This window comes from Loxodonta africana, chromosome 5 (assembly GCF_030014295.1).
Source record: "Loxodonta africana isolate mLoxAfr1 chromosome 5, mLoxAfr1.hap2, whole genome shotgun sequence".
Classification (NCBI taxonomy): Eukaryota; Metazoa; Chordata; class Mammalia; order Proboscidea; family Elephantidae; genus Loxodonta; species Loxodonta africana.
The window spans coordinates 78988647-79132825 of record NC_087346.1 but is presented as its reverse complement, the minus strand read 5'-3'; the positions used below and the strand labels follow the sequence as shown (position 1 = coordinate 79132825).

Here is a 144179-nt window from a genome sequence, read left to right as displayed (position 1 = left end):
TGACTCAGGGGGCAGGCCCGGTGCCCCCACCATGCCCCATGCTGCCTGACTCACGTTATCCTGACTCATAGCAGCCTTAACGGCAGCTTCCCTGGATTATTCACTGTGGCTCTATGAGGGAAGTACCTCTCCAAGGCAGCTTCAGCAGCTTCTGCCCAGAAACAGAGTCCAGTCTGATAGGACATAATGACGGCCGACCTTTGCTTCCCCAAGGCCTTGGAGCAAAACTGGCCCTTTATCCTCACAGATTACCACCTGTCTGTCAGTTTGTTGTATTGTGGGGGCTTGCATGTTGGTATGATTCTGGAAGCTATGTCTTAGTTATCTAGTGTTGCTATAACAGAAATACCACAAGTGGATGGCTTTAACAAAAAGAAATTTATTCTCTCACAGTTTAGGAAGCTAGAAGTCTGAATTCAGGGCATCAGCTTTAGGGGAAGGCTTTCTCTCTCTGTCGGTGCTGGGGGAAGGTCCTCGTCATCAATCTTCCCCTAGTCTGGGAGATTCTCAGTGCAGGGATCCCAGGTCCAAAGGACACGCTTGCTCCAGGCTCTTCTTTCTTGGTGGTATGAAGTCCCTCTCCTCTCTGCTGCTTCTTTCTTTTGTATCTCAAGAGATTGACTTAAAATACACCTGCTCCTGCAGATTGTGTCCTGCCTCATTAACATAATTGCCTTATCCTGCCTCATTAACATCATAGAGGTTAGGATTTACAACACATAGGATAATCACATCAGATCACAAAATGGCAGACAACCACACAATACTAAGAATCGTGGCCTAGCCAAGTTGACATATATTTTCGGGAGACACAATTCAATCCATAGCACTATGCCACCAGCATTTCAAATACCAGCAGAGCTACCCATGGTGGACAGATTTTAGTGGAGTTTCCAGACTATGAAAAATGAAGAAGAAAGGCCTGGATTCTACTTCCAAAAATTAGCCAATAAAAACCCCATGGATCACAACGGAATATTGCCCAATTTAGTGCTAGAAGATGCTTTCCTACGTTGGAAGGCACTCAAAAAACACAGTGGCCATGAGGATACCAACAATCGTGAAGATGGTGCAGGACCGAGGAACATTTCATCCTGTTGTATATGGGTCACCATGAATAGAAGCTGACTTGACAGCAACCGACAGCAACAATCCCAACAGGCAAGGCAAGGTGAAGCTTATCCACTCCTCAGGCAGACATTCTGGTGAGACCTTGAGGGTGTGAAAGGTGGTTCTACAGAATGACCCTAAAAGTGTTGTAAATAGCTACAACTCTCCAGTCTTTCTGAACACAGCTGGTCCAAAGCCAGTGGTGGCTGCTTTGTTATTGTTGTCATTTTCCCTGTATCAGGCTGCTAGCTTCCAGAAGGATGGTTTGTACCTTGATGACCTGCATATTATTTGGAGGTTAAATTATATTCCTTCAATTTCAACATCTAAAATAAATTACTTAACAAAAACTATTTTCATTATATTTGAACCCAGTATTTTCAGAATTTGAGTTTCCTGAAATCATAAAAACATCTTAAACTACCAAGAACAAGGAAAGAGAGACCAAGAGGAGGGAATGAAGCAGGGAGGGTCACTGTGAGGTACTCCTCAAAAGACAGAATATCCTGAGACCAGAGAAGGGGCGCTGTCCTCACTGGCATCATTCTGAAGTATATAAATTACTTCAATGCTTACAAATCAACCCAAAATTTCCAAAGTCATCCCACACATCTCTGGTCACGAAGCACTTGGCTATACCCTTCACTATCCATAAATACCCAGACTCTTATTTAAGAGTATTTATTATTGTTGTTGTTAATTACCATAAAGTCAGCTTGTATAACAGAATGAAACATAGCCAAGCCCTGTGCCATCTTCATGGTCATTGGTATGTTCAAGTCCATTGTTCTGGCTATTGTGTGAATCATTTCACCCAGGACTTCTCTCATTTTCACTAACCCTCTCCTCTACTTTACCAAACATGATGTCCTTTTCTAGGGATTGGTCTTTCTGATAATGTGCCCAAAGTAAGCAAGCCAAAGCCTCACCATCCTCACCACTAAGGAACATTCTGGTGGCATTTCGTCTAAGGCTGATTTGTTCATTCTTCTGGCAGTCCATTTGATGAGAGTGTCCTACCTGCCCTGACAGACTTGCTGGATAAAGAGGTGCATGAACATGCATGCACAGACAGGGACCCTCGTGAGCTCATGAGTGATGCTGTTTTTACATTCCCCTCTCCTCCTGCCCCTTCTCACTACTTCCTCCCCAGTCATTTGTTTATAAAATTATATATATAGAAAGAAAACTCTATGCAGCACAGCTCTACTCTGATACACACGGGGTCCCCATGAGTTGAAACTGATTAAAAAAAAAAAAAAGGTAACTTCAGGGGATTGAAAGATTTTCATCAAAGTACTACATCTGAAACAAACTTTCAGAAATATTTTTTCTTTTTTTTTTTTTGGTGAATAAGGGTTTTTGCATATGAACCTGATAACCTCACAGCTGCATCATTGATTTCATCATATATATATGTATATATATATATATATATATATATATACACACGCACATATTTGAAGGTTAAATTATATTCCTTCAATTTCAACATCTAAAATTATCAATGGCACTGGGTTGGGTTTCTTATATATATAACATACAAGTACATAAGATATGGCACTTACTTAGTTCCTCTATACACCAACAGTAAAGAACTAAGTTAGGACTTTCTGTCAAATAAGATTTTTTTTAATTTTATTTATTTTGTTGTCGTTGTTGACAATATACACACCAAAATACACACCAACTCAACAGTTTTTACATGTACTATTTAGTGCATTGATTTCATTCTTCGAGTTGTACAGTGATTCTCACCTTCCTTTTCTGAGTTGTTCCTCCCTGATTAACATAAATACACTGCCCCCTAAGGTTCCCATCTGATCTTTCAAGTTGCTTTTGTCAATTTGATCCCATATAGATAGTTCTTAAAAGACCAAAACCTTTAAGGCAGACATTTTTTACTAGTTAAACTAAACTATTGTTTGGTTTTAAGAAGTCTTCAGGGGATATTTTTGATTCAAAGTTCAAAGTCTATCTCAGGGCAATAGTTTCAGGAGTTCATCCACCCTCTATGGCTCCAGAAAGTCTAGAGTCCATGAGAATTTGAAATTCTATTCTGCATTTTCCCTCTTTTGATCAGGATTTTTCTATGGAATCATTGATCAAAATGTTCAGTAACAGTAGCACCATCCAGTTCTCTTGGTCTCATGGCCAAGGAGGCTGTTGTTCATGGAGGCAATTAGCCATACATTCCATCAACTAAAATCTTGATTAAATAATTTCTGATAAATTTATAAGATGGAATACTAGGCAGTAAAGCATTTGTGTGGATATAATTTTATTGGCATGACAATGTGTCTCCAATGCAGAGGACAAAGTAGCATATACCATGCACTGATGTAAAATTATAAATTATGTTTCTCTGCTTTGTGTTCCCATAGGCCCCACTACTTTCTCTCTCTTAACATGCAAAATTCTATATTATTATTCCTTCTTGTTGTTAACTGCTGTCCAGTCACCCCCAACTCATGGCAACCTCATGCACAATGGAAAGAAATGATGCTCAGTCCTGCACTATTCCCATAATTGTTTATGGGTCAGACCATTGTGATCCATAGGGGTTTCTCTGGTTGGTTTTCAGAAATAGATCACCAGGCCTTTCTTCCTAGTTTGTCTGGGTTTTCCTTGTCAGACAGTAAGCTCCACGAGCTATGTTTAACCCCACCACTTAGCCCAGTCCCTGGCACATGACCCACGGTCAATAGAGTTGTTGAATGAGTGGGTAGTGCCTGGATCTAAGGAAGTAAGCCCGTTCTGTATGCTCCCTGCTTCCTTTTCGAGCTGCTGAAAATTGTCTGTTTAATGACCTGTTCTAGAATTTTGCCTACGATTAACATTAAGCCTATAAGATTTACTATTTTCTAGTTTTTGAGTGTTTGTATTCTCTAAGTTATCTAGTGCTGCTATAACAGAAATACCAGAAGTGGGTGGCTTTAACAAACAAATTTATTTTCTCACAGTTTAGGAGGCCAGAAGTCTGAATTCAGGGTGCCAACTCTAGGCCAAGGCTTTCTCTCTGTGTTGGCTCTGGAGGAAGGCCCTTGTCTCTTTTGAGCTTCTGCCCCATCTCTGCTTCCTCTCTTGCTTGTTTAATCTCTTTTGTACCTCAGAAGAGATTCCCTTAAGATATGCCTTACTCTAATACAGTCTCTTTAACATAACAAAGAGAACCCATTCACAAATGGAATTATAAAGGCTACCCCACACATCTGTTGTCGGTATGTTGTACTGTGGTAGCTTGAGTGTTGCTGTGATGCTGGAAGCTTAGCGACTGGTATTTCAAATACCAGCAGGGTCAACCATGGTGAACAGGTTTCAGTGGAGCTTCCAGACTAAGACAGATGGGGAAGTAGGACCTGGCAGTCTACTTTTGAAAAATTAGCCAGTGAAAAACTTATGAATAGCAATGGAACATTGCCTGGTATAGTGTGGAAGATGAGCCCCTCAGGTTGAAAGACACTCAAAATATGACTGGGGAAGAGCTGCCTCCTGAAAGTAGAGTTGATCTTAATGTCATGGATGGAATAATGTTTTGGGGACCTTCATTTAGTGAGGTGGTATGACTCAAAATGAGAAGAAACAGCTGCAAAGATCCATTAATTATTGGAACATGGGATGGTTCATGGATTTGTTATTATTCTTTATCATTGCGTAGTATTCCATTGTGTGTTGCGTGCCATAATTTGTTTATCCATTCATCTGTTGATGGGCACCTAGGTTGTTTCCATCTTTTTGCTATTGTGAACAACACTGCAGTGAACATGGGTGTACATATGTCTATTCATGTGAGGGCTCTTATTTCTCTAGGATATATTCCTAGGAGTGGGATTGCTGGGTTGTATGGTGTTTATATGTCTAGCTGTATAAGGGAAGCACCAAATCGATTTCCAAAGTTGTTGTACCATTTTACATTCCCACCAGCAGTGCATAAATGTTCCAATCTCTCCACAACCTTGCCAACATTTCTTGTGTTTTTTGGATTAGTGCCAGCCTTGTTGGGGTGAGATGGTATCTCATTGTAGTTTTGATTTGCATTTCTCTAATGGCTAATGATTTTGAGGATTTCCTCATGTGTCTGTTAGCCACCTGAATGTCTTGTTTGGTGAAGTGTCTGTTCATAGACTTAATGGTCTAAGAGATACTGGAGGAACCTCTGAGACTATGTCCCCCAAATGCTCTGTTAACCCAGAATTGAAACCATTCCCAAAGCCCACTTTTCAGACAAAGATTAGACAGGACAATAAAATGAAAAATAATATACATGAGGAGTGTGATTCTTAGTTCAATCAGATACCTGAGACCAAATGGGCATGTCCTGTCTGGAGGCAGGATGAGAAGGCAGAAAGGGACGGTCAAATGGACACAGGGCAACTGGAATGGAAAGGAAGAGTGTAATGTCACATTCTGGGGATTGCAACTAATGTAGCAAAACAATATGTGTATAAATTTTTGTATGAGAAATTAACTTGAGCTATAAACTTTCACCTAAAGCACAATTAAAAAAAAATAAAACGGAATGCATAAAAATCGATACCCTAGGCATTAGTAAGCTGAAATAGACTGCTATTGGCCATTTTAAATCTGACAGTCATGTAGTCTACTATGCCAGAAATGGCAAACTGAAGAGAATAGCATCTCATTTGTAGTCAAAAAGATCATTTCCACATCTATCCTGAAGCATAACACCATCAGTGATAGGATAATATCCATGTGTCTACTAAGAAGTCCAGTTGATACGACTATTATTTGAATTCACATGCCAACTACTAACGCCAAAGATGAGGAAATTGAAGATTTTTACCAACTTCTGCAGTCTAAATTGATCAAACATGCAATCAAGGTGCATTAATAATTACTGGTGATTGGAATGTGAAAGCTGGAAACAAAGAGAAGGATCAGTAGTTGGAAATATGGCCTTGGTGACAGAAACGACACTGGAGATCGCATGATAGATTTTGCAAGACCAACGACTTCTTCATTGTAAATACCTTTTTTCAGGAACATGAACGGTGACTATACATGTGGACCTTGCCAGATGGAATATTCAGGAATCAAATAGACTACATTCGTGGAAAGAGACAACGGAAAAGCTCAATATTATCAGTCAGAAAAAGGCCAGGGGCTGACTGTGGAACAGAGCATCAATTGCTCATATGCAAGTTCAAGCTGAAGCTGAAGAAAATTAGAACAAGCCCACAAGAGCCAAAATATGACCTTGAGTGTATCCCACCTGAATTTAGAGACCATCTCAAGAACAGATTTGATGTATTGAATACTAATGACCAAAGACCAGAAGAATTATGGAATGACATCAAAGACATCATACATGAAGATAGCAAAAGGTCATTAAAAAGGCAAGAAAGACCAAAATGGATGTCAGAAGAGACTCTGAAACTTGCTCTTGGACGCAGAGTAGCTAAATCGAAAGGAGGAAATCATGAAGTAAAAGAGATGAACAGAAGATTTCAAAGGGCAGCTGGAGAAGACAATGTGTTAAAATGAAATGTACAAAAACATGGAGTTAGAAAACCAAAAGGGAAGGACACACTCGGTATTTCTCAAGCTGAAACAACTGGAGAAAAAATTCAAACCTCAAGTTGCAATATTGAAGGATTCTATAGGAAAAACATTGAATGACACAGGAAGCATCAAAAGAAATGGAAGAAATACACAGAGTCGCTGTACCAAAAAGAACTGATTGACATTCAATCTTTCAGGAGGTAGCATATGATCAAGAACCAACGGTAATGAAGAAGTTTAAGCTGCACTGAAGGAAACGGTGAAAAACATAGCTCCAAGAATTGACAGAATACCAATTGAGATGTTTTAACAAACAGATGCAGGCTGGAGGTACACACTTGTCTATGCCAAGAAATTTGGAAGAGAGCTTTCTGGCCCAACACTCAGAAGAGATCCATATTTGTGCCCATTCCAAAGAAAGGTGATCCAACAGAATGCAGAAAATATCGAACAGTATCAATAATATCACACACAAGTAATATTTTGCTGAAGATCATTCAAAAGCTGTTGCAGCGTATACCAACAGGTAACTGCCAGAAATTCAAGCCGGATTCAGAAGAAGACGCAGAACTTGAATCACTTCCTGATGAATAGCAAAGACAACTTTTAGTTTTCTTTATGTTGATTACACCTCAACATAAAGAAAACAAAAATCCTCACAATGAGACCAATAACCAACACCATGATAAATGGAGAAAATATTGAAGTTGTCAAGGATTTCAATTTATGTGTCTCTGCAATCAATGCCCATGGGAACAGTGGTCAGGAAATGAAATGAAGTGTTGCATTGGCAAATCTGCTGCAAAAGGCATCTTTCAAGTGTTGAAAAGCAAAGATGTCACTTTGAGGACCCGAGCCATGACATTTTCAATTGCCTCATATGCATGTGAAAGCTGAATAAGGAAGACAGCAGAATTGATGTCTTTGAATTATCGTGTTGGTGAAGAATATTGAATATACCATGGACTGCCAGAAGAATGAACAAATCTGTCTTAGAAGAAATACTGCCAGAACGCTCCGTCAAACCCACTGCCGTCTCGTTGATTACGACTCATAGAGACTCTGTAGGACAGAGTAGAACTGCCCCGTAGAGTTTCCAAGGAGCGCCTAGCGGATTCGAACTGCCGAACTCTTGGTTAACAGCCATAGCACTTAACCACTATGCCACCAGGGTTTTCTAGAATGCTCCTTAGAAGCAAGGATTTCAAAACTTTGTCTCACATGTTTTGGACATGTTATCAGGAAGGACCAATCCATGGAGAAGGATATCGTGCTTAGTAAAGTAGAGGGTCAGCAAAAAAGAGGAAGACCCTCAATGAGATGGATTGACACAGTGGCTCCAACAATAGGCTCAAGCATAACAAGCATTGTGAGGATGGTGCAGGACCAGGCAGCATTTCATACTGCTGTACACAGGGTCGCTGTAAGTGGGAACTGCCTCGACAGCACCTAACAATAATATAGAGGTTAGGATATATAGCACATATTTTGGGGGGATACATTCTGGTCCATAACAAATTCTTACTTATTTTGTTTCTCACTTTTCACAGTCTCCCTCATTAGATTACTAGCCCTTCAAAGCCATTCAGTTGTATTCTTTCTGCAAGGCCCAGGAAAATGCTCTGCTCAAAAGGGATGCCTTTTAAGTGACTGAATGATTTGACAAATACAACCTTCTGAAAGAACAAATTATGAGTTAGGGTTATGATAATTTAATAACAATCACAACCACCTTCTTTCACAAGTCAGGCACTGTGGTAGGACCTTTATGTCTATTCATCTCAACAGCCCTATGAGGGAGACGCTACAAGCCCTTTTTACAGATGTGGCCCTGAGGTGTCAGCAAGTCTCAGAGACTCATCCATAGTCACCCAGATTGTAAGGAAAGGAAGCAAGATTGGAGCCAGTTTTCTCCATCTCCAAGATCCGTGCTTTTAATCACTTTCGACCATCTCCTCTCGTTCCTCCAGCAGCTGCAGACAGAAGTCCTTCTCTCAGGAAGCAAAACGAGGCTCAGATGTATTATGTTCACATTATATGCAATTTGGTGAATCAGAAGGAGCTCAGAAGAACAACTCACTAAGTTGCTCCCCCAAGTTGTCTTGTTTGTTTAGACAGTGGTCATCATGGCTACTAGAGAAGATAGCTTTCTGAATCTGCTGCCCTGGCCTTCTGGACAAAAGCAAGAAAGAGAAGTCATAAATCCTGATAGAAGGTCCATGAACAATTCTTCAAACCACGTGGGGTTTTGCCTTTTTAAAATAAGTAAGCTACATAGCCACCACCTGTCTGCCAATTTGTCATACTGTGGTAACTTATGTACTGCTATGATGCAGGAAGCTACTATGCCACCAGTATTTCAAATACCAGCAGGGTCGCCCATGGTGGACAGGTCTCAGTGGAGCTTCCAGATTAAAACAGACTAGGAAGAAAGGCCTGGCAATCTACTTCCCAAAATTAGCCAAAGAAAAACTTACTGGATAGCAACAGAACAGTTTCTATCTCGCTTGCTTTGAACACATCATCAGGAGGGATCGATCGGTAGAATAGGGTAAAATAGAGGACCAACAAGGATAGGGGAGACCCTCAGTGAGATGGATTGGCATAGTAGTTACAGCAGTGGACTTGAACATACTGGCTCTATTATACATAAGTTTGCCTTGAGTCGGAGCCAACTCAACAGCATCTAACAACAGCAACAAACCACACAGAGAGAAGCAGCGTTGATTATTTCCTGAACAGATTCTTTCTCTTGCAGACTGAGATACCTACAGACAACTAAAGAGAAGGCATGAACATGGGAGAAGATTTGAGGGGATTAAAAGGATTGCCAGGGCATAGTCGTCCAAAACGTGACTCCACGCAAAGATGAATGATGTTTGGCTGTCATTACAAGAGGCTTCTGGTTGATAAATGCTGTCTGGTATTTCCTGGCTGATTTCTTACCCTCACACCACACGCCTGATCACTGTGGTCCACTCTGCAGAGGCAAATCACCTGAATCAGGCTGTAGGTGACTCACCACGCCTCTTTAAAGCTGCACTGGGTTCAGCCCAGCGACTACTGGGATAGAAGCCATGGCTCGCAGGCTCTGCTTCTCCTCCTGGTTTCTTGTCTGCTGCTTGGTCATAACTGTGGCAGAAGGTAAGGGTTTTGTTTTTATTGTATATGGGTTCACTAATAAGTCATGGAAAATGACAAAATGTCGCTCCATGATTATACATTCCTATAAATTGGGAATATTTACACCAGCTGCCATCAGCCTTCAGGGTAAAGAGAAAGAGGCTGAAGGCTTTGGTCACAGTCTCAGCTCTAGCTCCGTGACTTTAGACACGCTTGTCCTTTCTTGAGCATCCCTCTCCTCATGTGTGAAGTGACATTATTAACAACATTCGTTCAAATGGAGGTCTTGAGGACCAAATGAGTATCATACAAGAAAAAAACTTTTCAAACTTTATACAAATACTAGTGTTTATTGTTATACACTTAACAGTTTCTACCTTGAATTACACCAGTGTTCATCTCTTCCATCTCCCCAGCAGCATAGTAATAGGCACATGATAGGTGATTAGGCTGTGTTTGTTAATTACTCTAATCACACCCCGTCAGCTATATCTTCATACTACTGCAGTGAGCATAGGTTTCGGTTTCTCTCTTTAGGATTGTATTAGATTCAATTTCTCCACTGTTCCTCTTCTCTTTGCTTTTCCCAAACTACAAAATTTCCAGGTAGCCTTAGCCTTAGAATTGATTTGCAAATCACTGGGGAAAGGAAAAGTAAGGGAAGGAAAGGGGAGAGGAGAAAGAGAAAGGGCTAAAAAAAAAAAAAAAAAAGATCTTGCGGAACCTGGGTCTAACTTTTTCCCCAAAATTATATGCTATTCAAGGAGCAGAGACCCTGGAGTCAAACGGATCTCTTCCCTCTTCTCACATGCCCCTGGGGGGCTTTGCAGGGGTTCAGACACTACTCCTTCCAGGACAAGTTCTCTGCCCCCAGCCCCCAAAGCTCACTCCAGAATAGAGAGGTAGAGACATCATCATGTCCAGCCTCTGCACCAGCTCTGGCAATCACAGATCATAAATAACACTTCCCACCCAGCCCCAAGGCAAAGTCCCCAGTCATCACCTGCCAACATCGATGTTAAAAGTGCCTCATACAACAGAGTTAGTCGCCTTCTTCCCAGAAGGGGAACCACTCTTCGGGGGGGTTGTAAATATGTAGCCACACAAGTTATAATGAGATTGTTACTGTTGGGTGCTGTCAAGCCAATTCCAACTCATAGCAACCCTGTGTGACAAAGTAGGACTGCCCTATATGGTTTTCGTGGCTGTAATCTTTAAGGAAGCAGATCGCCAGAGCTTTTATCCTGCAGAGACAGAGTGGCTAGGTGGGTTTGAACTGCCAACCTTTGGGTTAGCAGCCAGAGCTCAACGTTTTGTGCCACCAGGGCTCCTTAGAAAGAGATTATATGTTTCTTTTATTCACATCTAAAGAAACACTTACTGAAACATGAGATTTGCTTCCTAAATTTGGCTCACTCTCTCCACTACCCCTCAAACTGGCCTCTAAGTTCTTCCAGTGTGGCTTCACTCTATCCAAGCAGCCCAGGTTCACTTTATTGCTCACTTACTCATACCCTGGGTTTGCCAGACAGGGTCTTTTGTGAGTCTCCAAACTCATCCTGTTTCCTTTCTTCTCCATGGCAGCAGCTGCTGCTGTTCCCTCTTGCTGCTTTCATCTCTGTTTATTGCAATTCTGCTTCAAGCAGAACATTGAAATACTACTACAGAATTGTCTTCACAAAGCCTTTGTTAACACACATCATTTTTAAATTGCAATCTCTCTCTCTGGCACCTCTGAATTCTTACAGCAATTTGTACATCACCCACAACACTTATGTGCCTTTGGCTCTGTATTAGAGGTTTGTATGTGTGTAGCATCTCCTCCCTCACAAGAACAGGCCCTGTGTCTTTATCATCTACATTTGCCAAAGCACCCGACACTGTAACAATGGCATTGTTTAAATGGCTTGCCTTATAGCACACCAAAACCAAAACCAAACCCAGTGCCATCGAGTGGATTCCGACTCACAGCGACCCTATAGGACAGAGTAGAACTGCTCTATAGAGTTTCCAAGGAGCACCTGGCGGATTTGAACTGCTGACCCTTTGGTTAGCAGAGGTAGCACTTAACCACTACACCAATAGGCTTTCCCCTTATAGCATAGAATGGAAAGAGTCCTCTGTGGCACTCCCTGGGTTCCAAATTCCTCATCTGCAAAATCAGAGATTTGACCAGGATACAAAATAAATTGTGCTGCATTTATTGTGAGTAAATTAATCACAGGATTTATATTTCTTTCTGGTTCCCCTCTGAAAGCACATGAGAATTTTGCAAAGACTCCATGTGTCATGTAAGGGAAGAAACGCATATTATATATCAACGATAAAGCTTACTTCTCTTAGAATCAGTACAGTTCACTACAGACCAGCAATTGTCTGCCCAAATAACCACAGAGTACAGGTAATTATAAAACAGATCTTCTCCTCATTACCTTTTTTAAAAAAAGAAGTACTACTTGTTGGTATGGTATGAATTTCATGTCTAGACTATAATAAACCCACTTGAAATTGATATCCAAATCCCAAGCAATATTTTGCCTTAACTTTTTTATTATACTGTAATTTTAAATGTAAAAAATTATTATTCCAAGTTTTCTGGGACTGGAATTAAATTCTCACTGAGCTCCACAAAAATACACAGAGAGGAGCATTCAATGTCTGCCTGACCATTCATTTAATTCATCAAATATTTACTAAGCCCCACTATATGCCAGGGGCTACTCCAGCTACAGGAGTCCCAGGGTGGCAAATACAAGCACTCAACTACTAACTGAGAGGCTGATGGTTTGAGTCTACCCAGTAATACCTCAAAAGAAAGACCTGGCTATCCACTTTCAAAAGATCACAGCCATTGAAAACCCTATGGAGCATAGTTCTACTATGACACACATGGGGATGCCATGAGGTGGAATTAACTCCATGGCAACTGGTTAGACTAGCTACTGGAGACATAGCAGTGACCAACAGTCAACAGTCTCAGTCCTCATGGAAGTCTTATTCTAATAATATCTGTACCTTTTAGTCTTATCCCTAGCACAAAGATTTTACATATAAAATATAATCGGATGGGCCTAAGAAAATGGGGTTATGCTAATGGACTCTTTCTATAACATTCAAGATTAATAATACCTAGATCTTACTAAATGTATACCATGTGTCAGGCAATGTTCTGAGAACTTTATACGTATTATTTCATATAATACTCACCAAAGCCCTATGAAATAGGTAGTACTATTTTCTCCATTTTACAAGTAAGCAAAATGAAACTTAGAAGTTAAGTAGCCTGTCTATGGTCACATGGTTATTAAGTGGCAGAGCTCAGGCAACCTAGCTCTAGAGTTTATGCTTTTAAACACTATGCTGTTCTGTCTCTCAAAATGTTTTAAATCTATATTTTAATATTTGACCTATTTTGGTCTTACTAAGCTTGCAGAAGAGCTCTTGTCTTTGACATTCAGTGACATTCAGTGGCATATTGATGTTACATAATGGGAAATGGTTACTATTAATCATCACATTATCCCTAAGAGGAAGGAACATGGTAACTTGCAACTATAGAAACTGAGATTTCCCTCAGTCAATTCAATTCTACTGCAGGCACTGTGCTAAGGAAGAGGAGACATGGGCCTACCAGATGATCATGTGGACATTTCAGTCAAGCAAGAATATAATCAGTGAATAGTAATTATATGGCTGATGAGAGTATGAAAATGGATTCCAAGAGTGCTATAGGAGCAAATTGCAAGGGGTCCTAACCCAGCCTCAGGGAACAGAAGGACTTCTGAGGAAATGAGATCTGAACATGGAATAGGAGTTAACCAGGCAAACAGGGCAGGAAAAGGTGCATTAGACAACTGGAACCAACTTTTTAATGCTCAGAGCCATTAATGACTTTTGCCAAAGTAGCTTTTGTGAAGTAGAGGAGGCAGAGTCAGATTCCATTGGATTAAATATGTGTGAAAAAATGGAGGCAGTAAGTTTGTAGACTTCTTGTTGAAGAGAGAGAATAGGAACCAGAGAATTTCAGGATGAATCACCTCAGGTTTCGCTCTGAAATACAGAGCTAAGTAATCTATACAGAAGGGTTAAGAATTCGGAAAGGGCATTGGGGAGGGTTGGAAAGGCTATAAGGAAGTGGGATGGGAACAGAATAAGGATAAACAAAAGAATCGACGAGCAGCATTAATTCAGCCAAAGTCAGAGACCGTGAATGGCATGAGCCTACTCAGATGAGTGGCCTTAAGTTTGCAAGATGTGACAAGTTCCCAAGTCAATTGCTATAGCTCTCACAGTTTGGAACACTTGGACTTGCCAACCAGAGACCTGAAAAAAATCACCGAGTATCTAGTCTGCTGGAAAAAATGTGGTTTTATGTGGTCCTGCCCACATTCTTGGGTAGGTAATTGGGGCAAGCTTGTACCTTGATCTCGATCTTGGAAATTTCCATAAAAGAGCACTGCACAGTATTGGACATCCCAGAGTCATCGAAAACCTGCCTGGCAGACTCTAACACCAAATTGTCAGCAAGAGGACACGGAGAATGGCCTGAGGTATCAAGAGATGAGATGAACACAAGGGTGGGAGGGTGGTTGGTTTGTTAACAGCCAGAGGACAGCTTACTGAATGGCATAGCTCTGCCTAGCTAAATCTAGGATGATAGCAAAATGTCAAGTTGGAGCTTAAGGATGAGGCTAGCTTCTCCCCAGAGACTGGATTCTGAGCAGAAAATTTTCATGTTACAAAAATTTAGGACTGATCTAGTTAAATAGGAAAAAAGAACAGGTAATTTGGGGTTTAATCATCTCCTGTAGTCTGAAATGTCTTAATCTAGTTACAGTCATAATATTTTACACTAAGACTTCTATTTCAATACCCAGTAGCCTGGGTGGATATTGGAGAAAGAGTTGGTATATTATTCATGGAACAAGCATCTGCTCAAGCCAGCTTTAAAAAAAAAAAAAAAAAAGAGTGCTCCTGGAAGTGGGGTGATTATTGTAATGACGTGATACATTCAAAGACCTTGAGTACAGCCAGCCCTCACTAAGACCAGTACTGGATAATCAAGGATAGAGGCTGCTCCCTCCATCTTTCTGGTACCGCATGGTCTCTTGCTTTTTCTCTGAGATGCCTTTCCCCATTCTACTGCTGCTCCATGCAGACTGGCAATCTCTGCTTACCGAACACTCAGCTGGACAAAATCTGACATTCTTGCCCGAATCCTACATCCACTAACATCTTCCACTAACTGTGTCTCATCCTTGAAATTTTCAAGAGAGGACCCAACTGGTTACTGACCAGCCAATGAATGGATTGAGTGTCTATCAGAGGTCCAATCAGCCATTGTCAGAAGGTGTGTACCATTGACAGAAGGTGTGTACCATTGACGGAAATTGTGTACCATAGACAGAAGGCATGTAAGGTTGCCCTTTCCAGGGGTTATGGGTGAAACAGAATTTCCAGAAGTGGCTGTGGCCACAATAAGCATATATTATCCAGTCAGGAAACCTAAATTCAACTTTCTAAAGAAGAAGGAACTCTTTAAGCGCCTCAGTACTCTCAGCTTCCTGTGGGAAGTTCATTTTCCCATGATTCATGCTCAGCAGCCATTTCCCAGCCTGTATTTGTAAATCTTTACAAGAGTGAAGTCCCTGATTGGCACCAACAGTTAATGCACTTAGCTGCCAACCAAAAGTTTGGAAGTTCCATCCAGAGGCACTTCAGAAGAAAGTCCTGGCAATCTGCTTCCCCCAAAAAATCAGTCATTAAAAACCTATTGAACTAAACCAAAAGCAAAGAAGTTTCCTGAATAAACCAAATGCTTCAAAGCCCTGAGTAGAAGGGATGGGGGTCTGGGGACCATGGTTTCAGGGAAAATCTAGGTCAATTGGCATAACAAAACGTATTAAGAAAATGTTCTCCATCCCACTTTGGTGAGGGACATCTGGGATCTTAAACACTAGCAAGCAGCCCTCTAAGATGAATCAACTGATCTCAACCCACCTGGAGCAAAGGAGAATGAAGAACACCAAAGACATAAGGTAAATATGAGCCCAAGAGACAGAAAGAGCCACATAAACGAGAGACTACACCAGTCTGAGACAGGAAGAACTAGATGGTGCCCGGCTACAGCCAATGACTGCCCTGACAAGGAACACAGAGAATACCTGATGGAGCAGGAGAACAGTGGGATGTAGGCCTCAAATTCTTGTAAGAAGACCAGGCTTAATGGTGGGACTGAGACTAGAGGAACCCTGTAAGTCATGGTCCCCAGACCTTCTGTTAGCCAAAAACTGGAACCATTTCTGAAGCTAACTCTTCAGACAGGGATTGGACTGGATTATAGGACAGAAAATGATACTGGTGAGGAGTGAGCTTTTTGGCTCAAATGGACACATGAGACTATGTGGGCAACTCCTGGCTGGAGGCGAGATGAGAAGACAGAGCGGGACAGGAACTAGTTGAATGGACACGGGGAATACAGGGAGGAAAGGAGGAGTACGCTGTCTCATTAAAGGGAAAGCAGCTAGGAGTACATAGCAAGGTGTATATAAGTTTTTGTACGAGAGACAGACTTGATTTTTAAACTTTCACTTAAAGCACAATAAATAAAAAAATTTAAAAACCCTACTGAGCACACTTCTACTATGACACACAGGGTGACCATGAGTCAGAATGGACTTAACCAGCAACTGGGTTTTTTTAAAAGTGAGGGAACAATTTTATAAAGGGAAGCTTACTTTTTCATAGCCAGTTCAATTGTATGAGACAGCTAGAGGGAATAACTTGACATTTGAGCTTGATGCAAATTTTTTCTCAGAAACTAATTGCATTCTGGTCATCAGTGCTCTTTCCTCTGCTGCATGCAAATGTCCCCTTCCTTTCTCTCTAGGGATGACGTCACTACAGGGGCAAGTGAGGCAGACCTTCGGGATCAATGGCCTTTGAAGGGCAATTATTTTTATTTTCTTAATGTTGGTTAAGCTCTTGTTTTCCACCGAATATTTTTTATCATACCCATTGCTACCAAGTCGATTCTGACTCATATCTACCCTATAGGTCAGAGTAGAAGTGCACCATAAAGTTTCCAAGGAGTGCCTGGTGGATTCAAACTGCTGACCTTTTGGTAAGCAGCCGTGGCTCTTAACCCCTATACCACCAAGGTTTCCAAGGTACAGTAAAATGCATCAGTCTTGAAGGTACAGCTTGATCACATTTTACAGCTACACACACATATGTATATATGTCTAAATATATACATATATGTGTCTGTGTGTATCCCCTATCCATGTAAACACCAACCAAATATAAAACATATTGAAACAGTCCCCCAGTGATTCTTTCCACTAAATAACACCCATTCCAATCCCAAGGTAAATATTTTTCTGACTTTTTTTTTTTTATACAGATTACTTTTGTTCTTGAACTTCCTATCAGTGGAATCTTATAGTGTGCACTCTTTTGTCTAACTTCTTTTGGTCAACGTAACAGCCACAGGATTTATCCGGTCATTATATTCTTAGTTCTTCATTTTCATTGCTGAGTGATATTTCATGGTATGAATGTACACAGCTTGTTTATCCATTCTCCTATTGCTGGACACTTGGAATTCTTCCAGATTTAGGCTTTTATGAGTAAGGCTACGAGAAACATTCTTGAATTAGTCTTTTTGGAAACATATGCACTCACTTCTCTCCAATAAACTTCCTGGAGTAGAAATGCTGGGTCATAATGTATGTCTAAGTATCATTTTACTAAACTTTGGCAGTTCTTCCAAACATGCTTTGAGATTCCTCTATTTCTCTCTTCCCATTTTTCTCCCTTGCTACCATTTTTTTTTTTTTTTTTTACCATACTAAATTATCTTCCTTCTGTTTCTTTTATCAGGCCTGATTTCTAACCTGATTTTCCTCCCCACAGGACAAGAAGGGGTAGTCACCCCTCCTGGAGGTTCACAAAACAATGTGAACCCTACAGACTGCCACATCTTTACACTCACCCCTCCTCCCACCACAAGGAATCCAGTGACTAGGTTCCAGCCCATCACAAGGACACCCAGGTGTCCCTTCCATTTTTTTCCACCAAGAAAGCCAAGAGTCTACTTTAGGTTCCCATACAGACCTTTCCTCCTTCCAAAGTGTAAACACCGTTTCCAGTACCGGCCAGTTTTTTGGCCCCTTGGTCGCCACACACCTCATTATAACTATTTCCCCAGAAGAAACCTCCAGAGAGGAAGTTCATCTGAGGAAAGCTGAAAGAAAAGAGAGGTCCCAAAATGAAACAAAAGAAGCCAATGCCACAGAAAAAGCAATAAAAAGACTCCTGTTATCTCTTTCCAAACTAAAACTACTGGATTAGAAGATTAAGTATTCTGAAATCCACTGACTCTAAGTTGTTCTCCTTGCCAGCAGTGAAGATATTAGTTTATAGGCTTTTCCTGTTTTGCAACATAGTGACAGTGACTACATTATCCTTATCTCCAACTTTTAATGATTACAGGATATTTATGCAAATGAAATCTTAAAATGAATGGTTCCAGTAATTAAGAGCATTTAAATAAAGAGCAATATAAATGAAATGAAGATAAAAATGACATGCTTTTCTACTCATTGGAAGACTTACAAAACAAGGTGCATTTACAAAGTGAACTTTAAAACAAACAATAAAAACTAAAAAGTAAAACAAAGTTGTGGGGAGTTTGACTGTAGATGATACTGTAAAGATACCGCAGACTGAATTGTTTGGTTGTTAGTTGCCATGGAGTCAATTGTGATTCATAGCGACACCATGTGTGCAGATTTTCAAGATTGTGAGCTTCCACAAGCAAACTGCCAGGCGTTCCTTTCGAGTCACCTCTGAGTGAGTTTGAACTGCCAATTTTTGATTAGCACTGCAGCACTTAACTATTTGTGCCACCAAAAGACTCCTATAGACTGAATTATCTAACCCAAATAACTCTTTTCATTAAGTGTAGTATCTAAATTTATTTTTAATGTCAACTTTTCAAGCAACCAATGCAAATTAGTTTCACAAGTTATCTCACTGTTTCTCCCATTATTGTCATATAGATACTAGCTAAAATTACATGCTTCCCCTAAAACATTCAACATAGTTCCAGTCTCAGTGACCTGATTAAAAGATAACATGGGTGTTCTTGTGACTCTGTAACTCCGCAGACATAGATTCACTCAGCTACGGGAACCTAGGAGCCCTGGTGGCACAATGGGTAAGAGCTCGGCTGCTAACCAAAAAGGTAGCAGTTCAAATCCTCCACCACCTCCTTGGAAACCCTATGGGACAGTTCCACTCTGTCCTATAGGGTCACTATGAGTCGGAATTGACTCAACGGCAACAAGCTTGATTTGGTCCAGTATAGGAGCCTTGCATTCCTGGCACGCAATATGAGAAATAAATCCCACAGATTGCATTCATTGGCTATTTGTTTGGCTGCTATGTAAAACAGGGCCTTCTGTTTGTCCCACTCATTTTGCCTATAACATAGGAACTTTGGTTTTGTATATGAGGTCAGTGGCTTGCAACTATTCCTCCTAAAATTTATAAAAGTTGATTCTGCTGTGGCTTCTACAAAAAAAAAAAACCTGTTGTCATCGAATTAGTGGCACAAATGATTTGCATTCAGCTGCTAACCAAAAGATTGGCAGTTTGAATCCACTTAGCAGTGCCGTGGAAGAAAGGTCTGGCAATCTACTTCTATAAGATTATAACCATTGGAAACCCTATAGAGTGCAGTTCTACTCTGACACATATGGAGGTCACTAATGAAAAATGAGGAGCAATATAGATGAGAATCTGGGGACAGTTGCCTGGAAAAAGGTGAGAGAGATATAAAATCACCATGCTGTGCTTCCTTGCTATATTAAAAAAGAAAAAGAAAAAATTTCCCTTTACTCACTTCATGTTGTTGTTGTCACATGCTGTTGAGTTGGTTCCTACTTATGGTGATCTTATGTACACAGAACAAAATGTTGCCTGGTTGTGCACCATCCTCACTATTGTTGCTATGTTTGAGCACATTGTTGCAGCCACTGTGTCAATCCATTTTGTTGAGGGTCTTCCTATCTTTTACTGACCCTCTACTTTAGCAAGCATGATGTCCTCCAGGGACTGGTCCCCCTGATACATGAGTCCAAAGTACATGAGAGTCCAAAGTACATGAGACGAAGTCTCAAACCATCCTCACTTTTATGGGGCATTCTGGCTGTAATTCTTCCAAGACAGATTTGTTCGTTCTTCTGGCAGTCCAGGTGTTGTTAGTTGCTTTTGAAGCAATGAGAGCCTGTTAGAAGACTGTGATGACTCTTAAATGCGTCTTCTGTTGTGTTGTTGTTGTTGTTTTTTGGTAGATATAGCCTGTGTAAATCTAATGCTCTAATTATACCAAAAGTACATACCCTGAATCTAATCATCAGATAAATCCAAACTGAGGAGCATTTACAAAACAACTGTATATTATTGGGATAACTGGCAACAATATTCTTGGCCAACACCATAACTCAAAGGCATCAATTCTTCTTTGGTCTTCCTTATTCATTGTCCAGCTTTCACATGCATATGAGGCCATTGAAAATACCACGGCTTGGGTCAGGCACACCTTAGTAGTCCTCAATCCTCAACATGACGTCTTCGAAAAAATTTTTTCCTTTACTCACTTCATGGCAAGTTTTTATTATAAGGACAGATATCTACTTCCAAATTACAGATTTAAGTAAAAATGTACTTGAAATCTTCATCAAGAAACTCTGTATTTTCTAATAAGCCTTGCTCTCTTTTTTGGCTAGTGGGTACATAATCATAAAATGGACCAAGTTGGGCAAACTTGAAGACAGAAAAAGATGTGTATTTGAATCTCACCTCCCTTTCTGGACCTTTTCCTTTACTCTGGCATGCTTACCTAGGCGCTCAGTGCTCTCACAGTGTCCCCCACTGCTCACAACCTACATGGTATTAGCTGGGCATTCTGTCCTCAAACACCACAACTTTTGCCAGCCAAAATTCAACTGTTTTGAAACCTAGTCCCTTAAATCCTTGCCAGGTGATATGTACATCTCAGATAAACTAAGACCAACTAAAGATGGATCAACAGCTTGAACATGTTAATTACTACATCCATTATAGAAAGAAAGCTGTTCTTGTCATGTTTCATAGTGGGTGCCTTTTTCAAAATAACTAGGCAAAATTTTGTCATTCCTCACTCTGGAGCATGCATAGGGTTGTCAATATGAGAAGCAGCTCACACCTGCAATTAATACCATACGCCTTCATGTAGAAACTGTAGATCTGGTGTATGTTTTGCCATATATATTCTCAACAACAACAAATTAAATAAAATTTAGGGAAAAAATATTATTTTGGCTATCTTAGGTTCTTTGCATTTTCATATTATAAAAAGAACATATCCCTTTGTGACTTAAAAAAAAATTGCATCATTCTTCTGGGTTAATAAATTAGTCTTTTAAAATACATTGCTCCCTAGCAAGTTTACTGACTCAGGCAAATAGTCAGTAATACCTCAAAGTGAATTAGTTTATCAAAAATGTTTCTCCTAACATGCAAGTGGGATTAGCTGCTTTTGAAGCAATGAGAGTCTGGTGGAAGGCCGTGATGACTCTTAAATGCATCTGCTGTTTTTTTGGTAGAAATAGCCTGTGTAAATCTAATGTCCTATTTATGCCAAAAGTGCATAACCTGAATCTAATCATCAGACAGACACAAACTGAGGAACATTTACAACACAACTGGCCTGTAGTCTTCAAAAGATGTAAATGTCATAAAAGAAAAAGATTAAAGAGATAAAGAAAAAAGACAATTAAATCCAACATGTGATCCTAGATTGGATCCAATGTGGGGAAGAGAGGGAGATGGCCATAAAGGGTATTATTGGATAACTGGTAAAATTTGAATCTGGACCACGTATTAGGTAACAGTATTATATCAGTGTTAAATTCTCTGAGCTTGATGATTATGTAAGTGAACATTCTTGTTCCTAAGAAATACATACTGAAAATTTTAAGGATAAAGGATATGATTTCTGCAACTAAATCTCAGATTATTCATGGAATAAATATATATACAGAGAGAGTGAGTAATAAATCAAATATAGCAAAATATGTCTACAATTGCTATATGCGGGTGAAGGTATATGGGAATTCTTGTACTATTCTTGCAACTCTTCCATAGTTTGAAATCATTTCAATTTGAAAAGTGAAAACCATTATAAACCAACCAAACCAAACCCAATGCCATCGAGTCAATTCCAACTGATAGCAATCCTATAGGACAGAGTAGAATTGCCCCATAGAGTTTCCAAGGAGCACCTGGCAGATTCAAACTGCCCACCCTTTGGTTAGCAGCCATAGCACTTAACCACTGTGCCACCAGGGTTTCCAAAAACCATTATACACAACGCGAAAATTTAATCTTGAAATTGTCCATGCCTCGAAGGTAAGTTAAAAATAAAATCTCAGTCCCACGGCCCACTCTACCATCAATTTTATAATGACTCACATGTTGATTATCAGCGTTATGGGACCCCTGGGCTGGCTGAGCTGGGACTCAGGCATTGCAATCACTAACATGTGGGGAGGGGTAGTTTTTAACTGGGGGAAGAGGGAAAAGTTGTTTGGAGCCAGGATCTCAAGGGGAGAAATAGAAGGTATGAGATGACATCTTCCCACAACCACTCCACCAACCAGCATCTTGGATTGAATTTGAGCCTCAGTAGACGGTGGTGAGCACCAGACGCTGATAAAAATATCTCAAAGAAAGACGCTGGGAGCCTCTGAACACAGCAGATTTGAGAAGGGGGCCGTTCTCTCCACGTCTTCACAGAGCCCACTCCTGCTCCAGAACCCCGAGCCAGCAGCAACTTTCAGAACATCAGGAAACAGCAGCACCCTTGTATGAGACAATGGCTTCATCAGGAAGGATGCTGCCAAGCTTAGCAAGGATGAAATGCCTCAAGGGCTTTGTGGGTAGCAGGTGTCAACAAGTGACAGCCAAACCAGGAAAGAAAGGATGTGTTGGATATATGGGGTCTGCTACTAAGTCATTGGCTTGTGGTACATTTAAGCCACAGTAGACACTAGGGATTGCTGAATTCCTGGTTGGAAATAAAAATTTAAGAAAAAGTCTATTTGTTTTCATAAATTTTACCTTATGTCATTCCATGAATTATTTGAGGAGGCATCCAATTTTGATAGCAATGCCTATAAACTTCCAGAACAGCTGCATAATCTAGAGAAAGAAAGCTGGCTGTGACTGTAAAGACAACAGGGGTTATAATGTGCCAGTACATTTATTACATAAGGAAAATTAAGGACAGCCACTATTTCCATTTTCAAGCACAGATCATATTTGATTAATTCTTATAATAACATATAAGTAGATACCAGGTTCTTATGGGAACCTTGGGGTTTGCTCTAAGCAGCAGGAAGACAAACAGACCAAGGATGGGCAATGCAAAAGAGGAGGACAATTAAAGCAGTCAATTTGTGTGGGGCAAGCACTTCTATACACCTCCCCAGCTACTAATGGCACCACCAAGTGAAACTACAGAATCATCATAAAAAATAACTCTTCATAGTAGAATGGATAAATTGCTACAGCTTCAAACACTAGAATATTACACAGCAACAACAAAAATGGATTGCTGCTACATACAACAACATGTGTGAATCTCACAGATTTAATGTTAAGTGAAAAAGCCAGACACAAAAGAATACATACAGTAGGATTACATTTATACGAAGTTCAAGAATATTCAAAACTAATCCACGGTGATAGAGGTCAGAATACTGACGAGTTTTGGTGAGGCCAAGGGAGTCTGCTGGGAGGTGGAAATATTCCACATCTTGACCTAGGGATGGTATACATTTGCAAGGTTTCATCAGGCTGTACATTTAAGAATTACATATTTTATTGTTGGAAGTTATGTATCAATTTAAAAGTTTTTGGAAAATGCTGTAGTTTAAGGGAAATCAGTAAATGCACACTAATTACAGTTGTAGTTCATCAAACAAATATTTTATTTTCTGATGGTTTATAGTTGTTGTTAGTTGCCATTGAGCCAGCTCCAACTCACGGGAAACTTATGTATAACAGAAGGAAATGCTGCCCGGTCCTATAGCACCTTTATGATTCTTGGTATGTTTGAGTCCGTTGTTGTGGCTATTGTGCCAATCCATCTTATTAAGTTGTTCTTCGTTTTTGCTGACCCTCTACTTTACCAAATGTGATGTCCTTTTCTAGCAATTGGTCTTTCTTGATGATGTGTCTAAAGTAAGCAAGCTGAAGTCTTGCCAACCTTACTTTTAAGGACAATTCTGGTTGTATTTCTTCTGAGATGGATTTCTTCGTTCTTCTGGAAGTTCGCAGTACATTCAACATTCTTCACCAACACCACAGTTCAAATGTACCAATTCTTTTTCAGTCTTGCTTTTTCATAGTCCAGCTTTCAAATGCATATGAGGTGTTGAAAATACCATAGCTTGGGTCAGGCATACCTTAGCCCTGAAGGTGACATCTTAGCTTTCAAAGCAGATTTGCCCAATGTAATACATGGTTTGATTTCTTGACTGCTGCTTCCATGGGGATTGATTGTGGATCCAAGTAAAATGAAATCCTTGACAACTTCAATATTTTCTCCATTTATCATGATGTTGCTTATTGGTCCAGTTGTGAGGATTTTTGTCTTCTTTATGTTAAGGTATAATCCGTACTGAAGGCTGCAGTCTTTGATCTTTATCAGTAAGTGCTTCAAGTCATCTTCAATTTCAGAAAGCAAGGTTGTGTCATCTCCATATTCCAAGTTATTAATGAGTCTTTCTCCAATCCTGATGCTATTTTCTTCTTCATATAGTTCAGCTTCTAGGATTATATATTCAGCATACAGATTGAATACCATACTTTTCCTTAGTAATGCACACCTTCTACGTTTGTTTGCCAACCGCTCCTTCCCTCTTACAATGTATTTTCATAAGCTCTGCTATGCCAATTTGTAAAAAAAAAAATTAGCATAACATGCTTATGTGAAAATACCTTGCAGGGGGTGGGGATGGTTGGCAAACAAATGTAGAAGGTGCAAGTTATTTGTGTAAAAATATGGTAAGATGAAAGGATACAACCCTGCTGCACTTCTTTTCCTATTTTGAATCGTGCAGTATCTCCTTGTTCTGTTCAAATGACTGCCTGTCGATCCATGCACAGGTTCTGCATGAGCACAATTAATTAAGTGTTCTGGAATTCCCATTTGTGGTAATGTTATCCACAATTTGTTATGATCCACAGAGTTGAATGCCTTCATACAGTTGATAAAACACAAGTACCAAGGTTCTATTAAGCAGATTTCACTGCAATATTACCTTATAGCAGTAAACAAAAGATTTCGTGTACTTTTTAGTATGTGCCAATAGGCATTTGCCCTTGCGAACGATGGAAAATTTTAACCAGAAAATTTCAAACTAGCATTAAATGTCACACAGTTGGCTAGTCAGGAAAACATAAAAATAAACATAAATTTTGTCTCAGTAAGGGTTCTCTAAAGAAACAGAACTAGTGAGACGTACACGTACAGACACAGAGATTTGTTTCAAGGGATTGGCTCATGCAATTGTGGGGGCTGGCAAGTTCAAAATGTGTAGGTCAGATGACCACAGGCTGGAAACTTCTGCAGGCTTCTGCCCCGAGATCCACTGGTCAGATGATGGGAAGAGTGCAGAGGAGAAAGAGAGAGGGCATGCATGTGAACTCTGCCGATATCTCTCTCCATAGTCTTGAGGCAGACCGCTTACAGAAACTCCCATTTCAACTGATGGATTGATTACAGTACATCGCATTTTGGAATATGATTACATTGCCTTCCATTACATTGCATGATGGAATAGCAACTAGTGTAGTGTTTGGCCAAAGCAGTGGATTATAGCCTAGCCAAGCTGACACATAAAATTAACCATCACACATTTCAAAAAGAAAATATCTCTCACAATTTCAACATTGGAAATTTATGATAAGAGTAAATTGTTGTTGTTGTTGTTGTTAGGTGCCGTCTGACTCATAGTGACCCTATAGGACAGAATAGAACTGCCCCATAGGTTTCCGAGGAGTGCTCTGGTGGATTCGAACTGCTGAACTTTTGGTTAGCAGCCATAGCTCTTAACCACTGTGCCACCAGGGCTCCAAGTGTAAATTAGACAGTAGCAATTCAATGATTTGTATAGGCGGGACCTTACAAACAAACGATTTCATCTGAAACCTCTTGGCACAGAAGTGCAGGGCATTATAGTGGCCCCCTGACCTGGCCTCCCACTCTTATCTGCACCCTTTCCCTCACTGACCTCATCCCATAATACTCTCTTTCTCACTCCACTTCAGACACTGGCCTCCTCACTGCTGCTCAAGCTGACCAGGCACGCTCCCTTCCCAGGGCCTGTGCCCTTGCTGTTACCTCTGTCTGAAATGCTCTTCCCCGGATATCCACACGGCTTCCTCCCTCACTCCCTTCACCACCATCACCACCACATGCTACTGAGTCAATTCCAACTCATGGTGATCCCAAGAGTGCCAGAGTGGAACTGTGCTCCATACGGTTTGCAATGGTTGGTTTTCCCAGAAGTACATCACCAGGCCTTTCTTTTGAGGCACCTCTGGTTACACTTGAACCACAAACCTTTCAGGTAGCAGCTGAGTGCTAAATCATTTGTGACCCTCAGGAACATCCAGTTCCTTGAAGATATTCATAAAATGCCACCTCTAGGGTCCCTGGCCGTCTTATCTAAACGTGCAGGCGTAAACCCACTTCCTAACCCTTTCTTGGCTTTATTTTAACCCTAGCATGATTAATTATGGTATTGGTGATGAATATTGAATGCACCATGAACTGCCAGAAAAAAGAACAAATGTTTCTTAGAAGAAATACAGCCAGAATGCTCCTTAGAAGCAAGGATGGCAAGACTATGCCTCACATACTTTGGACATGTTATCAGGAGGGATCAGTCCCTGGAGAAGGACATCATGATTGGTAAAGCAGAGGGTCAGCAAAAAGGAGGAAGACCCTCAACAAGATGGATTGACAGAGTCGCTGCAACAATGAACTCAAGCATAACGACTGTGAGGATGGTGCAGGGCTAGGCAGTGTTTCGTTCTGTTGTACATAGGGTCACTGTGAGTCGGAACCAAATAGACGGCACCTAACAACAAGAAGAAGAAGCATGAGTAACATTCAAATATTCTACATATATTCACAGTTTTCTTGTTTATTATTTGTGTTTTATACCAGAAAGTAAGCTCCTTGAAGGTGTAGATATTTTTGTCTATTTGTTCATCCCTTTATCCCCAGAACTTAGAATTATGCCTGCACTTAATAGGGACTCCATAAGTGTTTGTTAAATAAATGAAGTTTTAAACCTCCTAAGTGATACTTATACCCATTTCCTTCCAAATCAATTCATATATATCAGGGTCCCAAGATTTAAAAATCTTCACCCAGAAAAAAAGAACTATTAAGAAAGATAAGATACACACATTTCTCCCAGATAAAATCCCTCGCAGTTTATAGTTACTGGCCACTGGTTCATGCGCTCAATCTCCCTAAAGCAATTTTTTTAAATGAATCTTTCCCTGTTTCACTGCACATACAATCTCTTGGCAGTTTGTTGGAGGATAGATTAGAGTGGTAACTGGAGATAAAGAACCCTCCAATGTTATTGCCCACTTAATTTTGCAATTTTTTCAGGCTTTTATTAGCAGAATCAATAGTTTTTGTGGTGGTGGTTGTTTTAATCTGAGTCTAATCCTCTGTGTAAAATCCCTCCTCCAAGGTACTTGGTGCTTGGAACTCTCCACCCATAGCCCCCCTCCATGCCCATATTTGGAGGTCTTGATATTAAATCATCTTCCCTTTTTTTTTTTCAGTTGTCCATGTAGGGGGACCCCTAAAATGGAATCGGGTGAAATCAGGGGCTGGGAAATATTGTTCTTACTGGTGACAATCTGGGGTCGGTTGAAGGATGTGATCTCTTCAATCTGCACACGCTTCAAGGTATAGCTTCAGCCAGTTCAGTGGATGGAGCCACTACCTGCTGCGATTTCCAGAAAAATGTTGCTCAAAACAAGCTCATGGTTAGTAAGACAAAGAAGCGGGTGGGGGGGAGGGTGTTGATTGGGGTTTTCAGAGGTGGCTTTCATGGAGTCATAATAAAATTTTATTCAAAATGTGTTTTAAAGCACTTCTGTTTCTATATTGACCAAACATTTCTCCTTTTCTATAGTCCCTTTTCAGTTTTCTTTTGTGATATTTTAAAAGATCAACATGTTGAGAGGTATATTAAAGGTTTAAATTTGAGATACAAGAGATCACTTACTTCCCCTAAACAACAGTATGCCCTACATTTATTCAAATTTAGAATTTCAGTAGATTGATCACTGACTTAACACACATATTATTTGACTGATACCAAACTGGAAACATGTCTGGGACTGCCCTCGCTGCATTCCAAACATAATCAATAAAGAAAACCAGTGCCAGTGAGGAGTAACTTTCAAATTTCTATTCATTGGGAAGATGGGCTTACATTTTGCTGTTTATGTGGAAATTACACTTGAAAATCAAGTTTCTGATTAATTCCAAAGATGTCCAGAGCCTTTCTATTGCTCTGTCTTTTCCCATCAGCCCACATATCATCTTTGTGGGGAAAATTTACTTTTATAATTCTTAAAAAAAAAAAAAAATTTTCTTATTCAAGATACTCAGCAAAGTCCATCACTCCTCCTTACCACTCTCCATGCTTCCATCAGCCTAGCCCTCCTCCAGCCACTGGTTCTGTCTTGCTGACCTAGGAATCACCAGCTGACTTTAGGGGAGGGAGCCGTGGTACAACCACAAGACTGTGAAGAGGTCATATGCATTGGACTTCTGCTCTCAATATGCTTCATAACCCCCACTCCCCAAGGCTGGACTACCAGAGTGTGTAACTAGCAATGTCCACTAGGATACGCCACTTCACGGCTGGTACCCTCTGATGGAGAGTCTATTACAGTTCTCCCTTGCTACCTCCCTAATCCACTCCACGGCAGTGGGTTGGGTAGGTACCTCCCTAAGGCTCAGATGAACGAAGCACTCCTTGACACTGGGCATTCAAAAATGGAAAAAGATGTTCATTTATTGGGTACACGGGCAAAAAGGAACATATAACATCCCTCAATCGACTTGATGACAGTGGGTTTTTATGACATCCCTCAGGTAAAATTTGTCACAGGTTTTAGCATTTTTCCCCTTAGGATGCATATGGCTTACCCTGGGTGGGGCTTTACTGCCACCTCCTGGACCACAGCGTGGCAGCACTGGGCAGGCCTGATTAGAGCCAAAGAGGTCATCCTAGTGAAATGGATGTAAATCCAACTGCTGTAACCTCAGTGTTCAGACTTTTCATGAACTCTCCCCCAAATAATTCCTCTCTGACAAAGTAGCACTGACTTCTTCATCCCACTACACTAGAAGACAAGTATTTATCTGTCATTGGCTTATTATCTCCCAAGTCCCAAGCAGAAGAAAGGGGGCTTGGTCACCTAACTCAAGAAGACAAGTGTAATTTGTCCATTCTTCTGGCTAAGTTGCATTTCTCCATACAAAATAATTTGTGATTCACGTTATATTTTGAGTCAAACAACAATATATCGACCTGCTATTTGCTACCATTTTCAGGGGTAGGAAAAACATCTGCAGAGGAAAATCCCCAATACACAAATTAAAATCTACTTTGCTTTTCTTTTTTAAGACCTTTACTATCCTTTGCCACCACTTGTTTGTTAGTTTGTCCTACTGCGATGGCTTGCATGTTGTTGTGATGCTAGAAGCTATGCCACTGGTGTTTCAAGTAGCAGCAGGGTCACCCATGGTGGACAGGTTTCAGTGGAGCTTCTAGACTAAGACAGATAAGGAAGAAAAGCCTGGTGAGCCACTTCTGAAAATTAGCCAGTGAAAATCTTGCAGAGCGCCACAGAATATTTTCTGATATAGTGCTACAAGATTAACCCCTAGTTTGGAAGGCACAATATGACAGCCACAACAATGGCCTCAAACATACCAATGATCATGAAGACAGTGCAGGACTAAGCAACGGTTTGTTCTGTTAATATATAAGGTCACCATGAGTCAGAGCTGACTCAATGGCAACTAACAAGAAATATCTTGTTAGGGAAAAATATGAAATGATGTGCAATCCCGGTAGTAATCAGGAACACGTAAGCTAAAAGAAGATTATTTACACCATCGGATGGGTCAAAATGGAAATGATTGATAATATCTAATGTGTTGGGGGTGAGGGGAAATAGATCTTCTCATACAGTCAGTGGGGACGTACACTGGTACAGTATTTTTGAGGGGCGATCTGCAGAATCAATCAAAATGTAAAATGAAGCATACCTCTTACCCATTTTAAATGTCCATCTGTAGTGAGCATTGTAATTGCTTCCTCAACATCCATATACCTCCCCTTTATGGAAGCCATGTGGCTCCACTGATAGGCTGCCATTGGCCATTTCCTTTTGCCTCTACTATTAATTCAGGCAAGGGAATTTAACACAGACCTAGGCCAACCAGTTTCATGGCTACAGTAATTCAGGGAAAACCAAAACCCAAACCAAACCCACTGCCGTCGAGTTGATTCCGACTCATAGCGACCCTATAGGACAGAGTGGAACTGCCCCATAGAGTTTCCAAGGAGCACCTGGTGGATGCAAACTGCCATCCCTTCAGTTAGCAGCTGTAGCACTTAACCACTACGCTACCAGGGAATTCAGGGATAAGCAGTATCCAAATTTGGTTCAACTAAAGTGAAGTGGAGGCACTCATGGTTCAGTGGTAGAATTCTCATCTTCCATGCAGAAGACCTGGGTTTGATTCCTCACCAAGGCATCTAACGTGCAGCTACCACCCACCTGTCCATGAAGGCTTGAGTGTTGCTGTGATGCTGAACAGGTTTCAGGAGAGCTTCTGGACACTAATGGGCTAGGATAAAAGGCCTGGCAACATACTTTCAAAAAACAGTCACTGAAAATCCTATGGACTCCAAAGGTTGGAGCCACTACCGATGGTGGAGATGGCACAGGACTGGGCAATGTTTTGTTCCATTGCACACAGTGTCGCCATGAGTCCAGGGCCATCTCGATGGCAGCTAACAACAAGAGTGAAGTAAAGTTTTGTTTGGTGACTGGGGGAAACTTGCTTCACCCTCTGTAAGTTAATGAAGAGGAATGAAGCTCTAGAAGTCTAGGATCCCAAAGCTTATATTATCTAAACAAACAACAAAACTGATTCCAGGTTTAAGAAATCATGACCATATATTTAGTTCAACAAAAACTCATGGTTCTCTTATTTATTAAATGATACTGAGTGAATTCCTTAAACTTTCTAATCGCGTTGCCTTGCCTATAAAATAAGAATAGCATTTCTACCTCATAGGCTTATTATTACTATTGCCACATAAAAATCACTACGCTAGACAGCGTGGAACAGACATAGATAAATAAGGTGCGGCTCCCAATCTTCAGAGATTCTTAAAACTTAGTTCGGCAGTGACACTGGGTACACGTATGAACAAAAGAAGCGATGATCCAAGGAAGAGGGCTAAAGACAGATTGAAGAGGGAAGTAACCAATTGGAACCCTGTTGTCATGGGGTGGAGGGACAGTTTAAAATTCCATTATAGCAGCAAGGTCAATGGAGAAAGCTTTCCAGGTCTTGGAGCAGTGGGTTAGCTGAATGGAGCTAACATAATTAATGGAGAACATAAAAGCCTGTTCTCTTGATTGATAGGGGATCCTACCCTGATCTAGAGACAAGGAAACATGCTGAATTCAGATATTGTTTTCATTTCCTTGATTCATTCTTATATTAATTCATGTTAACGGATAATACATCTTCCAAAATTCTACTGGAACCTTCTTCACTTCTACAGGAGATGACGTGTTTGCCAAAGTCAAATATGAATAAATAAACTATGCACTGGGGTAAAACTTTCACTAAGAGCAAACCAAAAAACTGACATTTTACAGATTGGCTTTGAGTTTTATTTGCTTTAAATTTCTCAGTATATGTTGTTGTTGTTAGGTGCCATTGAGTCGGTTCCAACTCATAGCGACCCTATGCACAACAGAACGAAACATTGCTCGGTCCTGCGCCATCCTTACAATCGTTGTTATGCTTCAGCTCATTGTTGCAGCCACTGTGTCAACCCACCTCGTTGAGAGTCTTCCTCTTTTCCACTGACCCTGTACTCTGCCAAGTATGATGTCCTTCTCCAGGGACTGATCCCTCCTGACAACATGTCCAAAGTATGTAAGACGCAGTCTCGCCATCCTTGCTTCCAAGGAGCATTCTGGTTGTACCTCTTCTAAGATAGATTTGTTTGTTCTGTGGTATACTCAATATTCTTCGCCAACACCACAATTCAAAGGCGTCAACTCTTCTTCAGTCTTCCTTATTCATTGTCCAGCTTTCACATGCACACGACGCTATTGAAAATACCGTGGCTTGGGTCAGGTGCACCTTAGTCTTCAAGGTGACATCTTTGCTCTTCAACACTTTGAAGAGGTCCTTTGTAGCAGATGTGCCCAATGCAATGTGTCTTTTGATTTCTTGGCTGCTGCTTCCATGGCTGTTGATTGTGGGTCCAAGTTAAATGAAATCCTTGACAACCTCAATCTTTTTTCTTCATTTATCATGATGTTGCTTATTGGTCCAGTTGTGAGGATTTTTGTTTTTTTTATGTTGAGGTGTAATCCATACTGAAGGCTGTGGTCTTTGATCTTCATTAGTAAGTGCTTCAAGTCCTCTTCACTTTCAGCAAGAATTTCAGTATATAGCACATTCAATATCAGATATCCAAACACATCTACAAACACGAAGCTCTAAAATCACAGGTTACTTGTAAGTGATGACATCAAGATTTGTGGTTAAGGTGCTTCTCAGAAAGGCATGTTAAGAGACAGACAAGCTGTATGTTAACTACATTTTCAAGTTATTTCATGTCTGAAGCTATCTAGAGAAAAAACAAGACTCTTTAGAAATACTGTGAGAAAGTGATTTTTCATTCACATGGAAGAGTATTAAGGGCCCCACTTCTAATGTAAAAAGCTTAACACAAAGCAATAGAGAAAAATCCATTTGGTCCAACTCACTAGGACTGGCCTTAAAGTCTTAAAGCTCTGGTGTTCTCTGATTCCCTGCCAGGGGGTTATTACATAGAGGAGGGCCTAGGAATCAAGTCAGTCACATTCTTCAGTCTATCTGGCTCACAGTTTAGTACAGATCCAGTCTTATATTGTTGGACAGCTAAAATAAAGGAACCAGTAATGTGAGAGCCACATCAGAGAACGCATCTTCTGTGTTCTCATTTCACCAGAACGTCAGATATTCTAACAAGCAAGGGATTCTCAATCAGGAGAACTGGATTCTAAGCCTGGATATGTCACAATTTTTACCAGGTAACATTTGCAAAATTTGTTGTTTTATAACCATGCTGCTTGTGTTATCAGCTGTAAAAGAAAACTAACTCACCACCAACTACCCTTTACTATTGAGTTGATTCAGACTTATGGTGACCCCATGTGTGTCAGAGCAGAAATTACATCAAAGAGTTTTCAATAGTTGGTTTTTTGGAAGTAGATTGCTGGGCCTTTCTTCTGAGGCACCTCTGAGTGGACTCAAACCCCCAACATTTCAGTTAGCAGCTGAGTATGTTTACCATTTGTACCATGTCATGGATTGAATTGTGTCCCCCCAAAAATACATGTCAAATTGGGTATGCCATGATTCTCAGTATTGTGTAGCTGTCTTTCATTTTGTGACCTGATGTAATTATCCTCCATTTTGTGGTGTGTTGTGAATCCTAACCTCTATATGTTAATGAGGCAGGGTCAGTGTGGGGTGTATCTTGAGTCACAGCCTTACAAGAGGGTAAGACTCAAGTCACACCCTTGTTTGAGTCACACATTTTATCTTATAAGAGATAAAAGGAAAGAGAAGTGAACAGAGAGGGGAGGAACCTCACTATCACCCAGAAAGAAAAGCCAGGAGCAGAGTGTGTCTTTTGGACCCAAGGTCTCTGCACTGAGAATCTCCTAGACCCAGGGTGAGACTGTGCCAAGACACATGGAAAGTTCCATGGAATGCCAGGCCCACAGATGTTGAAAAGAGACAAGGACCTTCCCCCAGAGCCAAAAGAGAGAAAAAGCCTTCCCCTAGAGCCAGCACCCTGAATTCAGATATCTAGCCTCCTCAACTGTGAGAGAATACATTTCTCTTTGTTAAAGCCATCTACTTGTGGTATTTCTGTTATAGCAGCACTAGATAACTAAGACACGCCACCTAGGTGCTCAGTTGCAGGTGCAAGTCCACCCAGAGGTGCCTTGGAAGAACGGCCTGGTTATCTATTTCTGAAAAATCAGCCATTGAAAACCTTATGAACCACACAGTTCTACCCTGACACACATGGGGTCACCACGAGTCAGAGTTAACTCCACAGCAGCTGGTTTAACTTGCCACACCTATATCCAAAGTTTTCAAAACAAAGAATTTACAGGTTATTTCAAATTTATTTGATAAATACTATACGGTGGTATATACATTATTTAGTCTCTTTAATTAAATAAATTCAAATAAAAGCCATCTATGAAGTGCAGTAAGATATATTTATTAATTTTAATACAAACATACACACAGCAAGCCCGTTTTCCACCATCAGTACATATATATATGTATCCTACTGTTTTGGTTAAATATCTATAGCCCCAATCTGCAAAATCTTCTTTTCCTAGTAGTGCTGCCAAAGTTCTAACCAGGTATGATCCTCAAGTCTCAACTTGGACTTATGGCAAATAATTTTTAGTTCCTTAATTCTAAAGTTCATAAAGTATTTTAATAGGCAAAATATACCAAAAACAAGCATAGGAAATGACAGGGTAACTATCAGACACTGAGCTGATATCTTCGCACTGATCAAACTGATCTTCACCTAAAAAGAACATTTAAATAAGCTGGAGTGCCATTTGTCTTTAAGTAGTTTCTGCTGTCTATGCGGTACAGTCTATTGGCAATATTTTTCAAAATAAAATACAATAACAATAATATTTTAATGTGAAGTCTATCAGTGCCTACACACTAATTTTTTTCAGCATGTTAGCCATATCAGTGTAGTAAAACACCTGGTCAGAGGTTAAAAGTAGAGGTTTAAAATCAAGACCAAATTTTAATTTAACGACCTGTAGACTTGTATACAGTGAATAAGGAAGACAGAAGAATTGACGCATTTGAATTATGGTGTTGGCGAAGAATACTGAATACACCATGGGCTGCCACAAGAAAAAACTAAAACAAACCCGCTGCAGTCAAGTTGATTCCAACTCATAGCGACCCAATAGGACAGGGTAGTACTGCCTCACAGGGTTTCCAACAAGTGCCTGGTGGATTCAAACTGCCGACCTTTTGGTTTAGCAACCGAACTCTTAACCACTACGCCACCAAGGTTTCCAAGAACTGCCAAAAGAATGAACAAATCTGTCTTGGAAAATGTGCAGCCAGAGTGCTCCTTAGAAGGGAAGATGGCAAAACTTGTCTCACATACTTTGGACGTGTTATCAGGAGAGACCAGTCTCTGGAGAAGGACATCACACTTGGTAAAGTAGAGGGTCAGCAAAAAAGAGGAAGACCCTCAACGAGATGGATCGATACAGTGGCTGCAACAATGGGCTTAAACACAGCAATGACCATGAGGATGGCACAGGACCAGGCAATGTTTTGTTCTGTTGTACGTAGGATCGCTATGAGCCAGAACCAACTCAACAGCACCTAATAACAACGGCAGACTTGTACAAGGATCTCTGATGGCACAACAGTTAAGCACTCAGCTGTTAACCAAAAGGTTGGTGGTTCAAACCCACCCAGTGGCTCTGTGGGAGAAAAGATCTGGCAATCTCTTCCCGGAAAGATTTCTGCCTAGGAAGCCCTATGGGGCAGTTCTTCTCTGTCCTGTAGGGCCTCTGTGAGTCACAATTGACTTGATGACACACAACAACAATAACATAGAATTGTACATTGGAACCAACCCTATATTGCCTCCCCCTGAATATCCTAGTCTTTTGAGGCCCAAGTGTCTAAGGTTAGAATTTCAATATTAAGCAAGCACTCTGGAGTAATAAAGAAAGTATTAGTTAAATGCTTAAGCTAAGTTCTAGTCAGTAGCTTTAGAAAAAACAAGATGCTGTTAATTGGTTAAGGCAGAAAACCCACACAAATTCTTGTCCCCTTAACAGCCATTCCCTAAAATGATAAATGCAGAGCATAGTTAGAATCCCAGAAACCAAGAAGCTGGAGTCAAATTGGTTTAACCCTCCCACCCAATAAACTGTGGACCAGTGCATTAGAAAAGATATGTGAACTGCAAGTAAGTGATTTTGCACCTTGCTGAAAAGCTTTTGGGGAGGCCCCAGTAGTTGAGGAAACCATGATACAAAAATATCTCTAGGTTCTAATATCAGCAGACAGGAGTGGTGTCCATAGAAATGGACCTTCTGTTCCAAAAGCTTCTTCAGCTAGGTAGTTCAACAGCAACTGGCCCAGAGAAGAATAATCAGTCCTGATCAATAGGTAATCCCACTTTGCACCTCCTACTTTATGTATGTATATGAAACCCAGTGCCATCGAGTCGATTCCGACTCATATATATATCTTTTTAAATGAGATACACAGTACTCAACTCCCAGGTGTGTGTGACAAACTCCCAGGTATACATACAAAATTCTCCTCTGCAGACTTGTCCTAACCATGTTCCTTCATAAAGGAATATTAGCACCAGAACCTTACAATATAGAGGACTATCCAATGCCAGAGTTGCACTAGGTCATTAGAAACAGAAGGTTTCTTTGCTAGATTTATATTAGTGTTCTTAGAAGATCAGCAGAGAGACCAGACTCCCATAATACACTGATCAAATATCCACAACAATCCCACAAACCAAAGATACACATCTATCCATGGAGAGAAGTTACATATTCTCTTAATGCCTACAAACAAATAAGATTTTAAAGTATTTTTATGGTTTTTTTTTTATAGTTAACTTAAAGAAAACATTTTCTCTTACTGATTCTAATTACCTGCTCCCACCAACCACTCCTAAATAAATATACACATTTATACAAATAACACACAAAGCATTAATAACAAGACCTTTTATAATACTTTTCTCTCTTTTTACTCACTTTTAATCTTTGGTAACTTTCAACACACAATCTGATAACAATAAACACACATTCATATAACAAGAACCATATCACTATTCTTTCATTGGGTATATCTTGAAATAGCATCAGTGGACTTGAAAGGTGATGGGATAATGTTTGGGAGGTATTAGTTGAGTCTTCTTTTAAAACATTTGGAGGTCTTTGCCTTTCCTTCTTCAGCAAGGTCTTACAAAATACAGGAAGTTCAAAAGGAAGCAATCAAAACCATGAATCTTTCCTCCTGTAATATCAGCACTCTCGTTGCAAGAGGATGTCATCTCAAGTGCTAGAGCAGCATCTAAAAGCATGGGGTATATACCACCAAATATTTTACATAAAATTTCCCTAGAAATGGAATTCAGTATCACATTGTATATATTGTTTAATCACATTGTATATATTGATAACATTGGTAGATACCATATAGTCTAAAAAAACCTTAGATCATATTTATCAAAAACAAGATTTTAAAGATAATCTTTAGAATAATTACCAATCAAAACTATCAAGTATAACACACCATCATTATTTTATTTAAATAATGACTACTTTTGACAAAACAGATCCAAGTTTTGTGGGCCTGCAGTTTTTGCAGTTTGTAGGAATTACCTTACATCTTGGTTAATTTGTTAATTTGTAGGAACTAATTTTTTTTTTAATCACATAGCTCCCACTAGAGGACTCCAAAGAATATGTTACTTTTGGAAATTTTACAAACATATGGTCATGTGACTCAGTCGACTTGACGGCACTGGGTTTTTTATGATCACGTGAATGCACTGCGGAGGCCTGTTCCGAGGCCTTGGAAGTGAGGGGTTAGTCTAACCTGAAACTTGAGCTTTGTTCACCTCATAATAAATTGACCCTTGATATCACAGACACAGAAAATACTTTGTGGAGGTTAACAGATTAATTCCTACATACATTTATAAGAGGGATTTTATTATCATCATATTTCAAATAGTTAATGAGAAATTAAACATTGAATGACTTGCCTGAGGTCACATAGCAAACCATCACTCAAAAAGGTCTCATTATTTTAATACTAAAAAGTTATATTTAAAAGGAGTGCAATCATTTGGTATAGCACCAGTCCCTCTTTATTGGGAAAAAGATTGCCAAACACTCATTTACTCCATCTTGATTTACAAGCCCATAAGTCAAATGACTGCTAAGGGAAATAAGTACATATCCTTTTGGAACATTTGTTAATCTAAATTCACATTACTGTATTCAATAAAATCCAGGAGATTAGCTTATGAGAAAAAGACATAAACTCTACGAAAAGGGATTTCACCCCAGACACGAATGCTACTTTGGGTTTTTAAGTAGCACAACTCTGTCAGAAATTCTCATGGAATCAATCACCAGAGAAGGCTTCAGCTAAAGAATTTGGTCTTCAGCAAGCTATAAAGTATTTCCTATGAAAGGTTATACAGCTTTAAGTGTGAAAAATCAGACCTACCCGGTTCAGGATCAAAATAATCCTCAGTGCTGGTATTCCATTCAAGGGAAGTCAGCCTCTGAAGCATCTGGCAGGGAAGACCCTGATACCTATAAGTTAAGAATTGAGCACCATAAGTTCTCACTACACAAATAATTCAATTCTGGTGGCTCAAATATCAGATGTTTGGAATTAACTATTTATAGCTCAAGTTACTTGCATGGAAAAGGATGAAAGAAGGGACATTATTGATTGACTTATTAGTTTATATGCATATTAAAAGTTTTTTTTTTGATCTGTTATGGCAGGGTAGCTTACTGTAGTTCATCATCTTTCCACAAAACAAACCCTCTCTCTATGTAAGGGTAAGTTTCCCATTTTGTTTTTCACTCCTGCAGCTTTGCCCAAAGGACAGACTTTAGTCACAGAGTTGTGAGGAAGTACAAGAGGCTAAAACTCTGAAAGAAACTCCATCTTTCCAGCAGACTCAAAAGTGTAAGAGGAATCCTGGAGGAAAGAGAAACAGCAAAGGAGATCCTACAAAAGTCTGGGTCTAATTCCTGAACTATGCATACCTGGGACAGATCCAAACCAGTATAGCAAAGGCTTAGAGAACTGAGATTTGAACCACCTGTCACAGATAGTAAGGCAGAACTCACAGTGTGAACAAAACTCAGGTGGTTGCCTGTTAAAACAAAAATATCAACATTCTCCAGAGAATTATAATAGAACCCAGAGTCTACACAATGAAACATTCACAATGTCTAGGATATAATCTAAAATTACCAGATGTAAAAAGATCTAGGAAAGTGTGACCAAGTCTCACAGGAAAAGATAATCAATAGATATCAATCCCAAGATGGCCCAGACATCAGAACCATCATACAAAGACTTTAAAGTAGTTATTTAAAGTTACATGAAGTAAAGAAAAACATACTTGTAATGAATGAAGGAAGATGGATTCTTAGCAGAGAAATAGAAACAAAAAAAAAAAAAGGAAATTTTAGAACTAAAAAATACAGTATCTGCAATTTAAAAAATTTTAAAACTCAGCAGATGGGCTTAACAACAGAATATAGATGATAAAGAATCAGAGAGCTTGAAAATAGATAAATAGAAATTACACAATCTGAAGACTAGAGAGAAAAAAGTTTGCAAAAAAATGAACAGAGCATTAGAAACCAGTAGAAAACTACTAGACAGTCTAATATATGTACCACTGATTTTTCAGAAGAGACAAAAAAGAGATTTCAGAAGAAAAAACATTTGAAAAAATAATGACCAAAAATTTCCCAAATTTGGTAAAAGACATAAATCATAATTCAAGAAGCTCAACTCTAAAGACAAATTCAAAGAAAACTATGCCTAGTCACATCATACTCAAACTAATGAAAATAGAAAGATAAAAGACTAAGTCTTGAAAGCAGCTAGGCAAAATGAAACATTACATATAGGGAATAACAATTCAAATGCCTGAGAATTTCCCATCAGCAATCATAGACATGAGAAGACACAGGGACAACGCCTTATAGTGCTGGAAAACAAACAAACTGCTAGCCCAAATTCAAAGTCAAGCAAAATAAAGTCATTCTCAAATGAAGTAAAACTAAGAGAATTTGTCACCATCAGACCTGCTGTGTAAGAAATGCTAAAGGGAGTTTTTCAGGTTAAAGGAAAATGGTAGCAGAGGAAAACTGGAATCATGAGGGAAGAAGGAAGAACAACAGAAATGGTAAATAGCTAGGCAAATATAAAAGCCTAGGTTTTTTTTTCATAAATTATTTAAAATATTTTGGACTGTTCAGAGCAAAATGTATGACATACTTGGTGGAAGATTCAATGTATGTAGATGCAGTGCATAATGATAACTCTAACAAAAAGGTCATGTTGGGGGAAAGGGAAGTATGCTCGCAAGGTTTCTATATTTAATATTAAATGGTACAATATTAATTCTAAGTACACTGTGAAAGATTAGGTATGTATATTGTAATCTATAGAGCAATCACCAAAAAAAAAAAAAAAAATACCAAGAGATATCTTCAAAACGCCAGTGCTAAAAATATTCAAATATGAAAGAAGATAGGAAAGGGGAAACAGAGGAACAAACAGAAAACACATAATAAAAAGATAGGCATAGATCCAAAATTATCAATAATCACATTAAATTTTAATGATCTAAACATTCTGTGGTAAACAGAATTCTACAGACATCTCCCCAAAATTCCCGTCCCAAATTATTCAATCAACACTACTCTAAGTACTGCTGTGAAGGGGCTTTGTAGATGGAATTAAGGTTACTAGTCAGCTGACACTAAAATAGACACTCCTGAATTAACATTGGAGGCTCAATGTAATCACGTGGTCCCTTAAAAACAGAAGAACCAGTCAGAAAGATGAGGAAGAACATGAACATGGAGAAGAGATGAAGTCAAAAAGGGAAGTCAGAGAGATTCAAACTGTGAGATGGATTCAGGCACTGTTGCTGGCTTTAAAGGTGGAGGAAGTGGGCCATGAGCCAAGAAATGTGGGTGGTCTCTGGAAGCTGAGAACAACCCATGGCTGTGAGCCAACAAGGAAATGAGGATCTCAGTCCTACAACCACAAGGAGTTAAATTCTGTCAACAACCTGAATGAGCCTGGCAATAGATTCTCCCATAGAGCCTTCACAAAGAAATGCAGCCCTGTCAACACTGTGACCTTCGACCTGTGAGACTCTGAGCAGAGAACTAGCTGGGTCCATGCTTCTGAACCACAGAAACTATGAGATAATAAATGGAGGTTGTTTTAAGTTTGTAGTAATGTGTTAGAAGAAATAGAAAGCAAACACACATTCCAATTAAAAGACAGAGATTGACAGAATGGACACAAAGGTATGACCCTACCTATATGCTGTCTGCAGAAGAAACACTTTAAATATTAAAAAAAAAAAAGCAAACAGGTATGTTAAAAGTAAATGAAAGTAAAAAGATATACCACACAAACAAATAAGCACAAGGAGGGTGAAGTGGCTATTTTAATCTTAGGCAAAACAGACTTCAAGGCACAACGCACAACCAGACATAAAGACAAAAGGGACAATTTATCAGGAAGACAAAACAATTATAAACAAGTATGTACGTAATATTGGAGATTTAAAATACATGAAGCAAAAAGATTTAACATACATGAAGGAAAAATTAACAAGTACAAGGGAAACAGACAATTCCACAATCATAGCAAAAGATTTTAACAGCACTCTTTCAGGAGTTGATAGAACTAAACAAACAAAAATTATTAAAGAGATAGAAGATCCGGATAACACCATCAACCACCTTAATCCAATTTCACATTTATAGAACACTACCCAACAATCCGCACGCTTCTGTCAGTTTGTTGTACTATGGGGGCTCTCATGTTGCTGTGATGCTGAAAGCTCTGCTGCTGGTATTCAAATACCAGCAGGGTCACTTATGGCAGACTGATTTCAGCTGAGCTTCCAGACTAAGATAGACTAGAAAGAAGGACCTGGCAGTCTACTTCTGAGAAAAATTAGCCAGTGAAACCCTTATGAATTGCTGCAGAACACTGCCTGAAATAGTGCCAAAAGTTGAGCCCCTCAGGTTGGAAGGCACTCAAAATAAAACTGGGGAAGAGCTTCCTCCTCAAAGTAGAGTTGAACTTAATGACACGGAAAGAGTCCAAGTTTCGGGACCTTCGTTTGTTGATGTGGCGTGACTCAAAATGAGAAGAAACTGCTGCAAACATCCATTACTAATAAGAACATGGAAAGTATGAAGTACACATCTAGGAAAACTGGAAATCATCGGAAATGAAATGGAACACATAAACATCGATATCCTAGGCATTACAGAGCTGAAATGGACTGGTATTGGTCATTTTAAATCAGACAATCGTATGGTCTACTATGCAAAGAATGACAAAATGAAGAGGAATGGTATCATATTCATGGTTAAAAAGAACATTTCAAGATCTATCCTGAAGTATTCAATGTTGTCAGTAATAGGATAATATCTATACACCTTTAAGGAAGACCAGTTAACATAACTATTATTCAAGTTTATGCATGAACCACTAAGGCCAAGGATGAAGACACTGAAGATTTTTACCAACTTCTGCAGTCTGAAATTGATCAAACATGTAATCAGGTTGCATTGATAATTATTGGTGATTGGAATGCAAAAGTTGGAAACAAAGAAGAAAGGTCGGTAGTTGGAAAATATGGCCTTGGTGTTAGAAACGCTGCTGGAGATCACATGATAGAATTTTGCAAGACTAACAACTTCCTCATTACAAATACCTTTTTCAACAACATAAATGGCGACTATACACATGGATCTAGAAGGATGGAATACACAGGAGTCAAATCAGCCACATCTGTGGGAAGAGATGATGGAAAAGTTCAGTATCATCAACCAGAACAAGGCTGGGGCCAACTGTGGAACAAACCATCAGTTGCTCATATACAAGTTCAAGTTGAAGTTGAAGAAAATTAGAACAAGTCCAAGAGAGCCAAAGTACGACCTCGAGTATATCCCATCTGAATTTAGAGACCATCTCAAGAATAGATTTGTGCCTATTCCAAAGAACGGTGGTTCAACTCAATGTGGAAATAATTGAACAATATCATTAATATCACACACAACTAAAATTTTGCTGAAGATCATTCAAAAGTAGCTGCAGCAGTACATCAACAGGGAACTGCCAGAAATTCAGTCCAGATTCAGAAGAGGACACAGAACCAGGGATATCATTGCTGATGTCAGATGGATCCTTGCTGAAAGCAGAGAATACCAGAAAGATGTTTACCTGTTTTATTGACTATGCAATGGCTTTTGACTGTGGATCATAACAAATTATAGATAACATTGTGAAGAACAGGAATTCCAGAACACTTAATTGTGCTCATGAGGAACCTGTACCTAGATTAAGAGGCAGTCATTCAAACAGGACAAGGGGATACTGCATGGTTTAAAGTCAGGAAAGGTGTGTATCAGAGTTATATCTTTTCACCATACTTAGTCTGCATGCTGAGCAAATAATTTGAGAAGCTGGACTAGGTAAAGAAGAACGTGGCATTAGGATTGGAGGAAGACTTATTAACAATCTGCATTATGCAGAAGACACAACCTTGTTTGCTAAAAGTGAAGAGGACTTGAAGCACTTACTGATGAAGATCAAAGACCACAGCCTTCAGTATGGGTTATACCTCAACGTAAAGGAAACAAAAATCCTCACAAACGGACTGATAAGCAACATCATGATAAAGAAAAGATTGAAGTTGTCAAGAATTTTATTTTACTTGGATCCACAACGAACATTCATGGAAGAAGCAGTAAAGAAATCAGAGGACACCTTATATTGGACACATCTGCTGCAAAAGACCTCTTTAAAGTGTTAAAAAGCAAAGACGTCCCTTTAAGGGTTAAGGTGGACCTGACCCAAGCCATGGTGTTTTCAATCGCTTCATATGCATGGGAAAGCTGGACAATGAATAAGAAAGACCCAAGAAGAATTGACACCTTTGATTATGGTGTCATGAAGAATATTGAATATACCATGGACAGCCAAAAGAACAAACAAATCTGTCTTGGAAGAAGTACAGCCAGAACGCTCCTTAGAAGCAAGGATGACGAGACCACATCTCACACACTTAGAACAGTTATCAGGAGGGATTAGTCCCCGGAGAAGAACATCATGTTTGGTAAAGTAGAGGGACAGTGAAAAAGAGGAAGACCCTCAACAAGATGGACTGACACAGTGGCTGCAACAATGGGCTCAAGCATAACTATGATTGTGAAAATGGTACAGGACTGGGCAGTGTTTTGTTCTGTTGTACACAGGGTCACTGTGAGTCAGAACTGACTCGATGGCACCTGACAACAACAACACAGGCATTAAAAGGATAATAAGAAAATACTATGAACAATTTTATGCCAGCAAATTAAAAAACTTAGATGAAATGGGCAAATTTCTTGAAAAATACAACCTACCAAAAGGGTCATAAGAAGAAATAGAAAATCTGAATAGTGCTATGTCTATTAAAGAAATTAAATTTGTTATCTGAAACTATCTCCAAAATAAAACTCCTGAAAGACATGGCTTCACTAGAGATTTCTATCAGACATTCAGGAATGTTCATTCTGTGTCATTTGCTACACCTACTTTCTCTTTTAATGTATTTTAAACACAGCTGGAAATTGAACAAGTAAATCAAGAGTGAAAATGCAGAACTAGTTTACAAGAATAAAATGATTACTTTCGAACAGCAAATAAAATACTGGAGAAGTGTGAAGGCAGCCAAAACCTTTCTTTCTTCCATCACATGAAACTGGACTTTTTCATTTCTACCCTGAAAAGTGTTTTGAATAATAATACCCAGTGCCTGCAAGTGAAAAATTCTATGCCTTTAAAATCCATATTAAATTTAAGTTTAGAGGTATACGAGGAATTTATCAAGAGTCTAGTTCCTAAATGTCAAATCTGTCACCGTGATTAATCTTCCCACAACAGGAGTTTGTTCAGTTTTGATTAAGTGTTGCTACAGAAATTGTTGGCAAGAGACAAGGCAAAGCAACAGCAGTCAATAAACCCTTTCTTCCACATCTCTGGTTAACTGCCTCTGTAATTTGTTATCTTCAACAATACTATGCCCCTTGTTTGTAGAACTCTACAGAACTGTGAGACAGTAACAGGAGAAAAAGCATCCACATGGATAAGGGGGCAACAGATACTCTCTATGAAATGGAAATGTTATAACAACGAGGATGGAAAACTAAATTCTAAAACAAAAGTTGCTTAGCTTCAAGCAAAGGTGAGAAATCTGTTTGGAGAAGTAAAGGGGAAGTACAGTGCTTCATACCCAAAGTTTGTAGCTAGTTATGGAAGGCTCAGGAGATTTTTTAAATCTACCAAGTTTCTTAATGTAAAAGTTAGTGATATGGCTGTTGAAATAAAAGTAGCAGAAATACACACATTCTGAAGAGTAAAGAGAAATTACAGAAAAAGATGATTACATGGAATAACAAATGTTTAACATGGATGAAATGGATTGTCTTGGAAAAAATGCCAAATAGACTATACACGTTTTAAAAGAATAAACTGAAAATAGGTCAAAGCTTTAGGGCTAATGCTGCTATCACTAAGCCCATAGTAATATAAAGACTTAACAAGGCTGAATACACACACATGCAAATGTACATATGCACGTACACACTCTTTTAAACCTACAAAAAATTGGTTTCTGTAAGTTGGGAAGTGTTTATATAAATATACATATATATATGTATGTAACAAAGATACTAAGTGCAATGAATAATAAAGCAAAACTTTATAGATCTCACCAATAAACCACCCAACCCTTAAGGGCAAACTCTCCCTAAAATACTTTTACAGGAAGTATGAGAGAGATCAGAGTTCCACCCAACCTACAAAGAGTATTTCTGTACCTGATGTAATGCAACAGTGGGGGCGTGGAGGTCAATAGCTGCCAGAGACGGAATTTGAGATTCTGAAAGAATTTTGTTCTCTTTCCTTACTAGCCTCGAATTTTGAGCTAGATAAAAATGACCACAGACACAGAGAAAAAATCAGACATTTTTGTTAATTTTTCAAAACCATATCCATTTCTCAGTATGTACTTATACACATACGTACATATTTATATACTTAACTAAAGTTACTATTATTTTTAATACTCTGTTAGCTTACTTGGTAGAAATTTAAATAATATAAACAAAAGGGCTGAAAAAAGTAAAAGCATCATAAACATACCTATGTCTTCCAAGGCTCTTAGTTCGGGGAGATGCTTATAATTTAGTTCAGGTAAACGGACATCTGTCTTTGTCCCTTCTTTTTCCCTTCTTTTCTTATTTGCCTGAAGGAGGCGCTTTTCACCAGCGACCTGATATCAGGAGAATAGTTAACACAAATGAATTAGCTTCAAGGTGAGCTAGGCTTTCCCCCTTTTGTAACTACTATGTTCACATCCTAAAATCTATGGAACTTAAGGGCTAGAATAATATAAAATGTTATTATATATAATTATGTAACAATATAATGAAGAACATTATAAATGCATAAAACTATTCCATCCAATTATTTAAAACCTCTTCCTCATTAAATTTATTAAAATTGCTAACAAGTAGATAACTTGGTTGCTAAGAGTTTCTCCTGCTGCTCGGCCAACCTTCAGTCTAAGCCTCAGCAAGCAGTAAAAGGTCAAAAGATGAGCATCTGGGTCCTGATCCTTCAGGCCAGTAAGGTCAGGCCTTACAACACTTGCTGGGTTTTCAGCATATGGTTGCTGTTATCTACTTTAATTTTGAACAGTTCATCTTGACTTGTCTCTCACATCTCCTCCTATCTTGTTTTTCACTTCCCCACTATAACTTCATTACTCTTTTTCTATGTTTGTCCTTGTTTTGTCCTTCAGGGTTAACATGTGATACTGTTTTCCTGGCTATGAAACTTAGCTCCTTCTCAAAAGCCATTCTAGTTCACCACTTCATTTTAATCCTGCCTCTGACTGCCTCCCACAACTCTCCTTTATCTCGCAGAACCCTCCTAATCTGGGTAGACTCCCACCTAACTCCTCTTGGCCTGCACGCACAAACAAGCGAAAAGAAAACACAAGCCAGAACGAAAAGCCTTCCGAATCTCTTCAAACCCTGTGTAAAGACTGATCATAATAAAATAATGATAAGAAAGGGAATAGGGCCCCTATCTTTTAGTGATACATACTCTGTTATTTATATCTGAAATGATACGATGTTTAGGTTTTGCTTTAAAACACCCAGGTGGGGGCAGATGCCTTAGCAAATGTGAGTATAGCTGGAACAAAGCTGACCATAAGTTGATAATGGTTAAAACTGGATGATAGAATAAATAGAGGTTCATTATACTCTCATCTTTACTTTCATATATATTTTATGCATATTTTTCTATAATAAAAAGGTTTTTAAAAGAAAAAACAGAGAAAAAAAAGAAAACCTGTCCATAGTAAGAGGTCTTGTATTATGCCACTCTGCCTCCCAGACAGACTTCAGGAGTTGGCATTATCTTTTGAGTTTCTGTTTTTTAGATGTCTCTGCTTGTTCTTTTAATAGAACAAACACTAAGGTTCTTGGTTCAAAAATGGCAACAAAATGAAATAATTTGTTTTAAAAAACTATCTCCAAATTAAAAAGTAATAATAATAAAATAATTAATTCAACCACCAGATCATCCAAAGAGTAACAAATAAAACACATAGATGTTTATGACAATGAATTTATTCATGTCTCAGAGTTAGGGCCTAAAGCACAGAAAAGGGTGTTGACACAGAAGTTGAAGAAAGTCTAGACTTTGCATTGCCTGCATTCATTTTCATTAAGGAAAGACTCAAGTGGGTCTTCTCCCCAACCCCTTTCTTGTTTGCCTCCTCTAAGGAAGGATAAACAGAAATAGGATCTAGAATTATCACCCAGCCTTGATTATGCAATGCCTGAAAGTAAGATGACATCAATTCCAGCAAAATGGTATTTAGCCAGCTACTTTGAAAAGCCTGTTGTTCAAATAATCTTCCAAAGCAGACCAGGATTATAAAACACAAATATTCACCAATAAATAAATAAATAACCAGGGAGTATTTAAAAGGAAAATACTGTGGGCACAAAAATTGTAGACCAAGAATAATTAAAAGAGAAACAAATGCACCCCACTACCACCAAAGACCACACTGACAGAGAACACAACAGAGTCCCAGATAGAGCAAGAGAAGTGCAGAGCAAAACTCAAACTTACGTAAAAAGACCTGACCTAATGGTCTCACAGAGACTGGAGGAACCACCAAAACTATGACACCCCAGACACTCTGTTAACCCAGAACTAAAACTATTCTTGAAGCCTGCTCTTCAGACGAAGATTAGACAGGACTATAAAACAAAAAATAATACACATGAGGAGTGTGCTTCTTCGTTCAATCAGATACACAAAACCAAATGGGCGGCTCCTGTCTGGAGGCAGGATGAGAAGGCAGGAAGGGATAGGATCTGGATGAATGGACATAAAGAACCTGGCATGGAACGGGGGAGTGTGCTGTCACATTGTGGAGACTGCAGCTAATGTCACAAAACAATATGTGTATAAATGACAAAAAAAGAAAAACAAATTAAATGTCCAAATTATGAGAGATATGAAAAGAAGGCTACATTTTTTAGCTTTGAGGATAATGTGAGAGGTAAAGGGAATTTTTTGAGAAAAAATACTCCTCTGAGAAAGCTTCCAGACCTCCCTCTATTCACCAGAAGAATTCACTCCTTACACATTCCTTAAGCATCTTCAATGTGTTAGACACTGTTCTAGGTGCGAGGGTAGAGAAGTGAAGAAAGCAAACTAAGCACAATTCCCTTCTTTCAGGCAAATTCTTTGGGTTATCTGAAAGAAGAGCATTCTAAGCAGAGGAAATAGCAAGAGCAAAAGCTGAAAGGTAGAAACATAACTGGCCGTATTCCAGGAATAACAAGGAAATCAATGTGGTTGGAACACACTGAGCAAGGGAGAGAGTAGTAGGACGGGGTAAAGGGATGGAGGAAGTAAATCGAGCAGAGACTTACAGGCCACTGAAAGGACTTTGGCCTCTCCTCTGAGAGAAGAAGCCAGTGGAGGATTTTGAGGAGAAGAGTGATGATGATTTGACTTAACTTTAAAAAGAAGCATCCTGGTGGCTATTTTGAGAATAACAATGTTCCTTCTTGTGCTACCTTTGAATCTTGTACATGCTTCTACTGTTACAATCAGACATTATGTTTTAATTTGTTGATCACCCTACTATTCTAAACCAGGAGAGCTCCTTGAAGGGAAAAATTGACTTATTCATCTCCAGTGTCTTACACATAATAGATGATCAATAAATATTTGTTAAATGAATAAACAGAATATTTTCACTGAAAATTTGGTGTAAGATAGTCTTCTCATCTACTTTAAAAAAAGAAAAAAAATAATAATGATCACTGAGCATTTAAAAAAAGAAAAGAAAAAAAAAAAAAACCAAACCCATTGCCATTGAGTTGATCCTGACTCATAGCGACCATATAGGACAGAGCAGACCTGCCCACTGGGTTTCTAAGGAGCGCCTGGTAGATTTGAACTGCCGACCTTTTGGTTAGCAGCCTAACTGTTAACCACTACACCACCAGGGTTTCCTCACTAAGCATTAAGTTAAGTAAATTTACTATGTTACTCAAAAAAATCAAACAGATATCATTGTAAAAATATATTTTAACTCTCAGACTTATAAAACTTTATAAAACATTTCAACTTTTAGACTTCAGTATTTATGACTATGACAGGCTATTTGAAGACATATCATAAAGTTAAAAGTTCGCTTTGATATGTCTCCAAATAAAATTCTCAGTTCTTAATATTTAATATTAATAAAAGTCTAGAACAGGCTAATGCGTGTTCTCCTACCACTGAGAACAATTCACTTACTGATGTGGTCAGGTTAATATTAAAAATGCCTGATGGAGAATGTTTACTTGGCTTAACAAATGGGATATAATACTTCTTGGTTTTCTCATCCACTCTGTAAAAAACAATACAAAAAAAAAAAAAAACTAAGAACCAGCAATAATTATTTTTTCAAGCACAAAATCAAAAGACACATCACTGTGGCATGAAGTGAATTAAAACTTAATGCCTATTCTCAAACATACAATGCACACAGACAGGTCTGGTGAAACATTCTGCCTTTACCACTTCCCTCATGCCTCCCACCCAGCCCCTGACTCTTACCAAATCAAACCAGCTGCCATTGAGTTGATTCCAGCTTATGGTGACCCCATGTATGTCAGAGTAGACTGCACTCCAGAGGGTTTCAATTGCTGCTTTTTTGAAAGTAGATCAACAGGGCTTTCTTCCCAGACACCTGTGAGTGAACTCAAACCTCCAACCTCTCAATTAGCAGCCAAGCACGTCTACTATTTGCACCACCTAGGGACTATGGTTTAAGTGCTTGGCTGCCAACTGAAAGGTTGGCAGTTTGGACCTACCAGCTGATCCTGTGGACAAAAATGTGGCAATCTGCTTCCTTAAAGATTTACAGCCTTGGAAACCCTATGGGGCAGTTCTACTCTGTCCTGTAAGTCGCTATGAGTTGGAATCGACTTGATGGCAACGGGTTTGGTTTGGGAGGGATCCTCTAACCAAACAACTTACCTCTATTTCAGCAAAATGCCCAAAAGGAACTTCTTTGTACCACTAAATGCCCACAGCCACACTATGCAGCAGCAGAACCTCAAAAACAATTACTTTTTTTTTTTAATGATAATCTTCATATTATTGGGCAAAATAGCTGTAGATTCTGTTACTTTAAACAATATGGCCCTTGTTTCTTGGGAGGCTTAGGTGAATCTGGTTTTTTAATGTTAATAATTTTCATCACATAGGCCAGAAAATCTTTTGAAACAGCAATGTGAAATGAATGAAAATCTTCCAGAAGGCTGAGAGTAAGGCAATACTGCTGAATTGACAGACATTTTCAATTTGCAAATACACTTTAAGCAGGTTTTTTTTGGTCTTACTTTCTTAATTCATACCTGTAACTCTGAACTCCTGGGATAGTTCCCAGTCCAGAATTAATACGGGAAGCCACAGCAGAAAGGTTGTGTGTAAGTGGGGGAATGGCCACGCCTGAATTCCTTGTGTGATCCACACTGCCATTGCTGCAGTCTCTGAGGCTTGTTGAAGGCACTATTTTGATGTGACTTGTCCCACTGTCATGGAGATAGCTGACATTTGAAGCTTGAATACCTTCTTCAACTTTTTCTCCATCAATTTTTGATGCTTTTATTTTAAATACTTTAGAATCCTTAATTTTGGGATTAGCATTGGTATCCTGACCATTAATAAAAATGTTAATAAGGTTAATGATCCAAGAAGAATGAAAAATCACCTTTTCTTATAAAGCACTTGTCAACAAAAGCAGAATTCCATAGACAACATCTTTTTGTACCCCTGTTTTCTTGAGTCTATTTATTGAATTTAAATCAATCCTGGAATTCTCGTGCAGACATTTATTGTGAAAATACAAAAAAGAATGGAAATACAATTCATACTAACTCTGATATTTTATATACATTTTTTTCTCTCCCAGGGAGGGGGGACATAAAAGAGTAATCAAGAACGCCCACTTCTGAATTCACTAACTAGATCGTAAACAAGAATTATCTTAGGTGAAGGGAAGGATAACACACAATACAGGGAACATCAGCATAACTGGACTAAGCTCAAAGCTAAGAAGTTTCCTGAACACAACCAACCACTTCGAGGGACAGAGTAGCATGGGTGAAGGTCTGAGGACCATGGTTTCAGGGGACATCTAGGTCAACTGGCTTAACAAAGTTTATTAAGAAATTGTTCTGCACCCCACTTTGGTGAGTGGTGTCTGGGGTCTTAAAAGCTTGTAAGCAGCCATCTAAGATGCATCAACTGGACCCAACTCGCCTGGAGCAAAAGAGAATGAAGAACATCAAAGACACAAGGAAAATATTAGCCCAAGAGACAAATGGGCCACATAAACCAGAGACTCCATCAGTCTGAGACCAGAAAAACTAGATGGTACCCGGCTACCACCAATGCCCACCCTGACATGGAACACAACAGAGAGTCCCTGACAGAGCAGGAGGAAAGTGTGGTACAGAACTCAAATTCACATAAAAAGACCAGACTTAATGGTCTGACGGAATCTGGAGGAACCACAGAAGACTTGGCCCCCAGTCTCTCTGTTAACCCAGAACTGAGACCATTCCCGAAGCCCACTCTTCAGTCAAAGGTTAGATTGGACTATAAAACATAAAATAATACTTGTGCAGAGTGTGCTTCTTAGTTCAAGTAGATACACAAGACTAAATGGGTGGCTCCTGTCCAGAGGCAGGATGGGAGGGCAGAAAGGGACAGCAGCTGGTTGAATAGGCACGGGAAACCCGGGGTGGAAAGGGGGAGTGTGCTGTCACACTATGGGAATTGCAACTAGGGTCACATAACAATGTGTGCATAAATTTTTGTATGAGAAATTAACTTGAGCTGTAAACTTACAGCTAAAGCACAATTGAAAAAAAAAAGAATGCCCACTTTTGTTCTTATACATTTTGTCAGGGAACACAAAATTGAGAACCTTTTTCTTCCTTTGGTTCATTTGAGAAACTGGAAGGGGGTGAGTGCTAGATTTGAATCTCAAGATTTCATCTCAAGAACAGATCCTATAAAACTTGGTAGGAAAAGTAAATTTAAAATAAATTAAATATCCAAATCTCCATTTTAAAATGTTCCATATAAAATTCTAAAAATGATATTTTTCTCTCATATTAAAAAAAAAATATATATATTATTTCAGGAAAAAAATGGTGTGTGTATACTTGTTTGTGTCCGTGTGTGCATGTGTGCATGCATGTGCACATATATAGTTATCCTTAGACAAGTGTGATTTCCTGACAAGTCCTATTGTAGAGAGTCTGGTACATAGTAGACACTCAATATATTTTATATCAAGATAAAATACATGCAATTTCCAGCAAAGGTACTTTTTTTTACAACTAAGTTAAAGATTAACAACTCGCTTAACTTAAAAAAAAATTTTTTTTCCTCAAAAAACTAAAGAATAATTACATATATTAAATTAAAATATAATACTCATTTAATACACGGACATTTACCTGCACCATAAGTGTTTTTCTTTCTCCACCTAAGGAGTCATCTTTTTCCTTTTCCTTCTTCCTGTTTTGGAATTTTTTAGATAAAGAAATATTTCTCGTATCTTTCTGTATTTTTAACTTTAGTTCCTGAGAAAACCTACATAAAAACATACTCATCATTACAATTAAATTACAGGAGACAGACAAATCTAGAAAATTTTTATTTTCAAGGTATTAATTTTTTAAATCTGGGCCATGATTTTTCTCATTTTAAATAATATAATCTAGTTTAACAAACTCTAGATTATATTATTTAAAATGAGAAAAATCATGGCCCAGATCAGCAGTTCTCAAAGGATGGTCCCTGAGAAACTTTCAGGGGGTTTACAAGGTCAAAGCTACTCTTATCTTACTGTGAAGATACTGTTTGTCTTTTTCACCATGTTAACACTTGCACTGACAGTATGAAAAAAATGGTGGGTAAAATTGCTGGCACATTACTATGAATCAAAGCAATGGTATAACTATACTAGTGGTCATTCTTCATAGCCACACACTCTTAGGTAAAAAAAAAAAAAAAAAATCCAGTTTCACCTAACAGTGTCCCTGATCCTGATGAGCAGTAAAAAAGTATTAATTTTATTAACTCTAACCCCTTAAACCCGTGTCCTTTTCATATTCTGTGTGACAAAATGGGAAATACGCATAAAGCTCTTCTACATACCAAAGTACAATGTTTGCCTTGACAAAAGCACTCGTGTGATTGTTGGAGATACAAACAGAACTAGCCACTTTCATGCAACAACATTTTTACTTGAGAGAAAAACTGGTAGACAAATCATGGTTATTCAGACTTGGGATATTTGGCAAACATTTTCTTTAAAAAAGTGAACAAGGTGAAACTAATACTTTAGGGAAAACAACTGACAATATTTGTGTCAATAATTAAATTCAAATTTAATACAAAAATTAAAATTCTGTTAAACTTGTATCAGTCACTGTGAGCTTCATAGCTTCCCCATACTTACTTTTCTAATGAGATAGAATATGACTTTTTATATGTATAATGAAATATGTCAGCCTTTTCAACATTTTTAAGATCTGTATAACAATATTTTCCAAATGACTAATGTTACAAAGCCATGCATGATCTATTCAAAGTTCAAGAAAGACAAATGGATTTTAAGGTAACACAGTAAGAAAAGTTCATTGATATGATTTCAGATTCCACAATACAACCAATCATTTAGAAACTACCACTTGCAGAGTTTTGTTAGAGTATCAAAGAATAATACGAAAAATTATCTGAAAATGTTATTAAACTACTCTTTTATTTTCCAACTACATATTTGTGTAAGGCCAGACTTTCTTCATATACTGCAACCAAAACATCATATTACAATTGTTTGAATGTAGAATCAGATATGAGAATCTAAGCATCTTTTACTAAATGAGATATTAAAGAAATTTCCAAAAATATAAAGCAATGCCACTGCTACTCTTTTGACTATTTTTTGTTTTGAAAAATATAATTATTTTTCATTTTAAAAAAGATTATTTATGTTAATATATGTGATAGCCTTGGAAGTGGGCCACTCAGATCTTCAAGAAAACCTTCTGGGGAGAGCATAGTTGACTGACAGCACAGCTGCCACCCCTCTGGGTCCACCTCCACATCAGACCTGAGGCCATGCTTCCCCCAGGCTGCTCGCAGGCAATGCCTGGGCAAGGTGAGAATACTAGTGTCGGGCACATTCCTGCCTGGTGTGAGACTCTTCCATTGTGACTCTTCCAATGAGCAACTTTTACTTAGGTGTTTCCCATCGACTGCCAACACTTTCTCAGAACTGCTCTGTAGTCTGAGACTCTGCCTATCCAATCCTTCCCTCTGGCCTCCCTTTCACAAGTATCAGAACTGCGTTGTGGTCTAAACACACTCTCTGCCTTCTTCTTTATCCTTCACAGGAGAAAAGATTGTACATCCAATCTCATCTTAGCATCTGCTTCTTGGAGAACCCAAACTAACATAACATGTAATGGGTTTATTATTTATTTATTTTAAATTTTATTTTGTCGTTGAGAATCTACACAGCAAAACATACACCAATTCAACCATTTCTACGTGTACAAATTAATGACAGTGATTACATTCTTTGAGTTGTGCAACCATTCTCACTGTCTTTTTGTGAGTTTTTCCTCCCTCATTAACATAAATTCACCGCCCCCCAGGGTTCCTATCTAATCTCTTGAGCTGCTATTGTCAGTTTGATCCCATATAGACAGTTCTTAAAAGAGCAGAATGCTCAAGGTAGACATTTTTGGCTAGTTGAGCTAAACTATTGTTAGGTTGGAAACCTTGGTGGCGTAGTGGTTAAGTTCTACAGCTGCTAACCAAGAGGTTGGCAGATCAAATCCGCCAGGTTTTAAGAAGACTTTAGGTACTATTTTTGGTTTAAGGTTTAAGATTATCTCAGGGCAACAGTTTAGGAGTTCATCCAGCCTCCGTAGCTCCACAAAGTCTGGAGTCCAGGAAAATTAAAAATTTTGCTTTGCATTTTCCCCCTTTTGATCAGGATTCCTCTATAGAATCCTTGATCATAAAGTTCAGCAATGGTAGACAGGCACCATCCAGTTCTTCTCGTCTCATGGCAAAGGTGGAAGTCATTCATGGAGGTAATTAGCCACAAATTCCATATCCTCCTCCTATTCCTTACTCTCCTTCTTCCTCTGCTGCTCCAGGTGAATAGAGATCAATGGTATTATTGCTAACTTCAAATGAATAATAAGGATTTTTTTTTAATTTCTCTTTTAATTTATAATATGGTAAATATTGATAAATATAATACTCATAAAGAAAAGCTCTTGGAGGTCCTCAATAATTTTTAAGAGTTCCCCAAAATAAAAAAGTAAGAACCACTGCCCTTGGTGTACACGATTATATTTAAAATCAAGGGACCAATTAAATTAAAAAGAGGGATTGATTCAGTGCTGTACCCAGCATATTATTGTTACTCCATGCATGTTACTAATAAAGACAATTGACAGTAATTTTGAATAAATTTAGTTGTTATTTTATCTAATATAATAACCTTTCTAATATTTAGTTATTCAGTTATACAGGAGATAATAGCTTCCTGATACAGTGACAGGGTAAATGTGATCTACATAATGGCATATTCAAGTCTACTATCACATAAAACATTCATCATTCCTTTTCCCATTCATAGTTATTTACATAATTACAAATTATTATAAAACTATAACACTTTTGAAACAAACAGTCCTAGTGCTAGGAGTCATATTTTCAATTAAACAATACCCTGTGCTATGCTTTTAAAGTGTGCTAAATACGATACAGTCACTGATTTTTTTTTTTTTTTTTTACTGATTTTGAGGAACTTATAACCTGATTGGGAAGACTATATGCATACATATAAATATTTAGCACAGTATATGATGATCCATGAAAGGTACCCATGAGTGGTAGTAATAATGAGTACTTCAGGAGTTAAGAGATAAATCTTTGTGGGCAGGAATGGCCATAGGAGGCTTCAAGAAGATGGAGACCCTAAGGGGAGACTTGATTCAAAAAAGGAGAGGACACAGGACACTCCATGAAGAAATGTTACATAACAAAACTGCCAAAGGTGGGGCTGTGGAAGTAGCGCCCTGGGATCAATGAACCTGGCAGATCAGAACCTGAGGTTTATGCCGAGAACAGCAAGAGCTAGGTTGAAGACCATTTTTGATCTTCAAGATCAGAAGTGGAGAATGTCAAGCTGAAGGGAAATCACTAAACTAGATAGTAGACAAGTGTTAACTTTGGTGAAGGGAAAGACAACACACAATATACTGGAAGTCAGCACAACTTGACCAAGGCAAAGTCATAGAAGCTTCCTAGACACATCCAAACACCTTGAGGGACTGACTGGGCTGAGGACTAGGGACCATGGTCTCAGGAGACATGTAGGTCAATTGGCATAACATAGTTCATAAAGAAAATGTTCTACATCCTACTTTAGTGAGGAACATCTGGAGTCCTAAAAGCTTTTGAGTGGCCATCCAAGATACATCTATTGGTCCCAACACATTAGGAGCAAAGGAGAATGAAGAAAACCAAAAGAAGAAAAAGACCAAAGACACAAGGAAAATACTAATACAAAGGACTAATGGACCACATGAACCACAGCCTCCACTAGCCAGAGCACAGAAGAACTGGATGGTACCCATCTTCTACCACCTACAGCTTTGCTAGGGATCACAATAGAGGGTCCTGGACAGAGCAGGAGAAAAATGTAGAACAAAATTCAAATTCACAAAAAAAGACCAGACTTACTGGTCTGACTGTGACTAGAAGAACCCCCGGACTGTGGCCTCCAGACACACTGCTAATTCAGAATCAAAGCCACTCCTGAAGTCCACCTTTCAGCCAAAGATTAAATAGGCCTATAAAACAAACAATAACACACATGAGGAACGTGCTTCTTACTTCAATCAAGTATACGAGGCCAAATGGACAAGCTTGCCCAAAAGCAAAGACAAGAAGGCAGGAAGGGACAGGAAAACTGGATAAATGGACACTGCATATTGCTAAGAGTGAATGTGGGTAGGATGGCAAATATTTGAAATATTTGAAATCCTGCAAAGGAAGAAGAGAACCGAAGTAAGAGAAATACTGTTGGTTACTGTCATGGTGACCTTGCTTCAGCCCTAGGTTGCTGTGGCCTGGAAAACATGGGTCAGTACTATACCTCTCAGCAAATCCATCCACGTGAAAGAAATCATGATGCAGGAGCTCAGCACAGAAGGGCCTTCTGTCTGGGTCAATATGTAAACATTTCTGAAAGACCAAGGAATACATACAGTTCATATCAAAGAAAAATTGCCTACAGTTTTTAGAAAATTCCACTTTAAATCTAATGGATTTTAAACTTCCATAGTCATTTATAAAGAATAAAGCACACACAATAAAATATTATGTAAAAAACGAAGAAAAAAAATAAAGCACAGATTCAGACAATGACTATAATGGCTACTAACATCACAAAAAGAAAGACCATCAGACATTCAGCACCTCTAGATGGAAATACATAAACCTCCTATGAAGTAGTCTTGCCAAAAAATCAAAGCTGATTCTGATGAGGCCCTGCCTAGCTCAATGATGAGTTTATAAGAAATGTAGGACACAGAGGAACATATTAAACTACACCATGTGGGAAATTCTTAGGGACAATCTAGTTTCTTCAACAAATAAATTGAAAGATTTAACTAAAAAAGAAAGCGATGAAGAGGAGACTGTAAATTAAAAGGGTCTTAAGGGACAAATCAACCAATTGCAATTATAGGCCTCATGTGGATCTCAATTCAAACTATAAAAAGAAATTGATGAGACAGTCAATGAAACTTTGAAAATTGATTAGATGTTTTATGCTATTAAGGGATTACTGTGAATTTTAAAAACCTAAAATCTTTGTAGAATGGAGACAAAAGGACCTACTCTGTGATTATCTGCCATGCTAGATGCTTTACATAGATTTATTTTAATGCAGGGTCTTGTTCTGATTCATTGAAAATTTTTTCAATACCAGTTAAAATAGAAGGGACTCAATAAATTTCTCTAAATGAACAAAAAACTTCTATGAATAACTGAAGCATTTTTAAGTGAAATGATACAAAGTCTGGGATTTGCTTCAAAATGCTCTTTCCCAAAGAGGGGAGGGTGGGAGGGGTGTGGTGAGAGGCGGGTGTGGACAGAGGAAGAAAGATTGGCAAAAGGTTGATAATTCTTCATTATGCTACTATTGTTTCTACTTTCTTTTCCATATTTCATATTTCCCATAATAAAATGCATAAGAAGCTGTATGATTGTACTCTAAGGGATACAAGTCAGACAACACTTTTACCATTATTCCCTTTACACCACTGTACAGACAGATCATAAAGCTTTAATCACAAGAAAAAATATTTGTATCTGCTATAAGATTATGTAGAAAAATAGGAATGTAGTATTTTAACAATTTGCTCTACACTGATATTTTCCTAACTACCCTTTGTTTTCTTTCTGGCTTTTCTTCTTCTTTCATTTACACATAGATTGTATTTTAAACGTTAACCATTAAAAATACATAGTTATGAGGATGTTTTCATGCTTAAACCATGCTAGATAACACTAAATGTTTTCTTAATGAGTTTTAAAACAAGTAAAAATTTCAGGTCCTTGTCTCTAAGCCCCACACCCCCCCCAAATTATTTAAACTCTTTCTTAATGTACAATAATTAAAATCTTCACAGAAAATTGTTGGCCTTAAAGATCATCGAAACAAGAAAAAAGAAGGGAAAACCAAATCTCCATAATGTAAGTCCCCTTTTAGAAAGTGAAAAGGAAAAGCATGATTACCTTTGCTAAATCTATCACTACTTCAGAGAGTTTGGGGTAGCGTCTTTCAAGAGGTTCAGTTTCCTTGATTTCAGGCAACCTTACTCCAGCAAATGCAGGATTTTTATAAAATAGCTCTTGATGTCTTGGAATTAAATTACCTGAAAGTGAAAACAGGGTACATCTCTGTCATTATAAAACAGGACAGAAAAGGTGAAGAAACAGGTGATGGGGAACTAAGGAAAGAGTGGAACAGTGTGTTTATGGCCTTTGGGGCTCTCTCGGCATGTAAAATCAACCAAAGATAGGGCTTTTATTATGAGGGGACATAGACATAGGTCAATTCAAAGAAACAAACATTCTTATCTCAACATGGAGCGCTGGTGGTGGGGCAGTGGTGTAGTGGTTAAGCCTTGGCTGCTAACCAAAAGGTCTGCAGTTTGAACCCACCAGCCGCTCCTTAGAAACCCTATGAGGCAGTTCTACTCTGTCCTATAGGGTCACTATGAGTCGGAATTAACTCAGTGCAACAGGTTTTTTGGTTATCTCAACATACTCACTTGGAAAAGTTCACCAAACCAAAAACTCACGCTATCGAGTCAATTCCAATTCATAGTGACCCTATAGGACAGAGTAGAACTGCCCCATAGGGTTTCCAAGGCTGTAATCTTTACAGAAGCAGACTGCCACATTTTTCTCCTGCGGAACAACTGGAGAGTTCGAACCCCTGACCTTTCAGTTAGCAGCCAAGCACTTAACCACTGTGCCACAAGGGCTCCTTTTGGCAAAGTTCACATGCCAGTATAAGAGAATTGAAGAAGTGAGAGAAGAATAGGAAAATGACAGATACAAGCATTGGGACTTCATTCCTAACAACAAAACAAAGTGCTGGCTTAAACAATGAAAATATTAATAGTCATATGGTCAGAGTCTAATCTAGATAAATCAATTGCATGTAGGAATTTAATTTTTGGTCAATTGACTTTGTACCTCTGTCTAAGGTCAGATTTGAACACTTTACCTTTTTTCTCCACTTTAATACCTAATTTGGTATAAAATATATATAAAAATTCTACTGTAAGAAACCATTGCATTGTTTACTGAATTCCTAATCTGGAAATTTAAAAGCAAACACTTATAATAATTACTTATTCTCAAATGTTTTCAGGTAATTTCCATTTTCCAAGATCTATCTTCCAATGTGAAGGTGATATTTGAACAAATGTAAAAAACTTTGATAGCCTAAGCTTTGAAATTTTGTCCAAAGCATTAAAAACAAAAGTCAAATGTGAGACACGATTAAACTACCTTGGAAGTCTCTATCTATCCTATGTCTTGACGATAAGGAGGAGGGCAATAGTCATATTACACCAAATGTTTGTTGACTCAAAGATAATAAATGATCATTTACATTATCTACTTATGATTTGGAAACCCTGTGGCATAGTGGTTAAGAGCTACAGCTGATAACCCAGAGGAATGCAGTTCGAATCCACCAGGCGCTCCTTGGAAACCCTATGGGGCAGTTCTACTCTGTCGTATAGGGTGGCTATGAGTCGGAATTGACTCGATGGCAGTGGGTTTGGTTTTTTATTTTTTTGGTTTTACCTATGATTTACTCATTGTTAAAGTGTGAATATATGTACAATCTCTACTCTTTTCTCTTCTCTTGGGGGCAGGGTGGGGGGAAGGTGGTTCAAGCATGATTAAGACAATGTGTCAGATAAATCAAAGTCAGACTGAGAAAATATATATATATACACTGGTGAGATTTTCCTATTTGCTCCTTACCTCTACTTAAAACATATATAATCTTTAATACAGCAACAGTTTTTAAAATCAACATACACATAAAACAAAATAACAAAAGCACAGGGAAAAAAACTTTAAAATTTAAAATGCAGGTGTATAATCTTACCCAAACATGTCATTATATGATATAGCTGATCAATATCAGAATCTCCAGGAAACAGGGGTTCCCCCATAAGCATTTCAGTTACCAGACAACCAATGGCCCACACATCAACAGCCCTGAAAGAAAAACAACATGGTGTAAAGTATCTTTGGCATCCTAATATGTATACGTAATGAAAATCACTGTGACTAAATCTGTTTTATGGGTAATTTAAGTAGTGTGTCTTAAATTACCCATAAAAATGCATTTCACTATAAATTAAGGGACTAACTCCCAATTTTACATAAGTCAAATTTCCAGAAACTTCAATCATGTGACACAAGGGGGAAAGACATTTGAATAACCAAAATAGTTATCATGTGTACTTTACTCTAGAAATAAGCCTCTTAGGCTTTCATTCAGAGCCTATTTATTCTGTGTTTTACACAGAATTCTAACAAGGTTAATCAGTCTAGCTCATGGTATGCTGAAAAAAGCAAACCAGAAAAAGGAGGTGGTAGTTGGTGATAAATATAATAACAAGGAGAGCTAAAAACTAATAGGAACACTACCTTAAAAATCAGTTACAAGAACTCAAAGAATATGCTAGAGTCATTTAGCATAGGGACAAAAACTTTGAAATTTCTTAATGGCATTCCTAAATTTTAAAATGTTACCAAAAGTACAGCATGGTAGTAAAATCAGAACTCAGAGTAATCAAGAAAATATTAAATAATGTTTAGTGTACTCTGAAAACAGAGAAATCATAAAAAAAATAATTTTGGAAAGATTGGCAGCAAAAGCAGTAAAAGCTTTTCTGAAGAATTCACTTACATAGATGTAACGGTTTTTAAAAACCATTATTAAAAAACAATTATCAAATTATTTAAAACAATTTATGTTTTAAAAACAACTTTTTACTCAATTATGTTTCTACCACCACCCTTGCCAGCTTCAACTCCCCTCATTCCAACAGTCTCAGACTTACTGAACCAGTGTTAACCTTTCTTTACAAGTAATCAATATGCATATATCTCCAACCCACTGGAAAAAGCAGATCACTTTGTTTTGTTTTTTTTTTCTTGATTTTCCCACCTTTAAAATAAGTATACCCACTCCAGTTTGTTTCACAAAAATGTTTAAAGGGGAAGCACTAAAATGATTAAATAGATATCACTTTATAAAGTACCCTTAACTCAGGCCTTCCTTTCAGTACTAGAGGGACCATTTACTATATTAGAAACATATTCCATTTTATCAAGAAAAGGGAGTTAACCCACTCCCCCATTACTGATCTCTTACTTGCCATACTTGACATCACCAACCAATAGTTCTGGAGCTCTGTACCATCGGGTTGCCACGTAATCAGTATAAACTTCCCCAGGAGCTGCCAATGTCCGGGCAAATCCAAAATCACATAACTTGACAACACCAGACTGGGAGACTAATATATTTTCTGGCTTTATATCTCTGTGTATGATCTAAGAGAAAAAACAGAGTCTGACATACATTGGCACATCAAATTAAGCAAAAATAATTATTTTTTGAGAGTCTGCCATGTGTAGAGCACTGTTTTTGTTCCTATAAAGAATACAAATAGAAAGTACATGAAGCATGAGACTTACCTGGTGAGAAAGAACAATTATGCTTGAAACTTTATTTAAACAATTGACAATATCCAGTGAAAGAGCATATATTATTAATTATCAGTTAATTGTTCAGATAATGACTGAGATCAAAGTTGAGGGAGAAAAGCTATCACTGAAGACTAGAAGTGGCCAAGGAAAATATTTATAAAAGGAGTGGGCTCTAAGAACAGTGGGACAACTAGGAGGTGATAAAGACCTAAAGTGGGGTGAGCCTCAGAAAAATGGAAAGGAAGAGATGCAGCCCAGAAATACGTTAAATCGAGAATCAACAGAATTTAGGAAACAACCTCAGGCATTTTATTTAAAAGGCCAAATAGTTAAGCACTCAGCTGCTAATCAAAAGAATGGAGGTTCAAACCCACCCAGCAGCTTCATGGAAGAAAGACGAAGCAATCAGCTTCCATAACGATTATAGCCAAGAAAACCCTATAGAGTAGTTCTACTCTGTCATATGGGGTCACTATGAGTTGGAATCAACTCAACAACACCTAACAACAACAATTTTATTTACACCTGAGAATCTAAAAGAATGATGCTTCCATTTTCAAAAACTGAAAAGTCTAGAAAAAGTTAGCTTTGATGAAAAAATTAGTTTAGTTTTAGCCGTAGGGGCTGCAGGGTAGACTGCAGAGCACCTAAGTGGAGGCATTTATCAGGCAACTAGAAATGTAAAAAGGGTAAAGCAAGGTCAGTGGTTAAGATTTCTAAAGACTATAGAAAAAGAAAACAGGGATAGAGATAGAATTAAAAATTCTATAGATAGGCAAGACAAAATATTAGGCCTAATTCTCTAATAGGAGCCCTGGTAGCACAGTGGTTTAGCATTCAGCTGCTAATGGTAAGGTCGAGGGTTCAAATCCACCAGATGCTCTTCGGGAGAAAGATGTGGCAGTCTGCTTCCGTAAAGATTTACGGCCTTGGAAATCTGATGGGGCAGTTCTAGTGTCCTATAGAGTGGCTATGAGTCGGAATGGACTCAAAGGCAGTGGGTTTTAATTCTCTAATATAAGTAATGTGAAAGCTGGACAATGAATAAAGAAGACTGAACAAGAATTGACGCCTTTGGATTGTGGTGTTGGAGAAGGCTATTGAATATATACCATGGACTGCCAGAAGAACAAATCTGTCTTGGCAGAAATACAACCAGAATGCTCCTTAGAAGCAAGGATGGTGAGACTATGTCTCACATACTTTGGACATGTTGTCAGGAGGGATCAGTCCCTGGAGTTGGAATTGACTCAATGGCAATAAGTACATATGTACGGGTATGTGTTTGTGTATACATATGTGTGTTTCTTTATTCCCTCCCACCCCCAAATTATGTAAGAATGTTGTTGTTGCTGGCTCCTCCCCCTCCCCCACAGAAGCAGAACTCCAGCACGGGCGGGCCGGTTTCCAGGGAGAGTTCTGCCAGAGGCACCTCCAGGCCCAGACTCTGCAGGGGCTGCAGCTCCTCCTGGGCAGGGCAGCACAGCGGAAGGTGCAGCGGCACCCTGGGAGGCGACCTGTGATTCAAGATGACCAAAGAAGAACCTCTTCACCAAAAAGTTCGACTAAGTGAAACTGACTTCAAAGTTATGGCGCAAGATGAGTTATAAGATGGAAGCCAGTATGAAGAATTTGTGCAAGGTCTGGAGGGCAAGTATACAGATCTTGGCTTCTAATGTAACTGGCTTAAGGGAGTCTGAAGAAAAACTAAAGCAACAACAGCAAGTCTGCACGGGCAGGGAAAAACATTGTAATGAGACTAGCAACCAAGGAGCAAGAGATAAAAGACTGTACTCCTCAAATCCAGTACCTCAAGCAAGTCCAGCAGCCTAGCATTGCCCAACTGAGATCAACAGTGGTAGACCCAGCAATCAGCTTGTTTTTTCTAAAAATGAAAGGTGAACTGGAACAGACTAAAGACAAACTGGAACAAGCCCAAATGAACTGAGTGCCTGGAAGTTTACTCTTGATAGAACTGAATGACTTTATCATTCAACTTGAAGAAGTGGAGGGTATGCAGAGTACCATTCCGGTTCTTCAACGACAGCTGAAGGAGGCACGCCAGCAACTGGCTCAGTACTAACAGCAGCAGTCTCAAGCTTCTGCCCCAAGTACCAGCAGGACTACTTCTGAGCTTGCAGCACAGGTAGAGGCCGCCAGAAACGACTGCAGTTGCCCCGCTAACGGACCAAGTAATGGCAGCTCCTCCCATCAGAAGACGTCTGGGTCTGGATTTCACAGGGAGGAGAACGCAACTGAAGATAACTTTCTTTGTTTTCCAGGGTATGGGAATAAGGTCTCCAACAGCTCTGAAGAGAGAACTTGCAGAGAAAGTAGTAGTTACGTAAACCAACTCAGTGCAGGGTATGAAAGTGTAGACTCTCCCACCGGCAGTGAAAACTCTCTCACAGACCACTCAAATGACACAGACGCCAATCCTGACCCTCAAGAGGAGAAAGCAGTGAGTGGGAAAGGTAACGTGACTGTGGGTTTCCACCACGTGCACGATGGCTTGGACTCAAGTGTGAATGTACAGGGTTCAGTTTTGTAGTATTTTCCCTGAAAATTTTTATACAGTGTCACTTAATTTGAGGAAAGATGCTGTCCAGAAAATTAATGCATACTTTTGTCACAATATGCCTTTTTTTGTCGGTGTGGGTTTTTCTTTTTGTTTCCTTTGTTTTGCTTCAATACCTCTGCCACTTTGGAAATTTTAACAATTACTTACTTAAATGTTGCTAAAAGGACATTTCATGTAGGGCTGTTATTTTTATGAGTTAATGTGAAGTTGTAAATGGAAATCTTAAAGTATAAAAATGATGTCTGTATAAATCTGTGTGTATCTAGAACCCGTGCTGTGTGAGGGCATTCTCACTCTTGCTGTTATTATACATACACAACTGTCAGACTTGTTATGCTTTATGACTTCCAAGTTTGCCCAGTACAGTATGTTTCATCACAAAAAGTTGGACTCGATGGAGTGCTGTAGTAGTTTCAGTGTTAGATACAGTTTTTTCCACCATACATCTGTGCATTTTTTCTTTAGGTGATTGAATGTTTAAGAAATTTGTGTGCAGAATTGCTCAGTTTTTATGAACTGTTGTATCCTCTTAATGCATATTGCTCTGTAACACTAATATATCTTACCTGTACTAACCAAAAAATTTTTTTAATTTTTATTGTGCTTTAATTGAAAGTTTACAAATCAAGTCAGTCTCTCATACAAAAATTTATATACACCTTCCTATATTTTTTTTCCTATATACTCCTACTCTCCCCCTAATGAGACAGCACATTCCTTCTCTCCACACTCTATTTTCATGTCCAGCTTCTGACCCCCTCTGCCCTCTCATCTCCCCTCCAGACACGAGCTGCCAACATAGCCTGATGTGTCTACTCCATCCAAGAGGCTCAAACCTCACCAGTATCATTTTCTCCAATTCCAGTCTGAAGAGTTGCCTTTGGGAATGGTTCCTGTCTTGGGCTAACAGAAGGTCTGGGAACCATGACCTCCAGGGTCCTTCTAGTCTCAGTCAGATCATTAAGTCTGGTCTTTTTATGAGAATTTGAGGTCTACATCCCACTGCTCTCCTGCTCCCTCAGGGGCTCTCTGCTGTGTTCCCTGTCAGGGCAGTTATTGGTTGTAGCCGGGCACCATCGAGCTCTTCTGGTCTCAGGCTGATGGAGTCTCTGGTTTATGTGGCCCTTTCCGTCTCTTGGGCTCATAATTACCTTGTGTCTTTGGTGTCCTTCATTCTCCTTTGCTCCAGGTGTGTTGAGACCAATTGATGCATCTTAGATGGCTGCTTGCTAGCGTTTAAGACCCCAGACGCCACTCTTCAAAGAGGGATGCAGAATGTTTTCTTAATAGATTTTATTATGCCAATTGACTTAGATGTCCCCTGAAACCATGGTCCCCAAACCCCTGCCCCTGCTACACTGGCCTTCAAAGCATTCAGTTTACTCAGGAAACTTCTTTGCTTTTGGTTTAGTACAGCTCTGCTGACCTCTCCTATATTGTGTGTTGTCTTTCCCTTCACCTAAAATAGTTCTTGTCTACTGTCTAATTAGGTGAAAGCCCCTTTCTCTCCTTCCCTCCCCCTTCTCGTAACCATAAAGAATATTTTCTTCTCTGTTTGAACTATTTCTCCAGTTCTTATAATAGCGGTCTCATAATATTTCTCCTTTTGCAACTGACTAATTTCACTCAGCATAATGCCTTCCAGATTCCTCCATGTTATGAAATGTTTCACAGATTCATCGCTGTTCTTTATTAATGCATAGTATTCCATTGTGCAAATATACCATTATTTATCCATTCATCCGTTGATAGGCACCTTGGTTGCTTCCATCTTTCTGCTATTGTAAACAGTGCTGCAATGAACATGGGTGTGCGTTATGTATGTTCGTGTAAAGGCTCTTATTTTTCTAGGGTATATTCCGAGGAGTGGGATTGCTGGATCATATGGTAGTTCTATTTCTAGCTTTTTAAGGAAGTGCCAAATCGATTTCCAAAGCAGCTGTACCATTTTACATTCTCATCAGCAGTGTATAAGTGTTCCAGTCTCTCCATAACCTCTCCAACATTTATTATTTTGTGTTTTTTGGATTAATGCCAGTCTTGTTGGAGTGAGATGGAATCTCATTGTAGTTTTGATTTGCATTTCTCTAATGGCTAATAATTGTGAGCATTTCCTCATGTATCTGTTAGCTACCTGAACATCTTCTTTAGTGAACTGCCTGTTCATATCCTTTGCCCATTTTGTAATTGGGTTATTTGTGTTTTTGTAGTTGAGTTTTTGCAGTATCATGTAAATTTTAGAGATCAGGTGCTGATTGGAAATGTCATAGCTAAAAACTTTTTCCCAGCCTGTAGGTAATCTTCTTACTTTTTTGGTGAAGTCTTTGGGTGAGCATAAGTGTTTAATTTTTAGGAGCTCCCAGTTTCTGGTTTCTCTTCTGGTGTTTGTGCATCATCAGTATAGTTTTATATACTGTTTATGCCATGTATTAAGGCTCCTAGCATTGTCCCTATTTTTTCTTCCATGATCTTTATCATTTTAGATTTTATATTTAGGTCTTTGATCCATTTTGAGTTCGTTTTTGTGCATGGTGTGAGGTATGGGTCTTGTTTTTTTGCAGATGGATATCCAGTTATGCCAGCACCATTTGTTAAAAACACTGTCTATTCCCCATTTAACAGATTTGGGCCTTTGTCAAATATCAGCTGCTCATATGTGGATGGATTTATGTCTGGATTCTCAATTCTGTTCCATTGGTCTATGTATCTGTTGTTGTGCCAGTACCAGGCTGTTTTGACTACTGTGGCAGTATAATAGGTTCTAAAATCAGGTAGAGTGAGGCCTCCCACTACGTTCTTCTTTTTCAGGAATGCTTTACTTATCCGGGGATTCTTTCCCAGCCATATTACGTTGGTGATTTGTTTCTCCATCTCATTAAAAATGTCACTGGAATTTGGATCAGAATTGCATTGTATCTATAAATCGCTTTTGTAAGAATAAACATTTTTACAATATTAAGTCTTCCTATTTATCCATGAGCAAGGAGTGTTTTTCCACCTATGTAGATCTTTTTTGGTTTCCTGCAGTAGTGTCTTGTAGTTTTGTTTGTATAGGTCTTTTACATCTCTGGTAAGATTTATTCCTAAGTATTTTATCTTCTTGGGGGCTACTGTAAATGGTATTGATTTGGTGATTTCCTGTTCGATGTTCTTTTTGTTGGTGCAGAGGACTCCAACTGATTTTTGTATGTTTATCTTGTATCCCAATACTCTGACGAACTCTTGTATTAGTTTCAGTAGTTTTTTTTGAGGATTCTTTAGGGTTTTCTGTGTATAAGATCACGTCATCTGCAAATATAGATAATTTTACTTCTTCCTTACCAATCTGGATGCGCTTTATTTCTTTATCTAGCCTGATTGCTCTGGCTTGGACCTCCAGCACAATGTTGAATAATAGTGCTGATAAAAGGCATCCTTGTCTGGTTTCTGATTTCAAGGGGAATGCTTTCAGACTCTCTCCATTTAGGTTGATGTTGGCTGTTGGCTTTGTATAAATGCCCTTTATTATGTTGAGGAATTTTCCTTCTATTCCTATTTTGCTGAGAGTTTTTATCATGAATGGGTGTTGAACTTTGTCAAATGCCTTTTCTGCGTCAATTGACAAGATCATGTAGTTCTTGCCTTTTGTTTTATTTATGTGGTGGATTGCATTAATTGTTTTTCTAATGTTGAACCATCCCTGCATACTTGGTATGAATCCTACTTTGTCATGGTGAATTATTTTTTTGATATGTTGTTGAATTCTACTGGCTAGAATTTTGTTGAGGATTTTTATATTTAAGTTCATGAGGGATATAAGTCTGTAATTTTCTTTTTTGTGGTATCTTTATCTGGTTTTAGTATCAGGGATATGCTGGCTTCATAGAATGAGTTTGGGATTATCCCATTCTCTTCTATGCTCTGAAATACCTTTAGTAGTAGTGGTGTTAACTCCTCTCTGAAAGTTTGGTAGAACTCTGCAGTGAAACCATCCGGGCCAGTGCTTTTTTGTTGGGAGTATTTTAATTACTTTTTAAATCACTTCTTTTGTTATGGATTTATTTAGTTGTTCTACTTCTGTTTATGTTAGTTTACTTAGGTAGTGTGTTTCTAGAAATTCATCCATTTCTTGTAGGTTTTCAAATTTGTTAGAGTACATTTTTTTGTAGTATTCTGATATGATGCTTTTAATTTCAATTTGGTCTGTTGTGATATCACCTATCTCATTTCTTATTCGGGCTAGCTGCTTCCACTCCTGTTTTTCTTTTGTCAGTTTGGCCAATGGTTTATCAATTTTGTTAATTTTTTCAGAGAACCAGCTTTTGGTCTTGTTAACTCCTGCAATTATTTTTCTGTTCTCTATTCATTTAATTCTTCTCTAATTTTTATTATTTCTTTTCTTCTGGTGCCTGAGGGTTTCTTTTGTTGCTCTCTTCCTATTTGTTCAAGTTGTAGGGATAATTCTTTGATTTTGGCCCTTCCTTCTTTTTGGATGTGTGCATTTATTGATATAAATTGACCTCTGAGCACTGCTTTAGCTGTGTCCTAAAGGTTCTTGATAGGAAGTGTTTTCATTCTCACTGGATTCTATGAATTTCTTTATTCCATCCTTGATGTCTTCTATAACCCAGTCATTTTAGAGCAGGGTATTGTTCAGTTTCCAAGTGTTTGATTTCTTTTCTCTGCTTTTTCTGTTATTGATTTCTACTTTTATGGCCTTATGGTCAGAGAAGATGCTTTGTAATATTTCGATGTTTTGGATTCTGCTAAGGCTTGCTTTATGACCTAATACGTGGTCTATTCTAGAGAATGTGTCCATGTGTGTTGGAAAAGAAAGTATACTTGGCTGCTGTTGGGTGGAGTGTTCTGTATATGTCCATGAGGTCAAGGTGGTTGATTGTGGCATTTAGATCTTCGTGTCTTTATGGAGCTTCTTTCTGGATGTTCTGTCCTTCACCAAAAGGGGTGTGTTGAAGTCTACTACTATAATTGTGGAGCGGTCTATCTCACTTTTCAATGCTGTTAAGAGTTTGTTTTATGTATCTTGCAGCCCTGTCATTGGGTGCATAAATATTTAATATGGTTATATCCTTCTGGTATATTTCCGCTTAATCATTATTTGGTGTCCTTCCTTATTCTTTGTGGTAGATTTAACTTTCAAGTCTATTTTGTCAGAAATTAATACTGCCACTCCTGCTTTTTTTTTGATTGTTGTTTGCTTATTTTTTTTCCATCCTTTGAGTTTTACTTGGTTTGTATCTCTAGGTCTAAGTTGTGTCTCTTGTAGGCAGCGTATAGACAGATTGTGTTTTTTAATCCATTCTGCCACTCTCTGTCTCTTTGTTGGTGCATTTAGTCCCTTTACATTCACCGTAATTATGGATAGGTATGCATTTAGTGCTGTCATTTTGATGTCTTTTTTTGTGTGTTGTTGACAGTTTGTTTTTCCCACTTAATGTTTTGTGCTGAGTACTTTATCTTTATATTGTCTTTTCTTCTTCTTTGTTGCTGTTGATTTTGTTTCTCCTGAGTCTCTGTTTTTTTCTTTTATTTTGATGAGTAGGATTGTTAGTCTCCTTTGTGGTTACCTTAATATTTACTCCTATTTTTCTAAGTTTAAACCTAACTTTTATTTCTTTACATTGCCTTTTCTTCTTTTCCATATGAAAGATTTATGACTACATTTCTTAGTTCCTCTTCGTTATAATGTTGTCTTCTTTTATATAATGACATCGCTGTTTCCCTGTTTTCAGCATTTTCTTATCTTGATCTATTTTTGTGATTTCCCTATCTGTGTGGAGATCTGGTTGCTCTGTCCTGTGTTCTTCTCTTGGATTGATATCTGATATTATTGATTTTCTAACCAGAGAACTCCCTTTAGTATTTCTTGTAGTTTTGGTTTGGTTTTTACAAATTCCCTAACCTTTTTATCTGGAAATGTCCTAATTTTGCCTTCATATTTGAGAGACAGCTTTGGTGGATATATGATTCTTGGTAATTTTTTTCCTTCAATGCTTTATATGTCATACCATTATCTTCTTGCCCGCATGGTTTCTGCCAAGTAGTCCGAGCTTATTCTTATTGACCTTCCTCTGTAGGTGACTTTTCATTTATTTCTTGCCGCTCTTAAAATTCTCTCTTTATCTTTGGTTTTGGCAAGTTTGATTATAATATGTCTTGGTGACATTCTTTTGAGATCTACCTCATGTGGAGTTTGATGAGCACCTTAGATAGATATCATCTCATCTTTCATGATATCAGAGAAGTTTTTTGCCAACTAATCTTCAATAATTCTCTCTGTATTTTCTTTTATCTCTGCCTGTTCTTGTACTGCAATCCAAAACAAAAAACCTGCTGCCGTCGAGTCAATTCTGACTCATAGCTACTCTATGGGGAAGAGTAGAACTGCCCCATAGAGTTTCCAAGGAGCGCCTGGTGGATTTGAACTGCTGACCTCTTGGTTAGCACCTGTAGCACTTAACCATTATGCTACCAGAGTAGTCCAATCGTTTGTAGGTTATTTCTCTTGATAGAGTCCCACATGATTCTTAGGGTTTCTTCATTTTTTTTTAATTCTTTAATCTGACTTTTCTTTGAATATATTGGTGCCAAGTGTTTTATGTTCAGTTTCCCTAATTCTGCCTTCCACTTCCACAATTCTACTCCTCTGACTTTCTATTGAGTTGTCTAACTGTGTAATTTTACTGTTAATCTTCTGAATTTCTGATTGCTCTCTATGGATTCTTGCAGCTTATTAGATTTTTCATTATGTTCTTGAATAACCTTTTTAACTCCTTCAACTGCTTTGTCTTTATGTTCCTTGGCTTGTTCTACAATTTGCTTGATCTCCTTCCTGATGTCTTGAAGGGTTCTGTATTTTAATCTTTTGTATTCTGCATCTGGTAATTCCAGGAATGCACCTTCATCCAGAAGATCCCTTGATGCTTTGTTTTGAGAGGTTGTTGAACCAATCATGGTCTGCTTCTTTATATGATTTGATATTGTATGTTGTCTCCGAGCCATCTGTAAGTTATTGTATTAGTTTATTTTGTTTGCTTACTGTATCCTAGCTTCTTGCTTTGTTTTGTTTTGATATGCCCACATAAGTTGTTGAGTGAGCTAGCTTGATTATTTTTGCCTTTGAAGCTCTAACATCCTGTCACCAGACAGCTAGATCAGGTTATATGTGCCTAGGAGTCCATTCACTTTTCTTGTATGGATTCAACTCAGGTATCCAGGTAGTTGGTCATCAGCTGTGTGGTACAGGCTCTGTCCTCCAGTCTTAGAGGGGTGGGGTGATTGGTGTAGATACAGGTATATGGCTGCAGCAGGGGTCACACTTTGAACAAGGCAGGGAGCTGACAACCATCCCCCGAGTGTCTGTGAGAAAAGTGCCTTTGTGTTCCCTAGAGCACATAGGTGGGTGGGTTCTGCAGACGGACCATAGGCATCCAGTGCTTTTGACTGTAAGGACTAGGAGGTACCAGTTGATACTTGGACCCCTGTTGTGGGTGGCTGGGTGACGTGAGTGGAGCTACCAGTCCTTAAGCCCCTTTTGTGGGTAGGTGAGGACCCTGTTTAATAGGCAAAGTGGTGTCAAACATCAAATACCCACCTCTCTACCACACAGCTGAAACAGTTGCAGTCTGGCAACAAGGGCCTATTCTCCTGAAATAGGCCCACACGGGTCCATGCAGGGGGGGAAAGGTATTCAAAGTCCATGGACTATTTATGCCTGGAGAGGAGCCACTTCTGTCCTGAGCTCCTCAGGCTAGTGGACCTTGCAGATTATCTTTTCCCCCAGTTGTGAATTTATTCCTTCTCCAAGGCTGGGAGAATGGCTCAGAATGCTCAGCAGGACCTATCTCAGGCCCAAGGAAATCAACAGCTATTGAAGCTGGCGGTAAAATATACACCAGTACTTAGGTTTTCCCAAGAGCATCATTCTTCTCTGGTTCCAGAGGTGTGAGTAGGCTGTGAGGCTGGCTGTTTCTCCCTGAGGAAACTGCAGCCAAATGCTACCACCAGCCTGCCGCAGTCGCTCCCGGGAATGGTGCTTGAGGGTTCCTGGCGATTCAGGTCCAGCAACTCCTCTCTGCTGCTGAACTGTCTCTCCTTCCCCATGCCACTCAGTCCATTTTCTAACTTTGCCTTTGATGTTCAGGACTCCTAGCTTGTCATAAATATAATGGTTTCACTTGTTTTTTCAGCTCTTTATTGTAAGAGGGATCACCAGAAGCGTGTGACTACTCTGCCATCTTGGCAATGCCAATCCCTAAAGATTTTTATTAAAACTTCTTAAAAAAAAAAAGAAGAAAGAAAGAATGTTGTTGCTGCGTGCCATCGAGTCAACTCTAACTCATAGCAACCCTACGTGAGGAAGTAGAACTGCCTCATAGAGTTTCCTCGGCTGTAATCTTTATGGAAACAGACAGCCAGGTCTTCCCAGTAAGTGGCTAGTGGGTTCAAACCACTGACTTTTTTTTTAGCAGCTGAGCACTTTAACCATTGCGCTATCAGGGCTCCTTATTTGAAGAATAAAAACATCAATTACCCAGAAAACAAGACCTTAGGGTATATTTTTAATAATAATGATTATGATAGCTAACACTTAAGTTCTTACTATGCGCTAAGCACTATTCTAATAATTTCATGTCTTAACTCATTTTATTCTCACAATATCCCTATAAGTTACGTACTACGATTATTTCATTTACACAGGTAGCTCAAAGTGAGGATTATTGATACTAGAGGCTTTAGGAGAGAGAAAATATAAAATCATAATCTAGAAGAGTTTAAGAGTAAATAGACTAGGAAAGAGCAGAATGGCTGCTGAGTAACACTAGAGCTCCCTTGAGTTAAGTGGTCATAAACTAGAAAACAATCAGTTCTCTCTCAATAAAAATTCACATTTTACACAGTTTAAAGGGATACATGGGCCTCTGAAGTTTATCAATGGAATCACTTAATATTAAAATCCCCTGCTTTAAAAAGACAGGATGGCACCCATCCAATATGCTTGACTCTAAACTGCCTGACTGTACTAATATACCTAAAGACAGAATGTGTTATTAAATGTGGATTGATTAGTCATGAAAGCACAAAAAAGTAGAGGAACACATAGGCAAATGTAGGCAGGGCCCATTCAAACACTGTTTAGAATTTTTTTTTTTTTTTGTATACTGGTTCCATTGGCAAGTCTACCTTTAGTGTGGAGATGGATGCAGGTGAGTTCACCTACCTAACTTCAAGTATTACAGGCCCATTGGCAAGATATCATCTTTGTCATGAGGAGGAAGAATCAGTCCCTCTTAGATTGATACCATTAAACATTTGATTCACTAATATCTCATATAGGTCTGATTCTCTGCCCATACAGCATTATTATTATCATACTTTCCCATATACTGCAGAGATTGCATGTGTTGATCCATGTGAACTTCCTGTATTCTATCTTTATAATAATTATCTCTCTTTCTAACTTACTAAATTGGTATTCAGTGTCCTGGGCTTGGTTAATGTCAGTCGGTCTTAAGAGACAGGTATGATCTTAAAATTAGGCTTGTCAAAAGCAATTTTCTGAGCCTGGATCATTCCAAAGTTGCCAGGGGGCCAACTTGGAGGCCTCTTAAGGAAGACAAAATAGTGCTTCCTCAGGCAAAAGTATATATTTGCCTCTACTGAGCAACTTTTCTTATATGTAATTTTATTATATATATACACATATAAAATAAATACATAATAAAGTGAAAAAACAGCAAATAGTAAAAAAAAAAAAAACTGAAAATAAATATATCAAACGGTGGTAGGCATGTGGATTTTTAATTTCTTTTTCATGGTTATCTGTTGTTGTTAGGTGCCATCAAGTCAGTTCCGGCTCACAGTGACTCTATGTACAACAAAATAAAATGCTGTCAGGTCCTGTGCCATACTCATAATCGTTATGTTTGAGGCCATTGTTGCAGCCAATGTGTCAACACGTCTCGCTGAGGGTCTTCCACTTTTTTGCTGGTCCTCTGCTTTACCAAGCATGATGTCCTTATCCAGGAACTGGTCCCTTCTGATAACATGTCCAAAGTACATGATTTTGGCCGTACTTCTTCTAACACAGATTTGTTCATTCTTCTGGCAGTCCATGGTATATTCAATATTCTTCTCCAGCACCATAATTCAAAAGCATCAACTCTTCTTTGGTCTTTCTTATTCATTGTCCAGCTTTCCCACCCATATGAGGTGATTGAAAACAGCAAGGCCGGGTCCAAGTGCACCTCAAGTCCTCAAAGTGACATCTTCGCTTTTCAACACTTGAAGGAGGTTTTTTTTTGCAGCAGATTTGCCCATTGCAATATATTATTTGATTTCTTGACTGCTGCTTCCATGGGCACTGATTGTGATACAAGTAAAATGAAATCCCTGACAATGTCAATATTTTCTCTATTTATCATAATGTTGCTTATTGGTCCAGTGTGAGGATTTTTTTTTCTTTATGTTGAGATGCAAACCATACTGAAGGCTGTAGCTTTGATCTTCATTAGTAAGTGCCTCAAGTCCTCTTCACTCTCAGCAAGCAAGATTGTATCACCTGCATATTGCAGGTGGTTAATGAATCTTCCTCCAAATCTGATGCTGCGTTCTTCTTCATATGGTCCAGCTTCTCAGATTATTTGCTTAGTGTACAGACTGAATAAATATGAATAATAACCATGCAGTATCCCCTTTTTCTGTTCCAATAACTGCCTCTTGATCTATGTACAGGTTCCTCATGAGTGCAATTAAGTGTTCCAGAATTCCCATTCTTTGCAATGTTATACATAATTTGTCATGATTCATACAGTCAAATGCCTTTGCAAAGTCAACAGTACACATGTAAACATCTTTCTAGCATTCTGTGCTTTCAGCCAAGATCCATCTGATATCAGCAATCATATCCCTTGTTTCATGTCCTCTTCTGAATGCAGCTTGAATTTTTGGCAGTTTCCTGTCAATGTACTGTTGCAACAGTACTGCAACTTTTTTTTTTTTTTAAGACCATATGCATTTATTATTGTTGTATTGTTAGGTGCCGTCTAGTCAGTTCCAATTCATAGGAACCCTATGTACAAGAGAACGAAACACTGCCCTGTCCTGCGCCATCCTCACAACCGTTGTTAAACGCTTGAGTCCATTGTTGCAGCCACTGTGGCAATCCATCTCATTGAGGGTCTACCTCTTTTTTGATGACCCTCTACTTTGCCAAGTAGGATGCCCTTCTTTAGGGACTGATCCCTCCTGATAACATGTCCAAAGTATGTGAGACAAAGTCTGACAATCCATGTTTCTAAGGAGCATTCTGGGTGTACTTCTTCCAAGACAGACTTGTTCATTCTTCTGGCAGTCCATGGTACAGACAATCTTCTTCATCAACACCATAATTCAAAGGCATCGATTCTTCTTCAGCCTTCGTTATTCATTGTCCAACTTTCACATGCATATGAGGTGATTGAAAACACCATGACTTGGGTCAGGGGCACCTTAGCCCTTAAAGTGACATCTTTGCTTTTTAACACTTTAAAGAGGTCCTTTGCAGCAGATTTCCTCAGTGGATTGTGTCTTTTGATTTCTTGACTGCTGCTTCCAGGGCATTGATTGTGGATCCAAGTAAAATGAAATACTTTATAATTTCAATATTTTCTCTGTTTATCATGATGTTGTTTATTGGTCCAGTTGTGAGGATTTTTGTTTTCTTTATGTTGAGGTGTATTCCATACTGAAGGTTGTAGTCTTTGATCTTCATCAGTAAGTGCAACGTTTTTGAATCATCTTCAGCAAAATTTTACTTGTGTGTGATATTAATGATAATGTTCGATAATTTCCGTATTCCGTTGGATAACCTTTCTTTGGAATAGGCACAAATATGGATCTCTTTGAATTGGTTACCGGATAAATGTCTTTCAAATTCATTGCCATAGACGAGCGAGTGCTTCCAGTGTTGCATCCGTTTGTTGAAACATCTCAATGGGCCAATTCCTGGAGCCTTGTCTTTCTCTGGAAACCCTGGTGGCATAGTGGTTAAGTGCTACAGCTGCTAACCAAAAGGTCATCAGTTCAAATCCATCAGGTGCTCCTTGGAAACTCTACAGGGCAGTTCTACTCTGTCCTATAGGGTCACTATGAGTCAGAATGTACACGACGGCAACAGGTTTGGTTTTGGTTTTTGGTTTGTTTTTCTCTAATGCCTTCAGTGCAGTTTGGACTTCTTCCTTCAATACCATTGGTTCCTGATCATATGCAACCTGCTGAAATGGTTGAATGTTGACCAATTCTTTTTGCTATAGTGACAGTGTATTCCTTCCATCTTCTTTTGATGCTTCCTATATCATTCAATTTTTTGCCCATAGAATCCTTCAATACTGCAACTAAAAGCTTGAATTTTTCTTCAGTTCTTTCAGCTTGAAAAATGCTAACGGCGTTCTTCCCTTTTGGTTTTCTAACTCCAGGTCTTCACACATTTCATTATAAACTTTACGTTGTCTTCTCAAGCTGTTCTTTGAAATCTTCTGTTCAGCTTTTTACATGATCATTTCTTCCATTCACTTTCACTACTCTACATTCAAGAGCAAGTTTCAGAGTCTTCTCTGACATCCATTTTGGTCTTTTCTTTCTTTCCTGTCTCTTAATGACCTTTTGTTTTCTTCATGTACGATGTCCTTGATGTCATCCCAGAACTCGTCTGGTCTTTGGTCATTAACATTCCATATGTCAAATCTATTCTTGAGATGGTCTCTAAATTCAGATGGGATATACTCAAGATCATATTTTGGCTCTCATGACTATCTATAGTTTCCAAATTTTCTACCATTGGCATATATTACGTTTATAATCACACACAAAAAAAGTTATTTAAAATATTTCATACAACTGGCAGAATTAATGTGTTAAGTCATTTGTGCTATACTTTGTAGGTGTCATTTTTCCTACAAGAACTTTTGTATGAAATTTAAAGGATATAAAATTGTTGTGATAGACTATGAGGTAGAGGCAGAGATTTTCATGCTTTTATACTTCACAACTAGGCTAGAGGACCTAAACTAACAAATACATTAGTTCAGGTATATGCCTTTGTCAAAGTGATGAGTTTTGACAAATCCATATGCCCATAACTCATCACTTAAAATTTGTGTATTTCTTGCCCTGAGATAACCTTTAAACCTTAAACAAAAATATCCCCTGAAGCATTATTAAAACCAAACAGTAGTTCGGTTTAACTAGTAAAGAATGTCTGCCTTGAGCGTTATGCTCTTTTAAGATCTATCTGTTTGGGATCAAACTGACAAGAGCAACTCACAAGATTAGATAGGAAACTTAGGGGGCAGTGAGTTTATGTTGATGGGAGAGAAACAACTCAGAAGAAGAGCATGAGAATGGTGCCCATCTCAAAGAATGTAATCAATGTTACTGAATTGTACACATAGAAATTGTTGAATTGGTGTATGTTTTCAATAACAACAAAAATAAAATAAATTATTAAAAATGTTACCTAAAAAAAAATACAGTATACAAATATTAATGGGTATATGGGTTCTCACTGTACCTTCTTTCAACTTTTCAGTATGTCTTAAAATTTTCATAATAAAATGTTGGGTTGCGGGGAGGAATACACATACTTTGACATGTGGAGATCGGCAATATTAAAGTAATAGTTTTAGCTTACTGTTCAAACTTTAAACAAGTGTCTCATTAAATTAATTGACTAGTATCTGGAGAGTCAATGATTGACAAAATAATTATTTAAACCAAATACTTACATTATGACTGTGACAAAATCCAATTCCATTAATAATCTGAAACAAATACTTTTGAACTATTTGGTAGTCTAGGCCATTTGGAAAGAGTTCCAAGTCATCAAGAATTGAGTGGTCAACAAATTCAAAGACTAGGTACCATCTTTTTTTTTTCTTACACACTTCCAACAGATTCACCAGATTTTCATGCCTCAGTTGCTGTTATAAAAAAAAAAAAAGAAAAATTGTTTTTACAAGATCATATTATTAGAAATTAGTCACAATTTAAAATAGATCTTAGTATAAGAAAAATAAAATGCATAACAGCATAAATTTTAAAAGCATATTATAGTTTCTGAACTATAATTGAGAAACCATACCGCTTTTTCTCCTTGCAGAAAACACAATCAAACCAAAAGAACAAGAAAAAGAAACGTAATTTCATATTTGAATGAAGTTAAGAGGGATCTATGATCCCTACCCACAATATATGAAGTGGGCTTCCAAATGTAGTCACGGTCAAGCAGGAATGCAGGAAGACACCAAGAGATCATCTTTGGCTACAAAGCTGGGAAAGCAGAGTCCTTTAAAGTTGGTGACAGACCCTGAGGGGGAAAAAAAAAGCCTTCTTTGATATAATGAGAACAGGGTCCATGAGCTATCAGTGAAAGCATTCCTAGAACTGAAGGGCACCTGGGAACAGCAGGGGAGGGAGGACTGAATAAGTAATCACACAGAAACACATTAGCTGGAAGTAATCTGTCAGTGAGGCAGAGTGGAAAGCAAAAAAAATTAATTATGAACAAATCTGCAACTACAAGTTTCAGAGAAATTAAGACTAACAGAACTCAATCCCACACTCAAGCCTGTGTTGTAAGGAACATCACAGTGAACCATGATGTATTCCTGCTAGCCTAGAACAAGATCCTGGTCTCTCTGCCAATTAACTTCCTATAAACTGTTCTGGGAAGGGCTCACTTTGTTACATGGTAAGAAACAATCAAAAAAGGAACCAATCCAGGATCTATACAAAGATATTATAAGAGGAAGAAAGTAACGGAAAACACAAACTGCAGATGAACACTTACCAGAAAAAAATGTTCCCACTTTTTTGGGGGGAGGGGACACTAGAATACAACACTCAAAATCCTCAAGGAAAGAAACTGTGGTCTAAAAACCCAACCAAATTTCATTCAAGTAATACACAACAGAGAACATTTTTTAGTATGAGCAGTGAACCCACTGAGTGCAGGACTGAGTCTTGTACAAATGTGATCATCATGGTTATGAAATAGAAAGTGAATACTTTAAACCCAACAATGCACAGATGATATTACTAACAAATGTAAGTAAAGGAAGAAAAGAGGCAAATAAGGTAAGAGTGCATGTATGCTGATTTCCTTGTCAAAGTTCAAATTATCAAGGTCTAATCATATTTACAGGTTTAATGGTAAACACTAAGATAAATATCTTTTAAAATCAGATTGTAGATGAGTGGGACAGAGGTGGAAAAAGAAGTATAATAATTACCAGTATAATAATTACAAAAGATTAAGTATATTTTATAATATAGTTATAAAGGTAACCAACAGTACAAAAATAAAACCTTTTAAAATTGCCAAAGGAAAAGCACCCAATATAAAAGAAGAAATAGAGACTATATAGAAAAATATTTTAAAGGAGTCATAAAATAAAAAATATATATATATTATAAATAATAATAGCTAATATTTACATAGTTCTTACTATGTTCCAGGTACTATTTTAAGCACATAAACCTTGTGAAGTAGGTACAGTATTATTCTGTTTTACAGATGGTGAAACTAAAGCACATAAAGGTTAAAGAACTTGTCCAAGGTCACACAGCAATAACTGGTAGAGTCAGGATTAGAACCCAGAAACTGTGGTCTCTGTTTTTTCCTGAAAACATTTCATTTGTGTTCAGCTACTTCTTTATGTCCAGAACATCTGCCCTATAAACATTCAGACCCACAGCTGATTTGCATGTAAGAAATTTAGATAACCACTAGGCTATCTGAGTTTAGAGGAAAAAAATTACAACAGAAAATAAGAACAAATGATCTGTTACATTATAACTATAAATGCATTAAATTTTTCCTTGGAATGAAAAGATCTCAGATATGATCACAAAGCACATTTCAAATATATTTCTGGTTAAATGAATTAAGGTATATTCATACAATGAAATAAAATGTAACACAAATAAATGAGGCAGCTTTATGTTACTGATATGCAATAATCACTAAGATATATTAAGTGGGAAAATACCAAGATGCAAGTGAATTGTAGAGTACACTACCATTTGAATACATGCACATAAAGTACCCCAAACACACCCATATGTTTGTATATGAATGTTGTTGTTGCTGTTATATATCGTCATGTCGGTTCTGACTCATAGCGGCCCTATGTACAACAGAATGAAACACTGCCCAGTCCTGCACCATCCTCACAATCGTTGCTATGTTTGAGCCCAATGTTGCAGCTACTGTGTCAACCCATCTCGTTGAGGGTCTTCCTCTTTTTCACTGGCCCTCTATTTTACCAAGCATGATGTCCTTCTCCAGGGACTGGTCCCTCCTGATAACACATCCAAAGTACAAGAGATGAAGTCTCACCATTCTTGCTTCTAAGGAGCATTCTGGCTGTACTTCTTCCAACCCAGATTTGTTCATTCTTCTGGCAGTCCACAGTACATTCAATATTCTTTACCAGTATCATAATTCAAATGCATCGATTCTTCTTCGGTCTTCCTTATTCATTGTTCAGCTTTCGCATGCATGTGAGGCAACTGAAACTACCATGGCTTGGGTCAGGAGCACCTTTGTCCTCAAGGTGACATCTTTGCTTTTTAACACTTTAAAAAGGTCTTTTGCAGCAGATTTGCCCAATCCCAGTGCAATACATTGTTTGATTTCTTGACTGCTGCTTCCATGGGCATTGTTTGGGAATACAAGTAAAATGAAATACTTGACAACTTCGGTCTTTTCTCCATTTATCATGACGTTGCTTATTGGTCCAGCTGTGAGGATTTTTGTTTTATGTTGAAGTGCAATCCATACTGAAGGCTGTAATCTTTGATTTTCATCAGTAATGCTTTAAGTCCTCTTCACTTTCAGCAAGCAAGGTTGTGTCATCTGCATATCGCAGGTTGTTAATGAGTCTTCCTCCAATCTTGATGGCCCATTCTTCTTCACAAGGCCCAGCTTCTCAAATTATTTGCTCAGCATACAGATTGAATAATTGTGAAAGGATACAACCCTGATGCACACCTTTCCTGATTCTGTTTCCTCTAGTTCTGTTTGAAGAACTGTGTCTTGGTCTATGTAGAGGTTCCTCATCAGCACAATTAAGTGTTCTGGAATTCTCATTCTTCGCAATGTTATCCGTAATTTGTTATGATCCACACAGTGCAATGCCTTTGCATAGTCAATAAAACACAGGTACAACATCTTCCTAGTATTCTCTGCTTTCAGCCAAGATGCATCTGACGTTGAAAATGATATCCCTCATTCCATGTCCTCTTTTGAATCCAGTTTAAATTTTTGGCAGTTCCTGCAACCATTTTTGAAAAATCTTCAGCATTTTTGAAAAATCTTCAGCAAAAAGATAATTTATGTATATGAATAGAATTCCTCTAATGGATGTGTTTAGAGTGACTGGCTGATGCCAGGGTGAGCAGTAGAGACCTTGTCCTCCACAAATTTGGAGTTGCATATTTGAGTTGATCTGGCATTGCCTGAGGGCTGGTACAGACAATTAGCATGGTTTCAGCCCTTTCACAGCAACAGCATGCCCCAGTAGCAGTAGCTTAAAGGGGCCAGTGTGCCTTTGTGTGTGTGTGTGTGTGTGTGTGAAATCTGTCAGGCTACTGGCCAACTATAGAGACAACAGAAAAGAAACTTCAATGACCACACACAATTGGAATATACACATTGCAAAAACAGTGTGGAAAAGTCACAAAAGTAGACAACTGGAGCCTTCATCAAGTAACAACAATTCCTGAGAAGTGGGAGAATCAGATTTCCAGAGCTAGCACATTATAATGCCCAGATGTACAGTTCTCAACAAAAAAATTCAAAACATACAATGAAATAAGAAAGTATGATGCATATACAAGAAAAAAGAATTGGACAGAAACCACCCCTGCAGAAGCTAAGAATTACTAATTAAAGACATTAAATCAACTGTATTAAATATGCTCAATGAGCTAAATAAAACCTGGGGAAAAAAAAAGAAATTAGGGAAATGAAGCATGAACAAAACGAGAATATCAATAAAGACTAAAAATTTTTAAAAATGAATCAAACAGAAATTCTGAAGCTGAAAATTATAGTAATTGAAGCGAAACCCCTTTAGGTTCAATAGCAGATTAGAGCAGGCAGAAGAAATATCAGTGAACTTGAAGATAAGACAATCAAAATGATCGAGTCTGAGGAGCAGGGAAAAGAAAATGAAGAAAAATGAACAGAGTCTGAGAGATTTGTAGTATGCCATCAAGCATACCAGCATATACATCATAGAAGTCCCAGGAGAAGAGAGAGAGAGAGGAACAGAAAAAACATTTGAAGAAAAAGTAGTCAAAAACTTCCTAAATCCAATGAAAAAAATGCAAGAAATTCAACAAACTCCAAGCAAAATACATTCAAAGAGATCCACACTGAAATATATTATAACCAAACTGTTGAAAACCAAAGACAAAGAGATAAGCAAATCATATCTTACAAGGGGTTCTCAGTAAAATTTACCACTGATTTCTCATCAGAAACCATTAGGTCAAAAAGACAGTGGGATGATATATTTGAAATGCTGAAAGAAAAAATCTGTCAACCAAGAACTCTATATCTGGCAAAACTATCCTTCAAGAATGAAGGGGAAATTAAGATAATCCCATATAAACAAAATCTAAGGGAGTTCATTACCAGTATATCTGCCAAAAAGAAATGCTAAAAGAAGTCCTTCAGGCTGAAATAAAAAGACTAGCTGCCATCAAGTCAGTTCTGACTCATGGTAACCCCGTATGTTCCAGATGGTTTTCAATGGCTGATTTTTCAGAAGCAGATCACCAGGTCATTCTTCCAAAGTACCTCTAGGTGGACTCAAGCCTCCAGCCTTTGAGAAAGCAGCAAAGTGTGTTAACCATTTGTACTACCCAGGGATTTCAAAATAAAAAGACACTAGATAGCAACTTAAAATCATAAGAAGAAATAAAGAACACTGGTAAAGGTAACTACATAGGTAAATACAAAAGCCAGTATTATTGTACTTTTAGTTTTTAACACTTTCTTATACATATATGATTTAAAAAACAAATATTATAAATCTATATTTACGGACTCACAATGTATAAAAATGTAATTTGTGACGATAACAATATAAAAAGGAGGAATGGAAATGTAAAGGGGCAGAGTATATATAATCCATTGCAACTAAATTGGTATTATTTAAACGAGGTTGTTATAAGTTTAAGATGTTAACTGTAATCCCCAAGGTAACTGCTAAGAAAATTAAAAAAAAAAAAAAAGGAAAGAAGTGAATCAAAAGCAGTATACCACAAAAATTAAACTAGGAACAAAAAACAGGCGAGACACACAGAAAACAAACAGCTAAATGGCAGAAGTAAATCCTTCCTTATCTGTAATTACTTTAAATGTAAATGAGTTGAACTTTCCTATTAGAAGGCAGAGATTGGCAGATTGCATTTTTTAAAAAATTCACCTATATGCTGCCTACAAAAGACTCACTTTAGATAGAAAGATACAAACAGGTTGAAAATAAAAGAATGGGAAAAGATATCCCACACAAATAACAACAGAAGGCAAATTGGGGTAGCTATACTATTATCAGAAAAAATAGCCTTTAAATGAAAAAAGATTACAAGATACAAAGAAAGACATTATATATTACAATAGAAGGCTATATCCAGCAAGAAGATACAATTATAAACATATATGCACCTAACAACAGACCCTCAAAATACATGAAACAAAAATCGACAGAATTGAAGGGAAAAATCGACAGTTCCACAATCATAGTTGAAGACGTAAATATCCCACTTTCAATAATGAATAGAAAAACCAGTAAGATCAATAAATAGATGAGTTGAACAACACTATAAACCAATTAGATTTAGCAGACACATAAAGAACACTCTACCTAATGACAGCAGAATATACACTCCTCTTAAGTGTACATGGAACATTCTCCAGGATAGACCACATACTAGGTCACAAAAAACTCATAATATATTAAAAAGACTGAAATAATACTTGACATCTTTTCTGATCACAATGGAATGAAACTAGAAATCAAAAAACAACAGGAAAATTCACAAATATGTGGGAACAACACATTCTTAAACAACCAACAAGTCAAAGAACAAACCAAAGGAAATAAGAAACTACCTTGAGATGAATGAAAATGAAAACACAACATACTAAAATTTATGGGATGCAATGAAAGCAGTAGTAGGAGGGAAATTTATAGCTGTCAATGCCTACGTAAAAGTAAGATCATAAATCAACAACCTAAGGCTACTGCTGAAGGTACAAGATAAAGAAGAACAAACTTAACCCAAAGCTAGCAGAAGAAAGGAAACAATAATGGTCAGAGTGAATTTTTTTTTTTTTTTTTTAAAGACAGAATAGAAAAACAACTGAGAAAGCCTACAAAATTTAAAGCCGGTTCTTTGAAATGATTAACAAAATTGACAAACCTTTCGCTAGACTGACTAAAAAAAGAGAGAAGACTTATTAAAATCAGAAATGAAAGTGGAGATATCACTACAAATTTTACAGAAATAAAAAGGATCATAAGAGAATTCTATGAACAATTGTATGCCAACAAACTGGACAAACTAAATGGAATGGACAAATTCTGAGACACATACAAACTACCAAAACTGACTCAAGAAGAAACAGAAAATTTGAATGGAACTGTAACAAGTAAAGAGATTGAATTAGTAGTGAAAACCCTCAAACAAAGAAAAGCCTGGTACCAGATGGCTTCACTGGTGAATTCTACCAAACATTTAAAGAGGATTAGCAGCAATCCTCTTAAAACTTTTCCAAAAAATCGAAGAGGGCGGAACATGCCTAACTCATTTTACAAGACCAGCACTACCTTGATACCAAAGCCAGATAAAGGCGTAACAAGAAAAGAAAATGACAAACCAATATCCCTTAAAAATATACATGCAAAAATCCTCAACAAAATGCTAGCAAACTGAATTACTAGCAAGCAGAATATTAAAAGGATTGTATACCATGACCAAGTGGGATTTACCCCAGGAATGAAAGGGTATGCAACATAAGAAAATCAATGTAATTCACCACATTAACAGAATGAAAGAAAAAAACACAGGATTATCTCAATTGATGCAAAACAAAAACAAAAACAAAAACCATGTGACAAAATCCAGCACACTTGCATAATAAAAAGTAGGAATAAAAGAAAACATCCTTAAAGTGGTAAGAGCCTACAGCTAACATAATACTCAATGGAGAAAAACAAAGATTTTCCGCTAAGATCAGAAACAAGACAAGGATGTTGTGAATATCTATGGCTGTGATCATGTTTGGAGATAGGGGTTTTTCTTTTGTTACATTAATGAGGTCATTCCAGAGTAGGGTGGGTCTTAATCATTTCTGAATTACAAAAAGAGCAAAACAGACACAGAGACACACAAAGGGGGAAGACAGATACCATGTGAGGACCATCTACAAGCACAGCAATGCCAAAGAATGCCAAGGAACTCCTAGGGCTACAGACAAAGTTGCAGAATAAAAGGCAGTGAGGTGTGGAACCTACCTTGCAAAAAGCAACTTGGCCTTTGTTCTCGATTCTTTTGAGCCAGGCCAACATTGAAGGGCAATGAATGGAGACAAACCAGATCAACAGGGTCCATCTGGGGCACCAATGGTGACTAAGCCCCAGGAGGCATGATGTAATCTATCATAACCATGTGGGGTGCCCAATAAAAGCCCTGACCCTGAGCCTCAGAGGAGAGTCACAGGAGAGGGTAGTGCGTCCCTCTTTGGAACATGGAAATTTTGCATTGTGATCCCTCCCAGATCTCACCCTATGTGTCTCTTCTGGTTTGTATCCTTTTTTGGTTGTAATAAAGTTGTAGCTGTAAGTACGGTATACTTTCCATGAGATTCTGTGAGTTGTGTCAGTGAATTTACAAACCCATGGGGGCAATAAGAGCCATCAGGGGCTAGCATATACTTATTTGGCAGTCTGAAAGAAGGTGTGCTTCTAATATGTGAGCTCTGATCAGCTCTGCATGATCCAAGAAATGCTGCATGGGCAGCTGGTCTGAAAGACGGTAACTGTCTAACTTGTTAGTTCTGACCCAGTTCTGGGTGGGTACGATCAGAGATAGAGAGTGCTGCATGAGTGGCTGGCAATGAGGATGGAAAAGAGGAAGGTGATGACTGTTTCTGTTTTCATACTTTGACAGTTGGATTCATGCCGAGCCTTACCATGCAGTTAGCAATGAAGGTGAGATTTGCCCACTGTGCCCCTGTTTAGCGCAAAGGTCAAAACACACACGGCAAAAAAAAAAAAGGTTGTACTTCTATACACCAGAAATGGGTAAACTGAAAAGAAATTTAAGTAAACAAGTCCATTTACAATAGCATCAAAAAGAATAAAATATTTAGGAATAAATTTAACTAAGGAGGTGAAAGACTTATATAGTGAAAACTATAAAACATTGCTGAAAGAAATATAAGATCTAAATAAATGGAACGACAATGCAATTCCTATCAAAATTCCAGTAGCATTTTTCACAAAAATAGAACAACACTCCTAAAATTCATACAGAATTTTAAGGGGCCCCAAATAGCCAAAAAAGTATTAAAAAAGAAGAACTAAGTTGTAGGACTCATATTTCCCGATTTCAAGACTTACTGCAAAGCCAAGTAATAAAAACAATGTTGTACTGACCAGACATAGGGATAGACATATGGACTAAAGGAATAGAATAGAGAGTCCAGAAATAAACCCTCACATACATGATCAACTGATTTTCAACAAAGGGGTCAAGACTATTCAATGAGGAATACAATGTGCTAGGAAAAGTGGATATCCACATGCAAACGAATGAAGTTGGATCTTTACCTTATACCATACAAAAAAAAAAAAAAATCAACTTGAAATTGATAAAAGACCTAAATCTAAGAGCTAAAATTATAAAACACTTATAAGAAAACATAGGAGAAAAGCTTCATGAGCTGGATGTCACAAAGGATTCTTAGGTATGACACCAAAAGGCAATAATAATAAAAATTAGACTCTATCAAAATTAGAAACTTTTATGTATCAAATGACACTATCAAGAAAGTGAAAAGACAACCAATAGGATGGTATTTGGAAATCATATATCTGATAAGGGATTAATATCCAGAATATAAAAAGGAATGGGTTGTTGGCAATATATTATTGCTTAAACTGGGTGTTGATTCCATGAATATTTGCTTTGCAATAATTCATTGAGCTAGAAATATTGTTTTGTGCCCTCCTGTATGTGGGTTGGAAACCGTGGTGGCGTAGTGGTTAAGAGTTCAGCTGCTAACCAAAAAGTTGTTAGTTCAAATGTACCAGATGCTCCTTGGAAACCCTATGAGGCAGTTCTACTCTGTCCTATAGGGTTGCTATGAATCAGAAGTGACTCAACAGCGAGTTCGTTTTGTTTTGTTTTTTTTTGTTATATGTGGGTTATGCTTCATAGTAAAGAAAATTTTTAAATACAGTACCCAAAATTAACAACTCAATGAAGGGGATTAATGAAATACTGAAGAGAGAGTTAACGGACAAAATTATGGATCAGGATAAACTATCTGGAAGAGGGCACAGAGAGACAAATAGATGAAAAGAAAAACATGTAAGAGACTATGACAATAGTTTCATGGATATTGTTAAGTGCTGTCAAGTCAGTTCTGACTCAGCAACACTATGTACAACAGAACGAAACACTGTCCAGTTGCACAACATGCTCACAATCGTTGCTATGTTTGAGCCCATTGTTGCAACCACTGTGTCAATCCATCTTGTTGAGTGTCTTCCTGTTTTTTACCAAGCATGATGTCCTTCTTCAGGGAGTGGTCCCTCCTGATAACATGTCCAAAATTCGTGAGGCGAAGTCTCACCATCCTCATTTCTAAGGAGCATTCTGGCTATACTTCTTCCAACACAGATTTGTTTGTTCTTCCTGCAGTCCATGGTATATTCAATATTTTTTACCAACACCTTAACACAAATACATCAATTCTTTGGTCTTCCTTATTCATTGTTCAGCTTTCGCATGCATATAAAGTGATTGAAAATACCATGGCTTGGGCCAGGCGCACCTTAATCCTCAAAGTGACATCTTTGTTTTTTAACACTACAAGAGATCTTTTGCAGTAGGTTTATTTGCCCAATGCAATGCGTCATTTGATTTCTTGACTGCTGCTTCCGTGGGCATTGATTGTGGATCCAGGTGAAATGAAATCCTTGACAACTTCAATCTTTTCTCCATTTATCATGATGTTTCTTATTGGTTCACTGTGAAGATTTTTGTTTTCTTTAAGTTGATGTGTAATCCATAATGAAGAATGTAGTCTTTGATCTTCATCAGTAAGTGCTTCAGGTCTGCTTCACCTTCAGCAAGCAAGACTGTGTCACCTGCTTGTTGCAGGTTGTTAATGAGTTTTCCTCCAATCCTGATGCCCCATTCTGCTTCATGTAGTCAGCTTCTCAGATTATTTGCTCAGCATACAGATAGAATAAGGACACAACCCTGATGCATACCTTTCCTAATTTTAAACCAGGCAGTATCCCCTTGTTCTGTTTGAATGACTGCCTCTTGGTCTACGTATAGGTTCTGCATGAGCACGATTAAGTGCTCTGGAATTCTGATTCTTCACAATGTTATCCATAATTTGTTATGATCCACGCAGTCAAATGCCTTTGCATAGTCAATAAAACACAAGTAGACATCTTCCTTGCATTCTTGGATGAGAACCAGCATAAAGCTGATTCCCAAAAAGCAGAGATCATTTATATTCCCGGTTTACCATTTCTCCATCATTTCTTATACCAGCTGCCCATATGGCATTCTCAGTAAGAATTTAGGAGATATGAACAACCCAATTAATAAACCTGACTTAATGGACATACATAGAATACTTTTCAAGCACTAAATGAACCTTGTTTTTTTATTGACTATATTCTGAACCAAAAAGCAAGTTTCAAGAAATTTTAAAGAAATAAAATTTTGCATAGTATATACTCAGATCACAAACAAATAAGCAGGGGAGGAAAACAGCAAATTTCCACAGGTCTGGAAATTAAGAAAGATACTTTTAAATAACCTAGAGATTAGAAAAACATAACGGAAATGAGAAAATATTTTGAACTAACAATCAATATTTCTGGAATATAGACCAAGCTGTTCTTAAGAGAGAAATGTATAACCTTAAATGCATATATGAGAGGAAAAAAAGGAAGTCTGGAAATTAATAAAGTAACCATCCATATCAGTAAACTAGGGAAAAAACAGCAAAATAAACCCACTCAAAGTAAACAGAAGAAACAAAATAATAATGAACAAAAAATTAATGCAGTAGAAAAACAAATATTCAATAGAGAAGATCGACAAAGCCAAACATTGATTCTTTCTAAAGATAAATACAATTGATAAACTTCTGGTGAGACTGACGAGAGACATGGAAAGAAAAGAGTTAACACAGTAGGCCTGAAACTACTGTCCTTAGAAAGGCCTGATTGTAAAGTGGGACCTGGATTTTAGGAGGGTTCTCTTCATTCCCAGAACTGGTAAGAGTGGCTCACTATGCAAACAACATGGTTTATGCCAAACACTTGATTTCCGTCTAACCAAACAAAAACCAAACCCACTGCCGTCGAATTGATTCCTTCTAGGAGTCTAGAATTTTGGTACATGCTAGACTGAGAGTCCCTACATGACCAACTCCCAATAAAAACCCTGGGCACTGATTTTCTAGTGTCTAGGAGCTCCCTTGGTATGCAACATTTCACTTTATTACTGGAGTAATTAAGCGCATCCTGTGCGACTCCACTGGGACAAAACTCTTGGAAGCCTGTGTCACGTTTCCTCTGGAAGGGGCCCCAAGCCTCTATTCCCTTTGCTGACTTTGCTTTACATCCTTTCACTATAATAAATAACATCCATGAGTACAACTGTATGTTGAGTCCTGTGAGTCTTATTAGGGAATCATTGAACATGGAGGTGGTCTTTTTGTGACTCCCAACATGATTGATAGATAGATAGATAGATAGATAGATAGATAGATAGATAGATAGATAGATAGACAGACAGACAGACAGACAGACAGACAGACAGACAGACAGACAGACAGTTGTTAGGTGCCGTCGAGTCGGTTCGGACTCATAGTGACCCTATGCACAACAGAACGAAACACTGCCTGGTCCTGCGCCATCCTCACAATTGTTATGCTTGAGCTCATTGTTGCAGTCACTGTGTCAATCCACCTCGTTGAGGGTCTTCCTCTTTTCTGCTGACCCTGTACTCTGCCAACCATGATGTCCTTCTCCAGGGACTGATCCCTCCTGACAACATGTCCAAAGTATGTGAGATGCAGTCTCGCCATCCTTGCCTCTAAGGAGCATTCTGACCGCACTTCTTCCAAGACAGATTTGTTCGTTCTTTTGGCAGTCCATGGAATATTCAATATTCTTCGCCAACACCGCAATTCAAAGGCATCAATTCTTCTTCGGTCTTCCTTATTCAGAAGTAAAAGAACTGAACAGAAGATTTCAAAGGGCCTCTCGAGAAGACAAAGTAAAGTATTATAATGACATATGCAAAGAGCTGGAGATGGAAAACCAAAAGGGAAGAACAGGCTTGGCATTTCTCAAGCTGAAAGAACTGAAGAAAAAATTCAAACCTCGAGTTGCAATAGTGAAGGATTCCATGGGGAAAATATTAAACGATGCAGGATGCATCAAAAGAAGATGGAAGGAATACACAGAGTCATTATACCAAAAAGAATTAGTCGATAAATTCAACCATTTCAAGAGGTGGCATATGATCAGGAACCGATGGTACTGAAGGAAGAAGTCCAAGGTGCTCTGAAGGCATTGGTGAAAAAGGCTCCAGGAATTGATGGAATATCAATTGAGATGTTTCAGCAAACAGATGCAGCACTGGAGGTGCTCACTCATCTATGCCAAGAAATATGGAAGACAGCTTCCTGGCCAACTGACTGGAAGAGATGCGTATTTATGCCTATTCCCAAGAAAGGTGATCCAACCATATGTGGAAATTATAGAACAATATCATTAATATCACACACAAGCAAAATTTTGCTGAAGATCATTCAAAAACGGCTACAGCAGTATATTGACAGGGAACTGCCAGATATTCAGGCCAGTTTCAGAAGAGGACGTGGAACCTGGGATATCATTGTTGATGTCAGATGGATCCTGGCTGAAAGCAGAGAATACCAGAAGGATGTTTACCTGTGTTTCATTGACTATGAAAAGGCATTTGAGTGTGTGGATCATAACAAACTATGGATAACACTGCGAAGAATGGGAATTCCAGAACACTTAATTGTGCTCATGAGGAACCTTTGCATAGATCAAGAGGCAGTTGTTTGGACAGAACAAGGGGATACTGATTGGTTTAAAGTCAGGAAAGATGTGCGTCAGGGTTGTATTCTTTCACCATACATATTTAATCTGTATGCTGAACAAATTATACGAGAAGCTGGACTATATGAAGAAGAACGGGGCATCAGGATTGGAGGAAGACTCATTAACAACCTGCGTTATGCAGATGACACAACCTTGCTTGCTGAAAGTGAAGAGGACTTGAAGCACGTACTTATGAAGATCAAAGACCACAGCCTTCAGTATGGATTACACCTCAACATAAAGAAAACAAAAATCCTCACAACTGGACCAATGAGCAACATCATGATAAACGGAGAAAAGACTGAAGTTGTCAAGGATTTCATTTTACTTGGATCCACAATCAACAGCCTTGGAAGCAGCAGTCAAGAAATCAAAAGACGCAATGCATTGGGCAAATCTGCTGCAAAGGACCTCTTCAAAGCGTTGAAGAACAAAGATGTTACCCTGAAGACTAAGGTGCGCCTGACCCAAGCCATGGTATTTTCAATTGCATCATATGCATATGAAAGCTGGACAATGAATAAGGAAGATGATAGGTAGGTAGGTAGGTAGGTAGGTAGGTAGGTAGGTAGGTAGGTAGATAGATGATAGATACATAGGTACTTTTAAAATCATGTTTACTTTCAAGATATGAATGAATATATAGATATAAAAAAATTATAATAATATTATTTATCCTTATTGCTGAAAAAGTAATCTATACCTTAACCCTGTTATGAAAATTAAAAAAAAGAAAAAAATAGTAATTTTTTTCTAAATCCAAGACTTAATCTTGATCAAGAAACTATTCATATTTTTTTCAACTCAATATATGTATTTACTCACCTTTAGTAACTTGATTTCTCGCATAGCAATTTTTTTAACCATTTTGTCATCATCACTTTCTAAGAACTTCTTGATGGCCACAATTCTTCCACTATCTTTATTCCTACACTTCATCACCATTCCATAGCTCCCTTCTCCAACCAATCCTAGGTTCTCATATTTTTCCATTTTTTTAAAACCAGTAGGGACTTTTCTTACTGTAGAAAATAAAATGTAGAGTTAACAATGTTGAGTATATTAATTTCCTCCATCCTCCCAGCAAATTAATTCTTCGCCACTTGTTTTCCATGTTTAGAACAGTCACTGTGTTGATAGCTATCCTGTGGTGACTCACAATTTCTTATTCTGTTTTTCACACCTAACTATGTTTTCAAAATATTCATATACATTCAATAAAAGAGAAGGCAAATGGAATTGAAGCCATTAACTTTAAACTTAAATTATTAAAGGTTATGTTAATGAAATTCAATATATTTTTAATTCAGATAAACCAATACAAAATAATTACAGCTAACTTTAGAAAAGCACAATCTCTTTTCACTCAAAGATAAAAAAGGCAAAATTGAATTGGACCTTAACAAAGAACAAATTTATTTTTTTACACCAGGTTTAAGATCAAAGTTGAAAATCTTCATGTATTTTCTACTCAATAGGGAAAAATACCTGTTCACAAAATTATTGCTTATCAAATTAACTCTAAGAATCTTCGATAAAATAGTTTTACTTTTATTAAAATGATACTAATTAAATTCCTATACTAAACTTACAAGATAGCAGCAATGTTATCATAGCATAAAAGCAGGTTTTTAAAAATAAGTTAAATATTAGTACTCTGAAATACCATATTCCAAAAATCCTGTTAATGATTACTCCCTATAAGTATGAACATTTGAATTTTGTGTTTAAAATTCTTCCACAACCCATTAAGTGGCATTTTTTGAATAAATGCAATCCTAATAGAATCTTTCTTGCTTTAATAATTGATGAAGGCCAAGCAGTCATTCCACTATGTGTTTTGATAAGGAAATTATTTCAGTCCAAATCCAGATTTTAATTCTAAGATTTGATTGCCGTATTATATAAAAGCTGTTAAACTACACCTTCTAAGTTTATTCTTTAAATCTGATTTTGAAATTGAATCTCAGAAGAAAAGAATAAAAAATATTGCTATAAATCCCAATAGGGTTCTAAAGGTTTTGAGGAAAAAAGCCAAAGTCTCTTGGTACTGTATAGTCAAATGATGATTTGTGGTTGAATTATAAAAACACTCATTCGCAAAACTGGGAAAGAAGAAATACTCTTGCCTATTAACAATGTACTTATTGTAATCTAAAAATAGTTTACCCAGATTGTGAATTGTGGTGATATTTTACTTGCTTCCCTATTGGCACACTGATGGCAAATACAAAACATATTTTCTTCGTTCTTGCAAGCTGTGATAGTTTGATGTGTATACCATACATTTTCAACACTTTACATTTAATAGTTGTGGTTTTATTGTATTTTTTATTTATTAATGTAGATATACATGGAGAACCAGAAGATTGATCTTCCAGGAGGAAAAATGAGAACAATCCCAATCAATACCAACTCAAATTATTTCATATTTTACAGTTTTACAGTAGGTTCTAACTTGGCTTGTTTTAAGAAAGGTGTCCCCAAACACTAACTTTTTATATATTTAACTTTTTAGCTTCTGGCACTATATTTTTAATAAAATGTTTGTATTTGAAAAAAAAATCAAACATATGAACGTAATTCTAATCCCCTTTTCCTCCTTCCATTAATACAAAAAAAAAAAAAAAAAAAACCAAACCCATTGCCATCCAATCGATTCTAACACATAGGGATCCTACAGGACACAGGAGAACTGCCCCATAGGGTTTCCAAGGAGTGGCTGGTGGATTAGAACTACTGACCTTTTGTTTGCAGCCAAGCTTTTAACCACTGCACGACCAGGGCATTAAGGTCGCATGTTTTAATAATGACTAGGCTCAAGGGTCACTATGAGTCAGAATCGACTAGAAGACAGTGTGTTTTGGTGGGTTTAGGTTCTAGGTAGGTGCCCTGGTGGCACAGTGGTTAAAGGTCTCAGCTGCTAACTGAGAGGTTGATGGTTGGAAACCACCAATGGCTCTGCAGGAGAAAGGTGTGGCAGTATAAATTCTGTAGGGATTTATAGTCTTGGAAACCCTATGGGGCAGTTCTACTCTGTCCTATAGGGTTGCTATGGGTCGGAATCAACTCAACAGCAACGGCTTAGGCTCTAGGTTTATCATACCAAGGACAAAAATAACTGGATCTACAACCTGGATCCTTTAAAAACAATTTGTAGGGGTGTCCTCAATATTTGAAAATGCAAAGCGAACAAAAATAAAAATAAAAACCTTAGGTATGTTCTGAAGCATATTACAAACTAACATTAAGACAGTTGACTTCTCTAAGTTTATTCTCCCAACCAACCACCAGCTGGACACACCCCATTAAACACACTTGCTTTTCCAAGGGTCATGGTCCACAACTACCTTAAAAGTATGAAGGCACACAGAGTCCCCTTGTTCCCTGAAACAGTTACTCATAAACTATAACTTTTCATGCCTTCTACTCCTGAATCCAAGGGGATAATAGAAACTAAAAAGATGTCTGGCCAATTGGAAATGTGTTATTTCTGGGAACGTGCCATGTAAACATATGGTTCTAGTGCCAACAAGATATACTTGAATAATACAATATATTTGGATAATTCCAATTTTTTATTTTGTTAAACACAGGTTAAAATCTAGTAGATAAAACAAAGAGATGATAGAAGCTTAAAAAAAAAAAAAGCGTTAGACTTACTGTTTCTTTAAAATCCTTCGCCTGGAAAGACCCAAAGGTTTTCAACTTGGAAACAAATTTGAGGTGAAATGCATCTCCCTCTCTGGTCTAAAAGATGCCAACTAGCAAACTAGCTATTCGAGGGCTGTTGTGATTTCTTCTGCGGACGCAGGCACCGGTCCTAGGTGAAGCAGACAGCGAGGCAGATGGGCCTCGGCCCGCCACACACTCACACTTCCGAGGACCGCGGACCGCATGCTGCCGTCGTCAAGGCAACGACCTCACTCTTTCCGCAACCATAAGCACAAAGTCTCCAGAGAGAGAAACACGGCCCAGGTCAGACGGCGTCCACGGCAGGCACCAACACCTGCGAAGGCCAAGGCCTGTAGAGAAATTAGCTGGGGTAAGAGGGCGCCGCCTCCCAGCTCTGAAGGTGCTCACTCCCTTCAGTCTGGGAACAGCGCTCCAACCAGCCCCGGGCGAGGGCGTTGGCCACCCAGCTGCAAGGAGGCGGGTCTTTACCTTCTAGGGTCCGCCCCTGGGCTGCCCTGGCCCTCTTTATTCTCATTGGCTGGACACTGTCGTCACGCGCTATGATTGGCTGAGCGCCAAACACACCTCCCCCTTCACCTGGGTCTCGGCCCAGGTTCTGTTTGCAGACGAGCTGAACGCTTCATCCCCGCACACTTACATTCGTAAGTAAAGAAGACTTCGCCGGCAGACTTCTATTCCCAACTGAGGGCTACGGGGGATTGTGGTGCTAACGGGGAGAGTTAAAGCGGTGGTGGTTAAGTAGGGCTGGGAGAAAAGGGGAGGGGAAGACGATGCAAAGAGCGTGATTAAGTGTTCCTCACAGCTTCTCTGCTACGGCAGAGAGCTGGTCCCGGGCACGCTCACCGGGAAACGTTCAGGCCTGACCCCGATTCGATGCCTCCTTTCCAGTTTGGCAGGTGAGGACAGTATGGGCCATGTAGGAGATGAGGGTGACAGTCTAGGAGATGATTTGCAGGCAAGGTAATGTGAGAGAAATTAAGTGACGACTTGGGAAGGGCAGCCTCAGAACTGAAAGTGAGGGAAGCACTTTAAGAATAGGTAAGGGGAAGAAAGGGCATGAATGAAATACGGAAAATTGTTGGACGGTTGGGAACTAGAGGAGAGGCCCAATACTGAAATATGACAGCAAAATGGACTGAGGTTGGGGGTGTGTGTCTAAAGCTTGCCTTATATGTAAACATGTTTAAGGCACAGCCCAACTCGATCCATGACGAGGCAAGACAAATGTCAGAATCACGCACATGTTGAAATTGACACAACAAACAGGGTTTTACCCATTTCCAAGGAATTTGGGGTTAAGCCATACCCCTGCAGTGAGGTCTTAAAGCCAGTCAGTTATTTACACTTTAAATCGTGATAATTAAACGTTTTATGTAGGGCTCAGAGGGTCATTGAAAAAGAGGAAGACCCTTAACAAGATGGAGTAACACAGTGGCTCCAACGATGGGTTCAAGCTTAACAACGACGGCACAGGACAGGGCAGAGTTTCATTCAGTTGTACATAAGGTCACTACCTACTTGAGGGCACCTAACAAACTTTTTATAATCACGTTTGGTCTCTAAAATGCCTTGATCTGGGAAGAGAGTGTCCTTGATAGTAGACATTTATATCCATAGTCCGTTCCCTGAGTAGCACAAATGGCTAAGCACTGAACTGCTAACCAAAAGGTCGGTGGTTCACACTCACCCAGAAGTGCCTCAGAAGGCCTAGTGATCTGCTTCTGAAAGGTCACAGCCCTGAAAATCCTATGAAGCAGTTTTATTCTTCACACATGGAGTCACCTTGAGTCAGAATTGACTCCAACTAACATAAAAAATATTAAGGCATTCATAATTAAGGTATTAATTCCTTCCTGAATACTAAGAATAAACATTCTGGTTTATAATCTTTTTGGAGTTTGGTTAGTTAACATTAATTAATCTTTCAATGCTTGATCACCTTGGCCAAAATGCTTAAAATCTAGTTCCTGAATCTGTAATATTGAGGACCAGTCTTGGGACCTGGGTGTGGAAGAGTAGAATTCTTTGGTCAATCCGAGATGGAAGTCTTAATGTAGCCTTTAGCTTTATCCTTAACTGTAATCAAGTTGGGGAGAGCCATACCCCATTTTTGTTGTATCTATTTTTTTATAGGGTATAATATAATAGTCTGATGAAGTTCCTTTATATGAGGGACAGATCCCCTATATACAGTGGCAAATCAAAGTTTGTTGGGCCTGAAGCTGAAGAACAAGAATGCAAAAATATTTTATTTTTTGCCAACTTTACAAAAGTAACCAAACATATAAACATTTTTAAGCCCCTCCATGTGAAAGGCCCTGAATCTTAAGTAACCTGCTTGTATCCCAAGGGGATGCAAAGGGATAAAGACTGAAACTACTGGATTTGGTGAATAGGCAATGCTTGAGAAAACAACCACCAAAACAATTGAGTTTGAAAGCCAATTGTAAAGGATTCAGAATGTATTAACAAGTCACACATCTTGGGCATCCTGGGGAATGCCATCTACAGGATTGGTGAAGAGGTACCATTATGTAGAAGCAGAATTGGGTTATTTTATATTTTCTTTTGAAATAGGGCAATATTTGTAGGAGAAAAGGAGAGTGTAGAGGCTTTAAAGAGGCAAGAAAAGGGATAATTAATGAAAAGCCAAGAACAGAGAGTGAAGAAATAAACAACAACAACAACAAAAAACCAAATACACTGCCATTGAGTATCGGGTCGATTCAGACTCATAGCGACCCTATAGGACAGGCAGAACTGCCCCATAGGATTTCCAAGGCTGTAAATCTTTAAGGAAACAGACTGCCACATCTTTCTCCCACTGAGCAGCTGGTGGGTTCAAACCACTGACCTTTTGGTTAGCAGCCAAGTGCTTAACCACTGCACCACCAAGGCTCCTTAGAAAGTGAAGGTAATAAAGTATGAGGAGGGCTTAGCCTTGGAAAGAACTAGTTTAAAGAGGAAAAACAGAAGAGTGTAGGGAAAACATATTAGTTACCCAAGATTTTTTCAGTAAAATAACTTCATTTTTTGCAGAAAAAGGTTAACAGTGAGATTGAGGCTCAAGGACTTGAGAGCAGAAATTCCTTGAAATAGGTAGTTATGACAGAAAATCATTTTGATATGAAAGGAATAAAAAATAGTAAAATGTGCCCACTTGAGCCTGGACAACATGAATTTACAGAAAAACCAGCTGACCCTGTTTCATGAGACTTGGCAACCCCAGAAGCAAGAGTAGAGAAAACAGATGGTATGTAAACTACTTTTGTAAAAGATTGGTAGTGCAAGGTTAAACAAAGGAGTTAAGGAATCAAGGATGCGGAAGAAAGCACCATTGAAATGGGTGGTCACAGGCTCCACCTAGATAGGAAGACAAATTGTGACAGAAGTTAGCTAATAAACTGAAAATATAGACGCACTGAGGGACTAGAGATCATCATAGGCACGAAAAGTATAACGAAAGTGTAAGTGAAAGGAGAAAAAGTCAGAGAACGCAATTTGTGAACTCATGATCTCGGAAATGGCACAAGACGACGATCAGTTCTGAAGTATTGAATGCTTGGCTGTATCTCTGGGTAGCTGAAGTTGATGGTAAATGTCCTTAAAGTTGAAGAGTTCAAGGAAACTTGAGGTCACCGTATGAAAAGTCATTAACATGAACTACCCAAGGGAGACTATAGAGGAAGAGGTTGAGAGGGAAATTTTAATCACTAAAGAATGGGAAAATGTTTTTAAAAAATCTGAAGATAACAGTGTTGGAGTGGATGACATGGACACCAAAAGAGATGTTTGAGAGATGGGAATGAAACAAAGGTCAAAATCGACTAAAGGCCATATGACCCAGCAATTGCACTCCTAGGTATATAGCCAAGAGAACTGAAAATGTATATCCACACAAAAAGCTTGTACATGGATGTTCATAGCAGCATTATTCATGACAGCTAAAAAGTGGAAACAACCCAAATGTCCATCAACTGATGAATGGATAAACTAAATGTGATATATACACACAATGGAATTTGACCATGAAAAAGAATGAAGTACTCAAACATGCTACTACATGAACCTTGAAAACATGCTAGATGAAATAAGCTAGGCACGAAAGGCCACATATTGTACGATTCCGTACTGTCCATAATAGACAAATCCATAGAAACAGAAAGATCAGTGGTTGTAAGGAACTGGGGGGAGGAGGCAATGCAGAGTGCTAATGGGTATGGAGTTTCTTATTGGGGTGATGAAAATGTTCTGAAATTAGCACTAATGGTGCAAAACCTTATGAATATACTATAAACCACTGAGTTAATACACTTTTAAGAGGGTTTTTCATATATGAATTATATAGTAATTAAAAGACTACAGGGGGAATAAGAAACAAAGCCTCTTTAAAAATGTTTTTCAATAAATTCATTTTTAGAGTAGTCTCATTTTAAGCAATCATCTCCGTTAATCTTGGCAACAAACATTCTCTACGTATCTTGGCATCCAAAAACAATGTGCTTGGGCCAGTTTCTTCCCCAGAAAAGAACCTCTCAAGTTCCATGAGACCCTAATGCTTCATGAGTCTTTGGGTCATCTAAATTGAGTCGCCAAATGAATGAAAGGTCCGTAAAATCTTCGGAGTCCCAAAAGGTTCTTTATTATTGGTGTATTATAGAGCATGCAACTACGAATGCATTCCACCATTCTAATAAGAAAATGGACTGACTCATTTTGAAGTCCAGTTCTTTGATGGAAGGACCCTTGCCATGAAAGTTAATTCTGTTCTCAACATAGTAGTTTATTTCATGACCTCATTACTACCTCAAAACATGATTAAGAAGAAATTTGGAAATCTAAAATACAATATACTGTTTATTTTGCAGATCAGCGTACACCATATTCATCTGATTTGATGGTCGTCATTACACCTGTATCAGAATAGTGTAACTATAGCACCCATTCCCCAAATCTTGAAAACAGTGTATATTGTTTGTTTGTACTGGTAACATGCCTCTTATAAAAACCCTCCCTTGACTTCTCATCTCCTTCAAGCCTCCACCACATTCCTCCATTCACCTTCATAGCAAAACTACAGTAAAATGTCTGCATTCATTAATTCCATTTCTTACCTCCAGCCCTCTCTTGGGCTTTCATCCTTAATCAATGAAACAGTTCTTGCCAAGTCACTATGACCTACATTCTGCCAAAGCCATCTGTGGCAGATTGCCTGCTGCTCACAAGCTGGTTCCTCTTTTTCCAGAATGTATGGCTTGTTCACTTTTTGCAAGCTCCATTGCAGCTGGGGGTGGCCAGGTGACTAAATTCAAGACAATGGAATATGAAAAGTGATGTGTACCATCCCAACCCTGGCCATAAAAATCTCCCACTCATGTTCCATGTTTTCTCCTTTTCAGCTGTCTGTAATGACTCGTGTGATCTGGAATCCACATTGACCTTGATAGAGCCTCCACATTTGGGTCTCTAAATGACTAAATGAAGGAGGGCTAGACTACTGGCTACTTCACCACTGCCCTCCTAATGCTTTTTACATGATGGGGGGAAATCTATTGTTTGAACTATTATACCTTTTCGGGTGTATTTACTATAGCAGATACCTTACCCTATTTTACTTGCTATCTCCGCATTTGGCATAGCTGCCTTTTTTTCTTCAGAGAAACTCTTGGAATTTAGCTTTTCCATGACACCAGTACTTGCCAGGTTTTGTCTCCCTCAGTTTTTCTCTGTACCAGAACCCTAAATGTTGGGAGTATTTGACAACTCAGTCCTCAGTCTCTCTTCTGTATACTCTCTTCCTAGGTGATTTCACCTAGCCCAATAGCTGTAAGTAACTATCTATACTCACCACAGACGCACTGAGTTCTTCCCGGAACTCCCAAATCATACATTTAATACCTGACATTTCTTTATGTTTAGCTCCAATGTAGCTGGAACAGAATTTAATTTCCCTCCATAATCCATTCCTCCTCCTTTCCTATCTCAGAGCACCTACTGCCTTCCACCCAAACTGCCAGGAATCATCCTTGAATCTTTCCATCACACTCCAAATGCAATCCATAGGTAACTCTTTTATCTCCAAAATATATATTATCTGACCACTTCTCACCATCTTCAGTGCTACAACCTTATCTAAGCCACCATCACTATCACCGAATATCTGTTCCTGACAGCCTAATTCAAATGTCACTTCTCTGTTCAGATCTCTACAGTCCCGTTAACAAAAGTAAAATCCAAACTACAAGGCCACCTTCAATCCAGCTTTTACCTACCTTTCTGATCTCACCTGCATTACCATGTTATGGCCACACTGGCCTTACTATTGCCCTTGGAAAAGCCTTCCAAACACATGGCCTTTGCATTTGTTCTTCCTTCAACTTGAATGCTCTTCCCCTTTACCTTCTCAAGACTGCCTTCATTTCAGGTTTTAAATGTACCTCCTCAAAGACGTCTTTCATTAGTACCCTGGGTAGAGCAACCCCATCTCCAGTAACTACGACATCCTCTTAGTAGTTCTACCCCCTTGCTAGCCACGTGATCTTGGACAAGTGTTTCTGAGTTAATCTGTAAAACAGTACTATTCCTCATAAGAAATTTTAGGATTAAATGTTACATTGTACCCTATAGGACAGAGCAGAACTGCCCCCCTAGTTTCCAAGGAGTGCCTGGTGGATTCAAACTGCCAACCTTTTGGTTAGCAGATGTAGCACTTCACAACTACGTCACCAGGGTTTCTGAGTTATACCCGGCATATAATTATGACTAATCAGTACTGAAATTACTTACACTTTTGTCACCAGTCCCCCCCACCAACAAAATACATGTTTCCTGAGGGCAGGCACTTTAAGTTGTACACTGCTGCACTGCCAGCCAGATGCTAATAAATATTTATTGACTGCTGAGCCTGTCTCCTTAGCTGTATGTAAAACAGATAAAACTACAATTACCTTGCCTAAAGATTCAATGAGTTGTAAAGCTAGCAGCAGTGTGATTCATAGTGGATACGAATGTTTTATGAAACTAATTTTAGAGAAAAATGAGTATATATAATTTTACTTGATACACTACTTTAAAATGGAAGTTTCTGCTTTTCATTGATTTCTATCTTTAAACTGGCCAGAATTCAATTGTTCTCAATTCCTCCTTCCCATCAAGGTATCTCATTGATTTGGTCTCCAAAAACTAAGTCTGCCTATTTCTCCTCTCAGTTGTAATCGCCTCCTATCAGGTCTTCTGCTTCCATTCTTGTCCCACCATCCATTCTCCACACATTATTACTGTATTACTCTTTAAATGGGCTCCCTAGTGTAACTGGGGGGAAAAAAATTAAATATGCTATTTACCCTGGCTTACACATTTTTCTTACCACTTTTCCCCCTTGACCAGTAGACTGCACCTATTCCAGCCCCTTCTCCTTACCTTCCATCCAAGCTTTTGCAGTTTTATGGCTTTGCATTAGCTGGTCTCCCCAGCTGGAGCATTTCCAAGTACTCACCTGTATATTCTCGACTTTCAGAAGAATGTAAAACATTAACTCTATATTAGGTGGTTGGAGAATATTCTGAAAGTTGCCACTCAGTTGCTTCCATAGCATTTACAACTACCTCTCCTCCACTGTCAATAAGCTCAAAGAGCCAAGGGCCTTGTCTATTCACTCTTACATCCTCAACATCTAGAACACTGAGTGCCTGGCATATGGAGGTCCTCAACAAATACAGCTAAATGTTGTTAAATGGTGTTCACTAAAATGTTTAATAGCATGAAGAAAAAAACTATCAAAGAAAAACACACATACATGAAGGTAATTCTAGGAGCCACGTATGAGTTGGATTATGAGAGTTCATTCTTTTGGACCATCTGTTTTCTCCAAAATGGGCAATACATGTAGTTCCAGAAATAAAAAGGCACAAGCCAAGAGGGCCAAATAAAAAACACAATGTGCAAAATTGCACACACTCCTAGACAAATCTTTCCAGGTCCAGCTCACATCAAAATTCCACTGAAGGTTTCCCAAGCACTCCTACCTCACCACCTTGAAAAGCCTATTTTTTTGTGTGTCCTTACCATCCGTATACCATGTTTATTATCTAATTACACAAGTGAGAAACTTCGGATTCTTGATACTACCCCCCCCCAACAAAACTTGGCCACTTTATCTCTCAAGTCTTTGACGTTTATCAAAATCTTTAAATTTCTAGCACCACCACTCTAGTCCAAGCTATTGTAGCTCGAGTGAAATACTGCAACGTCCTTTCACGTGGTTTACTCCAATTCATTCTTGACCTCATCTGTAGCCAGTGACAATTCAAAATAGTAATCTTGTCACTGCTGCGCACCACTCACCCAAACTTTCAAGACCTTCCAATTGCTCATGGGATAGACCAAACTCCTTGAAAAGCCTACAAGACCACTTACGGTCTGCCCCCTACCTACCACCTTCTCAAATATGCACCAACTCACTCTCCCTATAGGGCTTTTGTTCCTATTAATCTGTCTCTGAGAGCAGCAGAACTTGTCTAACTCATCACTTATCAACAGTACCTGGCACTTAAAAGTTTAATAAATAATAAATAAAAGACTTGAATGAGCCACTACAAGTTAATCAGAATAATATAAACAAGACTTGCAGCGTGGAAAATGGATAGGGGAGGAGGGAGAAAAAGAGGAAATACTAAGCAGAACAGATGAGCTTTCAAACATTTCTAGGATGATTAAATATGCCAGAAAAAGAGATATTCATTATTAGAGAATCAGGTATACATAAGTCATTTGGAAAGAGAAAATACACTGTTTTGAACTCTGCTTTTTTTTTTATTTAGGATTTCTAAGAGGATGGCCAAAAGGATATCAATAAAGACATGTTTGGCATATAAGTAGGGTAGGTGGACAGTAAACATGCAATTAACACTGAGGGCCTACTGTGTGACTGAATCCTTACAATCATCCCATCTCATTTTACAAATGAAGAAAAAGACACAGAAAAAGGCTAAACAATGAATGATGTAGCTTGCATTCAAGACCAAGGCTGTCTGCCTCCAAAATCCTGCTTTTGGCCATTACACTATATGAAATCCACTGAATGGGTAATATACTGAAACTAAGGTAATGTATTTGACCTACATGAAACCACCCAGAGAAACTTTGTGGGGAAGAGACTGGGGACAAAAGGGATTGTGGGTCATAGGATAAGAAGGAGCACAGAAAACAGGAGCAGTTAAGAGTACTATTAGGCATGTTACGAAAGTGAAAGCATTTCAAAGAGGCAGCCAGCTTTTTCAACTTAAGAAGGACAAAGACAAAGAGACCAGTTAATTTTGCAATTAACAAAATGCTGGTAACCTCTCAGCAAATAATTCTAAGGCATGTCAAACAATGTGTACACATAGTCCCTATTTGTGAAAAATATCCAGAAACTTCATTATTTAAGAATTACTTGATGTTACAAATTGTTTTAAACATTCACTCTCTATGTAAACCTACTGGAATCTATCACAAAGGGGAATTTTTTCCATGTTCAATTTATCCAGTAATTTTAAGTAACTTGGAACTCTGGCATCAAAATGGCCAAAAACAGTCTGCTACTAAATAATCAGAAGTCTTATGAACACAAATTAAAAAAAAACTAAAGGTGTTCATTCATCTGTACTTAAAATATAAATTAACATGACCAAGTCTTCCTAATTTAAAATATGAACATTAATCCACCAATTTTCATTCACTTGCTACAAAGAATATAGCATATTACATACCATAAATGAAATTTAACATCTTCAGTAGCTAAATTTTCAAATATTTTGTTATATAAATGGTCTGGGCCAAATGATAATTTCTTTGGGTCTATTTTCAATATACTGTGGGATAAAATCTGTGATATACATTTTATCCCTTCTAAATAAGTTTCCACAGCCATAATATCAGGTAAATAGTACATCATAATTAAACTAGTGATACATTTATAAAAATCTTTAAGTATTAGTTAAGATTACTTAAATAATGGGTATTTTTGCTTCTCTCCATTAAAAACTTGTGAAGTCTCACACAAACCACTTTTTTTTTTTTTTTTTTTTTTACCACTGGGGGTGGGAGGGATAGTGTCTGACCAGTGACAACAGAAGGTCCCGAATAGAATGCAAGAAAAATGTAGGACAAAACTCAAATTCCTAAAAAAAGTCAGGCCCATTGGACTGATAAGAGACTAAAGGAAGCCCACTAAAGGAAGCCCTGAGACTATGGCCCTAAGATATCCTTTGAACTTGGAATTGCAGCTATTTTTGCAGGTCACCTTTTAGCCAGATAGTAGTAGATTGGCTTATAAAATAGCCAATACTGCCCGTGAGTAATGTGCTCCCTTCAACAATTAACTATATGAGACCAGATGGTCAACAGTTATGGAAAAGCAAAGATGAGAGAGGGCAAGGATAGGAAGGGAAGCTAGATCAATGGAAACAGAACAAACAGAATAGAAATGAGTATGCTGACACACAGTACAAACTGTAACCAACGGCACAGAATTTGCTGTGTAAACTTTCACCTAAAACACATTAAAAAAAAAAAAAACTGTAAAGACTGATTCAGGAATCATCATAAACAGTGTTATATATCATCAGAGAAAATCCATCTATATCATACCTTAATATGCCTCAGAACTCATTTTTTTATTTGAAGCACATATTTAGAAATGACGAAATGCTTATTTCTTAATATTCTTGTAGAGCTTGACAAAACTGCTCCAATTTTTGAACTTATGTTCATAACATAAGATAACCTCAATCTTCCCATCCCTTCCTTTCTGTTTCTCCTGAGATGAGGTAGCAATCCTTTGGAAAACTCAAGATTTAAAAAAAAAAAATTTTTTTTTTTTTTTTTCCTTTAGATCATTCTCACCTTCCTTACTGCTCACTCTGTTTCAGCATTCTTCAACTTGTATAACAGCCTTCTAATTGGACTGGAATACATCTCCAGCAATGTTCCAAGCCTTGCTAAATGGTTAACTTTTTTATACATCCAGATACCACAAATAATAAGCAGCTGGTTTTGGAACAACTCCTTATTTTTACTTAAGTTGTATGAAATGCAACTCAGAGAAAATATTTTGGAACATAAACCTACAGATTAAATTAGGGACATAGATAAATGCTGCAGACATCAGTAGTTTATTGTATGTTTAGTCCAAACACATTCAAAATGGAAACTCAAAGAATACTTTCCACCTGAAACAATGAAACTAGATTCTACTAGCATATAATGCTTAACACATTACAGCAATGAAGATGGTAATCCATTGTCTTCTATACCTACTAAAGCCAAGATGGTAAAGCCAATTTGGTTGCAATAGAGTCATAAGGATAGAATATTACCATCAAAAAAAAAAAAAAATCAGCAAGTAACAGTAATGGTAGATGAATATTTTTACTCTGCTTCACTGAAAATGGGACAAAATGTTAAAAGTCCACAGTACTGCAGGTGAACAATCACCACGTAAACTTCTCCATATGATGGTTTAATATTTTTTTATTCATGGTATGTGAAGACTGAAGCTGAATGGCTCTTTGTTCTAATTTTCTGTTATACTTAGTATTTGTCATTACTTTTGGTGCCAGAACAGTTACATAGTTTTAGGAGTAGCAGGGCAATATCCTGGATTGGGAGGGTGGGAAGGGGGAATATATACATATATATAAAATGGGAAGAAAGAAATAGAAGAATAAAGGAAAAACACACATACACACACAAAAAGGAAAAACACTGGTAATAAACCACTTACTTAAAAGCGGTTTGAATAAAGGCGTCAGAACTCGTAAAAGTAAGTTTCTGTAAGAACTTCAAGTACTATACCTAACATCTGAAAGTGTAAAACTTTCAAACAGGGAAAAAAATCCTTAAACCCAAAATACAGAAATACATGTCCCCAAAAAATATATCCAATAGTGCAAGACTTTTCTTCAAACATGGAAGACCTCTTTCAAGAGGGGGGAAAAAAGACAGAAGACAGATTGGATTTTACTCATATTGCCCAGTACATGAAAAACAAAATACGTGCATCATTTGCTAGTTTACTAGACAGCGAACAGTTGCATAATTCATAACCAATTTGCTACTATGTCAAGTGCATTTTTTGTTTTTTAACTAATACAGAATGGAGAAGTCTTCCATGCTAACAAGCAGCTTTAAGTGGTCACACTTATTTATCCCACTCCTAGCCTGAAACATCAGAAACTGGTACATACTGAATGTTCCAAGCATAAAACTGGATATCCTTCACCATACTTTCGGTTTACTGGAGCTTGCTATATAAAGACAGACGATAATCCAGCAGCTACAAACTTTGCTCACAGAATTGTTTAAAGATTCATGTAAAAATAAAAGATGTCATCCCAGACTCAAATTCAGAGCCACCTGGGTAGCTGACATCAGTTCAAGAATTGTGCAAAATGAATGACGGTTCCCTGCCCCCCAAGTAGAAAATTCAAACACTTAAGAGCTGCTGTTCTTTTCTCTGAAAATTGCAGTATCCTCACTTCAGGTTTACTTGCCATTTATGGAATCTGACTGCTCTTAAAATGTTATTAAAAATGTACATCAAGTTGATTGACTTTTCAAAGCACCTCTCAAGTGATATGCTTCAATGTTCAAATTCTTGCTAAGAGAAAGTCAACTAGAGACTTACTCAGAGAGCTGACTTCCTCCTTCCCTCTCCCTCCCAAACACACAAGACTCCCTCCCACAGAGAACACAAAGTTGTTAACTAAAGAACAAGGTAAATAATATGCTAGTCGATTTTACTTATTTTAAAGATACTGCAATTTTTATACATTTCAATGATTTTTCAACATTTTGCAGCTGTTTGGCTTTGCAGCACAGCGATTCATACACTATACTGTACAAAATTACCAGCAAGACTGGAATGATGTATTAATAGAAGGCACCATCATGCTTATTACATTACCAGAGAACAAAAATACAGTAAAGACAATTTTCACTGTACACAGCTTAAAGAAAGGAAAAGGGGTAGGAGGAGTGTGTTGAGCAGCCAGCCATACCTGTACTGAAGAGGGGCAGGTAGAAAAATCTTAGATATGGAGCTACTAAACCTGGTCTAATATTCAAAGACCATAGTTTTGAAGTTCTGAATTGGGTTATTTAGTTCATAACTAAATGATTTCCTTCTGGAATATACTTGTAGTCTTGTTAAGGTTTATGTGTACACACGCTGGTCACAGCAAGCAGATAAAATGCCCTCATCATTTGACAAACTATTCTCTACTGGAAAAGAAGATGAAAGAATTTTTTTCCCTGTTGCCTCCTGTTGCAGATGTCAATATTAATGAGTTCAGAGCACCCATTAGTGCCTTTTGATGAGTGCATAACAAGTTTCTGTTGGCTTGTATTTTGGGGGGCAGCCAAGAAAAAAAGGCAAGATTCTCCAATTGCACAAATTGCACTATTTGTGTTTCCAACATGAATAGGCAGAAACAGTAACACTTAAACAAAATGTGCAGCAGAGGATTTTTTTTTTTTTTTTTGACTCAAAGGATCTGAATTCAGTTGGGAATGTCCTTTTAAGTTCATTTTGTTGTAGACAGTTTAAGATATGGTCATTTCTCAGTCCGTAATTCTCCAAGTCTAGATTTATAAATTAACAATGTGAATCCTGTTGTGAAATTGGGGAAATAAATGTCCACCTCAATTTAAATGATAACAAAAAGATGCTTTTCACATCAAAGAAATGATCAAAAAGGCTGTGTCACATTCCAAAGCCAAAAAAAAATTAACAAGAATGCAAACACGATGAATAATGTACCACCGCCAAGACTCTGCCAACAGTGGAGCTTCAGCGACGCTGTCCTGTGAAGCGGCCTTCCATTTGTCCGGTTCCTCTTCCAGAGCCAAGTTTCTGTGCCATGCCGCCTCTTGGAGGAGGTCCTCTTCCATCACGGTCACGCATCATTCCACCACCCACTATCCCACGTGGACCACCAGGACCGCGATCGTTGCGCCTAATATCCCTGCGATCATCACCACCACCTCTGGTTTCTCGCTCTCTTGCAGCTCTTGTTTTTTTCTCCTCCACATTTAAACGTACTTCCCCTCGAAACATAATTGGCTTTAAAAGGGGAGAAAAATATTTACATGAGCAGGTTAGACAGCAATAGCAAAGCACTATCTTGCACATGTAAATAAGAAAATCCTAAGAAATGAAAAAAACTTTCATGATATTCTTAATTTTCAATCCTTTCCAAGCTTCATCGGAATAAAGTAATTTAAAATCATCCGTATGGACTTTAAAACTACAACAAATCTTAATTCTTTGCATAAATACCATTTCACAATGAACTATTTTAGCTTTACCATTAAAAAAAGATTTTTCTATGGTTTTAAAACACACCAATTAATATTACATACAACAAGAGTAATACGGTCTTGCTTGAATTATGCCCTGTTTAAGTCACTTACTTTTGCAATTAAGATTCTCTGAACTGGTTCAGAATCATCAAAAACCACAAAACCAAAATTTGGAAGCTTTCCCCCAACACCCTTGGTATTGATGCGAAGTTCCACAACGTTTCCAAAACCTGTGAAGATATACATTATCCAAGGGTTAAATACATTAACAGAATACTTTGATGGTTTTAACTGTTCAGGATGAATAACCTCAATCTCCTTGGTACATTTGAAAATAAATGTTGCAAGCTGCTACATCCAGTGACAACTAGGGTACATTCAGTCATGGAGACCATGCACCTAAGATACCAGCAGTTGGACGGGCTGCTTGTTTGGTTATCCTTTTGCATCTGTATTAGTCCTTTTATAAGTAAAGTTACCTCCAGTTTTAGGAAGACAACGTATTTTCTTCCTAATCCTGACTTGTATTTGCCAAATGAGCCCCTCTCAGAATTTAAGACTGCTTCCTCCAGTTGTTTCTCCTAACCTCTACTAAAACAAGGCCAAGTCAACACTAGGCACAATCAATGAGAAACATGTGATACAGTCTTTTGATGAATTAAGATGACACTGGTTGGCTGGAAATATATACAGTATAGAGATAATGTTAAAAAAAAAAAGAATGTGAAAAAAAGTTCCATACTCCTGCTTAATTTTAAAATAAAGCAATATAAACCACTTACTCATGAAGAATTCTTTCAGTTCATTTTCGTCAATATCATGTGGCAAGTTACCAACAAAAAGTTGATGACTGTCTGGATAGCGAATTATTCTACGGTTGTCAGATTCATTCTGTTCAATATCTCCTCTGCCTGAGAACAGGAAAGGAGCAGATATTAATCTACAATGTCACATAAAAAGTAATTCGAAACAATCATTTAGTATTGATATTCCTGTTTTAGTTTAATAAGATGGTGAGCTCCTTGAACAGAGGTGAAAGTGCCCATTATTATTCTGGTGGTGCACCGGTTAAAGAGCTCCGCTGCTAACCAAAAGATTGGCAGTTTGAATCCATGAGCTGCTCCATGGAACCCTAGGGGGAAGTTCTACTCCGTTCTATAGGGTCACTATGAGTTGGAATCGACTCGATGGCAACAGGTGTTTTTTTTTTTAAGTTAGAAAACAATATGACACTAAACTGAAAAGTGAGGGTATATGATCACTAGATTGCTAAAGTCCCTTCTTCTAGAGCTAATGGTTTGATTATATGAAATTCAAGTATTAGTGGTACAGGTATTCCTCTTTAACTGAACTGTTGTCATCACCAAATATCTGTAAGTGAGGTGTATCTGTGCTAATTATTTGTTTAGTCCTTTGAAATTAACAAATTAAACAATCACCAGTTGTATGAAATTATAACCAAATCAGTAAGTTTTAGTAGCAATATCTCATTTATGTAGTCTTTGATACATATTATACTAGGGTATACATACACTTTTATCATTCCACTAACACAAGGAACACAGTCATGTAAGATAGACATAACAAGAAACATCTATGGGATAACTGAATGACATAAAAGAAACTCAGGATTTAAAGGTCTCATTCAAGATCATAAATTCAATTAGTGGTAAAGGTGGGACAAACCCCGACTCCCATGAATTCAGCATTAGTAACACCATCACACTTTTTAAAGAGTAACTGCATATTCTAAATTTGAGGTACACTATTTCCCATCTCCTCCCAAAAACAATCTAAACATATTTACAGAATTCAAACAGAGGTACTACATATACTAGCTAACAGTGTAAACAAGTCAAAGATCATGGCAACTTACTTAATACCTAAGACAATCAAAATAAGAAGAATCAGGGTGTGCTTACTCTTTATCTGTGAAGAGATGAGAGTGCTAAGTAAGAGAGTAGGTTATTGGCAGCTCGGTTTGAATTCTTAGAACCAGTGGCAATAACCAAATAAAGTTTGTCTCAAAAGCCTTTTACACCTTCCAAATAATTTCTCCATGGCATGTCAACCAATCCTCCCCTAAAAGTTGGTTGTTCTGCCCCAGATTATAATTTCAACAGGTTATTCAAAACTTTAAGCAATTTGGTACCAAAAGATCTGTATATAAAACGCATTTAGTTTTTTAAATAAATTCAATGTTCTCTGATTTTTCAGGTGCTAAATGCTAGCGGCTATAAAACGGGCTGACCCACCAGGTCTTGGTCCTCTAGGAGGAAAGCCAGGCCGCTCCCTGGGCCGCTGCTCACGCACACGAGGTGGCTGGGACTGGACTTCTGGTTTGGCTTCAACTCTCGGCTAAAACGTAAAGAGAAAGCATACCATGAAGAAGCGTCCTACAGGAGAAAGGCCAATTAAAGCAGCTACCAAAGAGTCACCAGGAACGTAAGGGTAACTTTAGGATGTTTTTAACATAGCGTCCTACTCATGTAAAAAAACCAATTTTTTACAAAGATATTCTGTACCAATCTAGGACTGTAGGGTAGGTTTTGTTTTCCCACTCAAGGCTGTGTAACTCCCAGTAAAATGCTTTTTACAATCACGTTTTTTTTTTTTCCAAAAAGTTACACCCACACTGAGACAGCATAAAAGGTACTGCTACAAAAATCACAAAAATGCCAGAGGAGCCACTCCATTTAAATACATATGCAAATTTGTAAGCCCTTTTTATCTTAGAAAGACAAGAATTCATGACAGATAATTAATTATCTGGTTTCCTGCCCTTCAAATATGATAGTGCTCAGCAATATCTTCTAAGCTCCCGTCCCATAAATAAACATTAAAATCAATAACTTGACAGTTCAAGTATACAATTTAGCCTACTCTGGTACCAAAGAATGCTACTTTTAATATTAAATTTAAATGCACGTAAAAAAAGGATAGGAGCTTATATAAGAATGTGTATGTAGCATCTCAAATAGTAAAAAGTTCTTTAGATCCATACTATTCTTCCTTATGAGAAAGATGTGCATTTACGTAAGTATTGACCCCAACAACTTTCCCTAAGTGCATTTTGAGGTGGGGGGGAAGTAATGGGACACCCTAAGATACCTTTCAAATGTTTCTGCTAACCGCTGGATTAAACATATAATTAAAGTGACTATTTTTAAAGTAACGTTCTCTGCAATTACCTTTTCCTTAATGTAATAGTATTTTCAGTATTCTCTAACCTCTTCAGGGATACTATTGCCTAAATATTTATATTTATGGTCCAATAAAGAGACAAAATATATGAACCTTCAAAGCATGCTAAAAACCCAGCAGGATATGGAGAACGTATGTTCTCAAAACAGAAACCTAGAAATTTTAGTCCTGTCTTTATGGGAAATTATCTCTGAGGACCTCATTCCGGGCAGTGGCTCAAACCCTTCCAATCATTTATATAACTGGGATATTATAATTTACAAGAGCAAATTCTGATACAACTGACTTTAACGATGTTTCTTTCAACAATGGCAATTTATTGTAAATGATTTATTTCACCCACTGTAACCAAAAATGTACTACCTCCTATCTTAATCCATTTTTAACAGGTTTGCCTATTTCTTCCCAAATTCTGTTTTCCACCAGGTAGATTTCCCATTTTCCTCAGATGAAACTGCTCTTTTGTTAAAAACACATGGAGAATTTTAATAGAATTTTGTTAAAAAGAAATTTAGCCCTCACCAGTTTTATCAAATATTTTTATGTATGTATTCCTGTAAGGAACATACCTAATTCACTTCTACATCACCCAAAAGTCACGCACAGTGTCATTAGACATAGATCTTCAGGAACCACTGGTTCATTTTAAACTAAATTACATTTTTAGTTCTCTGACCCAAAACATGTCAGAGAATGTTCTATGCCTGACAAGGGACCACTGTTATCTGTGTTTAGAGTTTAATACTATAGGATAACTTGATCCAAAATGAGGTGCCTGAAAAAGACAGTTATTTAGAAATTTCATCTAAGGGTACCTAAAAAGTGCATCTTACCTCAGTATGAATGTAAATCAGAATTGAAAAACAGATGTACTCTGTACCCGGTTTAATGAAAGTAGTATAATTTTACTAAAAATTCATAAAAATTGAAAATGTACCTTTTATAAAAATTTCAGAAAGACCTCAGACTCATCTAATCCAAATGTTACCAATAAAAGAGCTTGAGGACCTGGCTGACTCAATTTCCTTTCAAAACAGATTACTAAAACAAGAGCAGCTACAAGTAGTGAAAACAGAGAAGTCCTTCTTTATCTTTTAAGGACTAAAGACATAATTTCCAACACTTTACAAATAACTCATACCATTAATTTAGTAAACTGATTTTGAGCAGATATGATGCCAGTGCAAGAAAAGTATGAGATCAAAAAGGTAACAATGCTCCTTTCAATAACTCATTAGTGTATCTTAACTAAGCTGGTTGTGCACTATGATTTTCAGGCCCAATTTCATGAATAAAACTAGTTATTCCAAACGGATAAAATGTCTAAGATACCACACACTATTATTAGGGTAACTAATGCCATGTAACCAAAATGTGTACTCATGTAACAAATCCCACAAATGAAGGTCACAGAATGTGAAATAAAAATGGAACCATCAAATCAATAATAGCAATGTATAATCAGAATAAACAAGTCCTTCAATTAAACAACCTACTTAAGATGAACTAGTCAATTTCCAGACAAAAACCTTTTTACCAAATTAACTTACCAACTTCTAAATTAACACCTACCAATCCCTAAAATTCAATTTAATCCTTTTCTTAATAATCTATGCTGAAACTATAAGGATATGGATACCACACCAAAGTAATGAAATAAAATTGAAGGGTTTATTAGATCAAGTGGAAATACCATGAATCCATTCTAAATAAAGTGAGATTCAAAAGCTCTTTTAAAGTTTTAAATTTTATTACTTAAAGTTTTAACAAGGGGGTAGAGGTCAGGAAATAGTCTCCTTATAATTTGAAAAGTAACTGAGAAATACTCAAATCTTAAAAAAAAAAAAAAAAATACTGGATTACTTTCCTGGGCAAGAGGACCTAATGTAATTTAGGGGTGGCCTTTACTTTTCTTTGATGTAAACATAGACATACCCCCTTCCAGCAAGGGGCTAAAGAAAATTCATAGGTTTGCATTAGCCATATGTGGACTCTGATGTCCAACTGTGTGAATTCAAAGCCCATCCTTACTACTACTTATACAGCTCTCTGACCTTGAGTGACTTACTTAATCTCCCTCTCATTCTCAATTTTCCTGTCTGTAAAACCAGGGTAATAATAGTACCCACTCTCACAGGGTGGCTGTGAGAATTAAATGAGAATGAGTACAAAGTGATCATCACAATGCCTAGCATATGTTAAGAGCATAATAAGCATTAACTAACTTATAACTGCCAGAAGGTTAAAAAAAAATATGTAGCCAACTCCATGACATAAAGTAAAAATATAAAGGATTCCAAACACAAATTATCAAAGATTTCAAAAGAAAAGCCAAAAGTCACCTATCAGGTCTTCAAATGGGTTGAAAAACACAAACCAATACTTACTGGGTGAACAAATTTTCTTTATTGCTGTCTGTACCTAAAGTAGTCACTCAACATTTCTTGTGTATGTAATTGAAAAAAAATGGTATTATGGGGCCACGTCTATTATTATGTGGCTGATTATAATGTGTATCAACAATAGAAAGACTTCGTCCAATACTTACTAGCTATTTTTGAAATGCAAAATTTCACTGTACAGAACATGTATACAAACTTAAATTTTATGTGCACTAACCATTTCAAATGTGAATTTTCTGGAATGAAGTTTGACTCAAAATATAAGGAAAAGAATTGGACACCCTTTAACTATGCCTAAAAATTAGACATCTCAGGTAGCCACTGTCTTATTTCCAACATTTTTGGAAGCTCTGAAATGGGTAAAATGACAACAGACAAAAAGCAGAATACTGGAATGATCAGTTAAGGTGAACACTACAGTCATAAGTTGGTACAGGCTTCAATTAAATGGTGTGAACCACTTACGGACTGAGAGCTTAGACAGTGTATGTTTAAAATTTTTTTTTTTTAAACAGTGATTCTTGATAATGCCATATTACTTTGTGCCTTTCCAAATTTCTTCCCATGGGTTGAATTAAAAGCCCTAAAATACTTCTTGCTAAATAAAATTTAAAACTTTTTTAAAAGGAACATTTTTGTTCTTATTATTTTTTAAAGAAGCCTTTTAAATTACAATAATATATATTGGGAAAACCAACTTAATCTGTATTTCACACACCCAAACCCCAAATACCACCTATGTAGATGATGAATGGAGATTTGGCCTTTAAAGTGGGTGCATTTACAATTAATACAATCTTTTTTTGTATATTTAATCCATATTTTCTGATTGACTCATTTAAAAAAAGTATAAAAATGATAAGCAATTGGCAATGTAACAAGGATACAATCCAATGTGTTCACAGATTGGTTACCTGTGAGACTGGTGCTTTAACATGGGGTGGAATTCCAGAGGAAGAAACAGTACCACTAGGAGGCAGGTTTTTACTGGTCACTGAAGCCCAGGAGAAAGCCTGCAGGAAATGCAACAAACCTAGACTACTAATCATGGAAAACCACCAACATTCCTATAGGGAAACTTCCAAATATATATTTTCTTTTCATTTCTAAACTATTGCTCTATACTGGAGGACTCCTGTAAGAAAGGCACACACACACATGCCAGTCTATGTGCCAGCTTTCAAAATCTCATTAGGCAAGATTATTTATGACTCTGTATGTTTTGTCTGAACTAAGTAAAACCACAAGCAAGTTCCTACATTCTCTAAGTAGAGGAGCAAGTGGCAAACAAAACCACTAACAACTAGAAATGCTACAAAATTGTGAACCTAACAGAAGCAATTTCTTTCCCCTCTGGGGATAACACAGTGTGTGATGGTGTTGAGGGGAGAGGGGAAGCATAGGAAAGAAGAGAGTACTAGCTGGAAACTTTAAGAGACATTCACGAATTGAACAAGGATTCTCTTTCTCACTACCCAAATATGCTTTAATGTCTACAGAAAGATAAAAGAAGTTTTAGGTAGGCTTAAATGATATACTATGGGTGTCACTCATCTTTCCAAGATAGCTTTATCAGTGTAGTAAAGAAACTGATCCCACTTAAACCAGAAATAACAGATACATCTCTTATTTTAATATTAGACCAACTTGTTTAAGTTGGACTCCTGGTGCTAGGTTTCAATTTGCATCTATACTTAGAGGACTTAATTCAGAATGAAAGAGCAACTGATATTCTTATACATGAACCTGAATAATTTCATGTTAATTATTAAACACTGTATATAGACAATGATTAACCTTAAATTCTAAGTTTCAGTCACGCTTAGAAGTATTTTTTTGTTGGGGGGGGGCAAAGAAATTTCCTCAGGATAACAAAAAAAAACCCAGCTTCTTTCATATACATAAAAAAGCATAGTTTACTATATCAAGCTATTGAACATAATATTAAAAAGGTCATGCTTCATTTATGGCACCAAATATGAAAATGTGATGTTACAGGTCTAACGAGTTTCCTTTGATCTAACCTTTGGTGGTTCTTGTGGCAGAGAAACAGGTTCTGCAGGAGGAGGAGAAGTAGACTTCTCCTCTAATTCTTCTAAGTTTTTCTCTTCCACTTGAGGTTTCAGCTCTTCGGTCTTTGTTTCAGATTCTGGCTCAGGTTCAGGTTCATGAGAGGATTCTTCCAAAGGTTCCTCTATGCCATTGCTACAATAAAATATTTTGTTCACTTTTCAAAAAAGTATAAAACGATCAGTTAAGGTAAGATAAAACTCAATTTGTCTGTAATCTAATGGGCAAAACTAGCCACACGCCGAAGACCTCTTACATATCTATCAGGAGCTTTGAAAGAGAAGTCCAATTAAGAACAAGCAGCATTTCTCTAACCTTACAGTATATCACTGGATTGCTAAAATGTTTACTTTGGTGTTTACTATAATTTCTGAATTTTATTAAAAAAATATAAAAAGTTTATTTTCTGTGCTCGCCTAAACTGTCTACATTATCAGTAAGTGATCACTGTTTTGGGCCAAACTGCGTTCAATTTTTGAATTAAATAAAACAATTCTTTCCAATTCTTTTGCATATATGTAGTAGGTACTCAAATAATGAGCCTGGTAATTCTATCATAAATCTATTTCCAACAATAATTCTAGGAACAAAAACCACCTTGCATCTACATTATAGTTCCGGCCAAGTTTAACCTTGCAAACACTATTCTTACGTCACAGGGTGAGCTTCATAGTAACCACTATTGGCATTGTCTTGCACAGGTTCAGGAGATGGTTGCCTTTCTTCTTGTTCCTCTTCTACTTCATCTTCTGATTCTGACAATACATAACAGGTTACATCTCTTTTTAAGAAGCTTAACACAATTTTTTTATCATAACTCTTAAAATGTTTAATGAAGTAAAAGAAAGCTGATAGTAAAAAAAAATTATTGGCAGATTTTATAAGGCATTCAACTGCAATATTCTGTTACCCATTCTCTCAAAAAAACTGAAGAGCAAACAAGAGGAAGTTTGACATTTATAGTACCATATTTTTTAAATACTTTTTAAAAAGTATTTATTAACGAGGAACCCTGGTGGCAGAGTGGTTAAGCACTCGGCTGCTAACTGGAAGGTTGGCAGTTCAAATCCATCAGCTGCTCCTCAGAAACCTTATGGAATAGATCTCCTCTGCCCTGTAAGGTCACTATGAGTTGGAATCAACTCAACGGCAACAGGTTTGGTTTTCTGGATCTATTAGTGAGAAAGGATGGGAAGTAACGATATTAAAGCCATGATTCAGTTTCCTTTGTCAAAGCTATTCAACAGAGAAATACCAGCAACACCACCAAGAAATAAATGTGCAGGTATATACTTATGTATGCAGGCATGTGTAAGTATGTGTACGTACCTACATGTGTATATGTAGGTGTATGCATATATATATGCATGTACATGACTATACGCACATACATTCACATATATAATAAAGCATATATAGATGGCATAGTTATGGATACTTCTTAGACATAACCAAACACCTTGTGGGACTGGTCTTCTGGATCTGAAGGGTTAGTCTCGTGGGACATCTTGGTCAACTGGCATAATATAGTTCATAAAGTTACATTCTACGTATAGGTTTGGTAAGTACTGTCTAGGGTCTTAAAAGCTTGGAAGCGACCATCTAAGATACTACTATTGGTCTCTATGTATCTGGAGAAAAAAAGAAAGAAACCAAAGACTCAAAGAAGAAACTAGTCTACAACAGCCTACACGAACCACAACTTCATCCACCCTGAGACCAGAGCTAGATGATGCCTGGCTACCCCTACCAATAGTTCTAACCATGGGCCACAATAGATGGAGCCTGACAGAAGGGGAGAAAAATATGGAACGGAACCTCAAATTCCTTTAAAAAAAAAAGCAAAACAAAAAAACCCAGACTTACTGGACTGTTTGAGACTGGAGGACACCCCGAGACTACTGCCCTGAGATAACTCTTTAAACCTTGAACTGAAACTAACCCAAGATCACCTTGTAGCTAAATAACAGACTGGCTTACAAAATAGTATCACCCGTAAGTACTGTGTTCCTTTAGAAAATCACCTATGAGACCAAATGGTCAACAATTACTTTAAAACGAAGATGAACACGTGAGGGGGCAGGTAAACTAGATTAAGAGAAGTGGAACAACCTGAGTGGAAATAATGAGAATATTTACGCATTATGAAAAATGCAACCAGTGTCAACCAAACAATTTGTGTAGAAGTTGTTCAACAGGAACCTAACCTGCTGTGTAAACCTTCACTGAAAACACAATGAAATGTTATTAAAGAAAATAGAGAAGTAATGACAAAGTAAACAACTAATTCATATCAGGGGAAGATCAATTAAATAATTACAGCCACAAAACAGCCAACGAAGACATATTCAGTGAAAAAAAGCAAGCTTCAGGTCAGCATAATTCCATTTTTGTAGTGATAAGTAGAGAATCCAAAATTCTACGAATAGCCACCAAACTCTTGGTCATCTATATTGGATGAGATTAAGGGGGAACTTTTTCACTTTCTATGCTACATTATCTTTATGATGTCTGCTTTTTGTATAGTATCATGTAATGAACATTTATTTTATAAAAGAAAAAAAAGAGAGAGAGAAAAGGGAGTGTGACTCAGTTACAATAAAGAGACAAGTAAGTTTCATACTTCTCATGTCCATAAGCATATTGACAGAGTCCTGCTTTGAAAGTAACCTTACCTTCATCAAGTTCTGGTTCAGAATCACCAAACACTTCATCTTCATAACGAAACATATCATTGTGAACATAAAACTTATTTGGGACAGAACCCTATAGGAAAACAACATCCAAATATTCCATCAATACCTACGTAACTTGGCAATACATAAAGAGAACAAAGTACATGGCATACATAATTTTAATCTTAATACTAAAGAAATAGAGTCAATATAATTTTCCAAAGTTGAACATGTTACGTTGTTAATATAAACTAAAGAAGACTGGAACTCAAGAAATGGCTACTCAAAAGAGAAGACTGGGACCAACTGATAAACGGAACTTTCACATTTCATTTTCAATATGCAGTTTATTATTTCTGTAAACTTAATAATCCATGTACATATTTATATCAGTATGTGTACATGGATGATTACTTTTACTCCCAAATCAACAAAGTGTGCACACATACACACAAAAAGCTCAATTATGTCAACAGTTTCAATGCAAATTTCTCAAAAATGGCAACATGCAAATTTAAACCTATTATAAGAAACTCTTCAATACTTCAACCAACTAATAACAGACAAATGAAATCACAGAAATAAAAACTTACTTCAGGAGCCAGAACAAAGGTCTGCATAAACTTCCTCTCTGGCTGCCCGCTGTTAGACAGCAAACCCATGACCTGGACAACTACTCCATCACTCAAGGTTGCATGAGCATCCACATGACGAATTTTAGTATGACATTCACTGAAGTTCAGAGATAATACTTTGTGGTGTATATCCTTTAGCAGGGGTAGAAGGGGGAAAAATACAAACTTGTGACACTGCAATACCTACTACAGTCCCTCACTGATTTCCTCACCATTCTAGAATGTTAACCACTTAGCCTTTCCGCCTCATTTAAATCCATTTCACCATCCTTCTTCTTCACCCTAGGCATCATGCCAGACTGATGCTCCAACACCATTTTTAACAGGTTACCTCTTTAGACAAGAAATCGCAATGGCTCTCTGATATTATGCAATACCCTGGGCTTTACACAGCTTCTCCCACTTTTCTGTAATAAGTATTCAGTCACAAACTGTTGACTACTCCTTTGACTTTACAACACTTAATTTTACTTTTATTGTGTTTTTGCTGAGGCCATTTCTTCTACTTTGAATTTCTGTTTGGTAATGGCAAATCCTATACTTCAAAATCTAGCTAAGTCCCACATCCTCTACAAAGTCCTTCTTTCCCTGTAAGTCATATGGAGCATGTCATTCATGTAATTCTCTACATTCCTGTGACATAGGTTTCAGCCCGTATTTGTACAGACTTAATACAATGTCTCAACTGTTCCATGTACGACACAGAACAAGAATATAAAGGATTCCATCTTCTCCTTTGTATCAATCCCACCAAAAATGGATGCTTAATAAGAACTCAAAGCACATGTGGCAATTACTGAAACATAATTTCCAGTTACAACTAATGACCATATCTCCTTGTAAAAAGGAGAAATCTATGGGCACAAATAGGCTATTTTTCAAACTTCTATCTTAACACAAAAACATATCTAAAGTATGAGATTGATACTTACATTTTGGCCATAAACAGCTTCCTGGGGCTTTCCACTAGCATCTACTCCACCATGAACATAGGAGGAATTCCTGCCATAAAACCTGTGAAATCATCGATAATTAATGATTAACATCGAATTTTCACAAAGTCTAAGAGGCAGTAGAGTTCTGGTGTCAGGCCCAGGTTCCAGTCCTGGCTCTGTCACTAATTAGTTATGTAATCTTGGGCAAGTTACTTAAGGTCTTTAAGTTCAGTTTCCTAGGTTATAAAACAAGAACAGTAACTACTCCATAGGGTTGTTACAAGGATTAAATGAAATCATACACACAGTATGCTTAGTATGGTGCCTGGCAGACTAAGTAGACATTCAATCATTAGTTATTCTCATCTAATTCTTAAATGGAAGAATGAGATACCCAAAGTACATTCTAAATAGTAACACTATAGTTAATAAAGCAATTTTTTTTTTCTCCTCAGATTAAAAAAACTCAGTTTGGGAACCAAATATTCTGTTTAACATTCTACTCAAAGAGTTCCAAATTATTACAAAGGCTTTGATTAAAACAACTGAGATTAATTCAGAGACAAAGTCAAAATCTACTTTATTTCAGCATCTAATTTCTCATTTATTTTTATACTGCTCTTAAGTACATGATAAATTTTAGTGTTTCCTTGACATTACCTAAAGTAATTAAAATTAATATCTTTCTAAATTAAGGTTATCAAAGATGCAAAGTTAATTTTTTCATAAAGAAATTCCAACTCATATTAATAAAACACCTAAGTGCTTCCTTTATGCCAAGTGATGTTCTCAGTGCATTAAACACTGTATATCCATCCATTTACCCTAAAAACCTCAAGAAATAAGGGCAGTTTGAATCCACCAGCTGCTCCTCATAAACCTTGTAGGGCAGTTCTACTCTGTCCTATAGGGTTGCTATGAGTTGGAATCAACTCAACAGCAAGAAAGGTGCACAAAAATGCATGCTTAAGGGTACTCAATACAGTGTTGTTTATAACAAGTGAGAATCACAAACATTCTAAATTTCCAACAATAGGGAAATTGGTTAAGTATAAAAAAGAATTCACACTGTTATTTAAAAGTGATTGTGTAGAGCTTTATTGTTTTTAATTTTTTTTGTGTGACTACAAAAATAAATGTTCCTTGTAAAAAAAAAAAAAAAGTGCTAAGACCTATATTATGAAAAGACCAAATTTAAGACAGTGAACCAAACCCACTGCCACTGAGTTAATTCGGACTCATAGTGACCTACAGGACAGAGTAGAACTGCCCTGTAAGGTTTCCAAGGAGCAGCTGGTGGACTAGAACTGGTGACTTTTTGGTTAGCAGCCAAGGTCTCAACCACTATGCCACCAGGGCTCCAAGACAGTGAAACCCAACCAAACCAAACTCACTGCCATCAAGACAATTCCAACTCACAGTGACCCTATAGGGCAGAGTAGAACTGCCTCATAGGATTTCCGAGGAGTGCCTTGTGGATTCAAACTGCTGACCTTCTGGATAGTAGCCAAACTCTTAACTACTGTGCCCCCAGGGCTCCAAGATAGTGAAAACAAAAACAAAACAAAACAAAAAAAACCCAGATCTGATGCCGTCGAGTTGATTGCACTTCATAGCAACCCTATTGGACAGAGTACAACTGCCCCACAGGTTTCCAAGGAGCAGTTGGTAGATTTGAACTGCCGACCTTTTGGGTAGCAGCCTTAGCGCTTAACCACACTGCACCACCAGCGTTTCCAAGACAGTCAAAAACCAAAAACCAAACCAAACCAAACCCAGTGCTGTCAAGTCAATTCCGACTCATAGCGACCCTACAGGACAGAGTAGAACTGCCCCATAGAGTTTCCAAGGAGCGCCTGGCGGATTTAAACTGCTGACCCTTTGGTTAGCAGCTGTAGCACTTAACTACTATGCCACCAGGATTTCCAAGATAGTCAAAGGCCCTATTAATTCCATTCTCCCCCAACTCCCTCATCTACACTGTCAACAAGAATGCCTTCATTTTATAATTAGAAAAAATGTACAGCTATTTGCTTTTTTTCTTGGGGGGTGGGTTACAGGGATACATCAGTTGTACTTCATATATACTGTATTCCAGAATAACGGCATGACTGGGCTGTGGAGTCAGAAATGGGTCTGAATACTGGCTATGGCTAACTCATTCACTTACTGAGTGATTTTGAAGTACTTAATTATGTACTAAATCTCTCTGTGCCTCAGCTCTGCCATGTGTGAGGTGACATAATAAAAGTATCTACATCTCACTAGACTGTTAGACATAATATACATATGTGAAGTGCTTAGAAAGTCAAGCAAATAGTAAGTATTAAAATGTCTCCTGGAATAAGACAGGAAATATACATATGGTTATTGTGAAAAAAACCATAAAATCTAATTTTAGAATATCCAGCATGCTTATAAAAAAGGAATGCAAGTCTTAACAGCCTATCCCAAATGAAGTGGCAGTGATATATTTTCAAAAACAATTTATCCCTGACTCACTTGGTTACTTACTGTGTTCTACAACAAATACAGCAAAACCTGTGAAAGCTGGAACCATGTCAGGCGGAAACCTGCCACAGAAGTAAAACTGGAATATTTTCCACTAATAGAGTGATAAAAAAGTACAAGACTGTACTTGTCATCAAAGGTAGAAAACTTACGAAGGTGGTCCCATCAAAACCTGGTTCTCATAGGTTTCACTGTACTTACAAAACCTAATTCTTAACTACAGCCTCACCTATCTTCTACTTGCTAAGACACATCCTAAAGAAGAAAAAATACTACTCGTATTTTCCTACAAAATATAAATCAATTTCATTTCAACCTCTGGAAAAAACAGGATTTCAAATGTCCAACTCTTGCCAAGATAGTAAATAAGGCCACTGTCACTGTTTTATAAAGTACCGATACTATTTTGCAGATCAAATAATATGAAATAAAAATTTTCAAAAGTATAATCACTTAACTAAATCATTTTTCCAACACTGTTTTAGAGAACCTAAGACAATTTAAGCCAGTGATTTCAAATTGCATATTGCAACGCATTAGATGGTCAAGCCCAAGATTTTTTAATGAAAATTTTCTTAGCAAAGGATAGTAGTAGTAGTATTAGTAAGAGCATATATATGTACATACATATGCACGTGTGTGTGTATGAATATATAAAGGGCAAATATAATTTTATAAAGCTTTTTCAGATATGTACAGATGTGAATGTGTTATGTACTGGGACATGAAGTAAACTCTTCTTTCTGTGGGTTTCAGCCAAAACACTTGAAAAACACTGGTTTAAGCTATCGTATGGTTAAAATATTGGATATGGTTTAGAGACATTTGGAAAGATACTGTCCAGACATAAAACTACAGAAAAGACAAAATACACGTAGTGATATTTAAGAAAAAATACTAAAAAGTCTATTTAAAATTTACCTGTGTAAATATTCTGGAGCTTTATTCAGCAAAGTATAATATTGCCTCACAAACTCCCGCCCTACAAGCAGCGGACTGGGCTTCTCCATAACCATTTCTTTGCTGCACAATGTCAAATGCTGAGGGAGCAAAACACAAAAATAAAGTCATCTTTGCAATTACCGTGAAATAAATCTTGACCACACAAACAGGCATAATGAAATAAATATCGTTTCTTAAAACACGATTCACAAAAACAATGAATTCCCAACAATTACTGGTAGCCTCCAATATTGGCATCTGCCCTTTGTCTCTTATTTCTTGATCACCTCACCCTTCTATTTAGGGAAAAGTAGCACCCTTATTTTCTTTCTTTTTCCCAGGAGACTTTAGTGTTGCCTCAGACTAAAAACACCTTAGCCAAATATTTCCATTTAACAATGCCCCTTTCCTTTGGGCATCATAATCTCCTATCTTCCTAAATTCCAATGGTTTATTTTGGAAAACTAAGCAGAGTGCATGGAGCCCCGGTGGTGCAACGGTTAAGAGCTTGGCTGCTAAGGCAGGTTGAATTCACCAGGTGCTCCTTAGAAACGCTATGGGCCAGTTCTACTCTATCCTATAATGTCGCTATAGGTCGGAATCAACCCAATGGCAACGGGTTTGGTTGTGGTTTTGGTAGGCCGAGTACACAAGTCTCAGGAGCTGGAGGCTGCATGCACCATGGGGAAAGTACTGTGAGTTATATCTTTGTGCCCTCTCCTTCTGGGGATTAACTGCATTGCTTTAAAAATGATAATAATGATTACCATTAATTATCAGCCATAACCTCAGTACTTCTTACATCTGGTATATGCCCTTCCCAGGTTTTCATTATTTACATATCTACTATATGGCAGGTACTGATTATGGTAAATGACATACCCTGGTGAACAAAAGGAAACCCTGGTGGTGTAGTGGTTAAGTGCTACGGCTGCTAACCAAAAGGTCAGCAGTTCGAATCCGCCAGGCGCTCCTTGGGGCGGTTCTACCCTGTCCTATAGGGTCACTATGAGTCGGAATCGACTTTACAGCAGTGGGTTTGGTTTGGGTTTTGGTAAACAAAACAGTCTCTAGCCCTCAATGAGCTTACAATCTGCCAAGGAATATAAACAAGCGAACAGGAAACTCAACAGAATGAGTTAGGTGCTACGACAGAGGAAGCACCTCCTAAGATGAAACCTGAAAGATAAGTAAAAGTCAAGGAAAAAAATAACAGAAGCACATCTTCTTATCATTTACTCTACTCTGATAGCCTCTAGAACAGCAAAAATTTTAACAACGTTAAAACATACAAAAATTCGATTACTTGTTTTTCAAACAAAATAAATATAATCAAGCAGGCTTTCCCATTACACTTAAAAATACTAAAAAAAATTCAAGACATCCAAGTGTATATCTATTAGGCAAGCCATCATGCAGTTTTAATTCCTGTTTAGCAATTGCATTTCAACATAGCTTTCTTTTAAACAAAAATTCACAGCCAAAACAAGCCACCATAAACCACAACAATGTGATGTTTTTAATTAATGTAGATACCAACTACAATGGAGTCTACACACAGTACTGTAGCCCTATATAATTCTATTGTTGTCCTTGGCTGTATTTGAGTCAGCTCCCAACTCACCGCAACCCCACACACAATGGGATAGAACCACTGTGACCCACAGGGTTTTCACTGGCTGATTTTTGGAAGTAGATTGCCAGGCTTTTCTTCCTAGTCTGAGGCTGGAAGTGCCCCTGAAACCTCTTCAGAATCATAGCAACATGCAAGCCTCCACTGACAGGCAGGTGGTGCCTGTGGAGGAGGCACACTGGCCGGGAATCAAAATCAGGCCTCCCGTGTGCAAAGCAAAAATTCTACAACTAAACCACCCATGCCCCCAGCTATACAATTATAATAACTCCCAATTTAACTTTTGCATTATATTCAGTAAGAGTCCCTGTTTCTCCCTTTGCAACTGTCCTTCTGATACTTTTAAACTCAAGCTACAAAAACCCCAAAAGCTTTTTAAGTTTCTTACATAATGCCCCACTTGCTTTAAAAAGGTTACTTCATAAAGCAGAACCATAGATTGCCATTTCCAGGTGCCACTAGTTCCCAACAAACCTAAAATCTTCCAATAACAAGGATAATAACCCTGATCTATAAAAGATTTTCATTTGCTACGTTTAAGACGACAAAGCTAAGCAACGCAGTATTTTTATTTTGCATGATGGGGAAGGGGAAAGCACAGTGGACTTATCTAGTAAAATTCTGTAAGCTAACTAAAACGTGAAAATTATACTCACACCTTTTACTGTAACAACTGATGTTAAAATAATACTAAGACACGGGAAGATACGAAGTTACCCTCTAAATCAAATAAATTATGTATAAAATAATTTGTTCAAATTCCAAGTGACAGAAACATTAGTGTTTCTGGGTTTGAAGACAATCACTTTTTCTCCTCTCTCCTGCATACTTCTAAATTTTCTATAGCGACTCTGTGCCATTTGACTCTAAATTTTCCATCACTTTCATAAAGTACATCTTCACCAACTATTTTTGTCACTTACATATCTGTATCAAAGACAAGTCAAAATATAATGAAGAGTCAGGATAACAAAGTTCAAGAGAAGTTTACAGTCAGACACTAAAAAAAAAAGTATGAAGGTGATACCAATTTAGACTGGAGAATAGAGAAAAGACAGTGAAGACAACTAACACTGTTATTACTCAGTAAATTATTAATAATAATTTAATGAAAAGAGTGAAAAGTAAATTTCAAATGATAAATGAGATTAAATATTAAGGCTATGCCAACGTGATAAAAGCCCAAACAAATAACCACAATAGGCTCTGCAGGCTTTTTTTTTTTTTAAAGATTGAAGGGGGCTCACATAGGGAATGGTAAAATGAGATAAAGATGTTACTCAGAGGCTTGTGTTTCAATTAATTATATTTACAGACCAGTTACTTCTCTACCATAACTGATTTAAAGTGACTCCAAATTTAGAGAGCCAAGATATAACTGACTGATGGAAACCAATCTCATCAACCAGAAACTTAAGGTATCAGAGAAACAAACTTACTAGCAAATTATCTATTACATAATAAGCTAGTTTATGTGTGTACACAAACGAATAACTGCCACCTCGCTCATCTTCTAATCCTCTGCTCCTCTTCCCACTGTCTTCCCTTGATGGTTCAATATTTAAGAATGATGTCAAATTAGACTTTGGGATAGATTACAGATCAATCGCCAAGCAAGGACTTTGGTTAGTTGTAGGAGATAAAGAGAAGCCTGGCGACCTGCTTCCGAAAGATCACAGCCTTGCAAACCCTATGAAGCACACTTCTATTTTGCCTACTTAGGGTCACCGTGAGTCAAAACTGACTCTATAACAACTAACAATGTGTTTCCTCTCCATCTGCCCAGGCTAATTCCTGAAGCACAGCTACTCTAGTTCTCACGGAAAATTGCTTTATTCCAATTATCACCATCTTTCCTGCATCTCTAAATAACTTCCATTGAGAGGGCAGTAGAGAATAAGAAATAAGACAGATGCACAACTAAGACAGAAAAGAAAATCACATTGGCTACATGCCCTATAAATTGCTCAGATTTCCTGTTTCTAAATACCTTTAAAAAAAAAAGTTAGAAACTTATGAATCCAAGCTATCGTTTCTTCCCCTGACTAAAACCTCAGCTTTTAGGTAAGAAACACTCAGGTCTTTTTTTGTTTTAATTACTTAAGTTAAAAATTAGATCAATAAATCACTAATGTAATGGGGCTGCCCCAAAAGCAAACAATCTCAGGTTACATTAATACAGATGTAATATCTAAAATGAACTGACAGATCTGTTTTACTCTGCACAAATTAAATGCTGGTTGAATACTGAAGACTGAACTAGTGCAGCGAATGGAAATTATAGGAAGGTAGATTTGGGTTCGACATAATGGAAGAATAACCAGTTGTTCAAACAAGGGGCTACCTTATGAGTTACCAGTTACTGGAGGTCACCGATTCCAACTCATAGCGACCCTATAAGACAGAGTAGAACTGTGCCCATAGGGCTTCCAAAGCTGTAAATTGTTACAGAAGGAGACTGCCACATATTTCTCCCATGAAGCAGCTGGTGGGTTCCAACCACCTATTTTTCAGTTAGCAGCCAAGTGCTTAACCACTGCACCACCAAAACAAACCAACCAAACCCGCTGCCACAGAATTGATTTCAACTCACAGTGACCTTGAAATAGGTAGCTCCAAACCTAAAATTGTAGAAGTCTGTTAATACGAACCCGGTCTTTGACTCCTACTCTAATACTCATACCACACTTTCCTTTCTGTGATGATCAAAACCCTATGTATTCACCTAGGCCCAGTTAAAACATCATTCCCCCTGAAAATCTTTCTAGTTCCTCAATAGAATTATCTTTCCTCTGAAACATCAAAGTACTTTGGTTTTTTTTATGGCATTTATTAACCAAAAATCAAACAGGTTGCTGTCAAGTGGATTCTGACTGATAGCAATCCTGCAGAAAGGTGAACTGCCCCGTAGTGTTCAATAAGCACCTGGTGGATTCGAACTGCTGATCTTTTGTTTAGCAGCTGTAGCTCTTAACCACTACACCACCAGGGTTTAATTATTAGCCATATTCTGTCCTAAATTAATTGAGCAACTAATTCTTCCTTTCATCTATTCAAATACTATCATCTGAACTCTCCCGCATACCTGAATGTAATTCTCTGTAAAGTCACAATTCTTCTCGATTATCCAATGACACCTCCTCAGTTCTCCACCCATTAGCATTATCCACTATTCATCACCTCCTCCTAACTCTTCTAGATTCCTACGAGGAGACATTTTTCTTCTCATCAAAATGGAGGAAGTCCTCAAGTTTTGTCTTCCGTTGTTCTTGTTAGTTGCCGCCAGTCTGACTCACGGCAACCCCATGTTTACTCCATAGGGGTTTCAAGGCTGTGACCTTTTAGAAGAAGATAACCAGGCCTGTTTTCCAAGGCGCCTCTGAGTGGGCTCTGCCAACCTTTTGGCTAATAGTTGGGCGCTTAACCGTTTGCTCCACTCATAGCTTCAGCTCACACCTCTACCTAACACGTACACAGTAATGCCCCCTTATTCAGGCAGAATACGTTCCAAGACCACCCCCCGCCCCGTGGATGCCTGAAACTACAGATAGTACCGAACCCTATCTATATATACTACATTTCATTCTATACATACATACCTATGATAACATTTAATTTACAAATTAGATACAGTAAGAGATTAACAACAATAAAACAAAATAAGAATATACTGTAAAAAAATTACGTGAATGATGGAGCAGGAGAGCTCTAGATTTCATCATGCTACGTACTCATTTAAAATTTTCCAATCAAGGTTGACGTTAAGTGAAGCCGCAGAAAGTGAAACCACGGATTGGGTGTGGGGGGTGGGTGGTGGCAGGGGATTACTGTATCTAGTCTCTACTATAAACTTGAATTCTACATTTTTAATTTCCTACAGAATACCCACACATAACCTTATAGGTAACCCAATGTACACATTCCTGCACACAGAAGGAAGCTTGTTTCCTTATTTCTGTTAATTGTGTCACTATGTTCACAGTTTGAAAGCTCAGCCATAAGCGACTTTTCCCCTTTAAGCTTTGACATTCAACTGTGAAGTCCTGACACTCAAATATCCTCTCATTTCCACTTAACTTAATTCATACCTTTACTATTTACTTGTGCTCCTGAAATAACTTCAGTTCTTCCTCAAGTCTTCCAAGCTCCTCTATCACGCACAGTGTACACTGTATACAGTAAAATCCAAACAATAGCATTCAGTTTGGCACATAAGACTGTGCAGTAAGGAACAGCATGAATCCAAGCCCCAAAATGTGGACATGGATTCAGTCCTCAAATTCTCACTTTTCCATCCTTGAGTAAACAAGGCCCTTTACCCCACAAAGGCCCTCTACAGAAATCTAGCCTGACACTCAAGGTCCTAACCAATTTTTCAAATTTATCTCCCACTAACTATAAGGTTGCTATCAGTCAAAACAGATTTGACGGCAACGGGGTTCTTTTTTTGTTTTGTTTTGTTTTGGTATATTTCTCATTCCTGCAACAAATTCTATGCTCTAAAAATAATATACCATTTACCATCATTCCCTGAACCTACAATTTTTATTCTTTAGGTTAGTCTATAATGTTGAGGCAACACAAACTCATTAAACATTTACTGAATGTTATGAACTACACAAGAGAAAAACAACGGTGAACATAATAGGCATGATCAGCTGCTTCAAAAAATTTAAAGTCTAGTGGGACACAGAAGTCCTGAACATAGTTATCTTACTGTGTGATAAATGCTAGTCATACTACAAAGGATGTACCCTCTTTAACTGCAGCAGTAGAAATCTGACGTGTAGGAAATGAAAGAAGTGAATAGTCTAAGCCAAAGTTTAATGAGAAAAGAATTTTTAGGGAATGACTGTCTCCCTAAAATCTCACATCACCAAACCCTCTGCCCATCTACTATTCAAAAACCTACTCAGGGTTTTATTTCAATTTTATCTTGCTTTCCTGGCTAGATCCCCCCAGAAATGATTTATCACTTCTTCCCCTTACCATTTTATATTTCTTCTTTGGCTCTTATTAATACACTTAGGGCGCGTGTGCATGTAGAGTAAACCCCTGTATACTAATAGTAAGTATGTAAGTCTAGCAGTGTTACGCTCCTGGGAGGTGCTTAGGAGACGTTTTCCTTGTAGCATCTACCACTAATAGTACATAACAGAACTGAAATCTTTTTTGAGTCAATCTGATACCAAAAGCCTTCTTAAGAAGAGACTCAACCTAGTAAAATAGATTTTTTGATAATAAATAGGGTTGCTACAGGGGGGATATAAATGAATTGACTAAATTGGACAATTTCAAAATGCCCTTAAAGACTATGCCAATCTTCTAACCGCCTGTGCTTATTCACAGGCAAACATACATATGCACAAATGTCTACTTATGCACAGATGTGTACATATTTACTCACAGGAACATGCACTACTGCTGTAATATGAAGTCAGGATTGAGACTTGAAATTAAAGGCTTGAACAAATCAAGTAAAGCAGTTATGGCACAAATAATTTAAAGAACTTTTAGAGGTAACGAAATTCCAAAACTTTAGCACTGCAATAGAACCACACAGATACAGTATAGTGTCAATTTATTTTCCAAGGTAATTTAATTCACTTTGTCTTTTCAACAAAATGATTCTGAACCAGACATTCGCATATTAAAAAAATAAAGTTTAACCTATACTTTGCAACATGTTCAAAAATTAAACTGAAATGGACCACTGTCCAAAACTTACAACCTAAATATACAACTCTAGACTTCAAGAAGAAAACACAGAAAATTGTTGTGACCTTGTGTGGTGGATTAATTACTTTTGTGTGTGGCCTTTATAGCCAAGGTCTTGTAACTCCTACCCAGGTGACTGTGTGATAGGTAACTGTAGCCTACTAAGGGGATTGGTCAGTTTTGCCTTAAGAGAGAGCCAATTCCACAGCAAAGAGGACAGCCCACCACCACCAAAGAAGGAGAGCCACAACAGAAACCGGCAGAAGAGACCTGCAGGAGGTGGCACTGAGGGGTTTCCCGCCCATGGAGCAAGAAAGCTGAGTGCCTTTAGCTAGAAGCTGAGGGCAGGTAAAAGTCTATGCCTGACGCTCAAATTTGGGACTTGCCAACCTCCACAGCCTTGTGACCGTTTCCTTCACATGGTCCGTGAGCTCCATGAGACGTTGCAAGAAATTAGGGAACCCAAAGACAGGAGGGAGAGTTCTGTGGCAAGAGGGAGTAGTTGATGTTAGAGATGATGGAGTGGAACAGCAGCTGGGAAAAGTTAGACATTTGGAACATCTTTAACTTCTGCCTCATAGGAGCCAGCTTTGTGCTGGTTTTTGTAAAAGAAATTATTCATTTACCTCGGGTTAAGCAAAGATTTTACTTAACAAAAAGTACAAAAAGTAAAAGAAAAAAAGAGAAATTAAACCTCATCAAAATTTTAAACTTCTGCTTGTTTAAACACATCATTGAGAAAATGAAAAGATAAGCCACAGACTAGAAAAAAATATTTGCAAAACACTATCTGATACAGGATTTGTATCTGGAATACATAAACATCTCTCATAACTCAAAAACAAGAAATCAAATTAAAAATAGGCAAAAGATTTGAATATACACTTCACTGAGAAATAACCAAAAAACCAAACCGTTGCTCATGAGTCAATTTCAACTCATAGTGTCCCTAAAGGACAGAACACAACTGCCCCATAGGGTTTCCAAGGAGCAGCTGGTGGATTTGAGCTGTCGACCTTTTGATTAGCTGCCTAGCTCTTAACCACTGCATCACCAGGGCTCCTCACCAAGAAATATGGATGGCAAAAAAATACATGAAAAGACGCTCAACATCTTTAGTTATTTGTTGTTGTTAGGTGCCATCAAGTTGATTTCAACTCAGCAACCCCATGTAGCAAAGCAGAACTGCCCCATAGGGTTTTCCAGGCTGTAATCTTTATGGAAGCAGACTGCCAGGTCTTTCTCCCATAGAGAGCTGGGTGGGTTGAAACCACCAACCTTTCAGTTAGCAGTAGAACACTTAACCATTGTACCACCAGGGCTCCTTCTTTAGTCATTAGTGTAATGGAAACTAAAACCACAATGGTATACCACCCCCCACACACATAATACTAATAGCTAACATTAAAAATCTAACCATACCAAGTGCTGTCAAGGATTAGGAAGACTTTTAAAAACAAAACAGTACGGCAATTGCTTATAAATTACACATTGACTTCCCCTATAATCCAGGAAAAACATATCCACAGAAAGACCCGTATGTTGTTTATAACAACTTATTCATAACCCCTAAACTGGAAACAACCCAAATGCTCATGAACCAGGTAAGTGAAAAAACAAATTGTGGCAAACCCACACAATAAAGGACCCAGCAATAAGAAGCGATTACTGATAGATGCAACAACATGGGATGAATTTCAAAAGGATTACTCTAAGTAAAGAAGTTGGACACAAAAGGCAAATACTATACGATGCCATTAATGTGACATTCTGGAAAAGGTGAAAATTACAGGGACGGATCAGATCAGGGGCTGAGGGTAGAAGAAGGAAAATGACCACAAGTGGGCACAGGGGAATTTCTGGGGTGATGGAAATATCTTAATTCTGATTGTGGTGATGGTTTCATGTCTGTCCAAACTCATACAGCTACACACCTGAGGAGAGTGGTTTTTACTGCTCATAAATTGTATGTCAATTTTTTAAATTCAGCAATACAATTATGCCATCAACCATTTGTGGAGAATCTACTACATACCAAACATCTGTAAGGAAATATGGTATCCAATGAAAATATGCAATACTGCAAAAAAAAAAAAAAAGCCATTTATTTAATAAGAAAGTAATTGATAACATCCAGTATTGTCAAGGGTGTGGGAAAATGGGTTCTTTCATATAATGCTGGTGAAAGTATAAATTGATACAACCTTTTAGAGATGGGAAACCCTGGTGGCGTAGCGGTTAAGTGCTACGGCTGCTAACCAATGGGTCAGCAGTTCAAATCCGCCAGGCGCTCCTTGGAAACCCTGTGGGGCAGTTCTACTCTGTCCTATAGGGTTGCTATGAGTCCAAATTAACTCAACGGCACTGGGTTTTTTTTTTTTTTTTTTAAGAGATGTAATTTGGCAATTTTTTTTTTATTATTATTTGTAAAACACTTTATTTCTGGTTATACCTAGCCAAGTTCTTTCATCAGAGCATTAAATTTGGCAATTTTAATCAAATGATTTAAAAGCGAATATATATAAACGGTAATTCCACTTCTAAGACATACTACAAAGAATACTTGCGCAATGGCATAAAGATGTGTAGTAGAAGTTCTTTACTGCCACAGGAGAAAAAAATCAGAAAATCTAAACGTCCTTCAAGAGAAAAATATAAACAGTTAAGCGCTCAACTACTAACCAAAAGGCTGATGGTTTGAATCCACCCAGAGGCACCGCAGATGACAGGCCTAGCAATCCACTTCCAAAACGTCACAGCCATAGAAAACTCTATGAAACATAGTTGTATTCTGTAACGCATGGGGTAACCATGAGTCAAAATCAACTCAAGGGCAACTGGTTTGGTTTTATAGATGCTGTTGTTAGATGCCGATGAGTTGGTTCGGACTCATAAGGACCCTACGTACAACAGAACAAAACACTGCCTGGTCCTGCACCATACTCACAATCGTTCCTATTGTTAGAGCCATTGTGTCAGTCCACCTCACTGAGGGTCTTCCTCTTTTTCGCTGACCACCTACTTTACCAAGCATGATGTCCTCCTCCATGGACTGGTCCCTCCTGATAACATGTCTAAAGTATGTGAGATGAAGTCTCATCACCCTCCTTCTAAGGAGCACTCTGGCTGTACTTCTTCCAAGATTTGTTCGCTTTTCTGGCAGTCCACAGTATATTCAATATTCTTCACTGTCTTAGATATCTGCTGCTGCTGTAACAGAAGTATCACAAATGGATGGCTTTAATAAGAAAAACTTATTCTCTCAGTTTTGGAGGCCAGAAGTCCAAATTCAGGGTGCAAACTCCAGGGAATGGCTTTTTCTGTCACTTCTCCCTATGACAAATCTTCCACGGTTGAGGAGCTTCTCAGCACAGGCACCCCGGGTCCAAAGGACGCACTATTCTACTTGCTCTTGTTTCTTGGTGGTATGAGGTCCCCCAGTCTCTTTGCTGGATTTTCTTTTTTATATCTCCAAAGAGATTGACTTAAAACAAAACCTAATCTTATAGCTTGAGTCCTGCCTCATTAACATAACTGCCTCTAATTCTGCCTCATTAACATCACAGAGGTAGAATTTACAACACATAGGAAAATCACATCAAATGACAAAATAGTGGACAATCACAGAATACTGGGAATCATGGCCTAGCCGTGCTGACACACATTTTTCAGGGACACAATTCAATCCATGACATTTGCAATACTGTATTTCAAAGGCATCAATTCTTCGGTTTTCCTTATTCATTGTTCAGCTTTCACATGCATATGAAGCAACTGAAAACACCACGGCTTGGGTAAGGCACACCTTAGTCTTCAAGGTGATGTCTTTGCTACTCAACACTTCAAAGAAATCTTTTGCAGCAGATTTGCCCAATACAATACGTCGTTTGATTTCTTGACTGCTGCTTCCATGGCTGTTGATTGTGGATCCAAGTAAAATGAAATCCTTGACAACTTCAAACTTTTCTCCATTTATCATGACGTTGCCAATTGGTCCAGCTGTGAGGACTCTTCTCTTTACGTTGAGGTGTAATCCATGCTGAAGGCTGTAGTCTTTGATCTTCATCAGTGCTGCCCGTCTTCTTCATTCTCGGAAAGCACGGTTGTGTCACCTGCATTATCACAGGCTGTCAGTGAGTCTTCCTTCACTTCTGATGTTGTATTCTTCCTTACATAGCCCAGCTTCTCAGATTATTTGCTCAGCATACAGACAAAAATAAGTATGGTGAAAGGACAGATAAAATATACTATGCACTCATTATCAAACCAAAAACCAAACCCAGTGCCGTCGAGTCGATTCCGACTCATAGGGACCCTACAGGACAGGATAGAACTGCCCCACAGAGTTTCCAAGGAGTGCCTGGCGGATTCAAACTGCCGACCCTTTGGTTAGCAGCCTTAGCACTTAACCACTATGCCACCAGGGTTTCCATGCACTCATTAAAGATAGAAAAAAAATAGGGAAGAGTTATAAACGTAGACAAGAAAAAAATGTCCATGAAAGTAAAGTAAAAACCACAAATCTTAGAACGTGTTGCAAACCCATCTTTTTTGGAGAGAAGGGTTATAAACAAGAATATAAAAACAACCAAAAAAAAAAAAAACAAGTATATAAATGAGTCTTTATCTATGAGAATTATAAATCTCAGGGGAAAAAAAGGAAGGCTACATACCAAACTCTCAGCACTACCACTGTGGAGAGGAAGATGCTGCTATATTGTCTGAATGTTACAAACAGCCTATAATAATAACTTTGTAATTTTTAAAATCATATTTTTCCATTTTCTTTCAGCTTTCTGATTTATCTTTATATCACCCACATAATCATCTAACGGATACACGTTGTTGTTTTTAGTTGCCCACGAGTTGATCCATACTCGTGGTGACGCCATGTGTGCAGAATAGAGCTGCACTTAACAGGGTTTTCAAGGCTGTGATCTCTCAGAAGCAGATAGTCAGGACTGTCTTCTGAGGTGCCTCTGGGTGGATTCTAACAGCCCGTCTTTCGGCTACTAGTCAAGAGCTTAACTATTTGCCCCACCCAGGGACTCAAGATACACGTTACTGGTTGGAAAATACAGCTCTAGAATAAAGACCAATGGAGTGTGAAAATTCATTCAGCACTATTAGTAAAACTAAAAAGTAATCCCTGACACTATGCCTACTTCAGTAACAATTTTTTTGACAAAGTATTATGCAATGGTTAAACTCTGAGTGTGTTTAAATATTACCAACTAATTGAAAATAGAATTGAGGAGACTAAAATGGGGGAACAGACTAGTAAAGAAATCATACTGGAATTAAAAAATAAGTAGCTATGTAAAGAAAGAATAATAAAGAAAAACTAACTGCCTAGATCCTAAGGTACACTCCCCCTTCGCTTTATGTTTCTGAAAGTGAGAAGCTTAAAAAAATTGATACGCTTACTTAATATGCTACTATTTTTTTCTACCTAATATTAAGTTTATGGTTTTAAAAACAAAAATTTAGTAAATGGTGAAATATCAGTTTGATGGTTCACAGGCAGCCGTTAAAATATTGCCAAAGACTACAGCACCATTGAAAAATGCTTATACAACACTGAAAAACACAATTAAAATTCTGGAACTAAAGTATGATTTAAATACTGTAAAGTAATATGTGCACTTGGACAAGAAATCAACGGAATTAATTCTTTAAGTCTACTAGAGATAACAAAATTATCAGAGCAGATTATAACAGAAAAGACAAGGTACTCTAAGCAAAATCATTACATATTCCATTAGTTCTCTCGAATTGCTGGGATCTCTGAAATGACATCTCTTAACCTTCTAATTAAAAGGACTTCTCTATTACCCATGGTAATAGTGATAAGATGGATAGGTCTACAGATAAACAGAAAATCTAGCTTTAACCAGTAACTCCAAACACCGAGTCAAAACCACTATCCACCAAAACAAACCCACTGTCCTTGAGAGGAAACCACTACCACTACAAATAATATAAGCACCACAATGCACAATCAAAAATTCACTCATTGCAAATTGTTGTTATCGTGTACCATGGAGTCAATTCTGACTCACAATGACCCTGTATGACAGAGTAGAACTGCCCCACAGGGTTTCCTAGGCTGTAATCTTCATGGAAGCAGATCCCTAGGTCTTTTCTCTTGCAGACCTTCCAGTTAGCAGTTGAGCACTTAATCACTGCACCACCAGTGCTCCTTCACTGCAGATTACTAATATGAAATTTCATGCCACTCTTTGGTAGCTATTTCAATGGTTGCAAAAACGGCCCAAATGAAGACTGCTAAGCCAAAAAATACGTTTCACCTTATTAAAAAAATAAAAGTCAAGAAACCAAAAGAAAATGGTATCAAAAAAAAAAAAAAAAAAAAACCCCTAGAAAAACAAATTTTCAGCATGGGAAAATTCTATCACAGTATCTTGCTTTTTATAAAAAGAATAAGCTCCCTAGTAACAGGACAAAGTTCTCCTGGCCAGAAACTGAACTACAAAGGCTATGTGTCTCTGTATCTTTACTAACTATTTGGATATTTAATCTCTTTCCTCTCTAAAGCCCCTCACCGATGGCAGGGATTATATTAGCCCGGCCCAGGTCCTTCCTCCTTGAGCAACGGATTATGTCTAGAGAGGCACTGTGTTCTTAAACTCCAACCCCCACCCTGAATATTAAAACTGGAACTTTCTGAAATTCAAGATGGTCTCTGGTTAGCTGCCACAGCACTTAACCACTACACCACCAGGGTTTCTGTAAGCACCGTGCCCGTAGAAATAAAGGACAAAAAGTAATTATGGATTAAGCCTCCTCTTTTCTCAGGACCAAAGGTAAGAACACAAATTTCAAAGTTCAGAAACTATTAACAAGGCCACTGAACAATCTGTGTGGAAACTGTCAAATGGAAACCTAACCTGCTGTGTAAACTTTCACCAAAACTCAATAAAATATTATTAAAAAAAAAAATACATCCCAAGGATAAAACATACTATTAAATGCTATTAATGAAAAAAAAAAATGCTATTACTACTTCATAATTAGCTTTCGCTATGTATGTATATATAAAATCATGTCTGTGCAATAATCATGATTCACTCTGAGCAGTTCAAACTCAATAGCGATTCTTAAATTTTGTGCTTTAAAGATTAATACATGTTGCATACATGAATGTGATATGAAACAGCAAAAAAAGTGGCCAAGGATTAAAAAAACGGAAATGTTATCCCACAAAAATAAAAAGTATGTATTTATATACTACGCTTTAAGTTTAATATGTTTATTTCTTTGAAATAAACAGCATATTAGCTTCACTTACAAAAAAAAAAAATGGTGTTTCGGGAGCCTAAGGCAAGGAGTTTAGGTTCCTCAGTGTTAAGAGAGGATGTGAAACCATGCCTCCTCCCTACAGTGATGTTTTCTCGATACCAGGTTAAGAACGACCCCTTTGAAAAAGCATCCAAATGACATCAAGAATATAATTCAACTGTTAGCTTATTTGAGAAATGGTTGGAGGAGCTAAAAAGCAGAGGAAATATAAGACAGTAACATAACAGGAAAAACAAGTCATCCCAACATACTTTCTAAGGTATCAAAATAGGGTAAAATATCTAAAAATTTAAAGATTAAAAATAAGCTGAGATGCAGCTGTCAAGAAACTGATTCTATTGCTTCTGACATGAGGCCAGGGGTTCTAGAAGAAATCAGTTTGTTCTGCCAGTATTATACAAGTATCTACCAGTGGAAAGTAACTAGGTCATTGCTAAATTATATTCAATTTAAGTTCAGAAACAACTCGAAAGTCTGTGCCTACCAAATCTAGCCTTGAAAGGGATGATTCACTGTCCTCATAGCCACTCAGCACAAAAATATGGGGAAAAAAATTTTTTTACAGCAACCCAGGAAAAGATTTTCAATACTGCTAACCGGTCATCCACAGCAATAATTCTTTAGGATAAGAAAGCTGTTAAAAATCTAAAGGCACTGTTAATAGATTTTTAGTAGCTGATACTGAAATTTTGATTTTTGATCTCTCATAAGTCAAATGTGGATAATGAATATTTCCTGCTACCAAGAGCGCCAACACTTTATTCAAACCAGGAGTTAGTTGCCTGCAGACAATTCAAACTGCTCAGCTGCTAACCAAACACTTAAGACTATCAAGTCGTCAAATGACTTGTTTTCTTCTTCACCATCTTCTTCAGATCCTCATCCACCCACAAGCATTCTGGTTCACTCCACTCTGGATACTTGTTTACCGTCACTAATAACTCAACCCTGAGTACTTAACAACCTGACCCATGACAGCAATCCATTTGAGGCTCTTATCCTCCCGACAATTCCTTGATACCTCCTAGAATTAAACAGCCTATGTATAGAGATTAAGTCATGACACAAGGACACACAAGACTATCCCTAAATTTTTAAAACAAACTTAAGGTCATATTGCCAAACAAACAATAGTTCAAATCCTAAGGGATTCAAATTGATCAGGCCTTAAAAAAAAAGGCTAGACATCTTGGGCATTAAAATGACCAATGGATACTAACAGAGCGAATGTTTACTTAGAAACTTTGCTTTAACTGCCAAATATGGAGCTGGACAAGGAATTAGCAGCTTCTTACCCTGAAGCAGACGGGCTCTCCAAACTGCAGTTAATGGTTCATAGATTCAGATATGAGCAATGCTAATGTTTGGAAGATTAGCACAAGACGTGCAGCCTTGAACCTAAAAACCAGTATTTTACCCCAAGTTAATATCACAACAATCATACGGGAAAAGAGGACAACTTTGTTATTGCTCCAGCTTCGGTGCACGTGCTTTAAAAAAAAAAAAAAAAAAAAAAACAGGGTAAAGGCACACCCCTCGGAACTGTAAGAAATTGGGGAGCCTTTGGTGAAATACTTTTGATCCACGTGGAAAATGGCAGATGCAAATCTATATTCGCCCCAAAGCGGCGGAGGGCCATTTTAAGAAATCATTTAGAGACGCAGAGAAAATTTAATCACATTCGACAAATAAAATCAACACCACCTAGGGAAGCTTATGCTCACCCTCGTCCTCCCTCCCCCCAAAAGTGCTGGGTTTGGGAGAAGCCCATTCCCCAAAACACTCAAACATCTTTTCTATTCCTGGGTCAATAAGGGATCTTCCGCATAAAATGGGCAGGAAAGAGGCGCTCCTAACAGCCCAATATCTGCACACGTCCGGACTAAACCCAAGGAGAGTCAAAGACGGAACACTAGGGTAAGCAAAGCGGCAGCTGCCTTCAAACCCAGATTTTGTTTCCGTCCACAGAAATGGTGCCCGGAGGCCGCTACTTTCGCATCTGCGTCGCTTCTGCCTCCGCCGACACAGCCTCTTTTCCCCTCCCCCACGGGCGGGGCGGCGCCGGCCTCCCGCTCAGATGGAACCGGGAATTAAGAGCCGAAAACAACCAGGGTCCTCTTCCCTCCCTAAAACATCCTCTCCAGAAAGCCCCACTCTCTCTCCAGTACGAAGCCTCCATCGGCGCCCCTTTGGGACCTGCTGCGTCCACCTCGCCACTTGGCCGCCTCATCCCAAACCGATCCCAGCCCCACCTGTGCCCTCAGAGCCCTCCGTCCGCACAACGTGCGCCGGTCACCTCCCTTCCCACGCGGCTTTTCAGCCTTCACCTGAGAGAAAAGACTCCGCTTCTCTCACGCACACACCGCAGCGTAGGCAGCTGGCAAGAACAATGTCGCTGCCGCTACACCTCCGACTCCCGGGCTCACGCACAGGACGGTTGCCTCGAGCCGCGACGCGCGAACGGAATGTCCCCTTCCGACCACCACACCGGCCTCCCCTACCGGCCCCCGTACACACCTCCAACCAACAGCGGCGGCGGGTACGTCGCGCGAGGTCAGCAGGAGAGTCGCCGAGATGTGGCTGCAGAGGATTATTTTTGCTTGTTGTTCCTTCCCTCTGACAAACCTCAAGGCTAGGGAACCGAATTGCCTTAAGCGTGTTTCCCTCACAGCCGCTTCTTCCCGGACGCCAGGCACTGCGGCGAACGACAAGGAACACGGACGTCCCGCCCCCTTTGCCACCGCCCCCTCTTATTGTTTTACCCCTGCCGAAAGGGCCAGGGAACCCCCCAGCACGGCGTCAGCCAATCAGGCATCTCCTTCACGAGCCGACCCAGCCTTCTCGCGTCCCTTTGCGGAGCACGCGCAGAACGTCGCCGCGCTCGCGTACACTCGCGCCCGGAAAGCCGGGGAACCGGAACCGGCCTAACGCCGGGGCGAGAGTCCGCTGATTTGACGTCACAAGGAGGCTATCTGGCTTCAGCTTTGCTGTCAGCCTTCGA

The 144179-nt window shown here is 38.1% G+C and overlaps 3 protein-coding genes and 1 pseudogene across 5 annotated transcripts; 2 read left to right on the top strand and 2 right to left on the bottom strand.

The window, feature by feature from the left end:
• Positions 1-8987: 8987 nt before the first annotated feature.
• ODAPH (odontogenesis associated phosphoprotein) lies at positions 8988-18010 on the top strand. Its single transcript, XM_003414148.3, has 2 exons — positions 8988-9777; positions 17674-18010. The coding sequence occupies exons 1-2, from the start codon at positions 9711-9713 to the stop codon at positions 18006-18008; spliced, it is 402 nt and encodes a 133-aa protein (XP_003414196.1). The 5' UTR covers positions 8988-9710; the 3' UTR covers positions 18009-18010.
• Positions 18011-34445: 16435 nt separating this feature from the next.
• On the bottom strand, positions 34446-107790 carry CDKL2 (cyclin dependent kinase like 2). 2 transcript variants are annotated; one of them, XM_010594133.3, is made up of 14 exons: positions 96755-107790; positions 93917-94113; positions 79409-79603; positions 62730-62908; positions 61452-61564; positions 59555-59694; positions 57909-57997; positions 53179-53314; positions 51064-51362; positions 49958-50051; positions 46259-46388; positions 45934-46040; positions 38510-38598; positions 34446-37342 (listed from the first exon to the last, which is right to left on the bottom strand). In XM_010594133.3, the coding sequence occupies exons 2-13, from the start codon at positions 94082-94084 to the stop codon at positions 38551-38553; spliced, it is 1698 nt and encodes a 565-aa protein (XP_010592435.1). In that variant the 5' UTR covers positions 94085-94113; positions 96755-107790; the 3' UTR covers positions 34446-37342; positions 38510-38550. The 2 variants fall into 2 exon arrangements, with proteins under 2 accessions (XP_010592435.1, XP_023409113.1); XM_023553345.2 differs by lacking the exon at positions 96755-107790 and having other exon boundaries at positions 93917-95712.
• Positions 64594-66475, top strand: LOC104846263 (pre-mRNA-splicing regulator WTAP-like; annotated as a pseudogene).
• Positions 107791-110265: 2475 nt separating the features above from the next.
• G3BP2 (G3BP stress granule assembly factor 2) lies at positions 110266-143804 on the bottom strand. 2 transcript variants are annotated; one of them, XM_003414146.4, is made up of 12 exons: positions 143696-143804; positions 126484-126602; positions 123049-123130; positions 122075-122248; positions 121482-121572; positions 119459-119561; positions 118761-118941; positions 117651-117749; positions 113386-113488; positions 111913-112041; positions 111242-111360; positions 110266-110891 (listed from the first exon to the last, which is right to left on the bottom strand). In XM_003414146.4, the coding sequence occupies exons 2-12, from the start codon at positions 126576-126578 to the stop codon at positions 110619-110621; spliced, it is 1449 nt and encodes a 482-aa protein (XP_003414194.1). In that variant the 5' UTR covers positions 126579-126602; positions 143696-143804; the 3' UTR covers positions 110266-110618. The 2 variants fall into 2 exon arrangements, with proteins under 2 accessions (XP_003414194.1, XP_003414195.1); XM_003414147.4 differs by lacking the exon at positions 117651-117749.
• Positions 143805-144179: the final 375 nt, after the last annotated feature.

Coding starts and splice junctions, on each gene's coding strand:
- ODAPH (XM_003414148.3), top strand. CDS start 9,711: ATGGCTCGCAGGCTCTGCTTCTCCTCCTGGTTTCTTGTCTGCTGCTTG. Junction 9,778..17,673: donor GGTCATAACTGTGGCAGAAG/GTAAGGGTTTTG, acceptor TCCTCCCCACAG/GACAAGAAGGGGTAGTCACC.
- CDKL2 (XM_010594133.3), bottom strand. CDS start 94,084: ATGGAAAAATATGAGAACCTAGGATTGGTTGGAGAAGGGAGCTATGGA. Junction 53,315..57,908: donor GTGGATGGATTTGCTGAGAG/GTATAGTACTGA, acceptor GTTTTTATGTAG/GTTTTCTCAGGAACTAAAGT. Junction 38,599..45,933: donor CCACTGTTGCATTACATCAG/GTACAGAAATAC, acceptor CTTAACTTATAG/GTATCAGGGTCTTCCCTGCC.
- G3BP2 (XM_003414146.4), bottom strand. CDS start 126,578: ATGGTTATGGAGAAGCCCAGTCCGCTGCTTGTAGGGCGGGAGTTTGTG. Junction 121,573..122,074: donor CCTTTGTTCTGGCTCCTGAA/GTAAGTTTTTAT, acceptor GTTTTCCTATAG/GGTTCTGTCCCAAATAAGTT. Junction 119,562..121,481: donor TGAACCAGAACTTGATGAAG/GTAAGGTTACTT, acceptor ATGTATTGTCAG/AATCAGAAGATGAAGTAGAA.